General features: G+C 34.1%; 3 protein-coding genes across 3 annotated transcripts; 2 read left to right on the forward strand and 1 right to left on the reverse strand.

Moving 5' to 3' along the window:
• Positions 1–939: 939 nt before the first annotated feature.
• LOC124360738 lies at positions 940–58191 on the reverse strand. The gene is made up of 12 exons (XM_046814597.1): positions 58000–58191; positions 52858–53229; positions 48730–48937; positions 45114–45182; positions 41997–42293; positions 35450–35641; positions 24685–26360; positions 21177–21281; positions 16159–16192; positions 14702–14776; positions 6275–6359; positions 940–2046 (listed from the first exon to the last, which is right to left on the reverse strand). Exons 2-11 carry the CDS (start codon positions 53148–53150, stop codon positions 6318–6320), a joined length of 2991 nt encoding a protein of 996 aa, XP_046670553.1. The 5' UTR covers positions 53151–53229; positions 58000–58191; the 3' UTR covers positions 940–2046; positions 6275–6317.
• Positions 58192–81968: 23777 nt separating this feature from the next.
• Positions 81969–93423, forward strand: LOC124361529 (coadhesin-like). The gene is made up of 6 exons (XM_046815586.1): positions 81969–82249; positions 82952–83151; positions 85667–85833; positions 86858–86909; positions 87783–87977; positions 91512–93423. The coding sequence occupies exons 1-6, from the start codon at positions 82185–82187 to the stop codon at positions 91673–91675; spliced, it is 843 nt and encodes a 280-aa protein (XP_046671542.1). The 5' UTR covers positions 81969–82184; the 3' UTR covers positions 91676–93423.
• Positions 93424–98531: 5108 nt separating this feature from the next.
• On the forward strand, positions 98532–125393 carry LOC124360739 (ATPase family AAA domain-containing protein 3A homolog). The gene is given in 13 exon segments (XM_046814598.1): positions 98532–98905; positions 102919–103043; positions 103046–103134; positions 105444–105538; positions 107677–107842; positions 109153–109310; positions 111161–111308; positions 118142–118244; positions 120015–120083; positions 120086–120305; positions 122435–122582; positions 123797–123995; positions 125225–125393. Coding segments are annotated over 13 exon segments (1875 nt in total). The 5' UTR covers positions 98532–98712; the 3' UTR covers positions 125387–125393.
• Positions 125394–140033: the final 14640 nt, after the last annotated feature.

The raw sequence follows: 140033 nt of genomic DNA on the forward strand, positions 1-140033 counted from the left end.
TTGTCTGTATTATTGAAACAACAAGTTTGCACTGAGTAAACATTTTGTCATTTCACAACTTCACAAAGTGTTTACTGAATACGAAGTTTGCTGTCTGGTGTTTTTTTTTATTGATAGGAATAAAAACCAATAAATGGTGTAGATATTTAACTTTTCCATTTTGGGTGCGCTACTTTTATGATTATATAAAGAATAATGATATATAAAAAGAATAACCAAAATCACTTAAATATTTGTCTAATTTAAAAATTCAAAAGCCTGTCCAATTTAACATTAAAACTGTTTTAAAAGTTTTAGATGTGTTAAATGAAAAAAGATTATTACTCTATTGAAAAATATCTATGTGATACAATAATTTAATAACATTATGAATATAAATACATAAATTCATACTTTTATATATATTATATTTTATTAATCATTAAATGTAATTATCATTACATTTAATTATATTTTATATATATATATATAAAACATCGTTGAAGAAAATTTGACTATAACGATGTTTTAGAACTGATAGTAATATAAAGTTCTATTTTATACCTTGACAATGTCTCTTGTTCTTCCAGCTTTGTTGGTTTAAAAGAACGTATATTATGTAAATTGTGACAACAAAGAATAAAAAGAAAAATGAAAATCTCAATAAATCATGTAATTTTACATTTTGATGGAATTTGCCCCTCCTTGTACCCATCACTTTGAATTTTGAAAGTCATTTCAGGTGAGATGAAAACATTGCATCCAACTAATATAACAGTTTCCAATTGTCTCTCATCCACTGATATTTAAAATTGTAATGAAAGTTTGTTTGGCACCTAGGAACTCTACCATATTTTATACAAGCAGTGATGTGCATCAAGAGGTCAAATCAGACTGAATTACAAACGTTATTATACTTCTTTAAGTTTATTTTTGAAGGAGAATACAAAATTAGGAAAATAGTGAATCAGCAGTTTGTGTATTTAAAAGATTTCATAATTATATTTAACTAAACATAATTCATAATAATATCGATTTCTTTAGCCCATATAACATATTTTACAGAGCAAATAATTTTTGGTTTTAAAAGACACCAAAATATTATAAAAATGTAAATATCCTAAAACTATACACAGTAATAAATACATAGAAACTTTAATCTAAATTACAAAAATAAAATGCTGCTTATTTGAAATTGATTAAATAAGTGTAATCAATAAATTGACCACTTTCAATATAAATTGAGTTTTCAAAACTAAGCGGCTGAATACATTCATTAGTTGTTTATTTGAAATTATAACTTCAAAATTGCTGTTCATCTTCATTAACCCTCTCCCGGGCAAACGCCTCGAAACGCCTCGGCAGGGCGCCTGGCTCAAAAGTCCAAACGCCTCCAACTGCTTTATCAACGCCCTCTGCTTTGTGCTGCTGTCATACGGTTGTTTGGGGAACTAATACTGGAAATATCTATTGGCAGTGTCATTGTTGCCTTGTTTATTCATAGTTTTATGACTAGGGACGCTATCTAGGATTAATAATTTGAAACGGTTCATTGATTACTTCATTGACGGTGATCTAGTTGTTTAGTAGTACAATTCTTTCTGACTTGTGCTGCTATCTTACGTAATTTGATGAACTATTTGGGACTTTTTATAACCACTCATTTACTGAAATCATTTTGTTAGTTGTTTTCACAATCAATTAAAACAAGATTTTTCATGTAAGTTTGACTTTTTGTTTGATTTTAATTTACCTCATAAGGTTAATAATTTTTTTTTAAATAAATACAACGTTATTATACAGGATTTAATCATCTTTGTAACGATGCACAATACATAATAGTTTTATTAAAATAAAGTTCTTAACTTAGTAAAAACGCGAATAAGTGTCCCCTCGTATCAGAGCGCCCGATTTAATTCAGCCCAGTAGCGCCAAAAGCGCGTCGCGGTAATTCGACCGGGAGAGGGTTAAGTTACGAAGGGTGAATAAACTATGCAGAGGTTTTTCACTTTGTGTAGCTCTCATTTCTTGTCAGCAAAATATTTATCTCTCTCGGGCGAATCTTGGCTGAAATGCAAACAAAAAATTAATACAAATTTCTAGTATATAGTTCTTAAAATTTTAAGTGCTAGCCTTATTTAACCCAAGAAAAACTGTGTACAAACCCATTTTAGCAGTACAGTATTTTAGGTTAACTGTTAACATATTTTTTATTAATTTGTTTCAACCCCAACAAATGTTCAAAATTAAATATTTTATAATTATTTTGCTCATAAAAGAACACAAAAACCTTTAGTCTCATTATATCTTTATTTAGTGTATATTAATTTTACTAATCCTCAAAATGTATGTAAAAATATATATACATTCATAAGTTTATCCTCTCATTCTATTTTGTACCTAACTTGTAGTGTATAAAAACAAAAATCCAATATACACATTTAATTTAAAATTTTATACCAATGCAGAAATATTTAGTGAACACGTGGTTTAAAAATATGATTAAGTGTATCAAATTTTTATATTAACCTGTGTAAAAATATTTTCATCACTAAATATTGTTTTATAACTTCAAGTGTATAAAGAAACAAATCAAATAGAAATATTCTGTCCAGAATTCTATGCTGGGTTTGAAAACATAAGTAATACGACCTATAATCTAAATAAATAAAAATGAATTTCCGTTCGTTAGTCTCGCTAAAACTCGAGAACGGCTGAACCGATTTGGCTAACTTTGGTCTTGAAATGTTCGTGGAAGTCCAGGGAAGGTTTAAAAGATGAGAAAATATAACAAAATTGCAAGGAAAATACTAAAAACGACAATTTCATTTTCCCATACAAACTGTTCTTACGTGTCAAACGTTTGATTGATGTTCATGTTTAACTTAATTTAATTTAACAGCTGTAACAAATACAAATGACGAAGTGTCTCAGTATCATGTGTTTACTTACTACTGCATGCAATTTTGGGTAAAAAAGCTGTCGCCATTATAGGTTAACATTATTAGTGCAAGAAAACATTAATATCAGATACTGCTTACAATGCTGAGAAGAAAACGACCTAACATAGGTCGTCGAAGTAGATCGAATGTGCGGCGAGCTACCTCACGCGCTAATCGCACTGATGACCAGCAAGAGACTGATAATGATAACAGTCGTATTGGTATGGCACATTTGCGTTCTACAGTAAATCAGAATGAAGTGGATAGACAAAGAGTGCAATGAGTTCGGGCACATCGATCACAACAACAGTGAGCCCGGGAAAAGGAAATTGACCGATTCCGCAAACGCAATGCTCCTGTGAACCTGGAACGAGCAGCATTCTCCTAGGATCCAGAAATCGATTATAGTGCCGACAAATCAAATTAAACATATTTGTGGTAAGTCTTTATGGTAAGAAACATATTTTCTTAAATTTCTTGGCACTTGAAAAAATCGGCACTTGAATCTTTAAACAATATAGCTTTCGAATGATGAGGGTTAAAATTAAATGTTAAACTCTACCTCTATATCAAAATTATTTATAAACCCGGCTTGCTAATGATGTCTTCACTTTGCTCGCTAGGACCTGATGGCGTGGCGGGAGGCCTCGGTGACTCGGACAAGTCTGGCATAGCCAGAATATTGCTGATGTTGTGCTCTTGACTTTCTCCTATGTCATCCAACGAGATTGACAGCGTGGCGAGAGGCCTCGGTGACTCGGACAAGTTTGGCACAGCCAGAATATTGCCGATGTTGTGCTCCTGATTTTCTTCTATCTCATCCAAATATTTTAATTCTTCACCAGTTAAATTAAGTTCTGAAAATGTTATTCCTTCAGATGATGATGATGATAGCATTGTTGAGACGAACTTCGGTTTAGATAACAATTGTTGTTTCACTTTATTTTTTTGTTCCTTGGCCCTGTTAATTCTTATTATGCGGCTCAAATTGTGACCGCACTTGATACAAAAGTTGAAAGTATCAGCGGTTATTGTCAAACATTCGTAGCATTTTAACAATTTTTTAGTGCAACTGGGACAGGTAGTGTTTTATTCTGCCGTTCTATCCACTTTTTGCAAAAGGGACAATGCATTGTAAAAGATCTTCTATAAAAACAAATCAATCAATCAATTTAAAGGAAAGTGACTATCACGTTACAAACAAATTCAGCCAATTATAAAAACAAAGCGATCTGACACTTGATCTGACAGAAATTTAAAACACCTTTTTAAAGACACCTTTATGTTTTTTTTTATTAATTATTGTGGCATTGTTCAACAGCTGCGGTGTAGAAGGCACTGTATTCATTGAATTTTGAACAGTTCTAAGATGCCATAGCATGGCCTATACTATGATGATAATGCCTTTATAAAGTTACCGGTTCTGCAATACATAATTAGGGTTTAAATTAATATGGTTTATGTTAAGAGGTAAGTGAAACGAAGTTCACCGGTTCAGCTAGTCTATTTCTATAAATATTTTATGTAAATTTATGATTTATAACAAAATACTCGTATAGTATAAATTTGTTTTAGTATGTTAAAAGTTCATTTTTTTATTACTTTGTATAACTATTACTTAGGAAATAATTAACTGAAATCATTTGTGGAAAATTTACTTCTACTAACATAGTAAAAAATTGTCAAATGTATACGATCAAACCCTGGCAGTTGTATCCATCATCTGCACAAGAACAATAATGGAAACTAAGGATAAAAGAAAAATACACCCTGATATTTTGAGAATTTTTGATACAAGTAACAACTGATGAGAACGTACATGGTACAATCAGGGTCTTACACAGCTTTGGTGGGCCCCGGAAAGATATTCGGCCGAGCTCGTCATGTCCGCCACCACGTTCGCGCCATTCACCGACACGGTCCCTTTAAATAGACGTATGACGGAGCCCCGGTAAAATTGTCTGAAAAAACCCAGTCTGAGTACGGGCCTGCATATAATATACTGTTAACTCAATTATAAAGTAGTGGAAAGCTGTTAGTTGCAGTTTTTTTTATTAAGACTTAAGATTCTATAGATCATACCTTACAGCCCAATATCATCAGTGAATTTACATAATATGATTTTTTTGGAGAGAATTTTGTCATGGTTGAAGACGTGGGCGCCGCAACCAGATGGGGGGGCTTTGAAGCGCTGCGGGTGCCACCGCAAAAGTAATACCAAAAATCTGAATAAATTAAGTTATGTACATAACATAATTTGGAAAGTTGTATAAAACTGAATTTTGAATATTATGTTGTATGTATTTATTGAACAAATACATATTTGACACCAATTACTTTACATATTTAGAACAATTTTCTAAATTAAATATTTTATCAAAGTAGCTGGATTTGCTTGTATAGTACTTTTAGTTGATTAATTATAAATAATAGCCTAATAATGAGCCTAAGCACTGTGGTGTTGAAGGCCCTGTCCCAACTTAATTATCTTAACATAAATCAATATTGCAATGTCGCAGTGTCGCTCTTACACACAAGCGCTGCCGTGTTCTATTTTTATTTCACTTGACTGGATGACGGCCGACCTTGGGATGCTGACAATGACTCATGGTAGAGACACTGATCTCACATATGCACGTTTTGACAAGTCGTCCCTCCACCACCCGCCATCCTTACCCCAATCCCTCCTTTCTCTTAAGTTATTTAAGTGAATTGTGTCAATGTTCAATATGTCCAAAAAGCTATCGGGATCTCAGCAGAGAAAATTAAATATAGAAGTGAATTAGTCCGGGAAGTGTTACTGTAAAAAAAGCTGAAACTAACTAGTTACTTTAATCCTTTAACTTCATCTTCAATCCCAGCGGCAAAACTCGATGCTGGCGATACCGTCCGTGACCTGCCAGTGCCAAGAACGAGATAAAGTTTTCAAGGGGCTAGCGCTACCGGAGAAATTTCTGCCCTTTGTATAGTCATTGACGTAGAAACGGAAAGTTGAAATAATAACCAAGAGGATGGGGTAAATTTACCTTTAGAGTCTAAGACTGACGATGACACCAGCATTAGAAAATATGTTGATAGTGTGACTTTGTCTGGAGACCCAGCAATATGGCCAAATCTCATCTTAAATGAGCAGCACAATGACCTAATTTTAAAATACCCTTCTGAATATTCCAAGGAAGATTATCAGTACCCAAAAAATTCCAATAACAGACATTTTTCAAATGGCTTTCGATTCTGTTGGTGAAAAGACATTGGTTGGTTAGTTTATTCAGAAAAGAACGATTTGGCTTAATATTTTTGCTTTATTATGTTTTTATAAATATATATACATCTATTTTATTGTGTTCTTTTACCTGTATGAATCACGGAGGAGCTTGCACAGTCACAAGGTCAATATTATAGAGGAGAGTTCTCGTCATCTGCCAGCTCTTGTTTCATCTATGACACACACATTCGCAAACATTTTATATTTTTACATTATAAGACAATATCACATATGGGAAGATGAACATTGTTGTTCAAACATGAAAGAAATAACAAACATGAAGTGGTGCCCCTCTTCAACTACCACTTTTCAACTAAGATGTACTATCTAAACTCTGTGGTTGTTGTTACACTGAGTAAAGAGGGAAAGTTTCACTACAACTGACAAATGAATTTAACAAACTTTATTAGTGGGAAAAGAAAACTAAATGCAACAATTCTCCTGCTGATCTGGGATTTCTTGATTCTACTACTGTAACAAAAAATGTTTATTTATTATATTGTTGTTGCTTTGTAAAGGATTAAAAGAATGAAAAGCAACAGTTGAAAATGAGACTTGACAACAACTGAGAATTGAGGAAATGTTGACTTGTACTGGTTTTCTGCGTAACTTGGAAGTTTTGGGGTTTACTTCCAAAAATGGTGTAAAACAAAATTCTGTTCTGATCAAACACTGTACACGATATTTATGAACTCTCTGGTGATCTTTTGGGGTTATTCTTCGGGTCAAGGAAAAAATAAGTAATAAGAACTTAGGTCAGAAACACTTACACAGTTTACCGTGTGCCTATCTGTATGTGTTGTTTGAATTTTATGTTATTATTTCACAGACCAATAAAGATAAAAATTATAATTTGGCTTAATTATTGTTCTTGATGTCTCTTAAACCAAGAGAAAATCTAATATTAGATAGTCATATGTTTCAAGATAGCAAATGGTTGAAATGTTTAGAGCTTAATAACATCAAAACTAGTCAGATTATGAATATGTTTAAAGAATAATGAAAGTTGCTAAATCTAATCACTAACATGTTGGTTGACACTTATATCATAAAATTGGTCAGTAAATAATACAGGGTGTTTCAAAAACAACTTTACAACTTTGAAAACTCATATAAATTTATTCTAAAAAGATATAGTTCTGGTTTTAGTATTGTTTTAAAAGAAAACACATAAAGTTTTTACCTTAAACTAAAGATGTGCTATGTATCTTCCACTGGTTATCCTGCAGACATCCCATTGATAGTTGATGTCTTCCTAAACCCGCACTTACATTGCAGTAGTACCTTGCTCAGTGGCAGCATAGATTCTTACTCTAAGTTCCAGTAGCAGATGACAAAGGAGGTAGTTGGCGCAATCCATTTATCTGGAAAGCGGTCATTGAGAAATTCCCGGATGTCAGTCAGATAGTGTTGTAGTGAGCCATCTTGCATAAAGTAAACATTTCGTTCTCGGTCATCCTCATCGATCTGTGGTATCAAAAATTGTTCCAACACATCCACGTACTCTATCCTGTTGAAGGTTCTCTCTTGAAAAAAAGAAGCCGTGGATTTTCTTCTAGCTCAAAGAAATCATCATCATCATCATCATCCAATCGATTTTACATATCCACATGGAAGCAATCTTATCAATCTTATCTTTAATTGCTTGCCAAAGCGACAATCTGTACGGTTTCAAATGCAAATGTTTTCTCTGACTTTGTCAGATGTGCTTGAGTGACCTGATGATTTCTTATGTTTTACTAAGCACCCCGTTTCAACAAAACATTTATACCACTCATAAATTGTACGCCTACTAGGAAGATCTTAAACGTACTTGGTATGAAAATTACGCTAAACTGTTATTGCCGACTTTGATTCTTCAAACCAAAAGTCACAGCTAGCAAGGACCAGGTCCAGTAAAGGCAGCCATCTTTAATGTAACTTCCACTAGCACTTGTTGGGGGTATAGGAGATGGGCCAACCTTAGTTCGGATGATCCTCAATGAACTGGGAAAGTACATCCCCACAGGTGACACTGTCTAGTGCCATTTAAGACCAATGGGGGATCTAACTAATAGTTGTTGGGCTCGGATGAAAGATTGTTACGCATCCTGAATGAGGTGGCCCTGCTGAAAACTGAACCCTAGGATCTAGGCTAGTGCCCCGATTGTGGACTCTGCAGTGGCGGTTGCCAGGTCGGGCATGACCAGTATCCACTGATCTGTCCAGGATCGTACCACACACATGCTTTTCGTATGTACTGGGGGCCTCCAATCCCACAGTGTGAAGGGACCCGTGCCTAAGAGATGCATGGTAGTACATCGCGAATGGAGCCCTTGGGATTTGGACGGTCCTCCCCAGTGCAAATAGCCTTAACTGGTCATGTGGGGGTCTGACTTGGAGGACCTTTTACTTCCTCAGTACTCGAAGGACCTTTTATGGACTCTAAAATAAAAAATCCAACAGATCTAGATCTGGAAAGGTTACAACAGCCAGTTGCATCCAGGAATTTGGCTTTGGGTGTCTCTGCCTGTTCATCATGCTTAACTATCATCGACAAAATTTCAGCAGTTGATGGTGCTGATGTAGAAGTTGAACAGTCCAGCTCAGGACGCAAGGTGTGAAAACTGATACAAGAATCCTGGATTTGTAAGAGTAAAATATCATGACTGGGGTTAAAATTATTAACACCCATGTTAATAATGCCAGAGCTTGTATTGCTGTAAGCATCAAGATGATCAACATCCCAGTTCTGGAATTTTTTTTCCAGGGATCTCTCTACCATCAGGCTGATTGAGGCTGACACTGGACAAACCCTGATGATTTCATCATCATATCTTCCATATGATGTGGATTCCATACCCTCTAGAGAAACGGCTGCTTTGATGGATCATGCTGGAGGGAGTGGTGTGGAATTGATATTTGGTTGTGATGTTAACTCATATAATGAGGTGTGGTTAAGTACCAAAACAAACATCAGAGGTAAGTCAGTTTTAGAGAATACAATGTCCATAAGTCTAGTGATCGCAAACATGGGTAATGCTCCTGCTTTTCACATGCAGGCACGTAAGGAGATGATAGATGTGACCATGATGACAGAGGGTATGCTTAATCGGATACATAGTTGACATGTGTCTGACAAGCCCCCTGATCATGCTCACATCAGCTTTAAAATCGGAGACAAGTTCAGTACAGACATATACATAGACTGGGTGTCATACAAAGAAAACCTAAGGGTACAACTAGAATCCGACTGTAATAACCGGAAACGGATTCACAATACAGGACAGCTGGAAAATCTGCCGACAGTTTGACTTCTGCTGTTGCGGGTTCATTTAATCTCAGCTGTCCTGTTATTAACACAAGGAGATCCAAAGTAACCTAGTAGAGATCCTTACTGGCCTCTTTGAAGAAGCGAGTCAAGGCTTTATTCGACAGAGCAAAATCTTGGGGTACTTGGGAGACCTACCACGAGACTCTTGCACTGTACAACCACAAGCTATGCGTGGCTAAGAGATTAGCCTGGAAGAAACTCTGCACTGACATTAACAGTGTGCAGGGTAGTGCAATGGTTCAGAAACCATTAGCAAAAAATCCCATCTTGGTCCTTGGTAGTCTCAAGGACGATCAAGGTAGAGATATATTATTGAATTGAAGATAGTTCTAAAACTTACAGGTATGATGGAAACGTACTTTCCTGACTGTATTATTTATGACAAGGATTAACCACTCAGGGAGACCAACAGGGCTCGCCACTCACTCACAATGGAGTTTTGGCGTGTCATGTCCTTGTCCTTCAGAAGGACTGAGTAAGCGATCAACTCGTTTAGTCCTTATAAAGATCCTGGGTTAGATGGAGTGATACCAGTTTGCTTGCAGCAAGGGTTGGATCTTCTTCCATTTTCACAGATAGCCAGGCAGCTTTGAAAGTGTTTGATTCTTGTGTGTTCAATTCGAAAATTGTCTAGGATTGTTACCAATTCGTTTCTTCCCTTGGCAGAATCAAATTGTGTCTGTTTCAGGAGATTCCTGGTCAAGAGGGACTCTTTGGAATGAAAGAGCTGTTGACCTGGCCAAGCTTGGGCTCAGCGTCAAACAATGATGGGAACGCCTCAGCCGTTAATGTGGTAGTCTGACCTTCATCGCCTTATGGTAAATCTGTGTTTTCTCAGGTCATGGGTTGCTGGGATTATGGGATGGTCACCTTGTGGAAGCATCTTCAGAGCCAAAATTTGAGGGAGGATCCGATCTGGGTGGAATGTGTGGATGAGCAGGAGGAGACTGGCTGAAACACCTGCTCTTTGACTCCTGTCCTGCAATTGCAAGGGATGTGCTAACACCAATCTTTGGTAGTATTTAGACAAGTGGTGAGTCGAATTTCCTAAGGAGGGAATTGGATCAGTTGTTTTGGCGTTTGTAGAACTGTTGAAACAGAAACTGATTGTGCTCACTGGTACACTTCTGTTTGCGTGCGCAAAAGGCCCTTGATGCTTAAGTGTACGGCAACAAGACCAAACCCTTGGAAAAGAAGATGAATCAGCTTGTTGCGGGCGCCATTCTGCATAGCTAACTACGTGAGTCTAACTTGATGTGTTTCCTTTAAAAACAAAACTAAAACCAGGAGGGATTCTGTAACTTCTTTGGAATAAATTTATATGAATTTTCAAAATTATATAGTCCTTTTTTAAAGTCCTGTATAGGTTGTAAGCTATAATATTGCAAGCACACTTCCAAGAATAAGTTTGTTATATACTACAGAGTATTTTTATTCATACTCTAGATGGTGTTGTAGAATTATTTATTGAGCCAATTGGCAGGCAGCACAGAAAATTAATACCTTATAATAGTTTTTAATTACGATTTCATATTATTTTTTTAATGTCTGAAACTTTTTTTTATATATTTGTGGTGTATAAAATACAATTTCTAAAATTGTATTAAAATTTAAATTGCTATAAACAAAGTTAATGACAAATTCTCAGTTTCAGAGTTATGGTAACTACCTAGACTAAAATTATACAATTTGAGTTAATGAGGTTTAGGCTTTGTCTACTCCAACTCAGTTGTTTTATTTTATTTTCAGGTAGGACGTTAAGAGTCAACCTCTGCATGAAAACATATCTCTTCATGGACAGTATGAGTATTTAAACAAGCTTGTAAGAGCCCCTCACCCCCCCCCGCTCTGACTGAACTCCAGAAAATTAAAAATTACTATGAGATGTTCATGACAAGTAACATGTCCTGTTATGCAGTTTGTGCCTATCTAAATATGTCTTGAGGTTAAACATATTTATAAGTATAGTTATAATATTCGATTGATAATAATTTATTTGTATATGTTACCAGTTTGGGAATTTAGCAGCTTATGATGAAAGTTTGGGACAATTTAGGCACCTTTGGTTTCATTTTACAGTGGGAGTTAATTTAACTTCCTATGTACGAGGGACAGTCCAAAACAGTATCCAAACATACGACCAGTAGGCGAGCCGCGGCGTTAGGAGCCTGACCCGGCTCGAATCCGGTTATTGGAGGGGAGAGGGAGCCTTACTCCTTCTCTTATTAGGCATTGAATACGATTCCGGTCACTCACAGTGAGTCAAAGCGCTCAGTTACATACAGTACCTGCCGTGTGTGTGCGTCGCATTTCAATATGACTGAACGTGTTGAGGCATTTGAGCAGCGCATTTGGATTAAATTTTGCCAAAAACTTGGACAATCAGCGATCAGAGACGATTACATATGATACGGAAAGTGTATGGTGACGTTTTATGTCTGGTGTCTATAGGCGATACACAAATAAAAGAGGTGGTTTAGGCGGGTTTTTAAAATGGCCCCATATCTCAGTGGAGAGTGATGATCCGATCTTTTGGCATCAGACCTTCAATGGCCAGGAATACGCTTGAAAATGTTGAAGTGTTACGTGCAGCACATTAATGAAAACTGTCGATTGATGGATCAAAGAGCTGGAATAAAGATTTAAGAATACCAAAATCGTCATGTTTTGTTACAATTGTATACGAAGATTAGAAAACGAAACTGGTGTTTCGGTTAAAATTTGTTCCTCGGCTACTGACAGGAAGGCTAAAAAGAAAACTGTCTGGCTTTGAAATCGCACAGGACAATCTGGATATTGATTAAGAAGTGACCAGGGCTATTAAAATAAAAGTTAGTATGGTGTGATGAGCTCATGGGGTTTATGGCTACAGACCATTGAACACATAAGGCTCAATCTTCACAGTGAAAAATCGCGCAAGAGCAACGGCCTTAAAAAGCAAGTATAAAGTCTCAAGACAATGTGACAGTTTTTTTTTATCTGGACAGCGTGTGTTCATCACGAATAATGTCCAAGAGGCCCCAGACAGTGAATAATGAGTATTATCTTAAGAAGGTCCATAAGGCGGCTAGAGATTGCAGTGCGAAAGAAAAAACAACCTTGGACGGATCCTTGCACCACGGGACAACGCGACAGCCTTATTCTCAAAATCTTTATTCAGCGTTTTTGGTTCTAAACACGACCAACAAGCTACGACAGCCTCCCTACAGTCCTGACTAGCTCCTTGTGATTCTTGCTATTTTCCTAATATTAAAATTCCTTTGAAAGGAAAGATTTATTTTTGGACGATGCTTGTTGAACAAATAAACAAAATGCGACGAAAGGACCTCGTTAAGCATTCTGCAAAATTGAATTTAAGGAGTATTTCCGGGAGAGTGGGAGGAGGCTAATTGGCAGCGAGCGTGGGAATACGGTAGTGGCTTGGTGGTAGGGGGGAGTATAGGGAGTACTCTGAAGGGGACCAGATTGCTGTTGCCAGGCCGAGTAACTTCAGTTAATGCCAGACGTCCACGGTCGGATACTTTGGACACAAACCTCGTGATATTATGATTGGTGTATATATTTTTTTTGACAACAAATTCATTTACAGTGATTTATACAGGGTATTTTTGTGGCATTCCACCAAATTTCCAGATGGTGTTTTGTATTTAAATCAAAATAGTAAAATATGTTCCTGTCTTAAAAAGTGGTTAGTTTTCATCTATTGTTTGTATAATATTTTGCTTACTTTTAAAAATTTATAGCTCAACTCAATTGCCTACTTTGATGAGGACTATATCACCGCCAATAGTATGCTGTATTCTACAAGATATCAGCACTATTCAGTCAATTAATTTTCTGTTTGTGCTTTTTATGGAATAATGGGAATGGAATAATATTACTTTGCTGTATGGGGCACATTGCAGTTGCGGGAAGGTGAAATAATAAGATGATCGGCCTCAGTGACAGAAAAAAACAGTGAGTGTGTAGTTATGCACGACGCTAAAGCGTTACTATAGTAGTGGAAATTGATTGATATGTTGGTTTTATGACGGATATATTTTAAGTGATTTGACAGTGTTAACAGCGAAGTGGGGTTTGATAGTGTCGAAGGATAGTTAGAGCTCTTAGAGTAATGTGATTTAAAATTTAGGTCAGTGGCGAATCTGACAATGACAATGACCACTCTGATGGAACTTATTTTTACTATAAATTTTTATTCTTAAAGTAACTACAAACTTTAAATTTGACATTTTTAGTTAGCGTTTTGTTTGTTCTTTATAAAATTGTAATGACAAAAAAAATAGTAACTGTTTTATAAAAAAAACACATTTTTATTTTAGAATATACTAAATCTTATTATAAAATTAGCAAAACATTATCTTTAAACATAGGTCTTTTTTAAGTTAAACATCTATCTTCATATGTAATCAAACACTATAGTTAAAACATTTTGTTACTAAAATTATAATATTTTGTATCTAATATAAAATTAACATCAAACTGGCTATTTTTAAAAGTTAAACTTTTGTTTATGATTACAATATAATAATAAAGAGTAACCATAAGTAATCATAATAAATGTTTATTTCATAATTACAAAATAACAACTTAAATTAACATTAAACGTTTTAATTATTTTTCTAAAAAAAAATTTAGCATAAGATAAATATATTATATCTCCAATTTTGTTAGTCTGAAAAGTCGAAGTAAAGTAAAAAAATTTGAAAAATAAGTGTCCATTTTCACTAAATGAATTGGATTTTCTGTGCAGTTCATAGTAAGCCATAGTAGGCTGTAAAAGCTAATAGGCCAATGGGTTACAGACGTCAATGTCTTAATACCTAACTTAGAGCTAAAAATTAAAGAAAATAGTTTAACTAGTTTCAAAATGGTAGCTGATTAATAATTATTTTTATAAAACTGCATAAAAACTGAAGAACCAGCAAGAAACATAAAAAACACATAAAAAGTAAAACATGAAACAACAAAAAGCTTGACATTTAATTTATTTACATGCAATAAAAGGTAACAGTTAAAATACATACCTACTTATCTCGTTTTTTACAGCTGAAAGCATTTTTAATATGATATATATTTATTTAAAAGCTGAAAATTAATTTGTTCAGTACAATCAGTAAACTATGCATTAAACAAATTAACCAGTTTCTTAAAGATAGCAAGTTTGATTTTATTTTATAGAGAAATTGAGTAAGCTCCTACCTCAGGTAAAGGATCTCCACAGAAAATTGTTTCAAACGAATCATCTCTCTTCATATCGGCTAATTCTGTACCATCCTACAAAAATAAAATTAACACATCAAAAAATTAAAATGACCTTTACTATATTTTTTGTTTTTTTCCAAGAAACAGAGATCAAAGCAGTGATAGGACATGAAAATGTAAGATGACTTGCAAAAATTCAAACATATCACCAAATTTAGTTATTATATACTGAACATGGGCTTCATATGGAAGCTGCAAGTATATTAAAGATGAAAATATTATAATTAGAGATCAATTACAAACATTTGCAAATATGACATCAACCATAATTTACAAAACCAAGTTCAAATTTTTATGGTTGGCCATTATTGCAGACCTATTGTGATCTGTATTCTTCAGTTCGGTTTTAATAATTAGTGTTTTGTTTTTATTAAGTGTGTGATTTAGGAATAGTATGCATGGAGTTGACAAACAACACACACATCGTTGTTGTGATTCCTGGCTTCTGCATGTGACGATGCTCTGGTATGATTTGTTTATTTTTACCTGGATTGTAGTTATGTGTTAGGTTAGTTGTTCCTCTAAGGAAAAGATCAGATTGTGGACCTTCAAACATAGTGTTACTTATTTTTTGTAACGCTAAACAATGGCCAATATCAGGAAAAATCCCGTTTCCTTCACAATTTTGAAAGGAAATCCTACACCATCTATTTGTGAGAGTACTGTTGAACACTTACTGGATAGAAGGTTTATGTGTAGGGACAGATATAATTATCTAAAGCTCTTCTCTGGAAGGATGAGGGTTTGTTAAAGATGAAGCCTAAGTTTTTGAAATTCAAGCTATGAATAAGAATTTATTGAAAACTACCATCATGATAAAATAAAAAAAATTAATTTGATCATTGTATAGATATTTACAGTGATTAAAGATGGAGGAAAATGTTAAAGATGCCATATAATTTTGTACTATAGTATTATAAATAAACACCATTCTATTTACAAGATCTAACTCCTAATAGTTCAAAATACCATCAATACAAAATTATGTACATTATTTTGCATAATCATACTTTATTACCTTACACTAATTAGTAAGATTGCCATTTAGGCATTAAATGTTGCCTCCTAAGAAAACTTTACAATATTTACTGAGTCAAGAGTTTGTCAAGTGAAGAAATTTTCATCAAACTTTGGCTTTTGTCTGAATAAAAAGTATTAAGACGTCTAGTCACACTTATACTTATCAAACAATAAAAGCAGAAATGAAAAGATTGCTACGTGCTAATTTTTTTAACATAATCCCATAACATCACGTTTAAAAACCTTGATTGTAAATGCTAAATTATATGATTCAAAACTAAATAGATTAAAAGAAAATATCGTATTAATCTCAACAACACATTCAATTTGTTAAATATAATGTTTCTATTTAACATATACACTATAACACTTACTTCAATATCCATTGGGAAATCTTCAAGAGGATCTCTGAAACATAAAATTTAATACAGAAATTAGAACATTACATTAAAACATATTTTACAAGCCTCATGATGAAAAGAAATGATAATAGTTCAATATAACATTCATCAATACAGTTTATTATGACCTGATCACCCCAGGTTTCATTCTTGTGCTTGCCTTTTCCAGCTAAAATGAACAAGTAGCCTAATCATCAATGCAAAAAAAAAAATATATATATATATACATTAAATTGTATAATGGCAATAGCCTTATTTAATTTCAATAAACATTGAATCGCAAAAAGTATATATATATATACACTTCGGGTGTACAGATGCAAAATTGCTCAATTATAACAATTATTAGACTTCTCAGTATAAATATCGTAATATTTCGACATTTGCCATTTTCAAAAAGGTATAATACAACAACAACAAAAAAAAAAATATATATATAGTAGGCCCCTCCTCAACATTGAATCCAGTATTGAAATAAAGAGTCTATTAAAGCAAAATAAAGCATTTTCAGTAATTTTAAATAACGAAAGCTTTGTAGAAAATAAAAAGATCTATTTGGTGGATTTAATTTTTTATGAATCATAGCTACAAGGAGCTCCTAGAATAAATTTTCATCTAAGTTTACCTCTAAATATTAAAAACAACTAACCTGCTCAACAGTTGCACAGTTACAATTTATCACTGAACAATTTACAATATGATATATCAAATCATTTATAAAGCAAAAACTGTTTACCAAACTGAAATTTATATATTTAGTTTTTTTAACAACTCAGCATCTATAAATCTTCATTAATCGCAATCCAAACATTAGCTTCTTACTTGAAATACAAAATAGCAATGTCATTAGTAAAAGCATTTACAAGACCATGGGGGTAACAATTCTAAAAGATCGTTTGAAAAAATCATAGACAACGTTGCTAATACCACGTGCCCTGGGGGACACCAGCCTTTACAAGGAGGCGACCTAAGCTGATTAGATATTATAACTGTTTTACTATAATATCTGTTACTTAAAAAAGACAAACCAACTAAGCGCTGTTCCCTAACTCCAGTTTAAGAAACCAACAGGTCATCATCCATAAGATCAAAAAATGCATTTTAAAATCAATGAAAAAGCCGGTTTTTTTTTCCCTTGGGGCGGCCTACTGCCATGCACTTAAGCCTCAAGGGCTTTTTGCGCATCCTGGAAACACACCATGAGGCCCACCAGTCTACAACTTCAGCAGTTCAACAAACCGCCGAAAACAACCTATCAAGTCCTCCTGGGAAAATTCACCACCCATGTCCAAACTACCAAAGATGGCATACCGCTCTCTTGCTATTGCACGGCAATCAAAGAGCAGGTGCTCAGCATTCTCCTCCTGCTCCACCTTCCACAGAGCGGATCCTCCTGAAGGATGCCAACTCTGTGAAGATGCTTCCTCAGGTGACCATGCTCCGTAATGAGACCAATGACCTTAGAAGACATTGATCTGTTTAATGAGAGAAAGTCCGAAGCCACCTTGGAGGAAGGTGACTGTAATACCATTCTACTCACTCTCAAACCCGAATGCAACCTCCATCTTCTCCCATGCTCCGCGCGAATCCATTTCGAGACAACCCTGGCCTAGAGGATTCACACCTTGGAACACCGCAGAACGGTTGAGGGCCTGTCATAATTGTCGCTGAGCCCTGGTTGGCCAGGGCATCAGCTCTTTCGTTCCCAAGAATCCTCTCATGACCAGGAACCCATTTAAAAAAAGCCGGTTACTTTTTTATAATATTATGTTTGCTTCCGAAATGATAGGATGGGTATTGTTGGTCGTAGAGGTCCCCTCCCGCCGAGATCCCATGAGAAAATATAGCTCTACATGTCATGTCACCTTTAAAGAAGGGGAGCTTAGCTCTGTTCCAATCTCTCCAGCCAGAGTGGGTACCTCACGTTCAGGCTAGTAACAATCTTTAAGTGAGCTCCATCCACTCCAATAGTCATCCTCCGCAGCAGACTAGACCTAAAGATTCACCCTTCAACCCCAATATCTCAATATTTGCGATTATTGATCTGCCTCTCTTAGACCTCCATGATGAAGCCCTATTACTACATACCTTCATTATATCCTGAAATCTAAATAGTAATTTAGAGTGATTAAAAACTACAAATGTTTAAATCAAAAATAATTTTATTCCAAAAATGTTGTTACTTTTAATACATCGCGTAAATATTTGAGCATTGTGTAAATTTAGATAACGCTGCTAACAGCATCATTTAATGTCGTGCATGAAATTTTATAAACTGCTAACAACATCTTTTGACGGCGCCGACTTTTACAATAACAAAAATCCATTTAAACGTATTTGTACTTCGGCATTGATAGTCATTCACTATTTGAATGTTTTTATTTCTTACTCTATGGATTATGATCTATGAAATGTAGTTGACAGTCATCTGGAATATCGGATAAAAAGTGGTTTGTTTACGAACTAGTTGTCGCGTCAGCTGCTGGTCACATAGTTATTGTTCTTATATAATTCTTTGTCTAAATTATTATTGTTTTACTTGCTATTACTTTAGTTTACAACGATTTTTTTGTTACTAAATATAATGAATTGTGAAAGTATTGAAGACAATCAAGTGCTAAAAGAGTTACTCAGATTTTCAAGTGACAGTGAAAGTGATGATTTATTCCAAGATGATCCTGATTTTATTACCAATGGACTTCTTGGAGATGCAAGTAATTTTTTACTTTGTTTTTGTACTGAAATAGCAAATATCAGCAAAATAGTAATAAAACTTTTATTATGCTCTTTGATACCTAAAACACAATCAGGCAAGGCTGCAAGAAGAGACACTAGCGAGTCCAAAATTGCCGTGTACAAAGAACTATGATTTAAGACTATCCACACTAAAGAAATATTTAAACATAAGTGTATTTTAACTGTAAATAGATATGGTGATAGTAATAACAATGCTGAATACAGCAAATAATAATGAGAAATATATTTATGTTATAAACTAGTAAGTACATGATGATGTTTTTTGGTAAACTTTTTTATTTTTTTACAAAAAAACGTTATGTTTTTAAGTTTTAAAACAAGACTTTCTGTTTGAGAATAGTTACGCATGAGCATTTGTGTAGAAAGAGGAAGAACTCAGTTTTCAAAAAATATAAGTAGTTAAAAAATCAAATATAGGAGGCGGCAGTGAAAGAGATAATCAACTGCATATTGTTGAACCATTTCATTATGAATATATTCTCAAATAGGCACCAAAGCACGTGTATGAGAGAGAATGGGTTTATGCTGAATCTATTTAGATCAATCCCAATCTTTGATTACAATAGAATATTTTAGTATAAATGTAAATGTAAATAAAAACACAGATGAACCAGAGATACAAAATAGGATCAACTCAGCAAATAGATGTGTACATGCATGCAATAGGATACTTTCAACCAAATCTCTCTCTCACAAAACTAAAACTAGAATATACAAAACAATTATATGTCCAGTGTTTTGTACGGATCCGAAACGTGGAGGCTAAATAAGAAGGATGAGAAAAAGCTTCTAGTTTTCGAGAATAGAATTCTACGTAAAATTTATGGGCCATCATATGAACAAGGGGTATGGAGAAGAAAACATAATAGAGAAATCAGGGAGCTCTACAATAGTACGGATGTAATAGGAGAAATAAAGTGCAGAAGACTCCGTTCGGCAGGCCATGTTTTGAGAAGAGAAGAGGAATGCAAACTGAAGAGGGTAATGTACGGTAACCCAGAAGGAAGACGGCCCCGGGGGAGACCAAAAGTGAGATGGTGGAACCAGGTGAAGGCTGATATAGAGAGGATGGGCGCTTCAGAAGAAGATGCAGAGGACCGTTCAAGATGGAGGAGCTTTGTTGGTGCGGCTAAATATCACCTCCGATATAAATGGCCCTGGGAGTAAGTAAGTAAGTAAATGTAGAGCAAATGTTCATTATTCTAAAGTGAAGTTTGAGTTGTTCAAAATTCAGAATACTTCAGAATGGAACCTCATATATGTTGATGGATGAACACCAAAAGCAAGGTTGAAATATTTTATGCACTTGTGTTTGTATAAAATTAAGATAATTTAAAAACTGTAATAAGTCATAGTCTAAACATTTTTCTAAAGATAAAGCCAAGATATTTTTGAACTTTTCGTTATGGAACACAGATACCTTGTGAAACCAGAAAATGAAAAACAAAGAGATGGCATAAGAAGGTGACAAGATTATCGCAGGACGACCCACCCATCTATGCCTCAACACTTTTTGGGATAACCCTAATATTACAATTAATTTTGTAATGTAATATATTCAAACTACTCTGCACATATTTGTGTATTATTTGTGTCTGTAATCTATTCCTGTTCATAGATCCTCTATTTACAGTATCCTCTTGTCACCTTCTTATGCCATCTCTTTGTTTTTCAGTTTCTGGTTTCACAAGGTATCTGTGTTCCATAATCATTCACAGTCTCTGCTTGTCGACTCTGGAATAATCTCCCAGATCATATCAGAGGTATTCGTAGTCGGGAACGGTTTCGGGGGGTGCTTAGGGACCATCTGTTTTGGGCCTTGTCGGGTTGACGATATCATAGTGGCATAGGGTATGGGACGATGGCTTTGTATGAATGGTGATGGATGAATGTCTGTTAATTTCAATGTAAGTTTTATTCTATTTATTTATTTTTAGTTTCATAGAGAACCTTTATTTCATTTTGTTACTTTATATAAATAGAGATTATAATTTTTGAATGTAAAATAGTAATGTAAACTGTATTGTAGCTCTTGTTTTACAGTACTAGTTTAGTTAATATATTATAAATTAATAATATAGTTTATTAATTTATGGTTAGGTTTAAGAGAGGACTTAATAGTCCTAACCTCGCCAATCAAATATGTTTTACGTTGTATTCAATAAAGACATTTTTCATTTCATTTCATTTAATTTATTATTCACTGGAAGATATTGTTAAATTATGGTACTTACATCACTGAGCCTGATGTTTTTGTAGGTTTGGAACATTTTTCTGGATTTTCTGTTCTATTATTTGAAGGTTTTTCAGACACAGTACTACTAGCAATGACTGGAGCTCTGAAAATTAACATTTATACGTTTTATAATACCTTATAATATGAAGTATCATACAGTATTTATAAATTCTACCATCTTCCAATCTACTTTCACTCAAAGATAGGATATGAAAACTTATTATAGAGAATGTTGCATGACCAATAGAACATTCAATTTCAAAGAGAGATAATAAGAAATTTAAAATTTTAATAAGAAAAGCCAAAAATAAATTTCAAAACTGCTATAAAATTTTTACAATAATCATTTCAATTTAGTCTTTTTATCAGAATTAAAAGAGAAAAATATAGTACAACATTTACATATTTTTTAATAACAAAAACAACGTACCTTCATCAAACAGTTCAAACTGTAGTCATACATAAAATGAAACCATAATAGGAACCATTATCATTATGGTGATAGTTTCGACTTTTAATAAGTCATCTTCAGGTATAGATCTCAATAAATATTAAATAGCAAATTTATTTCACTAGAAGATCAAAAATGATTTCTAAGGGTATTATAAACATTATCTCTTAACGAAGTGTCTATACCTGTTTGTTTTTAATTGCATACATTATAATTTTTTAGAAGTTTGTGGGCGCAAAAAATGTCTGCAAGTTTAGTGACGGGTCAACTTGACACAGACTTTGATGTCATTATTACTACCGTAGACAACTTACATCACCCTATCATTTGACTTATATTATCCTTTCTGGAGTCATTAAGTAACATTAAGGTTAAGGTAAGGTTATTTAAAAAATGTTAATGCCTAGGTAATCATTTTCAATTTGGCACGCAGAATTCAATTGTTTATTTATAGTTATGACTTTCAAATACTTAAAATAATAATATTGTTTTATTCTAACATTAATTATACTTTATTTTTACAAAATAATACAATAGGACTCTAATATCAGCTTGGCATATCATTAACTCTGAGTGTGGAAGGCTGTCTAATTCAACAAATAAGTATGATAGGCCTATACCTATTTCTGTCAATGCTTTGAATACTCATTTTATAAATGTAGGAAGTAGGCCTAATGTTAACAGTACTATAAGTCATGATAATGTCTCTGATCCTATTGATATATATTATTGTCAACATGGAATGTACCTCCTCCAAATGTTTTTAAATGGAAAGAAGTTACTGTAGATCGTGTAAATAAAATAGTTTAAGTAATTCTAAAGCTCAGGATGTCTATGGTATGTCTAATTTTGTTCTAAAAAAGATTGTTTCTAGCATAGTAGATCCTCTAACGTTCCTGATTAATTGGGTTCTACATGAAGGTACCTACCCTAAGTGTTTAAAAATAACAGTTACAGTACCAGTTTATAAGAAAGGTGATAGGCAGGATGCTAATAGCTATCGACCTATTTCGCTCATTCCTGTAATATCTAAGGTGATTGAAAGTGCAATCAAAAGTCAACTAGAGTGTTATTTTGAAGCCAACAAAATGTTATCCCATCTCAATATGGGTTTAGGAAAACCCTTTCTACTATTAAGGCTGTGGAAGATGTTGTATCACATGTAAAGAGTGGTTTTGAGGCCAAAAAAGAAACATCTGCTGTGCTATTAGACCTAAGTAAAGCTTTTGATGTTGTTCCTCATAATGTTCTTATTAAAAAAACTGCAATCTTATAACATTAAGGGGAAAGAATTATTGTTAATGGAGACATATCTGACTGATAGATATCAATTTGTAAAAATTTCTGAAGAAAAATCTGATGTTTTAAGAGTTTTAAGTGGGGTACCTCAGGGCTCTGTCCTAGGCCCCTTTCTGTTTGTGATATTTGTTAATGATCTACCTGCTTTTATCCCTGATAAATGTATTTTATATGCAGATGACACAACACTGTTAACTTCAAGCGCTAATTCTGAAACTAACTGTATTGTTAAAAACTATATGGTTGAGAGATCTAACCTATGGTTCTGTGCCAATCAATTGTCTGTAAATAGTAGTAAAACAGAGGAAATTGTATTTAGTTTATGTAGCTTAGATGATAAGACTGTGAAATTGTTAGGAATTACATTAGACTGTAAATTGGGCTGGCATCATCATCACACAAGTAACTTGTGTATTCGCTTATCTAGAGTAGTTTTCCTACTAAGTAAGCTAAAACAGTACACAAATGACAGTTTAGTCATAAATGCATACTATGCCTTTTTCCACTCGCACATATTGTATGGCCTAATCCTGTGGGGAAACGCCCCTGGTGCAAAGGAGGTTTTTAAATGGCAAAAGCGAGCAATCAGATGTGTTTCAGGTATTGGCTTTCTGGATAGCTGTAGATCACATTTTACAGAGTTAGGCATACTTACTGTTCCCTCAATGTATATTCTCCAATGTCTGATCTATGTTAAAGAACATTTGGATGAATATAACCTAAGAGGTAGTTGCCATGAGCATAACACTAGAAATAAGGGCCTAATTGATTGTAAATATGTTAGACTAAGTAAAACACAACACAGTTATGGTTATATTGGGGTCAAACTGTTTAATAAGTTACCATTAGCTGCTAGGAATGTTACTGTACATAATTTTAAAAAAGTTTTACAAAATTGGTTAAAAATTAAAGCCTTTTATTGTGTTGAGGACTGGGAAACTGCTGACATGAGTGACCTTAAGTTTTAACAATACATAGCCTACCATTGTAGTCTAATATTTTATATGTTTTATGTAGGCCTTTATATTTATATTTATATTTTTAGCATAGAGTATATATTTTATGTACCTATTTGACAATGTCTATTACAATGTTGTATGTTGTTTAATGACAATAAAGAATTGATTGATTGATAAAATTTGCAAGTACATACATAATTGGTTATGCATGATTAGTCAGATAAAAAATGTTTTAAACATCATAATTACATAATTAAAATGTAATTTATAATAATATTTAATAATAAGATGTCCTATACCATATAACTAAACAAATAAGAGCAATATTTTTCATGTAAAACAATGGATTTATAAGCAGAAATAATAATGATTATGCTGCAACTAACGTCCAGTCAGAATAATTTCCATGAAGTCCACTACATATTTGCTCTGTTTGATTTTGGTCACTCACCCAGGTTCAGACTGAGCTGCTCTGGGCCGTTTACATGGGAGAGTGACAACCACATTATCTCATTAAACAGATGTAAGCCAAGGTTGGTCAGGTATGACAAATGAAAGCAAAAGACTCAACTAATTAAATAACTATTCAGAATCTCATTCTCATCAAAATATCAAGCCTCACCTAAATTCAATTATGAGACCCAAACAAGTTCAAAGTTTATCACACACAGATCACTGTAACTGATTAAATTCCAAATTAAAAGTTATATCTGTGATAAACATCCTATTTTTACAAAATAAAAATATAAAACTATAAAATAAATTTATTTATACAACATCTCTTGTTGTAGACTTACCCAGTAGATAGGCTGTTTACAAGAAAGATATTGGGTTGCACTGGCACAGTGTAGTGACTCAACACCATCTGCTGGTTCAGTGTGAAGATTTGAGTAGACCCAGAGGCTGCCACAGGCAAGGAACCCAGCAGGAGAGTGGGACATCTGAGTGCACTGCTGCTGCAAGTTGACTGAGAGACAGGGAAACTCAGAGGGTCAGTGTCACTGGTAGTTGTGGTAGTAAGGCTTGAGGGTAGCCGAATTAAGCTAGAGCTAATACTACTCTGATGGCTGCTGTCGACAGCTGTTCTTCGAGTTTGTTGAGACTCAGAGGCTGCCACAGGCAAGGAACCCAGCAGGAGAGTGGGACATCTGAGTGCACTGCTGCTGCAAGTTGACTGAGAGACAGGGAAACTCAGAGGGTCAGTGTCACTGGTAGTTGTGGTAGTAAGGCTTGAGGGTAGCCGAATTAAGCTAGAGCTAATACTACTCTGATGGCTGCTGTCGACAGCTGTTCTTCGAGTTTGTTGAGACTCAGAGGCTGCCACAGGCAAGGAACCCAGCAAGAGAGTGGGACATGTGAGGGTATTGCTGTTGGGAATTGACTGAGAGTCAGGGAAACTCAGAGGTTCAGTATCACTGCCACTTGTGGTAGTAAGGCTTGGGGGTATTCGAATTAAACTAGAGCTAATACCACTTTGATGGCTGTTGTCAACAGCTGCTTTTTGAGTTTGTTGAGGAATGGAACAGTTAGGAAGTGTGATGTCATTAGCTGAGATAGAGCAACTGTTAGAGGATGCACAAGTAGAGCTATTAGGCATTTTAAGTGTTTGAGGAAAAGAACAATTTGTTACGGTCGTATCACCTTTTGGCATAATTACAGGTCTAACAATACTTTCTTTGCTCAGCGAGTTGCTTCCAGGCACTCTTAGAGAATGCTGAGGAAAAGACAAATTTGTGTGGACGGTTGAGACAGTAGTTTTACCACTAATGTCGGTATGACTTGTATTAGCCTGAGAGCTGCTGTCAGCCACCTTTAAAGGCTGCTGTGAGATTGTAACATTTTTAGGAGTGGTACCAAAGTCTAGAGATAAGCTACAATCAGATGGTACATTGGTAAGAGTACTAACTGGTAATATTGGTACAAAGTGACTGGTACTGATATCAGATTTCTTCAGATGTTGTTGAGGAGAGGACATATTTTGGGATTTATTGTTTGGTAGAGAGTTTTCATTATCATCAAGATCAAACTTTACATCAAGGACAGCCTGCACCATTTTCCGTTTCAGGGAATTGACTGCCTTACGAGGAAGACCTCGCAGTAGGGTAGCAATGTATTTTCCAAACTGATCATAACTATCACCAAAAGTAACAGCTGCCATTTTATCTGATAATCTCTCGAGTTTGCTCACCACAAACTCCAAACGTGTCACTTCATTACTGGCTTCTCTTTTATCTGTAGGCAAACACTTTTTCAATTTTTTCGCTTTTACTCTTGGTTTAGGGAGATTTCTCTCATTGCACTCAACCTGCTGCTTGGAAGCTACTTGCAGATTGTAACTACGCTTGATGTTTAAACAATCTTCTTGATTTCTTGATAGTTGTGACTGATCTGCTATCTCTGCCTTTTTTAAGGTCTCAGTGTTCATAGGTTCATCCTTATTGGGAGGTCTTTCACTGTTGTCAGTCACTGTCGTCTGTAACAAATTTGACTCTTTAAATAAGCTTGATTTTGATAATACCAGGCTATTTAATAATAATTAATAAATTATAATTAGTAATGCAATAATTACTATACTGCAATGCAAACAATAAAAATAAAGTGTGTGACTGATTTTAGAGTTCGTAATAAAAATGTATAGTTAATAGTTTATAAAACAATTTTTTTATAAAGGCTAATAGGATTTGGGACATTTGCTATTATTATATGTTAAATAAAATGTATAACACTACATTTCCAGGACTGCAAAACGTTTGTGCTCTTGAATTTTGTCTAGTGATAACACATGGGTTTATTTTCTTCAGTGTGGACTTCAAGCTGTTCATGTATAATTCAGATTTGACCAAAAAAATGTAAAAAAGTTCAGTCCATTGCCGCATGTAGATTTTAAGTACATGTATTAAGTTTTTTACACTTGAGGAAGAGTGTAGACATCAATCCTTGAAACAGTGATATACATTTTGTAACATATAACGATGGCAAATTTCCAAAATCCTATAATCCTTTCAAACCTTATATTGCCAATATCAAACTTGAAACAAAGAACAAATGGCTTATATACAATTTTAACTATTCATTATTATGTATTCTTACTTTTATTGGTGTGACATATACTTGAAACTTGGCACAAACACACTAACTACTATTTTAATTAATCACTCTTCACATCCTTAGAAGCCAGGATTAAATTTAAAACTTAATTATTAATTAAATATAATTAGTTTGTATAACTTAAACTGAAGAAAATAGACATTGTTTACCATCTGCTGATGGGTTCCAAAATTTATAGTTTAACAAATATAAATATAATACAAATAATTTTTCTTTTTGTAAAATGGCCCTTATTACCTTTTGAGTGCTACAATAATGATCAGTCATCATCACCAATTACAAATTATTTGTTTATATTGTATAACTTATGTTTTTAACAGTTACTCATTTGTACAGAATACCTATACCGTAACAATAACTCATAAATCGTTCGTTGGGCAGGTACTTACAAATTTTGTTGATTGATATAGTACATTGTTTTATTAGATACTGGATGTTAAAAACTATTTCAAACCAAAACAATCTGTCTATAGATTCTAAGTTTTTCATTTTATGCATAAAATATTACTCTCTGCCACGTTTTTAGCTTTTAGTTGTAAGTTAACACATACAATAGGACATAATTATCCATTATGCAGCTGATTGAGTAACCATCACAACAAAATTGAAATGTTTAACAATTTCCATAAACATTATTTGTCGTAGTAACAAATTGGTTGAAATCACTGTGAAAATCTCTTTTTGTAAAGGATGTGATCAATTGAGTGTTTTACAAAATATTACAATATGGAATGTTGGTTGTTGACCTAAGAATTTTTGTAATTAGACACCCATTTTTTGTTTAGTTTTTATTGTGTAATTTAAGAAACACAACTAACTGTTCATCGTTTTGTACGTAAGTCAATTGTACAATAGGGTTTTGAAACATTCTTTTCACTTAAAGAAAACTAAAGAATTTTACTTTGATTTGGACAATCTATGAACTCCAGATGTTTGTTTTTAACAGCAGTGAAAGTTTCATTTGGCAGTCACTACATTCTAACATTAGTTCCTGTTCACTAAGTCTTTGCAGATTCCCTTTGTTGTGTGCCATGTTTATAATGGCACAAATATTTTAAATAACCTAACCAAAATCAAAACATTTATTGCCATGTAAACAGGAATTGCATGGGCAAACAGCCAAAAGAAAATTACAGTCATTTCACGCTATATTATTTAAATAAATTAATATAACTTAAATTAACATTTTAAAACATACCAAAACTTGTGTCTAGGTATGTTCATGGGCACTATAAAAATGCCCATCAAAGAGGAAAATCTTTAATTAATTCTGAAATGTTTTTAATGGAAATTCAACCTTCAAGCAAGGTAAAAGAGAGTTAAATATGATAATACAGTTGTAAAAGGTATATATTTTAAAGAGTGCTGTGCTGTTTTGTGGGGTGGAATTGCAATGTTATAACATGGTCGAAGTGGGTAGATAGAAAAAAACTTTGTCACAGTGAAAAAGTCAAAAATCTTTTAAAAAATCATTGACTCATAAATATAAAAGCTGAGAAATTTGAGTATATTAGCTTCACGGAACATTTCTTTAGGACTGTCTTCGTTCAGTCCAAAAAACCGTTTGAATACGTTTCTTCTGGAGACGAAAGGTATAATTTATCTGCTTAATACTATGACCTCCAAATAGGAACAGCATACAGTAAATGAGGATAGAAACAGCTGTAATAAAAAGTCAAAAGAACAACTAAGTTAGAATACTGAAGAAGCTTACACAGAACACAAAGGCAAAAACTAAGTATACCTCTAGAACTAAGCTCTTACCTTTCCAGTATGATTGGTAACATTTTATTGAGAATCAAGATTCAGTCAAAGAAAACTGACTATTTTGGAACCACTTATCAGTTATTTTCCAAACATAAATTATAGATTATCACATAGCTATTTCTAATTTTAAATAATAAAAGTTATGTTTTTTCTGTGTTTACAACTAATATTTTCACAGAAAACCACTGAAAATGAGCATTTGATTAAGTAAAAATGTTTATTTCAAGGTCTGAGATATAAGGGGCATTAAGGAAGAGCAAAGTATTGTCAGCAAATAGACAAAGGTCAGTCTTATTGATACGTTTATATTATTGATAAAAGCTAAGAACAGTATTGGTCTCAACACAACCCTTTATTCTCAATTTTTCCAACCACATAGTTGTTACTTGAGTTACGAGGGGGTACCCAAAAAAAAACCGGAATTATTTTATAAAAATTATATATTATCAAATTTTTTACAATACGACCTTATCTCCTTCAAAATAATCTCCATTACAACTAATACACTTGTCCCAACGGTATTTCCATTGATCAAAACATTTTTTGTAGTCATCTTTAGAAATGGCTGCAAGCTCGAGCTTCGTTTTTTTTCTTAACCTCTTCAACGCTGTCAAATCGTTGACCTTTCAAGCCTCTTTTCATGTGTGGAAATAAAAAAAAAAGTCGCATGGAGCGAGGTCAGGCGAGTAAGGTGCGTGGGGCAGCGGAACCATGCCGTTTTTGGCTAAAAACTGCCTAACTGAGATGGCTGTGTGTGCCGGTGCGTTGTCGTGGTGGAAGAACCAGTCTCCAGTCTGCCACAAATCGGGTCTTTTCTGGCGAACACTGTTGCGCAATCTTCTTAAAATCTCCAAATAAAATGTTTGGTTGACAGTCTGACCTGGAGGAACAAACTCAGAATGAACAATGCCTTTAGCATCAAAAAAGCAAATCAACATGGTTTTGATGTTTGATTTGACTTGCCGAGATTTTTTTGGACGAGGTGAAGATGGCGACTTCCATTGCTTGACTGTTGCTTCGTTTCTGGGTCATAACCATAGCACCATGACTCATCACCAGTAATTACCTTTTCCAGAAAATCGGGATCATTTTCGAGATGTTCTTTCAGAAGGCGGCAAGTTTCAACTCGATGTGCCTTTTGATGGTCAGTCAGAAGTCGAGGAACAAATTTGGCAGCAACCCTTTTCAGTCCTAAATCTCCTGTTAAAATTCGCTGAACCGAGTTCCAAGTTAACCCACTACTCTCTGATAGTTCCTCAATTGTCTGTCGACGGTCGGTGAGCACAAGTTCACGAATTTTCTCAACATTTTCGTCCGTTCGAGAGGTTGATGGACGTCCAGAATGAGGTTTGTCTTCAATCGACATGTCGCCATTTTTAAATCGAGCGAACCACTCGTAGACCTGAGTTTTCCCCATAGCATCATCTTTGTAAGCTGTATTCAACATTAAAATATAGTTTCTGCAGCATTTTTTACCAAGTAAAAAACAAAATTTCACAGCTGCACGTTGTTCACTTAAACTTGCCATGACAAAAAACGAAACAAGAACAAAACAGGGTTAGCGAAAACAGTCACTACGAATGAACAGAATGCACTAGGACAATGGAACTGGGCTCACTGAGCTCGCAATGGGTTGCGCGACACACGCCTAGCGGCAGGAATGTGTACTACACGCTGCCGGCTGCCAGCAATACAATTCCGGTTACTTTTGGGTACCCCCTCGTATATTGATTGTTTCTTTCCACGTTTATAATATGCCATATAGCTTTTGATTTAGATCAGGAGTCTCCAACATACAGCTTGTGTTGTAGATGGAGCTTATATTGGTTAAGTAAGAATGTAAGATAACTTACTTACATTAAAACATAAAACCAATATTTAATACTTTTTTTTTTTAATACTTTTATTTTTTGTGAGGCTTTCCGAAAGCAAGGCTATCTTCTTCAGACACATAACAAAAGTAAATACAAAAAGTAAATTTGATTTTAATAATAGTTAAACATATGTGATTTAATATTAATTTGTCCTGTGTGGCGTAGTGTGTAAATACAATTAAATTATTACTGGTATTATACTATATAAATTTTGAATGTTATTTTTGTAATCTTCGTTTTAGTAATATTGAATTTTGTATTGGTCCATCTTCTTGATTTAATAAATCTTCTCTGTTTGTTTGATTAATGTAATATGACTCCCATGCATTTAAATATCTTGGAGTGTTAACATGTTTTAATAGTTTTAGGTTTTTCTGTGATATAGTGTGTCCAGTATTGATACAGTGGTGTGCGACAGCCGATTTTTCTTTTCTGTTGAATTTAATGTGGGAGCAATTTTCTTTATATCGTGTATGAATTTTTCTTCTTGTTTGTCCAATGTATTTTTTGTTGCAGTCATCACATTTAATTTGGTATATATCTGATTTATTAATAATTTCTTCGTCATCTTTTGGATTTTTCAATTTATTCTTCAAGTGACTTGTTGTTTTATATGTGACGGTTTTATTTGTATGTTTTTTGAATGATTTTTGTACATCTTTTGATATATTTGTCCATGTAGTGCTAATCCAATTCGTGTTTGTGTCTTTAGTAGATAAAAGTATTGTCTTTGACTTTTTTGTCATGTTTCTTTTTAGCTTTTTTAAATATATGTTTGAATAATATAAACAAATATATTTAAAGCCTTCCTATCGAAAGGCCTCACAAAAATTAAAAGTATTAAAAAAAAAAGTATTAAATATTGTTTTATGTTTTAATGTAAGTAAGTTATACAGCTTGTGGGCCACATCCGGCTTGCGAACAGATTTGTTCCGGCCCGCGGAAAGCTAGCAAACTGAAAAAAATAGTTTTATTTGATATTATATTTCCTTTTAAGTATTTTTACCATTAGCTCATTCTCATTCATGACAGTACTCACCTCTCACTTGCAACCTCTTCTCTAAATAAGTGTAAAACTAGATACAAACGAGTAGCGATCAACCAATGAGCGATAGATAGTAAGGACTGTAAATATACGGACAGAAAGCTCAGTGCTGTGTTGTACTCTACTACGACTGTACCTGAGGCAGAACCAAATAACCTTGTTGCATCAGTCTTTTCAGTCGTTTTCCAGCGTTAGTAACAATCACAACTAGTGCAAGTGTAAGTTGATGTTTCGCAAAGTGCATAGTGATCATGAACAGTGTCTTTTATATTTCTGTTTTATTGCTCATAACAATAATGGCTTCTTGTAAAGAAAGAAAAGTTGAATTTGAGAGTAGTGCATTTAATAAACAGTGGACTCATGACTATTTTATGATCAATAACAATAATAGAGCGTTATGTCTTATTTGCAACGAGACTGTCGCTGTTCTCAAAGAATTTAATGTTCGTAGGCATTATGAAACAAAACACAAGAGCAAGTATTCCAATTTAACAGCCAAACTACGAGAGGAAAAAATTGCTTCTTTGAAAAATTTGCTTTCAAAGCAGAGACAAATTCTTACCAAGTAATCTCAACAAAACGAGACTGCTGTAAAGGCAGTTTCAAATTCAGTCATATTCTGGCTAAAGCTGGTAAACCTTTTACTGGCGGCAAATTAGTGAAAGATTGCATGTTGGTGAGTGTAGAAGAAATCTGCCCTGATAAACGTTTACTATTCAATGATATTAGATTGTCAGCGAACACAGTAGCGCGCAGTAGGAAAGATCTTGGAAATAACGTTGTTGATCAGCTCAAAGACACATGCAAGGACTTTGAATGGTTCTTAATCACTCTTGTAGAATCAACTGATGTCACTGACTCAGCACAAGTTCTTTTATAACTTATTATTCTATTCTATACACATAACTGTTTCTTAGAGTTAGTTGTTTCTTACTCTTTTTTAATATATTTCAAATAATTGACTCAAATCCTACACCTCCTGCTTGTTGGTCTTGAAAAATGTTTCATTATAATATTTAAAAACTAGAAGAAATTTTATGCAGATTTCATATAATAAAATAGATAGATACTATTAAAATACGAACTACTGTGGCAGTTGAAAATTTTGGACCAAAAACAGTTTTTTGAGTTCAGTGAGTGAACAATGCAATTAATAATTAACTACACCAAATTAATTAGTTGGCCTTGTTATTATGTGCAACTTTTTCCATTTAATCTTTGCTGCATCTCTTATATTTTTCAATATTTCTTCAGTGTGCATAAAATTTGGGATGTTCATCCTATCCCTGCTTATTCAGGAAACAAAGATACTTGTACAATACTCAGTATATTGTAAGAAATATTACAATATACACAATTAGTATTTAGAAATATTTTTTGTAACAAATATATACCACTAGCTATTACCCGCGGCTTCGCACGCAATCTTTAGAACCAAAGTCCTTATATTACTTAGTAAAAGCAATTATGCGCGATTAGCCTGGGTAACAGCTAGTTCGTCAATAAATTTGTAGTATTTTATAACGAAAACTCTTGATTTTCAATAAAATACCAATTACAACCAGATACCCAGTTACCCACGGCTTCGCACGCGATTTCTTACAGAAAAATTGGGACATAGGAGGCATATTTCTTTTGAACGTCGTTATTACCCTTCTGAGATAAATGACAGTCACTGAAAGATACTCCAAGTTCATGATCTATTTAAGATTTAAATGTTAAAACAGTCTCAATATGCACCTGTGAAATAACTGGAATTTTTCTCCAGCATTTTATGATTTTTGTATACAACTGAACTATATTAGCCCAGCGTGGACAGGAGTCAAAAAGTCGGAATTCATTAGCGCACATACGATGTAATAAATTATGGCACTCAATGTAATTTTGAAACGAAAATAGGCATATTTTAGGTACATATTATTACAGTCTAATGATTATGAGCTTCAGATGTTAAGCGAAATTGCGTATGGTTTTTATTTTAGGCTTTGCAAGTGCATCACTTCTGGGTCGAATTAGTTATATCTCCGACGCCATGATTGAGCTTGCTTTGTTGTCTCGATCGAAAGAATATGTACGCACGGAGTTCTGAGAACCATACTTCTGTCAAAAAAAACAACTAAGGTTGGTTTTATAACACTCTTTATATTTGTAGCCAACGTAAGATAGTAATTTTGATATCTGCATTGCTCTTCTGATCAAGCATGAGCATGGTTTATATTAGATAAATATTGCAGTTAAAGGTGAATTTTTACGTAAGATTTGAATTGTATTATCTGGATAGTAAAGCCTATGCTTAACAGTGATTGCAGAAACAGTTGAAACAAAATTTGCTGTTTCTCTTAAGCTTACTCTACGGTTTCAAACTATAAATGTAAAGAAATTTAAAATGGTAATTAAATTATATAAACATATATTTCTTTTGTTGCATTATATAAGTTTACAAAGAACAGCTGATTAAATTTGAACAGGCTCTTTCACCTAATAACATATGTTTGCTGCAATGCATTTCTTATGGATATTTCCGTAACTTTTAGAGTCCAGTGGGGCAGAATCCTGAATCGGGAACGGGATAAAAAGTATCCTATGTCCTTCTCCCAGTTCTTAGCTACCTTCCTACCAACTTTCAGCCAAATCGGTTCAGCCGTTCTTGAGTTATAAATAGTGTAACTAACACGACTTTCTTTTATATATATAGATTACATTTCTAAATGCTGATTATGATTACCTGGTTTAGATCATCTTAAGTTAATTTGTATAAATAGAATCACTAAAACTTTCAAATGTTAGTAGTTAAAGGGTAAAAGACTTCACTTAAATTGAACCTAACATGGGACCAATGCTTTGATTTTGGACAGAATGGCCCATGATGGTTATACAAAGATTTAGTAAGCTTATGAATAAAGGCCTAAAACAGCCTACCATTTAAATTATTTCAAATGCCACTTACAAATTAAAGTGGACTTTAGAAAAATCCATAACATAAAATTGAAAACCATCAGTAATGAAAAGAGTGATGTTGCCAGCAAGTTTTGTCTATCAATGTTACTTTTCTGCCAGTTTATTTTGTTTTCTACAGCAGTGGATATATTTTAATGAATGGTAAAAAACACTTCATGATAAATAATATTCAGAGAGACTTGAGTGAAGTCTAGCTATTGCAATGAGTTTAACTGATTCTTGTAAATAAATAGTAATTAATTAAAACCATTTGCAATATATTTTGTACAAAACTTCATTAAAATATGATTATTCGTATTGTACAATACTTTGTACATATAATACTTTAATAAACGTACTAAGCATAAAACCACAAAAAAGTTGTTGAATAGAGAAAAAGTAAACTTCCGTTGATTGTTTTTATCCTAATAATACTAATTGTACAATGTCAAATTTTATGAGATTTTGTATGTGGATATATTTTTAAGAGAGTTAACAGATGCACAGTTTTGTTCCGCAACTAAAATGTTGTGAAATGAAAGCAACCAGTGTGGACTCTAAAGGAATACTGACATTGCTCTAAGAGTGTCTATTGATATTTGTTTGTTTTGTTCTAAAACAAATTTAATCACAAGGACAGCAAATTTGGTGATTCATGGAAATAATCTTTTTTTTTTTTCAAGGAAGTCCTCGAATTAGGGAACTATCATCTAAGCTATTAGTTGCCATTCAACCTGTAATATCTGGAGTCTACAGTTTGCTCACCACACAATCCAAAAACAATCTAATCTTTTCTTTGGATACACACATTTTAAAATTTGTCACCTTTACCATTGGTCTCTCATTGTCCTCAGTCTGCTGCTTCGAAGTTATTTGCAGATTGAAATTACACTTCTTGCTCAAATTCTGTTCTCTATCTCTTGTCGGTTGTGACTGATCTACTGCCTCAACCTCTTTTAATGTATCACTGTTTGTAGGTTCATCCTCACGGGAAGGTATCTCACTGTTGTCAGACACTGTCATCTGTAACAAATTGGATCATTTACATATGCTTGATTTTTATATCATATTATAACAACTACTGATAAATAAATGGTAGTAATGAAATATTGATAATAATGCAAATATAAAATTAAGTATACGTTTAATTAATTTTAGAAGTATAGTATGATGTGATGGAATATATTTTTGGCCTTTAATTAGATATTCAAAGCTATATTACATCTTACCTTCTCCTACCAATTTAAATTCATTAACATCAATCTATTATGACCCATATTATATCTTCAAGCCGAATTTGCTGATACTTTACTTTGTTAATGTACTTGAAACACTCACTATATAATTAAAACTGTCTGATATAAATAACAACAAAATGCAATAAATTGAATTAAGTCTGAAGATGCCTTTAGAGATCAAATCCTTTGGTAATAACCCTTTTAGGACGAGCGGACTATTAATAGTCCACACTAGTTTTACCGAAGAAGACGAGTGGACTTTTATGTGCCCGCCGGTTTACGTTTGCATAATACTCACGTAATATCGAAAATACGATGAACAAAATTAGTTTTCCTTGTAGAGGCACATCCTGTGACAGGAAATGGAGTATTTCGGAACTTATCTTGGCCAAACAATATAACATATGTCTATTTTTAGAACAGCTGCACGTGAGCGCCTATTGTAGTGCCAGTCGGCGGAGCGAGCCAATTCCGTCTGGTTTGTTTACATTCAGTCAGCGTTGGACATAGGATATTGGACATAGTCAACAATCAAGAAAAAGGAAACGAGCCTCCTATATTTGTTCAATTTGCAAGGAAGGGTATCACCCGATTGGCTTTCCAAAACATACATGTGCTAACTAATTAGACCATTGTTGTATATAGTGTATATATTTATTTGAGTGTTTTATAGTGTTTCTTAGCAATACTACATATTTCAATACCTGTGGATAAATTTGACCTGTTAACCACATTATATGGTAAGTAAAACCACTTTAATTGTTTGAATTTTAGTTTAGTCCGTTTTATATAATTTGGTACTTTGTAGTAATGTAAGTTTTTTTGTTGCAAAACAATTATTTCTGAACCAATGTTAATAAAATTTGGTATTTAAACTGAATACTATGTAAGAAACGTAGTAATATTAGTTCACACGGTAAAAATATTTTTTTTTTGTCATATTAAACTGAAGCCAAACTAAAAAAATAAAAATAAAAATTCTAAAATTTTATTTTATTTATATTTTTTCTGGTTATTGTAAATAGTAATAAATGCTACCATATTGTGGACAATTTAATTATGTACATGTGGATAAAAAATGGTGTAAGCACAATTTATAATAATGGACTTATAATATATTTATCAAACTACTACATTTTGCCCAATTTCACCGTCGTCTTCTTCGGTACGTCCACTATGAAATATGGTCACTTCAAAAAATGCGTACCTAAAAAATACCCAAAATTTTTGTCGTCCTAAAAGGGTTAAGAGGGCAAAGTGGCCTTTTTAATACAGGGGAATATTGTTTTCTTTAGGGAGGCACAAAGCAATAATCGATCGTCATAATGACATGTAATTTTCAGAGTAAGTCAATATAGTCTGTTCTTTATACTAAACTCAAAGTTGTTTAGATTGGTTAAATTTACTTTATTCATTAAAAAATATCATTTGATTAGTCTTTTGCAAGTTATACAAGGCCATGATACAAAAAATTGTTTGATATCTATAAGATAGATTAAATAATGTGTAGTACAAGACATTGACTTTATCACATTGGAATGTTATTTCTCTTCTTGGCATAAAGACATTACAATGAACACACAAGTGTGATATTTTATACTCTATAGGAACTTTGTCAACCATTTTTAACCATACTATAAATAAATATATATATATATATAGCTGTTTCCCGCGGCTTCGCACGCTTTTCGTAAGTTTTGCCCGCGTATGAGCATTTCTGGTTGAAGTAAATTATATTTCCAACCCCGATGTAGATTTTACCTTGATGCCACGATCAAGAAAATATGTCAAAAATGTATTGTACATGCATAATGTATTTTATTACAAAGTGGTCTACCACTCAACCTTTAAGTTCAACCAAAAATTTAGTTTACACAATTATACATCATAACTTAGCGCCTTCAAATAGTGTTTCACTGTTTAATATACGTATCTATCTCGTAATTGCAGGTTATAATGTGCAGGCGCTTTGAAAACTTTTCTTCATTTTATTCGTTTATATTCACGACATAAGCGAATAATTCAGATAATAACTATCCTATCTTCTAAGTTAGACTAAATTACGGATACATGTGAAATTTGATTGAAATTGGTTCAGTCGTTTTGGAGTTTATTGGCAACATACATCGTGACTCAAGATTTTTATATATATAAGATATATATATATATATATTAATATACATAATTTCTATCATTGATGACTAACAGAATGCCCAGTGGGCAAGAAATGGAATTTGTGTATTCATTTTAATGTCACAATGTCAAGAAGAACTGGAATAACTTTCTACTTAGGTAAAGGTAAGCCTGCTCCTCCTAATCTTTTAAAACTTGTGAAAACCTAACATCTTTCCTTCTTTAACACTTTCTACTCGAATTTCCTGCACCCTTTTATTCCCTTGTACTTTAATTATTTCAACTGAATCCAAAATTATTGAGAAAATTGTTCTCTCTAGACTTTTCAAGTATCTTCAACTAAACAACCTTTTGACAGAGACGTTTTATTAAGGAACGATCCACCATGACTGCAATAGTAGATCTGTTTGAGCACATTGTTGACAATATCGAGGCTGGAAATAATGTAGTGGGAGTGCAACTTGACTTGAGTAAGGCATTTGATTGTCTAAGCCATGACTTGATTATAAGAAAACTTTTTCATCTAGGAATCCAAGGAACAGCACTTTCATGGTCTCAGCATACCTTGAAGGAAGACACCAGATTGTAGAAGTGACTCAGACCATAAAAAGAGTTACTACAATTTCAAGATCTGAGGTCCTTTCAATGGACCGTGGTGTACCGCAAGGATCTGTGTTGGGGCCTGTATTTTTTATATTATTTACTAATGATTTTCCTTAAGGTTTTACATTCATACAGTAATTTAGTCATGTATGCTGACGATTAAAGTTTCGGTGAGCTAAAGAGGGTACTACAACGCAAGAGTAGTTTTATTATTTAAACACCGCTATGAAATCCAACTTAATAAACAAAGGTGTGTGAATGTACCATGTGGCAAGATATATTGAAAGATTTCATCTGCACACTAAATTTTAGATGAAACTTGATTTCTTCTTAGACAAGAAAATTGTGCATATCCAACCATGGACTTTGGCTTGACTGACTCCAACTCAGTAGGCTGACACAATTTCTATTTTGTCTGCTGGGGAACTGAAAAGAAATCTCCAAAAACGGACATCCTCATTCTTCAAAAAAAGTCAGGCTCTAAGAATCATGGCCAGACTTGGATTTAGAGTGAGAGCTGTAGAGGGGTTTTCAAAAGAGGTGGAGGTTTTCAACAGTAGGTCAGCCTTTATTATTGTAGAGTGTTATTGTGTTAGCTACAACTCATAATGATCAACAGCACCAAGACATTAACTCTTACCAAATAATAGGCATGCCAATAAACTGTACTTTGCGCGATCCAACAAGTTAACTCTCTCTGAAAAACCTAAACCAAACTATGCTGGAGCAAAAAATTCTTCAATAATTCTCCCCCCCCATGATGAGCTGAAGAAAACTGGAAGGAAGGAAGTTGAAGACAAAGCCTGCACTCCTGGTTTCCAAGAGAGGACCTTTTACTCAGTAAAAGAATTCTTAATATTGGAGAGCCGACTCGCAGAGAATGTGAAGTCCTAGGCAGCTAATGACAACAAACCTGGGGGGAAAAATTTTTAAGATAGTATGTATTATGAACGCCATTTCTTTCTTCTGTTGAATGTTGAAATTAAAGAATTGTCTTGTATTATTTACTACTTTTGTGAAAATGCAAGGCTTTGTAAAATATGATTGTTATTTGAAGCAACTACATTATGCTTTGCTTATATATTTCTACTTGGGCTTTATTACTGAACACTAAAAGGATTAGGTAAAAACAAACTGAAAATTTATATTTTATAATGAACTTATAACAAAACAAAAAATGGAAAGTAATCTTTTACTAAGAAATTTACTAACAGGATGAATTTTTCAATATTGTTTGTGTGGACAGTTACAGTTATTGAGCAATCTATAAAATAAACTAAACTACTACTCAATGTTTATTAATGTTTGTTTAATATCAAAAAAACTTTTAAAATACTTGTTTGTTATTTTTACAGAATTTTTTTGGGCTTAGTTATTTTAAAACTCTTAAAAACCTTTACAGGATTTGCCAAAATTTAATGTACTGATAGACAATGGAACGCATTTTCATAAAGGACAAAATTTATTTTATTGGCAGTGCTCCATGAGCATAAGTGTAAGCTCTTCAAATGAGTTATTAAAAAAACTACATATCTGTCTGTTTGTCCCGCACGATAGTCTCAAAATATCTGACCAACAGATTTTTTTTAAATTTTGCATGAGCACCCATTTTCTATACAGGTAAACACAGAGTTAGAACATGGTGCATGTCCATGCCTTAGGATTTTGCTGAACTTTAAGCTAACATTTTTTATATTGATCTTATGGATAAACTACCTATGATTACAACAAGAAAATAGTGAGAATACATAAATTATTAACACTAGCTGAGTACAATATGGGGATTTTTAACATATGACTTGTGACCTTACTCGTACAAAAAAAATGAAAAATATATAAAGTGGAAAGTCAATATCAAAATTTCAGTGATAATGATGTAGTATCAGGCACACTTCTTGCGTTGTAGGGCCTCTTTAGCTCATTTAAAACCTTTATTATTTTTTTTTTCATTTTTTAAAACAACATGCTATGGAAATCCAAACTTAATATTAATAAACAAAAAGGTGTGAATGTACCCATTGTGGCAAGATATACTTGAAAGGATTCCTATCTGCTCACACTAAATTTTAGATGAAACTTGTTTCCTTCTTAAGACAAGAAAAATTGGGTGGCATATTCAATCATGGAAATTTGGCTTGACTGACTCCAACTCAGTAGGACTGACACAATTTATATGTAGTCTGCTAGGGAATGTAAAAATATTAATTCTTCTGTTATGTTGTCTGTCTACCTGTACGGAGGACATCTTGAGAAATGAATTGTTGAAACCTATGGTACTTGAATCTCTGTGAAAACCTGTACACACGATGTTACATCCTTCCCTAAATATTAATATAGTCTGAGAACATTTTTTAGCAAAAACTATGGCAGAATAGCCAAACAATATAGGCCTTACCCTATTTTTTCATTAAGTTAAACATGGAAGTAGGTTAATAAATTAAAAGTTATAATCAACAAGTATAGTAATTTAAAATGAACTATAACAAATTTAAAACACTACAAAACACATGAACAGTATTATGAATTCACAACAAGTAACAAACTATGTCAGTGTCCTTAGCTGGATATAGCAACAACATTTTTAATGCAACTTTCCAACTATATATTATCTTTTATGATATACTTTATACCTATGATTCTACACCTCTGTATTATATATTAATATGCCTTTGCTAATGATTAATGTTGAAATAAACCATGCAAAAACTTCGACAAGTTAGAGTGTAATATAAACTGCCATTACTAAAAGAAACATCAGTAACTGTTGCCCAAATAGCCACTGTTATACAATTGTGCGCTGGAGTAGCGACAATGTTCAAGTAAAAAAATGTTAATTAAGGAAAAACAGTGTGTAGGATGTGTTGGAGAATTTTAAGTGAAATCAAGATATTGTATGAGTTCAATTTTGTTCTTTGGATGTAATAATCAACTAAACCAGAGTTGCCAATATATTTTGTGTCACATCGCATTAAAATATTCTTATTTATGTTATACTCTAAATTGTACAGAAAGAATAATATAAAATTCAGTAAATATACCATAAAGTCAATGGAAATAATAAAAATAAAATATCATTTTGTTTTTATCAATATTTTTATAATGTCACATGTTGCTAGTATTTATTTTCGGAGAGCTCACAGAAGCAAAGTTTTGTTCTGTAAACAATGCTTTGTAAAATGAAAGTAACCAGTATTGTCACTAATGCACTGGGAATGTCTAGTACAGATCTGTTTGGATCTTGAAGAAATTTAATGCTAGGATTACATATATTTGCTGATTCCAGGAAATAATCTTTTTCCAAGAAAGTTATCATAGTCGAGTGATAATATATTTTTCAAACAGATCAAAACTATCATCTAAACTAGTAGTTGCCTTTTATCTATTATTTTATGAAGTTCACTCACCACACACTCCGACCCTGTCATATGACAACTTGCTTCTCTTGGTTTCTCTTTAGACAGAGACATTTTCAATTTTTTCAGTTTTACTATTGGTTCACAAAAAAGTTTCTCGTTATCCTCAGCCACCTGTTTGGAAACCCCTTGCAAATTGAAACTACGCTTCATGATGTTTAAACGATCTTCTTGATCTCTGATCGGTTGCGACTGATCTACTATCGATACCTCTGCCTCTTTTAATATCTCAGTGATTACAGATTCACTCTCATTGGGAGGTGTTTCAATGTTGTCAGTCACTGTTGTCTGTAACAAATTGGATACTTTATAGACGCTTGATTTTGATATGATCAGATTATAACAACTATTTCATTATCACTAGTAATAAAATAAGCAAACATGTAATTTATGAGTAAGTTTAATTTTTGAAAGTGTAATATGACTTTTTGACCTTGGAATTGGCATTAATAAGTATATTTAAAGCTTAACTTACCAATTCATTATAAAATCAATTTATTTTGCTCCTAATGACTTGTTCAGGCTGTATTTACTTTTATTGTACTTCGTTAATATAACATTGTAAAGATCTTCTTCAACACTAAAATTGTCGTACACAAACACATGCAACAACAGAGTACAATGTAACAAATTCAACCTGAAGATGTCTTAAAGGGTCAAATCCATCCCTGATATAATAAATTTGGATTAGTAAGTTTTTAAATATAATTAATATCTTGTAACACATATTTATTTTGAGAAACAGATCTGAGAGTGGACAGTTTGAATACTTCTATTATCTGTGTTTACATGTATTATTATTCTATATTTTGTAAAAAAAGGTATAAATAACAAACAGTAACTTCTACTGGTTTTACATTTAACTCTTTAGTGGCACAGACTCCAAACTAAAAATATGATAATCTGCTAATACTGATGGTTTATAATTTATATTTCACATAGATTTTCTTATGGGAAAATCTATACTAATAACAATTAAAAACAACAGTATTAACTTATCATAGTATTTTATAACGATTCATTAGCATTGAAACACTAAAATAAAAGTTTTAAGATAAAACATTTAAGAATTTGAGACAAGATTGATTGACTGGCATATAAGTATACCCGATGATACAATTGTCTTAAAATAAACATAGGCATTGTAATAATCCTCATTATAAACTTTATGACTGCCACACTGCCACACTGTCTCACAAGTGTAAAGCATTTGTTTAGCTGCTGAGTTCTAGTGTTCAGTAATTTCCATACTGCCTATCAACTTTCGTCTATGAATAGACGAGCAGACTTAAAACTATACATGAACATAAATTTTGAACATATAATATGTAATAAAAATACTATTTTCAAAACTACAACAAATTACCAATCCAGTTATCTGTCACACACAAAGTATGACAAAAATACGTTTTAGCAATTAGTTGGAAATTTGCGTACTGCCAATCAGATGTCACCTGTGAATAAACACAACACACGCTATAAACAATGCATGTATGGTACTTATATGTAGGAAACACCTAGTTCTAGCAAAATATTATTTACAAATCTACTATAATTTGTTAACTGACTTATCTATCTACAATTTTTAACACACAAAGTGTGAAAAACACTTTTTAGCGATTGACAATTGTAGACAAGAACTGGTGTATGAATGTAAACATAAACTATATGAATTTCAAGTTAAATATTATTTACAAAATCATATTTGGTTGTCAAATCTTGTGAACAGATTCTTCAGCTGGTTTCTAGATATATCTAACACTCTGTTCCTTCATTTATTACACAATTTAAGACATATAAATACATGTTTTTACTTTGTAAACTACTTTGTTTATATTTTGTTATTGACAATAGATTGTTTGAAAGGATAATAGGATTATCGGATATTTGCCGTTGTTCGATCCTCAAAACCTAGGTTTGGTATACGAGGTGTGTCCAAAAAGTATCCGACCTTGACGTCTGGCATGAACTGACGTTACTTGGCGGCAATCTGGTCCCCTTCAAAGTACTCCCCTCCACAAGCCACTACCTTCTTCCAACACTCCTCCCACTTCCGGAAATACTCCTTAAATTCATTTTGCGGAATGGCTAACAGGTCCTTCGTCACATTTTGTTTTATTTGTTCAACATCGTCAAATCTTTTTCCTTTCAAAGAAATGTTTAATTTCGGAAATAGCCAGAAGTCACAAGGAGCTGTCAGGACTGTAGGGAGGCTGTCGTAGTTGGTTGATGTGTTTGACCAAAAAAACGCTGAATAAGATTTGAGGAATAAGCTGGCGCGTTGTCGTTGTGCAGGATCCAGTCACGGCTTGTCCACAGTTCAGGTCGTTTCCTTCGCACTGCATCTCGTAGCCGCCTTAGGACCTCAAGATAATACTCCTTATTCTCTGTCTGGCCTCTTGGAGCATATTCGTGATGAACAACGCCATCCTGGTAAAAAAAAATTGTCAGCATTGTCTTGACATTGCTTTCGACTTTGTCTTACTTTTTTCGGCCGTTGCTCTTTGCAAGTTTTCCACTGTGAAGATTGAGCCTTTGTTTCATGGTCGTAGCCATAAACCCATGACTCATCACCAGTAATAACTTTTTTAAATAGCCCTGGGTGACTTTTTATCAAATCCAGATTGTCCTGTGTGATTTCAAGTCGACAGTTCTTTTGGTCTTCTGTCAGCAGCCGAGGAACAAATTTTGCAGAAACACATAATAAACAATTTTGAGTTTATATACAGTAGGTTCATTTAAAACACATTTTATAAATAGGAAATATTTTATTAAAACCTTATGCTAATTATAAAATTAATTTCAAAATATACACATGTAGATAAAATAATAAAGTTAATAGTAAATAAATGAAAAAACTGCAATACTATGTTTTAGCGTGTGTGATCGTTTAATACAACAAATTTTTTGAAACTGAATATAGTTGCGAATGTTACATTGCTATAGTTTGATCATTATAACGATTTTTTAAGAACATGTGTGAGTTATATAGGAAAAAAATGTATTACTAAACATCCTGTTAAGACACTAGAGTTTTTAAGGGTGAAATCAAATGGTCTACTAATATGACTGCAGTAGCCAATTATTACCAAAATTTAATTCCTTTACCTCTCCTATCTTTTCATAGTTTCTAGCTTCCTCTTCATTAAATGTATCATCATCATCTGTATCTGCAACCTGCAACAGTTGTACCTTTTAACAGGTTTTAATATTGTATGTATTACAATATTTAAGTGTTACCCTGATAAAACTCATGACTATTCTGAAGTTTTGTGGCTCAATAAATTGAAAGAATAATAAAAAATGTTTTATAATATTTAGAAATAAATAAATATAACAGTATAATAAAATAAAGATCTACTTTAGAAGATATCAAGATGTTTTGGTGATATGGTATATTTTTCGTCTTTTTCTTCAATTATTTTAAGATTGTTAACACCAGAATTAAATTTTAAGATAACAACGATTTAGAAGGTGAAGGTTAGTTATATCCGCTTTCAATTCTATTAATATTATAAATGTAAAAGTTCATAAAGATGTGTATATTTGATACTCATAGGCAAATGCAACTGGTGAAGTTTATTTCGTTCAAACAAACACTTAGTGCCAGAAGCAGTAATGCTCCACACAAAAAAAATATTCAGAGATTTCAAGAAGATGAACTCTTACAAAAATGTCTTCATGAAAGGACACAAAATCCAAAGGAGAGTTTAAATCATGTAATTGAGCATATTTTCACAAAAAAGTGTTTGTAGAACACATTACTCTGAAATGTGGAGCATTAGATGCAATATAATACCATTTAACATTGGTGCAATGGCTCAGTAAAAGTTTTTGAAAACAAGGAAGTAGAGGCAGGAAAAAGTTCACATAAAAGATTGCGTAAAGTTACAGCAATAAGAGTAAAAAGAAAACTGAAAAAGCCTAGGAAGAAATCACAAAAGAAACTAGAGTGAAGAAAAAGCAAATTAAAAGGAAGAAAGACGAGGACCAGGAGAAGAGACATAATATGGTGCTAAAGACTCTTTTGAAGTATTCTTTTCTTTCCGAGAGGTTTTCCGAAACTTGTTATTTTGAGTTTTTATGTACCTGTATTTCACCTTTGGAGTAAGCTATGGACTTGAAATTTAGTGTGTGTGTGTTTGTGTGTGTGTGTGTGTGTGTGTGTGTGTGTGTGTGTTACATTATGCTTTTATATATATATATATATATATATACTAGCTGACCCGGTGAACTTCGTTTCACTTACCTCTTGGCCATGTCGCTACCTTTGTTAACATATTTACATATGTTCTTTATCAATTTGACAGAGTTACAAAATTCCAAATTGATGTGAGTTTCAAAAGTTTTGGACAATATTGGCGAGTACGGCACAATCCATCGATTATCTACATCAAAATTTTGTCCTTTTATCTTCACAATTACAGATCGCCCACCATCCTCAACTGATTGCCAACGATACAACGGGTAACCATCATTTCCCGAGATGGTTTCAGCAATCAATGCTCTAGGGTATCGCTTAGAAAACTTGCCCTCGACCGTCGACCATACAGAGGGAGTTGTTGTTGAAAACTCCGCAAGGCCCATGTATCATATGTTTACTTACTACTGCATGCAATTTTGGGTCAAGTGTTTCATCGGGAATCTCGGCTGAAATTATGGAATCAATGTCTTCTGGCCTTAATTTATCAACTAACCAAACTAATATGTGCGCATGTGGCAGACCACGCTTTTGCCACTCAACAGAGTACATCCAACAACGTACTTGGCCATACACACGATGCTTTATAATGAAATTCATTAAAGATTTTAATTTTTGCTTAAACACTCTGGCAGTGATGTCATGCATATCAATTGGTGTTTGGCCATGTACCAATTCTTTCTTAATTTCCATCCATTGTGGGTTACAGGTGCATGTAATAAATAGGTGTGGACGGCCATATTTTCTAACATACGACATCGCATCTTGCGCGTATTCGTGCATGTGGCGCGGGCTTCCAATGTAAGAGGCCGGCAAAATTGTAATTTTTTCCACATTTTCTGCATTTGCAACGGCATTATTAGCATCACGAATCTGTATAAATAAAAATTCATAGAGCTGACTTTTTTGTTGGTTTCAGCACCTGGATCAGAAATGATAAACAATGACATTTTTGCATACATTAAATATAACACATTTATTGTCAAATTATCATCATTATCATATCGGACAAAAGGCAATCAATACAGGTAATCAATTTAAAGCTTTCTGGTAAACTATATTTTTTGTATTTTTTTGCGGTGCGTAAACATATAAAGATATACTTTACCATGTGTAACAAAAATCTTCGACATAAAATATTGGGTGCTGTCAGGCCCAAACACGACAGTACTTTATTTGCCATCAATAAACACATATGTTCTATCATGATCAATGTTTAATTGTAAATTTTCCGCATTAATTAGTAGGGTAGGATTCGAAGTTTGACATCGCACAAGATGTAGCACATCCTCAGACATGTAATCCCTATATTTCATCCACAAATCTTCCGGATTCGAAGGGAAACATGTGGATATTATAATCGCAAACAATGTTCGAATTTGATGTGGTGAAGATATGATGGAATCCTTGAGCGTATTATCCCAATGTAAATCATCCTCGAGTAACTGTAATAGTTGACACGCCTCACGGTAAGTAACACAGATGTCCATCAACTGTTCTCAATTGTTGAAACGATGTCGGAACACGAACATTCACCAATAACAATCTAAGATAATAACATTCAGCGTTATTTGGATGTACTGTATTTGTCGGCACTATTATCGATTTTTGGATCGTAGGAGAATGCTGCTCGTTCCAGGTTCACAGGAGCATTGTGTTTGCGGAATCGGTCAATTTCCTTTTCCCGGGCTCGCTGCTGTTGTGATCGATGTGCCCCAAACTCGTTGCATTCTTTGTCTATCCACTTCATTCTGATTTACTGCAGAACGCAAATGTGCCATACCAATACGACTGTTACCATTATCAGTCTCTTGCTGGTCTACTTCGACGACCTATGTTAGGTCGTTTTCTTCTCGGCATTGTAAGCAGTATCTGATATTAATGTTTTCTTGCACTAATAATGTTAACCTATAATGGCGACAGCTGTTTTACCCAAAATTGCATGCAGTAGTAAGTAAACATATGATACTGAGACACTTCGTCATTTGTATTTGTTACAGCTGTTAAACTAATTATCGATACATAAACATCAATCAAACGTTTGACAGGTAAGAACAGTTTGTATGGGAAAATCAAATTGTCGTTTTTAGTATTTTCCTTGCAATTTTGTTATATTTTCTCATCGTTTAAACCTTCCCTGGACTTCCACGAACATTTCAAGACCAAAATTATCCAAATCGGTTCAGCCGTTCTCGAGTTTTAGCGAGACTAACGAACGGAAATTCATTTTTATTTATATAGATATCTAAGTATTTAAAGTAATTAATTTTTACAGTAACTAATAACAAAAAAAATTATACTATGGAAACTTTAAATTTTTTCCAAAAACGAATTTATTTTTATATCTTGAGTTCTGAAACACTCTGTATATTGTAATTAAAGGCTTTGACAATCTTGATGTGACTTAGTGAATAACAATTTTATGACAGTATAAATGTTCTAAGGAAATGCCATACAATTATTTGTCTGTATTTAAGTGTGTGTAACCTATAATCTAGTTTTATAAAACACATCTTATTATACCTGTGTAAATGTTTCTTGATGTTCTGATTGCACTTCACCTTTGTGTAAGACATCCATTAACTTTAAGCTTGATGGGCTCTGGTTAACACCATGAACTTTGGCCTGAAAATCTGGCATCAGTTGCTTTTTCCTTCTGTTTACTTGAAAGCGATGTTTCCTCAATGTATTGCGGTAAAGAGCTACTCTGTCAGTTGCATCCTGGGAGTATCTGTAAAATCATTGTTCAAGATTTCACTATAGTTAACAATGTTCCAATGTTTTTTTATTTATTTTAGAAAATTATTAAGTCTAACTTATTCAAATTTGATATTATAATATTATATATTTTATATAATATTATTATCTATAATATATGAAAATATAATGTAATGTGGTATATCTCAAAATGGGTTTGTGTTACTCGAGGATGTAAAAACTACAGAACAGATTGTACTGAAATTTTATATGGATTCTTAGGATCTCTTGTTAACATAAAGACTTATTCCTATTTTGAATATCCCTCCTGACTATGTTCCATTGACCTCTGAAGTTGCAAAAACTCCCATTTTGGTCTCTAAAGATGCATTATAGCAAACAAGTGTTATTAATTGAAATAGAATGTTAATGTAATGAACAGTTCTGTGTAAACATTGTTTTATCACAACCATAAGTTTAGTTAATTGTAGTTAAAAGTAGATATTGGAAGCAGAGGTGAAAAATCTGGCAGACAAGGAGGACAAAACATTAGTAAAAAAATAGTGGGAAAACAAGGAATTCTACACCTTGCCGTACCCCTCTTAAAAAACCTTTTGGGGGAACAAATAATGCTAAGAAAATCCAAAACAAATTTAGTATTTCCTTACAAGTTCAAAAAATGAAAACCTCAAAACCCAACGCCATAATCTATACAACCATGTATGATAGCAGCATATCTACACAACAGAGCTCAGAAACCAATAAGCAATTCATGCCTTTGATCTCTAATAACACTAATAAGATAGACAAACTCCCCCTACTTCTGCTAAACTCCGAGACAAAAATGAAAGCATAGAAGAATTTTTTAATAAAAATCTAGCCAGTAAAATCACATCTGACCAAAATCAGCCTGGGAAAACCAGTCAAGATCCAACAATAAAACTCTCGACTAATGCAACAACAGGGAGAATCAGACAAACTCCGTCAAAAAAAACTGCACAATCAAGCAGCAACTGGGAGAGTCAACAAAACTCCGGCTAAAAAAACTTTACACTCAAGCAATAACTGGGAGAATCAGTCAAACTCCAACTGAAAAACTGTCCAACACTACTGAATATGACAATTATGACAGTGACTCCAGCAACATTGCAGGATCACCTTTTTTATCACCAAATGAACTTGTTAATGTCCATCCAAATTTTCATTTTTTAGAAGAAAATCATCAAAAAAAGAAAAGATACAAAACAAAAATATTCTGGAACAAAATATCAGTGCATCACAGCAGAGAGACCCAGGATCATCACACAATAAAAATATTTTAAAAAAATCCATCGTCTCCTCATTCTGCATCAAAACACACAAGAAATTTCAAATAAAACTAATAGACTTCAACATCTAGTTGAAAAAATTAAGCCAAACATACTGATTCTGACAGAGCATGGTCTTAAACGAGACCAAATAGAGAACACTGTAATCACATGATACTATCTCAAGGCCCACTTCTGTAAAACAGAACATAGGAAAGGTGAGGTTGCTATCTATGTTGACAAAAACCTTGAAAGGCATACAGAAGAACTTATTGTTGTCCAGTTTTGCAGAGAGGTTACGCTTGAGGCTGCTCTGATCAAAATCAGGCTTAAACAATCAGTTATCCACATTCTTGGTACATACAGATCTCCTAACGGAGATTTTGTTTTAGCACTAGAAACAGTGTCTAATATAATCACTAGTACAAGAATAGACTACTATCCTCTGGTCATAATGGGGGACATAAACGTTGACATTTTAAATCCTGACAGAAGAAGTATTTTATTAGATGAGACTCTGGCCTCTCATAACAGCAAGAGGGTACAACTTCCAGCGACCAAAATTACCCCAACTACACAATCCTCTATCAACTGGATTTGTTCTAATATTTATACTGAGAAGCTTGACACAAAGGTTATCCATGCTAGCATCTCAGACCATACTGCCCAAAGCTGTGAGGTCAACTTCGCAGTAATACAGGATAATCCACTCAGAATGAGTCGCTGCCTCAGAAGAAAAAATCTTCAAGAGCTCAAATGCATACTTGGGGAAGAGAACTGGTCAAACATTCTGCAAACTGAAGATGCTGATGAAGCTTTTGAAAGATTGAGCTATACTGTAAGACTTGCCAAGGATGCAGCATGCCCTCAGAGGAAATTCAAAACACGCCATAAACTAAAACTAAATATTTTGCTGACTATGAAGCCAATAGACTAAAGGACAGATACCTGTTAGCCCTTAGTAAATATGAAGTGACAGGATCTATTGATGACAAGGAAGAATCAATAAGATGTAAAAAAACTATGACTTACGACTGAAACTCTTCAGAAAACAAGCAGCATCAGACCACATTGCCCGTGCCAACAATAAATCCAAGGCTATGTGGGAAGTTATAAACACAACATGGTCCAAGAAAGGAAAGTCAGTGAACAAAATAAAGCTAGAAGTTAATGGAAAAATCATTGACAACTCTTTAGAAGTAGCAGACCATCTAAACTCTCACTTCTTACACATAGCTGAAAAAACATTAGAAAAAAATAATGGAATAATAAGAACTTTTTTACCACCTGTACAGCCAGCACTTCAATAGCTGCTCACAAACCTTCGAGAAACAAATGAAAATGAAGTCAGAACAATCATTAACAACCTCAAATAAAAAAACTCATCAGGTTTAGATGAGATTTCTTCAAAAATAACAATGACTTAGCAGTAAATTACTACCAAAACTGCCCAAATAGCTTTTGAAAGGAGATCTGAATGTGTGCCATGTATACCAGAGGTTGCAATGAATGACAAAGTTTTTGGGCATAACTCTGGATAAAAACTTATCCTGGACATCTGATGTAGACAAACTCTGTAGGAAGTTGAGTTCCAGCCTCTATGCAATTAAAAACATAAAAGCTTCTACTGATGAAACAAGTACAAGAGCTGCTTACTTCACTTTGTTTGAGGCTCACATAAGATATGGTTTAGTAGCATGGGGAGGAACATCAGCTGGTCAGATTCAAAGGGTTCTCAAAAAACAAAAAACCGCAGTCAGAACACTTGCAGGACTGCAACCACCAAACAGCTGTAGAGAAGCCTTTAAAACCCATAAGATCCTCACTATTGTATCACTATAAGTTAAGTATACATTCAAGAAACTGTGATGCACGCAGTAAGAGAGGGCCTACCAAAGCGGGGTGAAGTTCATCAGTACAACCTCTGAGACACTACTTTGTATGACCTTCCAACCCACCGACTGTCACAGTTCGAAAAGAAGCCTACATACTCGTACATCAGGAGGAAGCTTCACAACCACCTGCCATCAGAGCTGAGAGACAAAGGAGAGAATGAACTTAAACCAGCACTACACAAATGGCTTGCTGACCGCCCCTTCTACTCCATAGAAGAATTCTTTCAAAAAGCATTTGACATTTAAATTTTACAATGTAACCTTTTATATAATTAAAAAACTTTATATGTTGTAAAAAACACTTGTATTGTTTACTATGACGCTAATACTGTTCTCAATGAGCATGTTAATAAAGAATTTTTGTCTATTGTCTATAATATAACCACTATTTTCAATTTGTTTACATTAATAGAGTTTTGTTGATAGTAACAGAACTTCTTGTTTCAACCTGTGCTGAGCACAGAGTAAGAAAATATACAGATAAGAAAATTCAAAGTTTTAATAAAAATAGTCTTTTAATTGTATATTTTAGTAAATATTAAGGATGCAGTACTTGGTCAGTAATGTAATGCAGATATCAAATACGGATACTTATACAGTGTCTTTTTAAGTATGGTTTAATTTTTTAAGTGTTGCATTCCTTAGACATGTTTTGGATACCTGGATTCTCTCAGTAAAAAAGTGTTTGTGTATCATTTTAACACATTAATTTTATAAAATCTGTATAAAAATTATTTTGAAATAATACTTACTTTGCACATACTTCTTCAAAGACTTTTCTGTAAGGCCTTTCACCTCTGCGGATTAGATTTTTCAGTTCTGCCTTGAGTTTGAGTACCTCAACGTCAATAGAATTTGCATCATGATTATGTGGAATGTTGATGAAAAACCTATCCCGAGCTGGCTCCCATTGGGCAGTGCATCCACAGGTCTTCTCACGGCATTTTAGGTACAATTTTCCATTCACGCTTCTGTTACGGATGTATAGATAATTGTCTTTCGTCAACAAACCAAAGTCCACCCGTGATCCCTCAATTTCATCCATTTCTCAATGGCACTTACAGGCACAATGTGTGCTTCTAAATAATGTATTACTGCAGATAAAAGATCTCTAGGTCAGGAACCTTGAAACAAAAAAAAGGAAATCAGCAACTTATTATTAACACTACTCCATTACAATAAAATACTGTACATGAAATCGTAAACATTCCACCAGTACTTAGCAACCATCTCTATAGATTCGTTGGTGAATTTAGGAGATTTAAAAAATGACTAGGATATAATATAATTACAGTACGAACTATTGCACACAGTGGTTTTCTAAAAATCTCCTGATAGCTTCAAAATTTAGACTAGTTCAATTTAAACAATGTATCTTACATTGCGCATATTGGTCCTGGATGTAAAAATTGTAAAAAAATGAATAGAAACATATTTTAACCAATATTCATAATATTTTCCCTGATGGGACTGGATGGAATTCCCATAAGAGCTGTAAAGAACTGCATAGATAAAATAAAAGGACCACTGATTATCTTCGATAAATGCTTCAATCAAGTATGTGACTTTAGAAATAGATTTGAAACTATTATTGAAAATGGTGTGAGTTAAGTGTGCAAATATCCCTCCAACCAGTATTTATTTATTTATCAAAAAGAATGTCTGTTACCCGAAGAAAATAATCTACTGTTAATAAGACAATATGGATTCATCAAATAAACAAATCAGCAAAATTGCTTTCTATAAATTATTACACCGATGCTAGAGAGATTGTACATATAGCTGTTACACCGATACCTCTAATTACTGTGTTGACATAGTCATCCTCATCCATAAATTGATCTTTTTAGGCAGTAAAAACTTAACTATAACCTGATTCTTTCATATTTAGGAAACAAATTTCAGATTGTCCAGTATCTGACAAAACCCAAAATTTAGATTCAATAATAACAAGAAATTAAACATGGAATATATCATTACACCTAGTATATGTTCATAACAATAGCCTACTGCGTTAAAAAAAAAATCAAAATTATTGGTCTGTATAGTGCCAGAATTATCTCCTGAGTCAAACAATATATTTATCGCACTATATCAAATATGAGTATCTATAAAGGGTAAATATTTACTTACTTACACTTTGCTTTATTTTTTGTTTTTTTTTCAAAAGAAAATCTCTTAAAAAGTAGGCCTAGATAGAGAAAAATAAGAATACAATTAAGGTGTAGCAAACCAAAGCATTTTTACAAATCTTGGAAAATAAACAAATAGCCTAGTCTAGGGCGTTTATAATTATGCCTATGGCAACCAGAGCAAGGCTGCAGTAGCCCTAGAGTTACAATGAATGAAAAATATCCCTTGATATAGTACCTATCATTATACTAATAAAATTCTAGAAGGTCTGATTACAAACTTCAAAGAGTATACTGTTCAAAAGTATACTGTTAATAGAATATATTAGGGGAGAATTTAACAAGCGGCCTACACTTGTTAGTTGATTGTTATTAACCAACGATTCTATACATATTTTCTAACTTTGATTTTACATAATAATCATACATTACAAGAATTGTAATACATTGGGAAGACTTTAATAAACAGCTTACACTTGTTATTCGATTCCTATTATCGAACAATAGGATATATTATCCAACTTCGATATGTAAAAATCATACACAATAAAGAGTTATAATAAATTACCATTACAAGAAGAATCTCGTTTAAAAACGTAAATTTAACAATAACATTACAAAACACCAAACCAACCATGGCCTAGACTTAGATATCAAAGAAACGTTACAATATATATAACTTGCCCAGCTTGATATAAATAAGTACCGGTAACCACTTTTGTGAAATGGAGGAAAGAATTCTCCCCATGGGTTACCAAGAAGCCAAATCCACATATTGAAGCCACTTAAACAACCACTTGTAAGAAATATCTCACATATTTTCCTCATATGCATCGCCATTTTCTAGGTCTCAAAATACTTTAATTAGTTACTTCTTGCTGTTTATTGTTTATATTAAAATTACTATAACTAATAAGTTGCAATCATGCTAAGTTAAATAAATTGTAATATTGAATTATTCCTTCGGATCAAAACAATTGAACCATTTGATAAAAGCAGCTGAATAACAAGTGAAGGCCACTTATTAAAGTCTACCCAATACATTAACAAAAATAATACATCACAATTTTTAATAAACTCTTTTGCCTAGTCCTACATACTAGAGAAATGTTACGGCATTTAGAGCTTGCCCTGATAACAGTAACCCTTTTGTGAAATGGAGGAAAGGATTCTCCACAACAGGTGCACTTCACTGCAGTACAAAAAATAAGTAGAGTACGATAAGAGGACCCGGTTTTTCATATCGATACTGACAAAAGATATTACTTAATTATAACTAACAATACAACCAACCCATACTGATTTTCGAACAATAACTAACTTGTATAAACTTTTCAAACTTTTCCATATAAAAAAGTATTGTCTTTTATTAACAATAACAGCTTATGAAGGACCGTGAAACGAATTTTAAAAAGTGGGATATCAGCCGACCTGTTTGCAGATATTCTCTATGAGTATTTGTACAGAAGAGAAGTATGGTTTTCTAAAAAGGATGCTTTCAACAACTTATTTAAAGCGTGTTATATTGAATGTTTGTTATATTGTTATTTCTTTATTATTTATGAGTTTCCTATTTCCAGTTCTAATTGTTTGTTTAATTGTTATAGCTTCTTTATTATTTATGAGATTTTCATTGTGTATTATATTAATTATTTTAATTTCGGTATCTACGAGTTAAAGGTTGACCCGGCAAATCATTAATTTGATGTTATTAACGCATTCTGCTCATCCTCCTGAACAAAAATATATATGGTTTTAGGGGGGTGCAAATGACCAATAACATGGTTTTAGGGGATAAATTCATAAATAGGTAATTTTTCAATATTTTAATGTTCTGTTCGTGTGCTGTGTGTCTCAATATCTATGTACCTCAATGTTATACTACGGCCGGGACTGATAGAGTATCTTTTATCCAAGCACTCCGGGGCTGTGGTCACGTGCTTCTCAAGATATTGTGTGTTGTAGTTCGGATAGAGTGACTGCTTGTCAATCATGGATCAACCATCCACTAGTTTGACGAATGGTAGTGAACTGTGTCGGAGTGTTTTGTCGGGCACATTAGGACTTTATGTTTTGACCGAAATTAGATTATTTCCTTTTAATGAAAAGTGTTCTACATTACTGTCCATTTATACATTAATATTGGGTTTTTATATGATTTATTAGGTTTTTTTATACTTTACATAAATTTCATTGCATTAATTTTCAATTTCTATTTCTGATCAGCCCCTCTAGAACTTGATATTTTACTGATAGGTACATTTTGAGGGATGTTTTTCTTTCGTTCACATCAGTGCGGGGCAGCACCGTGGTGCCACAGCCCGTGCTGATGTCCAGAGGCACTCATCTCAACCCATAACAACTAATCAATTGGTAGCTCAAAATTAATAAAAACATAGTCATTAGGGTCAAAATTCTGCTCATTTTAGAATTATTTTTCTTTTACGTTTCCAAATATGGTGACGCATCCGATGACATCAGCACGAGATTGAATCAATGTCAAAAAAGGTCACTTGACTCCCGACGCGGATGTACAACATGAAAATATTGCTCCGTACATGAAAAGTAGTACAATTTTTTATGTTTTACAACTCCTACCCCATGAAACGCTGTATTGTTTTGTTCAGTAGGATGATTCCAATAAATTAATAATGCAAAACTCGTATTTTGCCGCTCTGGGCATTACTTTAACAATTACCTTAATTTCAAACATGATTTTTATTAAGAATATAGATATGTTGACATGATTGATAGACTCGTATGCGATATGGGAACATTAAGTATTGATGATTACAGTAATTGATATAAAAACCGGGTCCGCTTAATGTACTCTACCCCAAAAAATTACCAAGATAGTCTGCTTGTATTGTACTCTTCAACTTCTCTTTACTATTCACCACGAACTTTCAATTACTTATCTAACACAATTTCCTCATATTCATCGCAATTTACAAATTCTCCAAAGAATAAATTACTTTAGGTTCTTTATTGGGGTAGGGTCCAATAAGCGGACCTGGTGTTTTATATCGAAGAATATAATCATCGATACCTAATATTCGCATATCGAATCATAGACTATCAATCGATATAAAAGTAATAACAATCATATGTTTTAAATAAAATGTGAATTTAATGATGTAACAAATAACCTTTACCATTACTTTCTTTTTTGCATCTGAAGACGACCATGTTAGCTCATCTGACAGTTACATTTGTTACCTTTCCACAAATATCACATAATGGATTCTTAGGTACTAACCCAACATTCTGAAACCATAAAAAAACATGTTTTATTGTCTTTTAAAGCAATTTCGTGAAGCTTCCTAAGATTGACAGCCATTTTTAATACACAATGTTACTTATGTGACATTTAAAATATTACCTTAATTGTATTATTTGAAAGTGTTTCATATAGATTATTTAAGTTAATTGTTAAAAATAATTAATCAGTATCGATTGATTATATCGATGGTTATGATTAAGTAATATCGTTTGCCAATTTCGATATAAAACACCGGGTCCGCTTATTGGACCCTACCCCTTTATTGTTATGGTTATAAACAAAAGTTGAAATGATAGAGAGGTTAAAAAATTTGTAATATCAAAAATCTTTATTTTATAACCACAAAGGAAATGATGAGTGTAGGCTGCTTATTAAAGTCTACCCAATTATTAAAAGTGGCAATAGATCGCTTTAGGTAAGTAATATATAGGTAAATAAATATTATCCTATGAGATGGGGTTATTAAAAATATAATTAACCTTTCAAATAGTATAGTTACTCATAAACCTAGATGACACAAATTGCACTGTTCACACATAGTAAACCACATAGTAATATCATAATTCCTAATTTCACTCAAATATTTCAAAAGGATACGACTAACGGTATCAATTAAATTGTATTATTATTTCCGCTTCGACTATAAAATGTAAGGTTAAGATTTTGTTTACATCAACTCCATAGACATGCACACGGAATAAAAAAAAACTGGAAAGTCTTATGTTAAGTCGGTGATACGATTTGAATTTAGCGCACTCTTACGGTGTAGTACTTTATTATTATTACAATATTCTTTATTTGTGCATTCTTAGAGAATTACATTAGCGTCAATACAAAATAATAAGATTTTCATAATGGTTTATGTAGTCCATTGAGTTCTCCAGCTCAGAAATTCTTCAATTGTGTAGAAGGGATGACTCAGCAGCCATCTTTTTAGTTTCCTTCTTAAAGTTCAGGCTTCCTTCTTGAGATTTGATGTTATCAGGCAGCATGTTGAATAACTTTGCTCCCATCTAGGAAGGTTTTTCTTCAAAACAATGCTAGCCTGTGAGCTGGCAAATTGAAGTTTGCAGCGTGACGAGTGTTGTGACTGTGGAGATTTACTGCCTCTTGTCAAGTTTTTTGTCTATTGCATACATTATCACTTGAAGAATGTAGAGTGCTACTACGGGTAAGGATACCATACTCGACAAAAGCTGTTCGACAGCTCTCTCTTGGTTGCATTCCAGCCAAAATTCGCAGGCATCTCTTTTGTAAAAACAAGAGGTCTTTGTAAATTCCGTAAACTAGAATTTCCCCATAAAACAAAGACCATATCGGAGATGGGAGTAGAAACACTACATAATATGCAACAGTTGCTGTTTTTCTTGTCACTAATTTCTTTTATTCTTTTCACCACATATAGTCCAGTACTTAGTTTTTTTACATAGGTTGTCTATGTGCTGAGTCCAACTGAGGTCATTGTCAATAACCACTCCTAGGTACTTGGCTACATCCACAGGAACAATATTGGGTAATACCCCTACTTCGTGTGTTTCCTTCTACCCATAACTAGTTGTTTCGATTTAGCCTCATTTACCACCAGGTTGTTATTGTGGCAGTATTGAATTGCCATCTCCATGGCAATGTGTGATGAAACCTCTAATCTACTAGGCATTTTGTCACTTAGTAGGAGCACCGTATCATCAGCATACATGATGGTAGTTGAATATTGTTCCAGAAATCCAGGGAGGTCACTGGTGAAAAGAATAAACAGTACAGGGCCAAGAACGGACCCCTGTGGTACCCCTCTTGTGACTGTTAAGGGCTTTGATCTCACTAATCTTGTACACCCCTTATCCAAGTGTTTTCAGCATCTTCATTAATAATTGGTGATGGTCAAGGCAGTCGAATGCTTTACTGAAGTCTAGTAGAATTGAAGTGGTGGTGTCTCCAGCTTCAAGCTTGTCAATAATTACATTCTACTAGACTTACTATTGCTGTTGTTGTAGATCTGCCCTTTATAAAGCCATGTTGCTGTGCTGTTAGTAGATCGTAGTATTTCAAATGTTCCAAGAGGCGGCACAGCACAATTTTTTCAAAAACTTTGGACAATGTTGATATTAAAGATATTGGGCGATAATTACAAATTTCAGCAGAGTTGCCTTCCTTGAACAAAGGTATTACTTTGGCTAATTTTAGGTAACATGGGAATTTACCCTCCTTAAGTGACAAATTTATGAGAAGAGTCCGTGGCTGTGCAAGCTCATTACAGCAGGCCTTGAGAAGTTTGGAGGATATGACGTCTATTCCTGCAGATGTCTTGCTTTTTAAGGACATTATAATATGTTTTACTTCCCTAACTGTAGTAGGTTGTAGGTAGAGGTCTGGAGTGTTGGAACTACTAGTTGCATGTCGCCTTAAGGCCTTCAACTTGATATCGTAGTCTTTCTTTTTAAGAGCAGCTTCTTGCTTATGTTCTAACAATCCCCGTGAGTATGTATTGTGACTGCGCCCTTAGAAATTCATTCTTCAAGTTGTCAGCTTCCGCGTCAAACACTCTTAATTCCTTTTTTCCTTTTCGGTTTTGTATACTTGTAAGGACAGGCATGGTTTACAATCAAATTGACTGTTCTATTAAAAAAGTTGTAGGCAAAAATCTTTTGTACTTGTATTAGTCTTTAAATCATTCCACGATTCCTGAGCTAATTTTTGCTTGATCTCTGCAATATTTCTATCTGTAAAATTTCGTTTTTTTTATGAAAGACGAAGAGGCGTTTTCAGGATGAGAGTTCACAGCAGCAAGTTGAGCAGAATGATCAGAGATGGCTTCATGCAGCACCTGTACAGTAAGTTCCTCGTCTCTCAAATCGGAGCATACACAATCAACAGATGTTCGCGATGTGGGTGTTATTCTTGTAGCAGGAAGCATTATACTGGTAATATTTATAACTCAATAGCATTTCCTCAAGCATATTCTGTTCACGACCTGAGTCCAGGCAATTAATGTTGATATCGCCCATAAGAATTGGTAGGGCTCCTCCAGGTTGGCACTAATTTTAGAGCTTGAGTTACAATATTAAGGGACACTTCTAAATTTCCATGTGTTCTGTAAATCCCCATAATGTATATATGCTGCTGCTCCAATTTAACATTAATCATAGCAACTTCACACACCATTTCTACACTTAAGTGTGTGATCTGTTCTGGTTCAACAGAGAGAGTTGCCATAGATTCCTTGCAAAATATGGCCACACCACCCTTTCTGTGTATTTTTTCGACTGAACTCCGCACCAATGTATACCCAACCAGCACAGTGTTTTGAAGTTTGGTCAGTTTGTAAACCATGTTCCGTCAATATTACGTACCCTACCTAGTTAATGTTTTGATTGGTGTCTTATTGCCCCGTTCAAAAATCACACTTGCATTTAATTCTCTGAAACCTGCTTCAGTCAAAAAGTACTTCCGGCTCTTTTAATATATTTTTTGTATGAGATATTTCAAGTGCCACAGTTTAGTTTGCCTTGCTCAGTTCATGGAATATTTAAAAATAATCATTTCTAAGGTTTTGCGTTATAGAAGTCTTGCTGTTTTTCGAAGTGTAGTCTAGATAAAATGGATCGTTCAGTCATGTTATTGTTCATGTCACCGTTTTCCCTAGAGCCAATGTTAAAATTCACATCACATTGTCAAAGAGCCTGCCAGTTTGGAATACCTTATGCCTTATGCGAAAGCATTCACAACTTCGTTCATTAAGGTTGGTTGTATAGCAGTGTTTAAATAGTAATGCTTTAGATGTTTTTAAATTGTCACTGGCGCAATGTGGAGTAAACGTTAGATAGTAACTTTGTCTCTACTATCTGCATTACATTACTGATAAAGCACAATATACCTAATATTTTATAAAATTTTAACTTAAACAGATGTTTCAGCCACTTTGTCGAACTTAGGATGAAAATGTCAACAGTTGTATAGTGCCAGTTAATTTGTTTTTCAATTTAAGAAGAACAATAAGTAAAAATTATACACAGAAACAAAATTAACAATTATAATTGAGTTAGATGTTAACCATTGTTAACAGGTTGACTGCTACGCGGATGTGTCTCAAAACTTGATTGCCATGAGTATAAATTTTGATACTCACGTGTTTAGTTCCACAGGCCATACGTATAATATGTGATACTCACAGGGGTAAATATATGTTAGTATTCAAGAATGAAAAAGTTCTATTTATTGGTAATTGTAATATTTTATTACACATATTTATTATTAACTATTAAATATATACTATTTCTTAACTTTAGCCACTTATTTTTATGGTTAGCAATCCTGACTTTGTTTGCAACACGTTTTTGCTTCACTGCAGTTTGTTTGTTTAGGCTTATTTGATGTTACAATCATAGTAATTAAAAGTTTAATTAATGTTGTGATGTTTATTTTTAACCATAGCTAATAAACTTGACGATGAATATATTTAAAACGTAAGTCTAAAGACTGATAATCGTTCTGTAGTCTATGAAATTGACAATAATATAATTGATATACTTAGTGTTTGAAAAGAGCACATATTCAGACCCAGACTTTGTTTGTGAAGTTAATGAGATTGAATCAAATGATGTTGAAAATCACATAATTTAAAGAGCACATTGTCAGGTTACTGTTTATAAAAGATAATATTCCATCAGTCTCACACGCCAATAAACATATTTTCAACAAACAGCAAAAAAGGAGCATTCTAAATGTTATAAGAACATTTCAAAGAAACAAAAGGAGAAAGGGAGCTCATATATGGCTAAACAAGTTTTTATAAGTGTGATATATACTTTTGTAAAGAATGTTTCTCCTTTATCCACAAAGTATAAGTGAAAAGGATTAAAGTAAAGGCACTTGATAAAGTCTTGTAACAACAAATTATGTTCCTTTTTATTTGACTGGTTCTTTGTTTTATTTAGCAAATAAAAAAAAGATGTAACATGTAAAATTTGTATTTCTTAAACTTCAATGGTTTTCATCTACAACAATTTACAAGCTATGATTATAAAAATTGATACTCATGATAATTTAAAACAATTTTACGTCAAATGGGTGTAGGTAACGTTTAGTTATATTAAAACAATGTTCCACTGGTAGAAATATTCTTTTGAAGAAAAAAAAGTGTGGCCCCACGGGATTGAGCCTAGAAATCTCCTTAGCAGTCAGGCCTTGGCCGCTGAGTATCACATATGGTACTCAGACCCGGATGACAATAGACAATAGACAAGTTTCTTTATTGACATATTCTTAAAGAATAGTAATAGAGTCACATATTACAAAAAGTTAGCTTATAATGAAACAAAGTCAAGGTTTTTGTAGTCTCCATTCTCCATTGCAGGCGTTCAGGAACTCATCCAGTGTATAAAAAGGTTGATTTACTAGGAGGTTATGCAGTCTTCCTTGTAGGGCATTCCTCTTCAATCCTTTCATTGTATCTGTTAGAGCATTCCACAATTTCCGGCCGATGTAGGATGGCTTTTCCTCAAAGATTGCTGTGCGATGTGGGGGCAGAACATAGTTAGTTGCATGACGAGTATTGTACGAGTGGAAGTCTTTCCCTGTTTGAAGACTCAGACTATGAGCATGTAGAATAACTTCTTGAATGTACAGAGCAGTGATAGTCTTTATGCCAAGGGCTTGGAAGGCTTGCCTGCAGCTTTGTTGAGGTTCAAGGTCAGCAAGGATTCTGATGGCTTTTTTCTGTAGGATGAGCACCCTGTTGAGGTTCCCAGCAGAGGACCCACCCCATACAGCAAGCCCATACCTCATGTGCGTTTCTACTAGTGAATAGTAAGCTGTTTTAGCTGTTTCTAAATTTCCAGTCCATTTTATGCGCCGCACAGCATATATACCTGTGCTGATTTTTTTACACATGCCATCTACATGCTCTGTCCAGTTTAGACTTCCATCCAGGATGACTCCTAGAAATTTAACATGGTTTTCAATTTCTACGTCAGGTATTTTTGGAATGTAGTCTTTTCTTTTACTAAAATTAATCTGTATTGTTTTTGATGGATTTACAGCCAAGTCATTTTTTCTGCAGTATGCCAGTGCTTTGCGCAGGGAGTTGCAGGCAGTTGTATGCACTCCTTCTGCTGTAGCATCACTGATTAGGAGTGTTATGTCGTCAGCATACATAAGACAGGTGGTGTTGTGGTCTTGGATGTATGCTGGGAAGTCATTGACAAATAAAACAAAGATGACTGGGCCTAGAACTGATCCTTGTGGCACTCCGTGTTTGACTGGTTGTGGGTTTGATTGAAAGGTGTTTTTTAAGGCCATGTGTAGTGCTCTGTACTTCAACTACCTGTGTTCGCCCTGAGAGATAACTCATAAACCAACTGTTAGCTATACCAGTAATGCCTAGAGATTTAAGTTTTTTTGATATGAGATCATGTCCTAGACAGTCAAATGCTTTGCTGTAGTCAAGAAGCAGAGCAGTGATGTATTGTTCTTTATCTATTTGGTCAATGATGTATTCAATTAGGTTGATGATAGCTGATGTGGTTGATTTACCTTTCAGAAATCCATGTTGACAACTAGTGACTATGTTAAACTGCTCCAGGTGGGTCATAAGTCTATTGAGAACTACTTTTTCAATTATTTTAGAAAAGGTTGAAACAAGTGAAATAGGACGGTAATTTTTTATTTCAGTCGTTGATCCTTTTTTATGTTTTGGATACACTTTTGATTGCTTTAATGCAGCAGGAAATTGACCAAGGCTGAAAGATGCGTTTATTATGCTGACCAAGGGTGGTATTAGCTCTTCAGCACAATGCTTTACAATTTTGGATGAGTATTCATCCATTCCACTTGACGGCTTAGATTTAAGGGAATTGATGACCGCTCTTACTTCTCTGTCACTTGTTGGGCTTAAGTTGAAAACAGTTTGGCAGTTGTCTGTTATGGAATGGTTGTTTGCATTGTTGTCATGATTTCCTACTGTGTGGTTGCTGAGTTTCAGTGTTGCTTCAGCAACTTGAGTGAAGAAAGTGTTGAAATGTTCTGCGACTTCAATTGGATTATCCACCACTTTGTCATTGATTACAATACGGCTTTGAGGTAGGAGTTCTCGTTTTCCTTTTCTTTCATTGTTAATAACAGTCCATATGGCTTTGGTTTTGTTGGCGGCTGACTCAATGAAATTTGAGTTTGCATTTTGTCTTAGGGCTCTAAGTTTATTGTCATATTTTTTCTTCCTTTCCACCATAACTACTTTATCTTGGATATTTCCTGACATTTCGTATTTATACAGTGATTTTAAAAAAGTATCTTTGAGGTGTTTTGACTCATTGTCATAGCACAATCTTTTATTTTTTGATTTCCTTCTACTTTTCTTCATGGGGCAAGCGATATCAAGTGATAATTTCAAGATTCCTAGAAATATATTGTAGGCTGCATCAGCGTCAGGAGCATTATGGATGTTGTCCCAGTTTTTGTTCAGTAGAAGGGATTTTAGATTGTCTAAATTGGTTTGACTAAAATGCCTTTTAAAGGAAGTCTGTGGCAGAGTGTTTATTTCATATCTATTTATCTGGCATATCTGAGATGACACAAGGTCAACGAAGGCCATGGCCTAAGGGCGCAATACGAGGGTGCCGCAGATCACGGACAAAACATGTTGAAATAAGAAAAAACGCAACGCGCATGGAGATGAGGTATAGTTTTAAGTGTGAACGGATTGCTCTCTGTCTGCAGAGTATAATAATTATGCAGTTTACTTGAATGCCGTAGCCTGCAGGAGGTAGGGGGAGGGTAGCTCTATGGGACAGGCGTCAGGCGATGACTCACTAGAAATACAGACAAGTGCTAATCTTGCCTGCAGATCGTTTTGTACTTGAAGTGTCACTGTTAATTGTTTGTGTCGGTGAGTTGTTGACATTATATATACCCAAATTAATGAAATTCTTTCAGAGACTATTCTTTATAAATAACGCTTAACTTTTTAAATTAACCTGAAACAGATAAATCTGTTCCTTTATTCTCTGCAAATACTAGAGGCATCTCTGCTGATGAACTCTCGCCCTTCGCTGCCAGTGTAAATGAAGAAGAATAACTTGGAACAAGTTTAGAACCAGAAACGTTTTGCTATAATCCAGATCCAGCGAATTGGGCTGAAAGTAATGGATTGAGTAATTACGTATCCACAAATAGGTTAGTTCAAAATTTAAAAAAATTCAAAGACTAATAACATATATGGGAACCGTTCTTGACGTTTTAATGGGCAGTTGGCGAATGGAGAAAACAAAGCAGAGCCTGGTTGGTGTTTTCTGAAACTAAAAATACAGTTTTTTGTGCTCCTTGCCGTCCTTTTTATTCAGAAACACAACCTGAGTCGTCTATTGTGAAAGAGGTTTGTAGTAACTGAAAAAATGTATCGTCGAGATTCAAAGAACATGAAAACTCAATTTCAAAACCAATACAAAGATTTTAATAGAAAGAGGAGAAGACTTGGATAGAGTTGATTCCAGACTTATATAAATGATTAATCAAGCAAGGAGTTACTGGGAAATGATACTGCAAAGAGTTACTGTTCTGATAAAGGGTTAGCTTCTTATGGGTTGCCGTCTCGGTGGTCAGAACAAGTATTTGGCTCCAATTCAAATAGTAACTACATGATTATGCTTGAAGTTCTTACCGAGTTACCATTTCTTGGCCAACCACATTAGAAAATATGAAAATCCTGGGAGGAAATCATGTTATCTCTCATCCACTGTGTATCATGAATTCGTTGAGCTACTTAAAAAAAGTACTAAGCTACATTTTAGTTGTTGTGGATTATACTCCGAACATTTCACATGTGGACTAGTTTCACTTGTAATACGCAATGAGAAGTAAAGTGGATTGCCAGTTGAGAGGTTTCTGAAGATATTTCCAAAAGTTAGATGAAAGACTTTTTATATGTTTACAGCCGTCACCAAGGCTCTGCAAAGTTTAGGATTGAAATTGTCAATATACAATAGACAAACTTCTTTATTTACATATTCTTTGAGAACAGTGATTGAGTCAACAGTTGCACATAAAACAAAAAGGTTTGGTTTAAAAAGTTCAGATATAATTTGTCTTGACTAAAATCTATGTAAAGTTAAAACTAAGTGAGATTAGTCTGGTTGTTCCTCCAGTAGAACAATTCTTTCAAAGTGTAGAAGGTGTGTTCCAGCAACCACTCCATGAGATGCTTGTTGAAGGTTTAATCTTCAAGGATCTTTTTAACTGTTAAGGTAGGAGGTTGAACAGCTTGGCTCCTGCACAACACGGTTACTTCTCATTGAGGGATGTGGGGTGAATTGGCATGGCAAAATTTCTGTTATTCCTAGTGCTGTATTTTTTAGCATATCTTAGTCTCTGGTGATACATGTCTACTGCATGTTTGACCACTTCAAGAATGTATGTACAAGTAATGTGACAGTCAGTATTTCAAGTTCTTGGAATGCACTTCGACAAGAGTCATATTGGTTTTGGCATATTAAAGTTTTCATTGCTTTCTTCTGTAGTACCACGACTCAGTTTACATTCCTCGCAAATGAATTTCCCACACTATAAGTCCATGCCGAATATGCTACTCAAGTAGCGAGTAGTATGCTACTGTTGCTGTTTCAGGGTTTCATGAGTTTTTTATTTTTTTGAGTGCATAGAGGCTGGTATTTAATTTTCCACAAAGGTTGCCTACATGTGATGTCCAAGTGAGTTTGCTGTCAATTACAACTCTGGGATTCTTTGCTTCACTTTCTAGTTTAATGGTAGCCCTGGCCAGTCAGCGGTTCTGTTTCCAAAATTTAATTGTTGAATTTTTCTCATTAAGTACAAAAAATTGCTTAGCCATGTATGTAATAACAAAGGATAGAATATCTAACTTTTTTCTGTTTGTCAGCAATTATGAGTGCAGTGTCGTCTGCCTACACAATTGCTTGCCTATGTTCTTAAAGACATCTTAGCTGATCGTTGGTCAGCAGGATGAAACGGATTGGTCCTAATACCGATCCTTGGGGTACACATTTATTGATTGGGAGTAAAGATGACCTTGCTATATAGTTAGTATGGCTTTTGGTGTATGTTAATTCTGCTATTTGTGTTCTTCCTGCCAATAACTTAAAAACCAATTTGCAGCTTTGCCTTTTATTCCGATGCTCTTCATTTAGTTTAGCAGTAGAGATTGGTTTAAAGTCTCAAATGCTTTACTGAAGTCTAAGAGAACCCAGTAACAGATGCTTCTTCCTCCATCTGATCGATAATGTACTCAACAAGGCTAGTCAGGGCTGTGATGGTTGACCTTCCCTTTAGGAAACCATGTTGTTGACTACGGAGGATTTTTTTATTAATAAAATGACCCAATAATCTGAAGAGCATTGCCTTTTCAATTACTTTGGATGTTGTAGATAAGAGGGAATGGGTCTGTAGCTTTCTATTGAGGTTGTGAGTTCTTTTTTAAATTTTAGACTTGTTTTGGATGATTTCAAAATGGTTTTTGGGAAAATACCTTCCTTACAGGATAGTTTAATGATGTGTTAACAGGGATGATTTCTTCTTTGCAATGTTTAAGTAGTTTTGAGGAGACCGCTTAAGATCTAGATGGTATTTCTGAGGTGTGATAAAACAGTGAGTTTCCACACACCGTGGATCAGGCATTGGGCACCGGCTCACACTGCACAGCATGGTCCATCCTATGTGAACACGATGAAGATTCAATCCAAGAAGTATTTGCCTCGAAAATCTGATTGGTAAATTGTAGAAGGCGAGTATCTGATTCCACTGAGTGGTCTACAACATATTGGTATTTTTCCTGCAGATTCACAATCTGCAACCTCAATCTGGCGTTCTCGTCCTCTGGTCCACTTAGAACCACCGGTGCAAGTGACTTAAAAGGCCTCACTGACGCAGAAAATGGAAGACGTGCCAGGCATGGGTAAGGCAGCACGTACAGAAGGTGTAACAGGTGAGGGAGGAGATGCCAAAAGCGAAGACATAAAGGACCTCATAGTTGAAGGACGAGATCCAGTGTTTTGTGTCAGAAGAGGTTATAGACTCCCTCTTTACATTCGTCTTCAGCGTAGCTCAACAACATCTACCCAAGCAGCATCATATAGTTTTCCACCTTTTAGTGTGCACCTATCTCTTATTTATAGTATATTATGTGAGGTTTGCCGCTTCGTTAATTCTTTTGAAATAGTCATGATTATTTATTTACTTAAGTGCAGAAAATATTTAAATTATTTAAAAGTTATGTATACATTAGGTAAAATAAGTGTTATTTTATTTAATAGAAATCTGATGCAAAAAGTTCATCTGTTAGTCTTTGGAATCTTCAACTTTTCAGTAAATTAGCGTTTCACTGTACCAAACCCGTCCGAGTAAACAAGAGCAGGCATTTAATGATAAGGTAAATAATACGTGATATCAAAGAAAGTATGCATCTGCTTGCTTGTTTTGCACAGTTCAGTATTATCAGTAGATCTGAAGGTTCAAATAAGTCAATAAACGAAAGTTTTACCAAACCTAATTCTAAACACAGATAAAACACAAACATAGACAGGCATTTAAAATTCACAAAATAGTAAAATAAAATGCCACCGATATAAAAACATATTGGTTGATTGGCGCATGCACACCTCCTGCCCAATTATAGTTGTGTTTAGGAAATATATAAATGCAAGGAGTGGTAATTATATTTAATTTCTTTGAAATAAATTTACATGCCTGTCTTTGATGAATACCAGTTCACTGTTCTCTTTTGAAGAACAAAAGTCTGTTGAAAAAGGTAGGGAGAAAAGTGTATAATATGTTGTAATAAGTACTTTACGAATTCACAACTTCTGAGTCTGTGAAGTATGAAAATGCCTGAACATATTTTTGTGGAAATATAGGAAGAAAATCCCAAGTGGTTATTAATTGTTACATCCAAAAGTTTTATGGTATGTGCACAACAAATCTCCACTTTATAAACCCAAACACTAAGATCAAAATTCTTCTTAGGAGTGATCACAGTGAGTCCTCTGTTTTTATAACAAAAGTAAGCGAACACTGCAAGTAAGTCCAGAATGACTACGTTCACTCATTTCCCATAAGTACCACAATAACCTAGACTAACCATCATTACACATGGCTGAGTAGCGATGAGGTCACTCTCGTTAGCTGTTATTTCACACATAACAAAAGCACAGCCAATTTCCTGGTCAATCTGGAAGGCATACTTGGCCCCCTCGGTGGAAATTTGATTGTTGCCGGTGATTTTAATACAAAGTCGGTCGAATGGAGAATGCAAGTAACGATACTAGAGTCTCCGAATTCTGAAGATGGCTGAAAGGGGTCGGTCGGGTCGTCGTGAATTAGGGGAATACTCCCACGTTCCGACGGCTGGGAAACGCCTGTACCATCCTGGATGTGACTTTTCTGGTGGAATTATCTACGGAATAAAATCGCGGACTGGAGGATTTTCTTGAGTCTGATCATCAGTATATCACCTTGTATTTTGCCAAGGAATCAGGAGCTCTGATCTGGACAATCCCCATGACCTCAAGGTTGAAACATCGCTAGACTCATCGAAGACACCTTGACAGATATCGTCTGCGAACACTGCAGTGGCGAGGGACACCGGTGATACTGTTAATTCCACAATCAGGGAGGGCTGTGAGGTCTCGATGCCGAAAAGAGCAACCCGAGGTCTCAGCGTGACGCCTGATGCCATGCTCACATTGTTCGGAAAATGGTCTCTGACACAGACTTGGAGTACTGACTCTGCATATATGTATAAAGGGGATGCTGAAAAACCAAGAAATGTAATACTGCTTTGGTGTTGCTCAACCAATGGCCTCATATTGTAAGAACCCTCAGTTGGCTTAATTAGGCCTTCTCTTGAAAACAGTCCCTAGAGAGAGTGATAACTGGGCCTGTGGAGATTTTAGTAGGTTAAGTTCCACTCACCAGTGGAATACACTACCGGTGAATTACAATTTTCCCCATTGTTAAAAAAACCATAATGAAACCAAATTACCAGACTCCAGCCATGGCCATTGATCAAACTACTGTCTTAATTCAATATTAAATTCCCTATTACCACTAATCAAGACTTATTTTTTCATATAATTCAAGCTTTTACACTGATGTTTTATGCTGAAGGTTTAACAGGCAGCTAGTATTTTTTAAACTCACGAGTCAAAATATGTGTTTGCCACAAGCTATCACATACTGGAGGTGCAAATTATCAAAATGTTTTCAACAAAATTGCACAATGTCCAGTACTGCATCAAATGCAATAAAAAATAACGTTTTCAAAGTGAAGTGTTAAAATCGTTCTCAAATGTTCTTGTTATGAAAGAAACACTAAAATTCACAATGAACTAAAGATTTTTATGATATGATAAGAGGGATATTGATAACAGTTATATAATACAGTATATACAAGAGTGGGCTTTAATATAAAAATAAAACTGTTGTCATTGAAAAGTCCAGAATTCAGTCTTGCAAGCCTCTGAGTTATCAACTCCAATTTCAGCCACTCTAAACTTAAAATCCTAGATCAGCCACAGCACACATAAATTTTAGATTTACCACTTGGTGTCAAAGTTTTTCCTCTTATCTCATCAATTTCAGACAAAAATCAGCTGTTATTCTAATTTGACACACAAATCTTAAAAAATGTTTTATCAGTACTATGCTAATGCCATGATGGAACTGAACTGACATGAAGTCTGACATATCCAAGACTTCAAAAATACAAAGTAGTTACAGTTTTTATGTTATAATTATAGTTACAGCAAAGTTATAGTTTCTATGTTTTATGCATATGAATCTGGAGAAAATACTACGGAAAGCAAGTACTATCCTTTTAAAGAAATTCATTTTTGTCTACCTGAAAAAGTGCCTCTAATCAGCAAGTATTACTTTTAATTCACTTTTTCTGTTGACATAAATAAACAGAGAAATCTGACATAGTATCTCAAAGGTAAATTGTATTTACTTTTCCAATCCTAATCAATGCATTTTGCCCTGTCTAACTATTCTGAGACGGATTCCACATTGCTCCAAAAAGGGGTCACTCAGAAAACTAGCATGAAAAATTGAATGTTCCCCCGAAGGGTAAGTTATGGTGCTTAGAAGAAAACTATCTGATCTTTAGGCAATGTGTGTTTTGAAACAAGAGACAAATCAATTTACCTCAGGAATGCTAGAAACATTAAAGTGATCATGTTAATTTTCCGACTGATGTCTATGTTGGAGGCAATTTAAATCCATGGAAGCTGCAAGACAGGACAGAGTGCAAAAATTGTGTTTTTTCAAATAAAATTGTTGAGATATTGTTTTAATTTTCCCTATTTAGGACTAGTTTTGATCTTCGAATTGGAGGCAATTTGGCATCGATCCTTGAGCAGTGAGACAGGATAGAGTGCAAAGATTGACATTTATAAAATTAACTAATTTGCTATGAAAAATGAGATGATGTGTGACTGCAGAATGGTGCCACTGGTGCTGGTCCCTGAGTAATACTTTGGTGTCTTTTCAACCCCCACCCCAATGCCTGCTGCAATTCAGTTTGTTTATTATTATTATTATTTTTTTTTTATAATAAAATTTAGACTTTCTCTTCATCCCACCAATAAATGTTAGAAGTTTGTATATTTTAATTTAAAACAATCTGTAGGATATGAATTACACCTTAACAAATGTTCAATAAACAAATCTACACCAATCAAAAATTGTAGCAATTTTGTGCGATAACTTATAAAATTTGGTATACCTCACCTCACCTACGTATTTCCTATCACAAGATCATATTATACTGCAAATAAAGATTTATGAATTTTTCGTGTCATCTTTTGGATATGAACCTACAAAATGTTACTTAAGGCTATTTATATTCTTAAATCTTTTATTTGACACCCGATGAACAGAATAAATTCCAGTTCTTAGAACAATGTATTTCAGTTTTTGTAAAATTTAATGATGACAAATGGCTGTCATCCTGTTATTTTTGCAAATTACTCATTGTCAACAATGAGCTTTAAATGAATAACTAAATAACCATATCTATGTGCATATATTAAATTATGGATAGTAATTATTTGGCAATACCACTACCTAAATTTAAAATATTGTCTAAGAAATTTGACAATTAAAATATTTTATATGCAAAATAAACTTAAAATTTGCATTGAAAGTTTGTATCCTAAATTATCATACTTAGTTTGTATCACACTTTGGTAAATACACCCTGTTTTTACATTCACACTTAAAATTTGTGAACATTTTACTAAAACACAATACCTTGTAATCAAATCTTAGTTTACATAAATATTAATAATTAAATACTTAAATAGAACTTATAAAAACTTATATTTCATTCATATTTATTGTCATTCAAATTAAAATCACAAATAAAAAAATTATTAAATATATAATAGGTATTTCGTATTAGCCAATCTTAAGAACATTTACACATTCAATAATTTTAAAACAACTACATAATTTATTTTTTTATTAAATAATTACTAATTTATAGGAGTTTTCCATATCGATGATTTAACATAATTATGAGTTTATGTAGGAAACTGTATTCCTCAATATTCATGATGTTCAGTATCTCAAAAAACGTGATAACTTAAAAATGGCAAAACATAACAATTTGTTCATGTTGAACAAAACAGAGAAAAAGAGTAGAGCAGAATTGTTCCTTCCCACTGCACTATATGACAGTGAACAATTTTAAGAACTTGTATCATATGTCAGATAAATTATTTTGTATTCAAGGTTAAATAAAAATAGCATCAAATAAACTGAATTTGTACTTTAATAAATTTGTCTGATCGACTTATTTACAAACTTGCCATTTCAAAAACCTCTAACTTGCCAAGAGCCGGCTGTATTGGTGACCATCTTGATAATAAGAAAATAAGATTTTAAAAAAATAAGTTAAAACATTTTAACATAGAATTATGGCAGATGTCTCATTTTAAAGATATAATTACGGTATATAAGCTTTTTAGTAATTTTGATATTTTTATTGATTATACAGAAAAAACCAAAACATTTTGTACTTCATCGTTCATATATCCATGGAAATATAAAGTTTACAAGAAAGTCGCAAAAAAGCTTTGAATGTGTATTAAAAATATCTTTAAAATAAGACACCTCCCATAATTATACAACTACAAATAAGGGCGTAAAAGTGTTTGAAGATTGACATTGTTCTTAACCCCTTGAATGCTTGTGATACTCTTGCAGTACTGACACCTCACTGCGGGAGGGTTTTTTGCCACTTGCAACCAAAAATTAATGTTTAATCATTTTTTTGGCAAAAAACAATATTATCAGCACTCTGAGTACTATTTATTTAGAGGGCCAGTTCCAGAATACAATAAGGAGTAATTAGGGGGAAACCCGTATTTTTTATATAATTGGGATGGTGGGGGGAGGGGGGTTGAAGGAACTAAAGATGGGTAGGAAATTATCTGTTTATAATTCTTTAGCAAGTGAAAAATAATACTCACAATGAAAAGAAACGTATTTATTTAGAAGAACATTTGTTTGTATTTACACTTTGTAAAGCTCTTTGAGTTATTATTCAATAATTTTTGAGTTCGTGGAATAGTGCAAAACACGGCACCACAACACAGCCCAACATCGCATTCAGCGCCGCACTGGTAGCGCGATTCGCGGCGTTTCTGTTCTCCTTGTTTTGTGTTTTTACAAACGTGACAAATACGTTGTGCATTAGAGGTAGTTTTTTTTCGTTTAGAAATTACCCTACTCGGTCCAGGTAAATTCTGTTCCTCAACGATGTCAAGATCACTAACCTCCTCTAATAATAGTGTATTACAATCAAGATCCCAAGGTCGGATTCAGAATTCACTTACCCGATTAATGTTGGGCTGGTATAAAGGGTCAGTATCAACAACGTCTATCTATCCTCTGATAAACTTCCACTCAATGCCAATCGCTATTTCAGAGGAACTCCGGCCATTTCTTAAACAATCTTTCTAATCTCATAACTCGCACTTCGTTATCCATAGACATAATGGTAGTCTTAATTATCCAACAACAAACAAAATTATCCCCCCCCCCCCACCCCCCCCCCCCCCCACCCCCCCCCCCCCCCACCCCCCCCCCCCCCCACCCCCCCCCCCCCCCACCCCCCCCCCCCCCCACCCCCCATAAGGGCCAGCAAAGCACATCTATTATTCTAGTGAGGATTTTCTATGACAGATGAAATATCGCTCGTACACAACAAACTATCTCTATCTCTAAATGGGCTTTTTCCCTGAAGCAACTCTAGCAAGTAAAGTAGCTGAGCACTGGTTAGTTTTTGTTTCAAATGAAGAATCATTGTCCCAAAATACATCATCTTGTGACTCGGTAGCAGCTCGCAGCTGTAGTTAGCGATTGTAGCGAGCTTGGTCTGGGGACAGTCGTCAGTACGCAGTCACTGAGGCAATTTGGGCGTAGAGTGCCAATGGTGTTTTCTCATAATGTCTTCAAAGAACTACTACGAAACTGCTGTTTTACCACTTGAAGATGTGAACAGCTTGCTAGAAGGTAATATGAGCACTTCATCCTGTACTTTACTACTTTGATGAGATAGCCAAAAATAAGTAGGAAGACTTGGAAAGTATAATTTGTAATTTTATTATTATAATGGGTCACAGACGAATCTTGATTAAAATTGATTCATTTATACGACCCTCCAACATCACCAGTTATATAGCTTCAGCACAATGTGTTTACTATGTAACCCATTCCACTTGACAATAAATGTACGATTGACACCCCCAATACCTCACCATTTGTATAGGCTCAGCACAATGTTTTTAAGCTATGTAACCATTCCACTTGTCAGATAATGTAGCATTGACACCCCCTATAAACCTCACCAGTTTATATAGCTTCAGCACAATGTGTTATAGCTTATGTAACCATTCCACTTGTCAATAATGTACATTGACACCCCCATACCTCACACAGTTTTAATAAAGCTCATCACAAATGTGTTTAGCTAATGTAACCATTCCACTTGCATAATGTACATTGACACCCCTATACCTCAAACCAGTTGTATAGCTTCAGCACAATGTGGTTTTAGCTATGGTAACCATATCCACTTGTCAATAATGTACATTGACAACCGACCCCCTATACCTCACCCATTGTATAGCCTCAGCACAATGTGTTTAGCCTATGTAACGCATTCCACTTGTCAATAATGTACATTGACAACCCCTATACCTCACCAGTTGTAATAGCTCAGCACTAATGTGTTTTAGCTATGTAACCATCCACTTGAAAATAAGGAATTTATATAATAAAAAAATAAACAAAATCCCAAAACTTTATAAAATATATTTATTGAATAAACAAAAATTATTTAAATTATAGATGCAAAAATTCATACTGATGTTTATGTACTAATAAAAGTAGTTTAGTATGACAGAATCATAGTATTATGGTTGTAATGCCAAACAATTGAATCGATTCAGTCACAGTGCCACCAATTAGGAACATTCAATGATCTGATTAGCTAATATCCACTCAGTGATATCAAAATATTGTTTCAGAGAATACTCCTTTATAGATAAGTTATACGGGTTGATCACAAATAATTTTTCTATTCTAAATTCTACGTAGCATTAAGCTTGTACTTCTCTTTTTTTTGATGCAGTGATATATAAGAAAGGAACTCAAAGAGGTTGTATTATATGAGATCACGTAAAACTTCCTTAATTTTCTTTAAGTCTCCTTAGTTTTTAATTTAATGAAAATGAGTATTGCATACATCAGTTTATTTATTTTATTAAAAAATCTGTTGTTCTGTGATTTTTCCTCATTGATGTCATCGTTACACATTAAGGGACAACAGAACAATGTTTTCTAACACTCAGTCTAATCCCATGAAGTGATAATTCACATACAATTGAGAATTGTGATGCTGATTATACACAAATAGAGCTCTTCATGATCAAAATTAAATTCTAAAATAAATCCAGTTTGCTTTTCAAGATAACATGTGAAACATAGTATCACAAAGACAGAAATTAATTTTCTTGCAGCCCTCTGAGTGTTAGAATTCTTTAACGCTTAGGCCAGTAATTATTTTATTTCAAAATAACTAGTATATTTTTTTAATAATACCTTTTAGTTTATTAATTGGAAGATGCCATGTCAAATGAATTTGTCACATTTTTAAATTTTATTTTGACTCTTCACAAATATTGAATGAAGAGAACGATAACAGTTGGTAGTTTATAAAACATGATTAGGCTCACGTAAAGTTTTTAGTCTATATTTGTGCTAGAGTCTGACAATCAAAATAGATGTGGGATATCAAAATTAATCTTGTCCTAAGCACTTACAACCTTACAGGGCAACGCCACTGTCTTGAATATTAAATGTAACATCAGTTTGGTAACGTAGGATGGACACATGATGTTTAGCAGTGTGCATAATATAAATTGATAGCCAGAGAACAGATAACTAATACAAGATAAAGTTTAATATTGAAAGTTTAACCATACAACAGTTCATTTAATTAAGTTTATTTTTTAAAGAACTCGAAAGCAACTCATAATTTCCTTAAATTTGGAGTTAAAAAAACAGTGCCTTCCAAACAACTTCAAATTATCAAAGAACTGTAATGTTTTTTATATTGATATATTATAAAGTATATCTCCAAGAGTAAAAAAATAATAAACGACAACTTCCCGAACAAGCAAATAACTGTAGTTATTTGTTTTGAAGTTTATTTTTGGAAACGATGGAAGAGATGGTAAGGGAAACAGGATTTGTTCCCTGGCAAAGGATTCCTGGCATAATCTGTATCTCTTCAGGTAAATAACTAAAACGCTAGACACATAATTACACAATTAATTCTTAAAAAATATGAAACAAATCCATACCTAAGTCAGGAATCACAACCACCATGTTTGTCATGGTCCGAATCTGATCTCGAAACCGTAAGTGTATACTTTAACTGGATTTTTTTATATTCACTGAACAATGGTAAATGTCCGGGAAAAATCCTGTTTTCACCTTTACTAACTGATAGTTAAGTCAGTTGAGTATTATACCGTTTTTTCTAAACCTTGACTAGAGAGAGGAACTTCTCGAACAGCCTACCATGATGGAGCCGCACCTCAAGTTGCCAACGGATGGAACCCGGGTTTCTTCTGTCCCGTATGCCTCTGCAGCCTTTCCTGCGCGAAGACAGCTAGCTCACAACGCCCTATTAGAGTAGGCCAGCGAGACCCGGGGGAGTTCTAGGATTCTTAGTGCAGGCTTGATATGTGCAGGCCACGTCTGCGGTGTGCTACAAATGGGTTGACTTGATCGCCTCACTAGGAACTCCTCTCCTTACCGCAACTCACTCACCGTCACCTCCCCACGCACACTCCATCCGTCTCTTCCCGTCCTCCTAGTGACAATCCTTTCACTACCTCAGACTCCGACACTCTGGTTTGCCTCCAGGGGGTCATCCCACCGCCAGAAAACCTCTCCAATGCCTGCCCGCGTTAATACGCAATAGCAGAAACAATACGGATACCAATCCGTGCAAACTTGGGAGCTTGATTACTGCCATCTTCTAGTGCTGCACACAACACATGTGGATCTTATGACTTGTATGTAAAACTGGGGGGGGGGGGGGGGGGACGACAAGGAGGAAAGGATGTAATTCAAGGGCCCAACATTTTGCCATCTGTTATAATGTGATGACACAAAACACTTAGTAACACTATGTTACGAGATTTCTGGCAGATCAGATTCTCTTCCTTAGGAAGGGTGGCATAAATAAAACCTAATTACAATTCCTAGTGTTAAATTAAAAAAATTAAACAAATCATATCCAAGCGTTGCAACACGCATAATTTCAGGGAATTCAACACCACTACCCGCCCTAAAAAATGCACTTCAAGAACAACAAAAACACAAATTATTAAAAACTGAACTATGTTTTAGATATGTATGTTTTAAGGAGATTAGTGTGAGAACATGAAAAACTCACAACAAAAGCGGTTGTTGATGATTCCATCGGACTCGTGGCAAAGTCACAAACACGCTCATGGTGTAGAATTCGTTTAGCTTTAAATAACCTGGTGTTAAGTTATGTTAATCCACCGTGAGGGTAGGAAGAGACAAAGACTAACAGATTTTTATTTGAAACGGTAGTATTAACCTACAGATTTTTTCAGATCACATGAACATAATGAAAAGTTGTCTGAGTAAAATCCTGTTTATCCTGTCATAATAGCTTTCCCATTGACAAAAAAAAAACTTTAAACCGGAGAGCAAACTTAACATGTTAAAATTTTTGTGTATCATGTTTTTTCTTTTCAATTTTTCACACATGTCAGAAAAATATATATAGACCAATTATAGTAAGAGGGTGAGACACAAAGGAATTATAGTTTCCATGGGTTACAAGGCCATATACTCGCTAGGTAATAACCTGTTAGATACTAGAAATAAAGTTTATACGCGGGTATCCAAACCAATGATTTGAAAGTTTCATCCTTCCAGTCCAACAACAGACACCTTCTGTTACCTTGGTTGAGCTGAAGTTTGTCTGCTTTGAATTAAAAGTGTTCTAGATGAGCACTAGAAACTAAGTTTAATATTTTAACATCCTTATGAAAATTCCTCCAGCAATTTCATAAAAATAAGTTGTACGCTTATACTGTACAATACATAATGGCTTTAGGTTAATGGACTATCAGCAATTTAAGAAAAGTAAAAATGATCAATACATATAAAATAAAGCAGAGATAAACTGTTTTACTCACCATCCAAGCAGACTCATTACCAAAGCAAGGGGCAATGATCAGCTGGTCCAAGTTGAGTGTAAGAGACTCCAGACTGATCTGAGGTTGTACTTGAGGACTTTCCAGAGGCACCACGCTCTCCTCTTGTTTCAACATCTTTAATTTGATATCAAAGAAAAATGATTGTTGATACAATTTAGTTTCTATAAATATAATTGCCCCTTTCCAGCCGATGGTGATCTCAAAAATTTTACTTTTATAAAATTTAATAAAAGTATTTAAAATTTCACAAATAGAAGCTTGTTTGTACATTTGATCATACTGGGCCAATATTGAATACTCTTATAATTTAGTTTTTTTAGCCTAAAACTTTGAAGTTGGAAGGTCTAAAATTATGTTTCTACTGCCTGCTTGTAAACTCTTAACACATACAGAGTTTACTGGTTTTACTTCTATACTTTTTTAAATAGGTAAGAAAACCAGATAGTGGCCACATCTAAGTACATACACTTTTTTTCATTTTGTTACAAACCACAGGTACAAATATGTTTTAATGTATTAAACATTGTGCTGTAACATTTTTCCAAAATAAACTTTTTGGATATTGGTAGATAGGTGCTATGCATGTACACTGTACATCAAGAAAATATAAAATTTTTAATGTTAACAATTATTTAACCACAGTTCACACTATTTAACCTGGCTGGACTTAAAATTTAAGTAATTACAAAGTGTTCAACTTTGCCTCTAGCACTTCTACATCCCTGTGGGAATATAGAAAATTCTATTAGGGGAGGATAGCACCATAGAAAACAACAATCTAAAAGCTAAGCAAATTAGGAAGATCCCCAAAAAATACTTACAAACACCTGTGACCTACCCAAATATCATCTATTTCTGGTGCTTGTTTGAGCAGTGCATGAAAACCTGGACAGTTGACAACCAGTTTGTCTATCTCCAGGCCCCCGCTCAATGGAAGCCTTCCACCAACTCTCATGTCCGAGTCATAGTTGGGCGAGTCCAGGGCGACATGACAGGTTAGCCATCCTTTGGCAGCAAACGATCGTCAACACTCAGAGTCACCTGGCCCCCACCCACAGTCATCAGAGCATCGTGCGCACTCGCCCAGTTCTGGACAGAATCCCCCCCACCCCCCCCCCCCCCCACCCCCCCCCCCCCCCACCCCCCCCCCCCCCCACCCCCCCCCCCCCCCACCCCCCCCCCCCCCCACCCCCCCCCCCCATATTGAGAAGTAGCCTATAGCCAATCTGTCACAACTCATTGTAAAGGACTAAAGAACAAATGTTATGAGGAATTACCATATTGATTACAAAATGCTACAAAGTATTTTTATGAATTAATATAACTTTATATTTACGCAAAAAACATTTTAGCGTGTAAATGACAGAATAATTTATAATACAGTATGTTACAATTTAATATCTACTTTATTTTTACTTACTATTACTTCAGCAGTGAAATGACTGTATATAAAAGCCTAGTATTTATTTTAATTTCAAGCAGTTGTCATTGTATAGTTTAAATTCTTTGTTATTATTTATACTGCTGTGTTTTTATTTATTTATAATATTGTGTTCTTAATTTATACTGTTATATTTTTATTCATATTGTTACCATTTTTAAACTCTTCTGGTTTATGAAAATAAAACTATGTTGTTTAGCAATAATAATAGTTGAACCCATATAAATTTGTTTTAATGACAAGTGTACTGTCTGTAATGACTTCCTAAATAGTGCACAGATTTTATGCAATAATTAGTTTTATTTACGTTGTCTATTGCAATGTACATTGAGAAAAGACAATGAAGAAAAAACATTATGTCCAGGGAAATCACAAATAACTTAACATAACTTAGAATTGTTATGCCTTACATTTTCAAAAATGTACAAATAAGAAATTAAGATGTTTAATTTTCTTACTTAAGAAAAACTTCTATATACTTGTGTTTTTTGAAGGTCTAAATTTTTCAAAATCTCTAAATAGAGTAATTAGGATTTGTTCTATTTTTTTCACAATAAATTTAGTTTCAAAAACTTCTATAATTGTTATAATGAGAGTTTTAATTTTACAAATTTATGGATGAATAGACATAACTGTATTTTCAGCGAACTTCAAACAAATTTGGAAGCTCCTAAAACTGGTATTTAGGTCCTAAGTGTTTTTAAAGGTTCTGTGAGAGAAAACCCAGACCATTTTCCTTCCTGGAGTATTCCGTACCTACTAGGTAGACATCATTAATATTTTTTGTTCTCCTCTTTATCGTTAGATTCTATTATATCAAAAAAACATATTAAATTAGCAACCACTAAGATAAGAGCACTGATGACAAAAATATTTCAAGATGGGTAAATTACAGTACAAACGAAGCATGGAATGAAATTCTTTAAAGGCAAAATTAATATAATCTTGTCATGACAGTTACTTAATGACACTATTATTATGTGTTAATGTGACAATAAAAAACCTGTTTAAGGGTGAAATAACTAATTTTACAAGATCAGTACATTCTTGTTACAGATTTTGGATTAAATATTATCTGGGTGGCAAATGGTTTTAGACACAGAATGGAAACACATTCCAGATTCTGACCTAGCCCTTTGTGGTTTAATTACTAGATCTATCATATGGTAAACAACTTTATAACAAAGCTAACACACAAAACAAAACAAAATAAGGTTAGTTCTAACAGTATTTTGTGTTTACAGTCAAGACAACTAGAGTGTAAAACATTTCAAACAAAAACATTCTTCTTCCAAAGTGTCCAGTTGGAGTTTTTCAAAATTTTAGTGTTTACCATAACGTCAGCTTATGAAGCACAATTATGTTTTTATATTAAGATACAATCCAAAGTTTAAAATCATTGTTTGGGACACAACTATTTCAAGGTCTTATGAGGATATTAGTACTTGTCATCTTCTTCCTCTACAAGATTCCTTGTTTGCAGACTACAGTAACGTAAGGATGCCATTGTTCATTTTTGTCTTCAAGATTATTTTATTAACTACAATCTATTTTATAAATTTTAGTCCTTTTGGTACAGACTTTTTTTGGAAATTGAGTCAAAAGTGTCTAGGTAATTTTAGAAGTGTCATCCAAAAATTACTGTGCCATTTTTTAGTAATTCATGTACAGTGAATTATAACTGTCATAACTTTGTTACTTATTGGTAAATTTTTATTGTTATATTTGTGTTTTATGTAGAAATATTAACATTACTCAAAACATTAAAATGTAAGAAAAATAACAACATATCCAAAATCTTACTTTGATTATTGGTTTGGAAATTTTCAAGGTATCAGCTAATAGAATTACTTACTAAAATCCTACACTCAATGATACTAATTATTTGCCTTAATTTTTAATTCTATACTGGAATCTTAATGGAACTAAAAGATCACCATTAAAAAAATTAAAAAAATTGTTGCAGTTATTAAAAGTGTTATAAACCACCCGCAATTGTGCTTCTAAATCCAGTATAAAAAGATTACTGTAATATCAGGGGATAAACTCAAACTTTTTTTAAACACAGAGTATTAAATCAGATATTTTGAAAGTCAGGAAATTAGTCCACTATCATGCAAGGTAGCATGGAAAAGGCCCAAAGATATATTGAGAGCAATGAAATGATCTGATCATGATGAGTGTTGGATGTTGCAGGATGAACTGTGTGCTAGGGAAGGAGAAGTGCCCGGTGGATGGAGGCTGGACACTATGGACAATCTGGGGACCATGTGAAGGTGAATGTGGAGCGGTTGGTAGGCAAATTCGGACCAGGACCTGTACCAACCCTCATCCTGACAGCAATGGAGAGGATTGTGTGGGTGAATCGAGACAATTGAAGCAATGCAGTGTTGCTGGTTTGTTGATATTAATTTTTGTTTGTGAAACTGTAAACAGTAGAACCTCTCATATCCGACCATGACGGGACCTAGACATGGTCGGAACAACCAAAAGGTCGGATATCGTGAAGAGCAAAAAAAAGCCTTTTCCAGGTAGAAAAAAAACTACATGTATGCAGTGTACTACAATAAGTGAACAACTTTGTTGTACTTGTAAATACCAGCATTCATATGTTGCTGAATACATTCCTAACATTTACTGTTTTTAAATTAAACGAAAACGTGAGTTAAATCTAAGTGTATGTACAGTACCTTATTTAAAGAATTCAGTAATGGATTTTTGTTTCAATTTTGTTAATCGTGATTTTACGGAAGTTGTCCCTCCATTTTTTTGCCCACGATACATCCATCAAGGTTGCATTTTGATGTTGCTCAATGTATTTCAGTGCAATCTCGAAGGTGTCTTTAGCAGCAGAATGTCTCAGTACATTGTCACTTGTGGTTTCCTCTTCAACCTAGTCAATTTCTTCTTCTTCAGCTTCGTTGTGCGCAATAGCAATAATTTGGTCATCGCTGAGATCTTCATTGGCGGTAACTTCTGAAACATCACCTTCAACATGCCACTCTTCTACCTCTGTAATCGGGAGAGATCATGTTGAAACACTTGCAGATTTTGTAATGTTTCTGTTTTGTCTGTCTCAACAGCTGCTTCTGTCAAAGTCGGCTTCATGATCAGTTTCAGGTCTTTTTTTTGTTTCAATGATGGCCAAATCTTTTTTCAAGCCTTCTAAAAGGGTGGTTTGTTTAATTTCATCCCAAGCTGCAACATCAATATAAATATAAGTATACATATATATGGCGTCTTTTATATTTAAACATTTCATTGCCTCAAAAAGGTTACATCCTTCTTCTGGTTTTTTCCATGAGAGAGCTGACATATTTTCTTCTGTATCTTCTCCTTAGCCACTCAATGATGCCCTGATCAATAGGCTTTATTAAAGGTGTAATGTGGGGTGGTAAAAATCAAGTCTGAACAGGTTTGCCAATGGAGCACGGTTGGATCACCAGACGGTCGGACACTAGGTCGGATATCGGGAGGAGTTGGATGTGAGAAGGTCGGATAAAAGAGGTTCTACCTGTATAACAAAATGCTTGTTGTGACATGCTACTGGGTCACACAACATACTTTGTCAGAAAATGTCAAATCTGTTAAATGTTGTATCCAAATTTTAAGAGATTAGATAGACCTCAAAGAAATATACTACAGCCAAAAGTAATAAATATTTGCTTTTTTCATGATAAACAAAATTATAAATATTTTAAATATTAACACTCAACTTGGTTTCTCATATAGTAATATGCCATAATGTAACATGGTTGAATGTAAATTAAAAAAAAAAAAAACATGTTCTTCAATTTTAATAAAGCATTTTCACAAGTAGATGGAAATTATCCTCCTACAATGCACATGAATATAGTGCAATACTGTTCTTTGAGCTTATCATTAGTTTACAGTGATATCTATGCTTATGAGCTTGAAAAAAGGTATCAATTACAGAAGTATCACCTTTAATTTATAAAAATATGAGATTAAAGAATTCAATTTTTATATTCAACAGGAAAAGTTAGGGCATGATGTATCTTGAGTGAACCCAACAATCAGTGAAGTGAATAAAATGAAGCAATGCCTATGAAGCACTAGCCACAAGTTTAAGAATATTCTCAATTTGGTGTGAATAAACAAGTGCTTGACTCGTGAAGCAATTGCTCAATGAATGGAGAAGATTTCGGAAAATTCTTGAGCAATTGCTCAGCACATACGTATTGCTTGCTTCTCAATTTTGAAGCAATTGTTTCAATCCGACACCGATAGAACACCGATTCTGGACTTGTTGCGACCTGTCTTTCTCCCCTCTCTCCCCTCCCTTCTACTCCCCCACTTCAATTTTAGTCCAGCTCTTTCTACTGTTCAGAGTTGCTTAATTTGTCACAGTTTCTGGTTTGTTATCGTTTGTTTTTTAACATCTATATGATGTCTTCAAGTGAGGATGAAGTGGAAGAAGAGCCTGTAGACAAGAAATTTGATAGGTCTCTATTTGTAAGAATTTTGAAAGATTATTTTCTTAATTTTCGGGCAAAAACTCATGGGCTAAGAAGTCCACACTTTCACTCTCAAACTGGAACAACTCCTTACAACGGGTAATTTCTCTTTGTTCACCATAAAATTTGCGAGCTCGCATGTACATGAACTCGGCCATGTTAACAGTACCGCCTAAGTCGAGAAATGAAGCGTGCCCTATGGCTTGCTTCATTTTTATCAAGCAATTGCTCCAAAATAATGAAGCACCACCGTTTTTTTCACTTCATTTTATGTGCAATTACTTCACTCCAGGAAAACTCGAGCAATTGCTCGGCTAAGAATTTGTTAGCTGTTTTATTCACTTTAAATGAAGCAATTGCTCAAATATAACCAAGTAGAAGTAATTACTTCACTTTATTCACATCACCGAATATTTATTAAACCTGCTTGCAGGATGTAGATTTGAGCAGTATGAGAAGCTGTTGTCACAGAACTCTCTGCGGACCCAACAGCTTCAGTTACTGCGGAAACTCTCAGCGTCCCGTCCATCTTTGTTGTCCAAGTGCCTCACCAGCTCCTGTGAGTTTCAGGACGTGATGGATTCCTTACCTACTTCTCCTGTGAGTTTAGATTTTTAAATGTTTTGTAATTAATTGTCTAAACTGAATGAGATATAAATAAATGAGATATATAGGAGACCGAAACAGTCAGAGTACTTTTTATAGGACTGAACAGAGCTCTTAGGTTTTTCTTAAGTTCTGATGGTTTTCATTGCAGTATTTTATGGACATTCTATAATTTTTAAAGCTTATTACTGCAGATGTTTTGTAGTAATAGAAATTCACATTCAGTAAGATAAACGTTTTTGGCCCTTGAAGTTTTTGTGTGAGAGCATGGGTTGAGAATTATTCTAGCAACTCAGACGACGACCAGTAGAATCTGGTTTCTTTTGTACCAAAGTAACAAAAACCTAAGTGGTACAACATGTCTGCAAAGTCCTGATATTTGTGCAACAAGGAAAAGGTCTCTAGGGACTTACTTGCTGAGCCCAAAGGAGATCAGTGAACAAAAGCCAACAAATATTATAAGCTTTCATTGAAGCCTCAGATTTGAGTGGTAAAAAGAAGAGAGGGAGGTGTAGAAGACCCTTTAGGTTTATGCATGGTTATAGATTCATCCTTTAGAAGAAATGAATCCGGTCTTATAAGTATTTTAGCTTCATTACTGATTAGATACAATGTAGGCTGATGCAGATGATACTGGCTGTGTGTAGTGGCTTGACATACCATTTTCTAGGTCGGCTCTGTTGTACATGAGGAGAAATAACAATGTAGACATGCCTTCACAGAGGATTCGGATCACTCTTCTGGCTTCTTCTCCCCAAACGTCACCTTTACCTTATTTACTTTGTGTTCCTGTATAATTTGATAGCTTGAATTGCTAAGAGCTATTACTCCTAAGATTTTCCTGAGAATACATTATTGATTAGCACACCCAAAAGATGTAAATGCAAAGTTTCCAGCTGAGGAAGACAGAAACTAAATGTTAATATAGTTGCTTTAGATATTTGTTTAAAAATTAAGTTTCATTTGGTGTGTTTTACAAAGAACTGTTATTGATGCATGCTTGTTTATTTTGTTGCAGGATGAGTTTTGGAATGCTCTTCTATGCGTGAAGAAAAACACAGGTTGCCCAGGTACTTCCTTTTTATTTGTATTAACTCACTCACTTCGGGATCTGTTTTAACAAAGTGACAAGTTACATAACTTAAAATATCATCTATAGTTACTTCTTTAAAAAAAATTTATTATTGATAAATAAATAGTTAGAAAGGATAACAGACTTTCAGATGTATTTCGATAAAAGGCAAAACAACATAAGAAACAACAGGTGTTGTAGTTATACGTAAAAAATAGAACATTAAGTTTTGAGGATCTTCTTCTTCCAGGCATCAAAAGAAATAGACTGTAGCTGTAACTTTGCTGCTAAATAGCTTAGAAGTTTCTCCTTTTCACAAAGATATAACAAGTATAACAAGGGATAGAGATAGAATATGGGAATGAATAATGAAAATGGTACTATATTATCTTTAATAGTAAAATATTTTTATTTTCCCAACTCTTAACTCATAGAATGGGTGAAAATACTACTAAACACCACACATCTCTTGTAGCCATCTACTCTTAGTTCCATCTTCAGCCTAAAAGTTCATGGTTAGCCTAAAAAAGAATAAATACGGTATTTGGCTTCTTTCACAAGCTACAGGATAATGCTTCTCAGTCGAGCAAGATATACTTCCTCAGAAGTTGAGCTTCCAGGAATCTGCTTCTTTATGACACCAGTTCCACACAATAATTATAGAGGTTTAATTGCAATTGATGTTAGCCATCTTTGATGATGCCAGCAATTACTTTGTCAAGAATATTTGTCTGCAGTTGCTGTAGAAACTCCCACAAGATTGCTGGAACAAGTGGTTGATGTGAACTCGTGTTCAGAGTTCAGCTGGATGTAGTGATGGTCACAGTAGCTTATTGCTACAGCGTAGATGCTACAATAGATACTGGCACAGTTTCAGGTGGCTGGGGGGGGGAGTGGTCAGGTTGGACCAGATGCTCAGCTGTCTGTGGTGAAGGTCAAAGAATGAGATGTCGAGTGTGCTGTGATCCTCCTCCATCTTCTGCAGACCACGGATGCCCAGGTGACTCTTGCATGTATGAACCATGCAACGGTAATGATTGTAAAATACCTCCAGGTCATAAGGCAGGTAAGTTGAGTTTACAGTATTTTATTCTTATACGTAACATAGCTATGGTTGCAAGAATTTATTCAATGTGAATCTTGAGTTTAGCTCCATTTCCTCTTTTGCTTAGTACAGCATTTGAAATCTGACACCATCATATACTTGACTTCTGGAATTTGGAGTCCACGTCTGTTGAAGAGATTAAAAAAGAGTCAGTGGGGAAGATTCTTTGCATTGTTTTGGACAACTGAGACACCTAGACAAATGGAGTCTGTGACAGATTTCAGATGCTACACTGAATGAAGGGTGGAATGGAGTTAAAGTTAATATTCACAATACTTATGTAGTTTTACTTAAAAATGTAAAATTATGTCTAGGAATTTAAACTCCCATGTGAAATTCATCCAGTGAGTAGGGAAAGGAAAGAGTGATCTAGTATATACTACAAACACATAATCAAACAAATAATTTATTTGATATTACTGTGTTTGTATCTTTAAATTTAAAAAAAACAGAAATAACTAATTAATGAATATTTTAATTAAATCCACTAAACAATGAAAGTAACAAAAAATAGAACAAGGAGTACTGTAATCACTATTATTTTAAAAAACTTATTAACATACTCAATAGAGAAGTTTATAAATCAATAGATGCGAAGACGAACAAGTATTAGTAATCAACACGTTAAAACATTATTAAAATAAATTTTGTTTTGTACTGTATTGTTATACAAAATTAATTTTATTGATTGATTGACCGACACACACACACACACACACACACCAATCACAACAATTTATAACGTGTAAATTCTCTAAGATAAATTTTCATTTTAGGTAAGTACTCATCTACCTTAGAAAATGTCTTAAAATATAAAATGGTTAGAATTTGACTCTGAAGACTCCCTCTGAAGCATTTGGCAGTAACCATGCTGATTAAAGTTTGCTGGACTGTGCTTTTCAACTAATGTACCAATTCCAGTTATAAATCCTCTAAAATTATTACAAATATATTTCAGATTATCAAGAAACAAACACATAAATAATGCTTTTAACCCATTGGCCTTGTATCACGGAACGGTTCCGTGACAGCTAGTCTGGGCTCAAAATTTATATCACGGAACCGTTCCGTGACAAGTACAGCGCCATCTAAATAATTTTTTTTTAACTCCTTTTTCAACCAAATGTTTAGTATAAATTAGACTACTATTGTTGTAACACATAAGAAAAACTGCAATACCACAATTAATTGAAATTTAAATGAATAATAAGTTACTATAAGAATATTAGTGTACTACAAGAGAAAAAAATTAATATTCTAGGAATTTTCAGTATTTAGAAAAAACGTTTATTCTGACAAACTATGCATATATATATATATATATATATATATATACTATATATATATATATATATATATATATATATATATATATACACATATTTCTAGTATTGCTAGGCAGAGAAATACATTTCAAATAAAATAAAAGCAACAATGGGGTATTTTATTTTATATTAATTGAGTAAAAAAAAATTGTTTTTATGTAAAAAATTCCAAAACTTTTTTAGTTTGTACAGCATTATTATTTTTAAATTATTCCCAAATATATCACTATCTATTTATTATTAAAGCCCATTTCATGTTAATCCAAAAAGATATAAAATATAACCAAATAACTTGAAAAATAAATTTTGTATAAACATATAACAAAACTCTTACGTTTTTAGCATTTTTAATAGGATAACTCCAGTTGAGCTGATAGTAAAAATATGTATAAGCCAATGGGTTAATGAACTTTTAACTTTACATTTTAGCAAATATTAGCTAAGAATTATATATAAAAGAGAAAGTTACTATTTAACTTTTACTATAAATTTAAATACTGTTATGAAACCTATCTTAGTTGTATTTTGACAGAAGTAGAACTCTCAGAGCTGTATATATACGAGGGCTATTCAGAAAGTAAGGAACATTTCCACCTGACCAATTGTGCATATATTTTGCCATGCTCAGTACATCAGTCAGCGTCCAGGTGTCACAACTGAAACATCTCTGCGCTGCTCGTTTTATTTTTATATTCAGATTTGAAATGTGTGATACAATTGAAAATGCCACCAGTTGTGAAGTGATTAGTTTTTTGTCGAAAAAAAAAAACATTAAAACCAATAGAAATTCATCGAGAACAGTGTGCAGTCTATGAGTACAGCATAATGACTAAAATTTTTGTCAGGAAGTGGTGCATTCAGTTTAAAAATGGTAGAACAAATGTTCATGATCAAGAGAAGAGTGGACGTCCAAGCATTGTGACTGATGACCTGGTTGCCACAGTTGACGAAAAGATTCGTGAAAATCACTGTTTTAAAAATAATTGAGCTTTCTCTATATTTCCCACAAGTTTCACGGACTGTATTGTTTGAAATTGTTTCACAGACGCTAGGTTACCACAAATTTCTTGCAAGATGGGTGCCAAAAAATGCTTAAAGATTACCCTAAAGCACAACGAATGGGGGCAGCTGTAATGTTTTTGTAGGCCTACTACAGCCATGGTGATGCACTACTGCATCGAATCGTAACAGGAGACAAAACCTGGATGAAATATGATGAATTGTGAGACAAAATTACAGACCATGGAATGGTAGCACACAAGTTCCCCCAAAAAACTAAGGAAATGTTTGCAAACTTTGTCGGCAAGAAAGATCATGGCAACAGTGTTCTGAGACAGGCAAGGTGTTCTTATTGATTTTCTCGAGCATGGTGCAACAATAAACTCTGAGCAGTACTCTAAAACATTGCAAACCTTAGGAGAGCTGTCCAAAACAAATGCAGAGGAAAATGTTCATAAAAAATGTTACTTTTCTGTGACAATGTCCGACCTCATACGGTAAACTCATTAGTAAGTACTCTTGAAACTCGTTCAACTAGGAAATTTTTTCTCATCCCCCCTACAGTCCTGATCTTGCTCCAAGTGATTTTCACTTGTTCCCGAAAATGAAAACCTGGCTAGCAGTACAGCGTTTTGACAATGATGAGGATCTCCAGATACTTGTGGCTGAAATCACAGGCAGCAGACTTCTACATGACACAGGAATTTCAAAGCTTGTCCACCGCTATGATAAGTGTCTGAATTTGTATGGTGATTATGTAGAAAAGTAATATTTTAGTCCCTCTTTCACATTCATATAATAAAAATGTTTTTCTTGTACTTGGTTTTTTAATAATTCCAAAATGTTCCTTACTTTCTGAATAGCCCTCGTATTTTCTTGATAAGCAAAAAGACAAAATAAACTATGGAACAAAAAATACTAAGACTGGGGTAAATTACAGTGACCATAAATATACACTTTGTAACATATTAGCTTGGTCGTTGAAAGAAGGAAAACCCAACATTGGCGTCGGAAATATAACTAGAAGTGCTCTTACAAAGTGCAAAACCTATGAAATTGTGTGCGAAGCTGCGGGTAACTGCTAGTATGATTAACATTATAATTAATTGTTGGTATGTGTGTGATTTAATAAGATATTTGTTTACTGTACATATATTTCTCGTGATTTCAGAAGGTGCATGGAGCGAATGGTCTGAATGGTCAAAATGTAATCCTCCTTGCAATTTTGGAATATCCAGACGCAGCAGAATTTGCCGGAAGGAGCGCCAAAACCAGAAAAGAAAGTCTATTTCTGAAGATGGATACATGAATAGTTTTGATTATAAATTACTATGATGTGTATTATGATAACAATTTGGACAAGTATGATCTCGATGGGAAACCTTATGACTACGATCCAGAGGTTGCTGAAGAATCAAAACAAATATTATAAGAGTATTAAAAAGAGACGACGATAAGTGTGACCATCATATTGAATTTTACTCAACAGAAGATGATGAAGAAGAATATTCTTCCAGTTTATCTCTGTATGCAAGCACTAGTGAAGATCAAGTAATACTTGAAACCAACTAAACATATAAAAGATGTTGAATCAACTATTCAAAACGCAAGATCTTGAACTATCGTCACAGATTCAAAATCTTGAGCTCTCTTCACAGATACAAGATTTTGAACCATCCTCACCCACACAAGATTTTGAACTATCTTCAGAGGCGAAAAATCTTGAAATAACTACAGAAGAGGAAAATGAAGTTGACTTTTTACCTAAAACTAGTTATGAAGATGTGCAAAATAAGTTTCATACAGATTATGATGAAACTGTATCACTAACACCTCACAAACTGAGTACTTTAGCATTATTGACATCAGAAGCAATTAAAAATACATTTTCAGAATCTGAAAATTCTGAAAATGTGTTTTCTGACGTTACGGAAAAACACATTATTAGAGTCCGACACTAGTAATAAAGTGTTTTCTGATGTTACGGAAAACACATTATTAGAGTCCGACACTAGTAATAAAGTACATGTCAGTGATAAGACTTTCAAAACGTCCACAAAATCAAGTAAGTTAAAACCCACAGGAATTTTCACAAAGCTTAAAGATAAATCAAGTACTTCAGGTATCATTCGAAAAGAACTACTTTGTCTTTTGGACACAGACAACTACAGAAGCACAAGTAAGGTGTCAAGTGATGGGAGGGACAACTTTGAAAGATGGTGAAGAATGTAAAGGTGCGTACGATAGTGACCAAGACGCAAGGGAGGGGACAATGGAACCTGAATGCACAGGCGAGCTCTACAAGGGGAGTTTCTTGCAAAAGCCAGCCATTGCAGGCAAAACTCGTAGTATGCAGTCTGACCACTTTGTCAACGTCTGAAATAACTGAAGACACACCTGGTCAAAGTTCTACTCTCTTGGAGAAACCAACCATTACAGGCAAGACTGGTTAGTATGCAGTCTGATGCTTTGCCAACGTCTGAAATGACTGAAGAGACGTCTGATGAAAATTCTACTCCCATGCAAAAGCTAACCATTACAAAAAAGTCTGGAACCCTTCATTCAAAATCTGTGCCAACATCTCAAATTATTACAAAAACAACTATGGAAAAATCTACTTCTGATGTTGTTACGCCTAACCCTTGCGAAAAAAACTGATGACCCTCTATGTATAATTTTTTACAGCTACACATTTCAAAACAACTACTGGCAATACAGAAAAACTAACAGCGTCTTTGACAACAGAAATCAGTGAAATTACAATGGCTTTGACAACAGAAATTAGTGAAATTACAACTGCTTTGACAACAGAAACCAGTGAAATTCCGCAAACTACACTAAACCTTTCATCGGCTCCCACAACTGAAATACCAACCGAAAATATATCTTCAACTCTGTACACAACCTCTGGCACCGGTTTGATTCCTAATAACGATACAGATTTAGAAAATAATACAGAGCCTACTGGTGTCAGTTGTGATCTGAAGAAAGTTCTCCAGTTGCCAAGCTTTGAGAGCAGCTTTGAGATTGAGGATTGTATGGGTCCCGTTTGAAGAGGTTAAACCATGCAATGTCAATTTTTTGTAATGGTAAGTCATAAATACAGACCATATCACAATTATTAACAATATTATTATCAGTATTGTTTAATTTTCACATATTAGAAATTATGGAAACATTTCCCCCCCCCCCCACCCCCCCCCCCCCCCACCCCCCCCCCCCCCCACCCCCCCCCCCCCCCACCCCCCCCCCCCCCCACCCCCCCCCCCCCCCACCCCCCATATAAGACTGAAATGATTACATCTTCAAACAAAAGCTCTATCTAAACATTGCGGCACAGAAATTACTTAACCGCGCACATTTCCATATACGCGTGAAAGGTTTATTCTATTGTCATAATAAACTTAAAGTCCATCCATACTTTGGAAATGACCGTAACGAATTAGCATATGCAAACATTGTTGAAATATTTTAAACTTTACAATGGTATAACTGATTAGAGCGCATGCTACATTTTTGTGCAAAGAATAATGAACAATCAATACTGTATTATAAGTGTAATTGTTAGAACCGGAGCCAAGGGAACCGACCTTACTCTACAGTCTACATGTAGATCTTTACAATATAAGTAGAATAGAAATAGAAATCATTACAGCAGACAACATTACATCTGCTCAATCACATGTGACACTAGATAATTGTCTTTCTCGCTATTGGTCGGTTACTTTAATTTCCATCGTCGTTCACACAAGAAATTTGATGTTCAATTCAAATAATTGTAAACAAAGGCTTAACCTAAAATGTTTTTAAACCTACTCCTACCGCTATGACAGCCAGCCAGGCTAATGAATTGTTCCCGCTCGGACAAAGTTCGACGTTAGACATGAATGAAATGCTAACTGTTCCTCTTCCCGATAACAACAACGACTTCGTGAATCCAAAAAAGCGACCATATTACTAAAACTGCAAATGCTTCTCCACCTCCTAAGAAGTACTACCTCGATGTGAGTGAGATTCATTCAAAAAACCAATTCAAGATACTTGAACCAACCCATACCAATGTTGCAGATCATAGCTACTGTCTTCCTTCCTCACAACAAGGACATGAAATGGAACAAGGGATCTCCTGATGATATAAAGAAAAATAAATCACGATCTAAGATCCCACCAATATTTTTGCGTGACGTAAATAACCACCAAGAAATAATAAAAGATATTAAGTGTAATGTAATATCAAGTTTCACAACTGAAATCAAAGCTAAATCGATCAAGATAAACCTAACAGAAATAAATGACTACAGGAAACTAACTAACTTTTATGAAACAAATCAAGTAAAGTTTTTCACGTTTAAACCTTCCCAGGACAAAAACCTTGAAGTGATCATTCGTAATGTTTTCCCCTACTCTCTAACTGACGAAGAAATCAATCAAGAGTTATGTGACATGGGTTACCCGACCATTAAAGTATCAAGATTGTTCAACAAAAACAAAAAGTCCAATGCCACTCTGTTTTGTAGAGCTGGAGAATTCGGAAAGTGGTCGTGATATTATGAACCTTGAACAATTGTTTCACGCCATAGTTAAAGTGGAAATTAAAAGGAAGTCAAAAAACATCCCACAGTGTCTGAGATGCCAAGACTTTGGTCACAACAAAAAACCTTCTGCAAACTGGACCCTCGCTGTGTGCGGTGCTCGGGATCCCATCTCTATTCAGACTGCCCGGTCAGTAAAGAAACCAAACCAGTGTGTGTTTAACTGCGGCGAGGAACATACTTCAAATTACAGGAGGTGTAAATACTACCAGGGCATCAAGCAGAAATTGACCGGTCGCAAGAAATCCTCCATAGGGAACGACCAAGAATCTCGTCCACAAGTTACAACGACACGACCCGAAAACTCAACGAACCTAGGGAAAACTCAACCAAAATCATCTCCACCTCGATCTCCGTTGAATATGAACTCCCCCAGCTATGCTGAGGTGGCTCATCCGTCGTACATTCCTTCAACTGCAAACTCCGTAGAGGATCCACAATCTCTGGAAGCAGGTAACATCTCAGGTCTTGACGAAATAATAAGCAATGTAGTAAAAATACTCATACCCCAGTTAAAAAAGGTTATTCAGCAGGTTATTGCTTCTTTCTTTAAAAATGCCCGTGACTAACAATCATGGCCCCAACTCTCTTTAAAAAAACTTAATTGTTCTCAATTGGAATGCCAATGGCTTGAAAGACAAAAAACATCTCTTTACAGATTTCCTAGTTAAGACATAATATAGATGTTGCATGTGTCACTGAAACTCCACTTTCCTGCCCAATGATAAATTTAAAAATAAGTGGCTATTCTATTTACAGACAGGACCGAGTGGCTTCCTCATGCCTCTGGGGGTGTCGCAATTTTGATCAAAAGAAACATAAAAACACCACGAATTTCTTGCTCCTCCAGTTACAAAGTTTATGAAGCGTGTATTCCATAAAAAATAATTTTACAAAATGGAACTCAACTTTTCTCATTAGGTATCAGCATACTTGACCCTACCTAACAAAACGTTCTTGTTTGATGAAGATTTTAAATTAAGGACTTCTTCTCATAAATAATAGTCCTTCATCTATTTTTAATGGGGGCAGATCTAAATCAGTTAAAAACACTTTCATGGGTGGATGTTCGCACTAATAAACCAAAGGGTAATAAATTGGAAGATGACTACTTGATGCGTACAACTTATTAAGTATATCTGGGCTCCTGTAGAACCAAACCATTTTAATCCGTGGCAGAGAACACCAGCTATACCTGACATATTAGATATTGTTTTGTTTAATTATACTTTTGCAATGAAACCGTATTAGGTACAGCAAACCTTATGCGAGTTAAATCGTCTGACCACTTACCAGTAAGTTGTAACTTTTTCAATTTAAACCCGGATTTTACCCAATCCTCCATTGAAACTAATAAATGGTAAAGTTGACTGGGCTGTATTTTTCCCATAAACGGAAATTAGGAAACTAATACTTATCTTTGCCGAATTGTTTACAGTCTTTCGAAGATATTGACAACTGTTGTACTACAGTATTTTCCACTGAGCTGATTGAAAAAATTTCGGTTTTTAAAAAAAGCAGTCGCAAAACAATCTACAAACCATGTTTTGTCCCTGAATCGCCCTCCGCGAAAGAATTCTTAATTTAATTAAAGAAAAACATGTTTTTAGGAGACGGTCGGCAGAGACACAGGGCATCCAGGAAGATCGCCATGCAAGGCTTAACAGGCTCATCAGGAAAAATAAAATCAGAATTAGATATTTTCAAAAATTAATGACTATCAGAAATATTTGAGTGAAATAAACCCAGGCGATAGTTCAATGTGGCTGGCAACCAAAAGAATTCTCAGAACGCCTTCTACGATCCCTCCCCTTCAACAAGGCCAGGAGACGTACCAGAGTGACTCTGAAAAATGTGAGGTTTTTGCGAATTATTTTGAAAATGCTTTTTCCCCTAACCCTACTGTTAATTTGCAAACTGAAGATGAAGTCAACAGGTTTTTAAATAGCACAATCTTATCTGCTGAGCTTCCCACTCAGTATATCTCAACATCTGAAATTAGAAATGTTATCCAATACCTACCGTTGAGGAAAGCTCCTGGGTATGACTTGATAACAAACTTAATATTAAAGGAACTCCCGCCAACAGCCCATCAGCTATTAAAAACTTTATTTAATGCATGCCTACACGTTGGTTACTTTCCTAAATCCTGGAAACATGCTGAAGTTATTGTTATCCACAAGCCCGGTAAGCCTGTTAGAAATCCCTCTAGTTACAGACCCATCAGCCTACTACCCACTCTGGCAAAAGTATTTGAAAAGCTAATACAGAAGAGACTATGCAGATTCATTGAAGATGCTCAATGGATTCCTCCCCACCAATTCGGTTTTAGGGCAAAACATTCTACTACGCAGCAACTTGCGAGGTTAACACAAACAATAGTGCAAGGGTTTGAAAATAAAAGACACTCTGCTGCTTTGTTTCTGGATGTTGCTCAGGCCTTTGACAAAGTATGGCACAAAGGCCTTCTGTATAAGCTATTTCAAACTGGACTTCCAAATTACTTGCAAAACATCATCGAATCATTTTTAGAAAACCGGACTTTTTCAGTAAAAATAAATTCTACTCATTCCACTGTTCGACAGATCCGGGCTGGTGTGCCACAAGGCTCAATTTTAGGACCTATCCTGTTTAATATGTTCATGCATGACCTACCCATTTCCAGCTCATTCTACGCTTGCTCTTTTCGCTGATGACACTGCCTTGATTTCCCAACATCAAGACATTGACACAGCAGTTGACATGCTTCAGACTGATACAGACCTACTGTTGGATTGGTTCGTTAATTGGAAAATCGCACTTAACCCTCTAAAATGTGAAGCGAAAATATTTTCGCTAAGAAAATTCAATCCCTTAAGGAATATAGAAATTCAAGATAACATCATACCATGGAATGAAAATGACAGAACTGTTAAATATTTGGGGTGTCTTATTAGACTCTAAACTTACTTATAAACAGCACATAAATTCAAAATTAAATCAAGCAAACACAAGATTGGCACAAATGTACCCAATTATCAATAGAAGATCATCTCTTAAACTTAAATGCGCTCTTTTAATCTACCAAGGAATATTCAGACCCCTCTTAACTTATGCTTGTCCAGTTTGGGGTCCTTGCCTCCATAAATCAAAAATGAACAAACTTCAAGTATTCCAAAACAAGTTTTTGAGAATAGCAACAAATTCTCCATGGTTTGTTAGAAACCGACAGATTCATAATGAATTAGAAATTCCGACCATCTGTGACTACATCCGAAAACTAAGTGCTACATTTCTAGAAACTCTGGACCAATCAACAGGTGCTGTCCATTTTAACATTGGCCAAAGAACTGTCAACAGAAGACTGAAAGCACGTCTTGTTCAAGACATTTTATTATAATTTGAAACTTACATTGTTTGTCAAGTACTAATTTTATTGTTTATTTTTCTGTTAACTATATTATGTTATAGGGTGTCTCCATTGGAGCAAACCCACTAATGTTAATATTTCTATGTTCTTCTGTTCTCTATGATTCAAACTTCTGTGTATAATTATTTACTTGTAGAAATTGAACCAGAAATAAAGCTTTTGAAAAAAAAAAAAAAAAATTAATTTCCATCGTGATTGGTGTCTGGTCTTTCATAACTATTCACCCAACACCAGACAGACGATTAATTTTTTGTAGTTGGGTTAGCCGGTGGATTGTTGGTGTGGTTGCGGTGTGATTGAGGTTAAGTTTTGGTCACAAGGTTTAATCTTAAATTTAAATATTGTAGTGTGAATTTGTATCAGTTATCAAGATGACTTCGTGGTTATTTGGGAGGAGAGCTGAACAGCCTCCAGCAGAGTTTCCTCAATTTCCTACAACCGGAGGTGGTGAAGGTGGAGGTGGTGAATCCGATGATGACCGTAAAAAGCGCATGGAAGCCTACCGCTTTGACTCTGCAGCTCTGGAAAGGGCTGCAAAGGCAGCGAAGGATCTTGAAAAATCAAGTGAGTTACGAGCGTCATGAGAGAAAATGTAATAAAATGAACATCATACACAAGCCTCTAGGCTAGACAAGATCTTTTTGAAACGTATAGGTTATATTTCATCATTTTATATGTAGGCCTATTGGAGGTTTTTAACAAATATAGATACTGCCTCCCCTTTATTTTTTTGGTATCTAGAACCACATACCTGTGTTCTTGTAGATCCCTCCCTGTTCTACTAGAATAGATTATTAGAGATATAACCAATAACTTAAATTGCAAAGTATGGTTTGTGAGCATCTAAATATTTGTAGAAATGGACTGAGGTATAGTAAACGGTCACCAAATCATTGGAGTATCGGACCAAATTTATTTGTCATTTGAAGTAGCCTACCTGAATTATTAATTGTGACTTATATTTTGAAATTATTGCCAGTTAAATAAAAATATTAATTATATTAATTAACATTAAGTTACAAGTTACAAGTTAAAATATTATTAATAGGCATTTTAGAAAAAGCTGTAGGTTTAATAACAATGCATTATTTATGAAAAAATATACTTATAAAGTGGTGATAAATGGCACTAATCAATTTGAACATTTTGTTAAGAAAAAGCTGCAACATATATGGATAATAAGTGGCCACTACTACAATCGAAACATGTTTATCGAATCATCAATGTTCACGAGTATCATATCCTTGATATTCATGTCTATCTAAAAATGCTGAAAACAAAATGTCTAACCAAATTATGTAATAGGTATTTCAAATAACAATTATAAGTTCCATTATATATGGGCAGTATTAGTGTCATTAACAAGTTATACTGTGGTAACCTGTTACCGGTTATACTGTGGTAACCTATTACCGGTATACTGTTATTTCAGTAACAGCTGGGCTGAATGATTTGGTGTTCTTGTAACGACTTTCTTGGCACTGATAGCCAGTACCTTTCCAACCTCAGGTCATGTCCCAGATCGTCCTACTTCACCTACTGTCACAGAATACATCAAAGCGTGGTTTTGTAATAGGTTATTGACAAAACAACAGTATTTTCTGTTTTTAGCGGCCGTTACTCAAATACCATACACAATTTAACTTTGTTTGAATTAATTTGGAACAATAATGTCAAATGAATTACATCATAGACTTGCAAGATTGTATTATTGTGAAACTATATTTTTTTATGCCAAAGAAATATATGCATTTTAGACTATAGAAAATAACACAACTTTACTTATACAAAGTATGAGCAGCGTAGTACTTACAGTTAATACTTTACAGGGTAATGTTTGACAAGATTGAACTCGTTCTAATCAATTAGTTTGGTCGGTACTTTGGGATTTTACCGACCACACCCAGACATGAATCGTTATTTGACATTTTGCTTCTACTGATTACTAGATTAGCGTAGAACAATATTTCGTCAATATAAAACAGGAATTGTCTTATCACAAACCCCTCCCCATCCTCAGGCAGAGGTCAAAGTTGAGCGGTCTAGTAGATAATGTGATTGCAGAGTCTCGCTGCGGCCGCCGCCCGTTCAGCTGGTGCGTCGCTTTGTTGTACTTCCGTGTTTTACCCCTACATTTCTCCAAACACAAAAAATTCAACAAAAACAAACATTACCAAATTAAAACTAAACTCTTTATTGAAAAAAACACTCAAAACTTGTTTTTATTCTTGATCACACTCCGCCACCCAAAATGCGAGTGCCTCCGGCCATCAGCACGGGCTTTGGCAGCCAGCACCATCGGTGCTGCGCCGCGCTGATGTCAACGAAAGAAAAACATCCCTCGAGATAGTACCTATCAGTAAAATATCAAATTCTAGAGGGGCTGATAAGAAATGTAAATTGAATTGTAATAGAAAGGCAATTATGTACAGTGCAAATCATGTGATGCCGCGCAGCCTGCCGTAACTGGGATTCTCGAGAAAGATAAGATAACAGCGACGACAATACCGATCACAATACCTGGAAATGCTTGTAATTTTGTAATTAAACAGTTCTTTTTTCGTTCTATCATGTTTTGTTTCTATAAATTTATATTTTTGTGTTCTTCATATTGGTGTGGTCGGTATACATCCCAAAGTACCGTTTGGTCATTAGAGTGTTGATAGTTGATTTGATTGTGTTGGTGGCCACTTATTATACTGCAGTCCACATATGTTTATCCTACACAATAATAGTTTGGTATATGTTGCATGTAGACATTTTTAATTCATTATTAAATTAAGTTTTCATAATTCACATAAATCTATAATTGAACTAAATGACAATATTTAGATTATTATTGCTCGGTAATTTAGATGATCACAATGGTTTAATGTTTTGGTGGTAAAGCCTTGAGTAAAGGTAATTGGAAATATTAATGTTATAAGACCAATACAGATTTGAAAAATGGAGATTAATTATTGTCAAGCCCATGTCTGTGAACATCTTCCAATAGGTTCAACTTCATTTTCATTAAATTTCAAGAGCAAGAAATGGCTCGAAAAATAGCAAAATGTGATGTATATAAGTAGGAGATGAAGGTGAGTTAAAAATGAAAACAATTTCCTATTTAGATGTAAGAAAACATAAAACTGTCATCTGATTTATAACAAGTATAAAATGTCAGGCTATATAATTTGCCCGAATTTGATCAACATATTTAATGTTTAAAACAAATTTTGACAGACTATTTATAAACTAATAATAGTTTAACTTACTATTAGTTAAGGCAGTATATATTTGATAAATGAATTAACCTGATTTTGAAAATTTTTACATACAGGAAATAATGTCATCACTTAAGGCAGCAAATTCTATATGGCCAAAGCCAGATGATTCATATCCTTATAATCAATCAGCTGTGATAAATACAGGAGGAGAATATGGCTGGTCGCTGGTCGGACTGATAGTGTGGCGTAGCGACTGGTGGTAGTGGAGGAGTCTGTATTTATAGTTTGGACTTCATTGTGGTACTGCTGTACCCAGACACTATACAAAGTCATAAAATAAAAGAGGAACAGACAAACTTGTGATATCAAGAGCTATATGTATATATTTTTAAATAAAATCAATTAGATTTACCTATTGTTTACATTGGGTTAAACTAAATTTCCAACGTGGTACCAAGCAACAACCAAACAATAATTACAGTAATCCACACCAAGAAATTGCCCCATAACTTTCACGCACAAACAATATTCCCTCACATCTACAACCACACAACCATCTGTGCTATTTCAAGTTTAAAAACTGACACCGGCGTACCCTGTGCTTGGCCCACACTGTCCTGGTAGTACACTCGCATACCATGAGTAACGAGTGTGTAAGTTATAATTAACTTCAGCAATCAACTATTAAACACAATTACAAACTGTCAACATAATATAATAAATATTACTTAATTACTTTTACAATAAGTAAAAGTAATTTTAATTGAACCAAAAATGGTTAATTTTCATGCTGTAAAACAGTCTTAAGAGTGGCATATCAGCCGACCTACTTGCAGAGAATCTCTGTGAATAGCAGTATTATAGTACTCATATTTTTGTACAAATACATGAGGTCCATATCCTTTTATCAATTCCTCAATCTGGGGCTACTCTTGTGGAATAACATTTGAAGAAAATATGGAGATTCTAGAAGTTGACTGAAGATGTGTAAAGTTAAATATAAAAGAGTGCCCATGTCACTCTTGTGAGAATCTTTCTCATTGTGTTGAGAATCATTATCAAGACTCATCATAATATCTTAAGTGGAGGTTAAAACATTTTTGTTACCGTATTTTTTTCTTTCATAATTTGTCAGGGCTTGACCAATATCATTCTCAACACTATAACATTCAACTCTGCACAAAAAACTTTGCATTTTTGCAGCATCCAACGTTTAAGTCCTTCAAAATAACAATTGAGAGGGACTTGTCATTTTGAAGATAACAACCCATTATTTTCTGTTGTGTGTAAACTTGTGTTGGAAAAGTAAATAGATAAAAGGTACATTACTTAAAAGAATGTTCTGATTGACTTACCTCGTATCGGCAGGGTTTGCCAAAGAGGCCTTTGACTTGACGAAGATGCAGGAGGTGACAAGGCAGCAGGAGTATGCGGCCAAAGTGAAAGAATACGAGGCGCACATAGAGCAAACCAAAGCTGACATCAAGCGGGTGGTGGAGCGGAGGAGAAACGCAAGACACTGCAGGAGGAGACACGACAACATCAGGCACGCGCACAATACCAGGATCAGCTGGCTCGCAAACGGTTTGTCCTTTTGTAGTACTGAACATGAATATATTGCTTTGATGTTAATAAGGACTCTTTCATGTGTACCTTAAATATAAATTTTTAGTTTCAAAATTAAATTAGTACTAGATTGCTAATTTTTAACAAATTTATGCAAGTAAGTCAAATTTGTCTGATATTAGACAAATAAGTCTTTTCTGTTTGATTGTCATTAGTCATTGTGACACCATCTATTGGTTAATTTAAAAATAAAAAAAAACATCCATACTCATTTTACATAACAAGTTGCAAAGTTACGCTGAAATAGTGTATTCTGTTTTTGTAACCGTTACATTATCGGCAGCTCAGTACATGGGCTTATTATATTTTTGTATATTTCCTTTTTTGGGGCGGCCTACTGCCATGCACTTAAGTCTCAAGGGCTTTTTGCGCAATATTTCATTTTCCATTAAATAAAGATATTGTTAAAAGTGACTACTCTGTGTTAATTGGTGTAATATTGATGCATACAGGTTTTTAAGTGTACAATGCAAAAGAGTACTGCTAAAGAATATTTCATTCTGTACAAAACTTTTTTTACACAGTAGCCCTTCATATATCCACTACCATACGTCTCGGCATTATTGTTATTTTACGGAATTCCTTTGTTCACAATAACGAACTAACCCGTAAACTGTTTTATGATAGCATTGCTCGATTCACAGCTTAGATAAAATATTACAAAATAAAATACATTTGATTTGATATTTTTGTCCGGAATAAATGAACTCATTAAAAACGTTCGATTCACTGATTTGCATGGTACAAATTGTTAACTCGTAAAAAATAAGAAAATTCTAAATTGTTCCTTTAAAAAAAAACCTGAACAAAGCAAAAAAACTTATATTAAACAAATATATTCATGTGTATCTGTTCATAACAACATCTTTGTGGATGATTTTGTACACTTTGGAATGTTTTAGCAATCGTTAGTACCTTTGACAAGGATTGGATTTTTAAATCTATGAACGGCTGTAGAAAAAAAAAACCAAATTTACAAAATGATTATTACTAAGAGATAAGAACTATCTTACTTATTTTTACAAGATTATCATAAGCAAATTGTGTCATTTGTCAAATTGTAAACACCAGCTTTCCAATGTTCTCTTCAGAGAAGTTTTCCATCAGACACATTTCGAAAGCTTCATGAAATTATTCGTTGCACACAGCATCATCTCCTCCCACCCTTTACTTCAATTCTCTAAAGAGGTGGTAGCCACTCGGTACTAGGTGTGAACCCTACAATGGGTGGTTGAAAATCACCCACTTGTATTGTATGAGGTCTTTTTGCATGTTGACACAGTGAGGGCGTGTATCATCAGAGATTGGAACCACATTAGATGAAAGTATGTCTCTCTTCATCTGTTCTGGTTCAAAACATAAATTCACACAGTTGGTTACCTTGAGACCTTGAAATTTCAGGAAATCGTTGTCAAGAACCGCATGATGAAAATATTATTTAGAAACATCATGCTTGCATCCTTGCTAAACGTCTGTATGATCCTTGCCACACATGTGATGTCAGCGAGCCGCCCGATAGTCCTAACATCGCACTACATGAGGTTAAGTTTGCATTTGACGCAAACAACATAACATCCATTCATAATTGATGATATTTCTCAATTTATTTTATATAGTAATAAACTAGAAAAAACGGCACTATTAATGCTGTGTTTATTTTTTCCGTCGTAAAACTCATCTGATTAAGTAATTATTTGACTTTGCCAGATTTTAAAGGCTTTTCATTGGGGATAAAAAACTATTTTTGTTTCTTTGCTTTTTCTAAAGAGTAAATATGCAAGTTGTATATGTCTTTTTTATTTGTAATAAATTTGGCTTTATTTTGTCTATTTTTTTATTGTTATGTGAGCGAGTTTAGTAAAGTGGTAAATGTGAAAAAATAAAACAATTTTTTCTAACAGTTAATAACTTTTCAAAATCGTTAGGTAAGTAATTGTAATTATTACTTTCTTGTTCTGTAGCTTTCACTGAAAAAAAAAAAAAAAAAAACTATGTATAATATGTTACACTTTGTTAATTTATATATACTTATTATTTACTTTCAACATATACACAAATGAATAAAGTCAGCACTTTGAAGATTAAATTTTCAATGCCATTCATCCACACTAATATTATGTCTAACATTTTCTCTGTACACTAAATTTTTGTTATACACTAAACGATTACAATAATCAAATTTTCAATCTGGGAAATGTACAGGCCGCCATCTGATATTTACTTTGCTTTTGAGAAAGTAAGATTTAACTTTTATGTTTGTTTTTTAGGTATGAAGATCAGCTTCTTCAGCAGCAGAGGGTAAATGATGAGAACCTCAGAAGACAAGAGGAGTCTGTTGCTAAACAAGAAGCCATGCGTAAAGGTAGTTATTGCATTAATCAGTTATGTATTTATTGATTTTTAAATTACAAGCCAACAGGTCTATAACATTTCAGGTACTGTGTATGATGCAACACAAAGTACCATGAGTCATCTGACTTTGGATTGTGTCAGTTATCAAGAATGTCGGGAAATTGTACAGGGTTTTTTAATGTTTTGTTTGATCATTTGTTATATCATGAGGATTAATCAATTCTGTTGGGTTAGGGATGCTGTTATTTGTAGCACTTTAGCTTTTTACCTTGCAAACTTTTTGCATTCTTTGTTTACAATTATAAGCATTACACAATTATTGAATTTTATATTTTTAAGGGTACTTGTTTGTTATTTGTATTGTTTTGTTACTTTTACTTATATTCTTATATATTTTAATCGATATAATGCACACCATACAATATTGTGATTGTCTATGGCAATAAAGCTATTATTATTATATAAAAACCAAATTGCCGTTTGTTACAGACTAAATAAATTGATATGAATCTGGGTTTTATCTATTTTTTTCATAAGTGGTACATTTTACTAGGTGTACTTTATTTAACACAAAACATAAGCTGGTCAGTTCTCTTGAAATCAATTGTTGTTTACAGCTTCATTAAATTTGTTGATTAGTTTGTTTGTTTTGACTAGTTTCTATACAAAATGGCTTTGTGGTAAGATTGCATTCTATCTTCTGAGAGTTTTAGTAACTTTTTGGAGAACATATTCAATGAAAGTGAAAATAAAGTGAGTGATGGTAACTTTGATGATGGTATTTTGAGTGAAAGGGGCAGTAACGAAATTAAAGAAAATGATGTGAAAAGGCTCAACTTTCAAACTTGGGAGTTGATAAGCAAACACATGATCCACAAAATTTTATTTTTAGCGGTTGACCTGGTATAAATCCAATTTATGGGGGGGGGGGTAGAGAAAGGGAAGGGGGAGAGAGGGATAATTGATAAATTCTTTATTTAACCTGCTCTTGTTTAGACCAACAGGACAGGCAGAAAAATATACAGAATATTACAAAACATTACAGTTGCGGGTTTTGTCTTACTCTAAATTACACTAAATGCAAACATATACAGCACATATGGTACAGCCAAAATATATTTTATGTTACATATTATACAGCTTCTTGTCTTATCTAAACATTATGTTTTATGTTATTGTACAAATCTCAAAATGTAAAAATCAATATAGTTGTCATTATTTCACCACTAATTATTTACTTATATTTCTCACTTACAACAAAGACACATTATAAGGGACAAATTATTTCTACTTTTAACTATTACATGATTATTTATTCCCTGTATCAGTTTTATCTTACAAAAGTTGTGATTTGGCTGTAATTATATTGAGCTGACAGTTATATCACCGATAACAGTCAATCATTTCTAAACATGCCAAATTCACAACAAGAATTCTTTTTTCTTTTTGTTAGTTCTTATATCTTGATAACAATAAATTGTTTACTTTACCAGCAAATATGTGTTCTTTTTAAATTCTCTTTGTTATTACTCAGATTATTTAACAATCTTATTGTTGTCACTAAAATTGATTTTGTGTATGTGACAGTCCTGTGAATTGGAAACTGAAACAACTCATCACCAAATCTTGTTACTCTTAAATGGACATTGTGCATGACATTATAACATCCAAATAAATATTCTCGATTTTAAATTTTAAAATCTTAAAACCTAAATTTAATACACTAAGTTCCCTTCTTTCTTGTACTTTTAGCCATTTCATTTGTTTATAGTACGGTGTTACATGCTCATTGTATTTCAAGTTATAAATATAACATATGCAAGCATTCTGAGCTTTTTGCAATTGATTCGTTAGTACATTATTAACATCCACAATAAGCTGCAATTCCGTAATCAATTATAGGAAACACTAAAGACGAAGCTAGTCGCTTTCTTAGATCTTAAGAAGGTCTAAAACATAAGCTCTAAATTTATTACACAACACAACACAACACACACATTAACATAATTAACTTGATTATTCCAAGGCAATGAATCATTAAGTCTTAGAGAGAGGGAGAGCGCCAGGATCTGACACTGAACTAGATTAGTGTGAGGAAATGTTAGGCTACTATGCACACAAGTAACGAGAGCTTGAATGTTTTTATAGCCACCATAGAGCATGAGATGGATTTGAGGGCTCAGTTGGAGATGAAGAAGCTGGAAGCAGAGCTGGCTGCGAAGGCCAAGGTGGACAGAGAAAACCAGGATCTGACACTGGAACAGATCAGAGTGAGAGCTGCAGAGAACAGGATAACCGTGTTGGAGTCTATCAAGTAGGTAACTGTTTGGGTGAAAGCTTTTTCATTAATACAACTTTGAATTTTCACAATTTTGAGCATATACCATCATAAGTTGTTCAAGATAAAAATAATAGTGATATATACTGAAACCAACAGATTATTTGTGTTTTTGTTTAATGATTATTTCAATAATTGTTATTCTCTGGAGAAAACCGCAATGACAAAGAAATTCTTAGATCTTTATTGCTTGTTTGTGCTGTACAAACCACTGTGGCTACCAGACCTATCATAATATAATTTGTAATTCTGATTGATTATAATCCTTAAACATTACATGATAGAAATACCTGTATGTATCAATACAAATGATATTCCATATTTTTTTGCTACTTTCTGTCTTAAAAGAGATTAGAATTTTTAACATTAGTGTAATCTGACTACAGACAAAAATAATAATTAAATTTTACTGACCTACCTCTATTAAATAATGGTTATACCAGATTAAAAAATAACTAGGATTGATTGTGTTGGACCATTGGTTGTTAGGTCTGTCCAACTATAGATGAGCCACTTTGAAAGCGACCTTTTAAGTGAAAAGTGCAGGATGGGGGGGAGTGAGAGAGAGAGAGAGAGAGAGAGATATGTGAAGAGGGAGAAGAAGCACAGACTTGCGTCCCCTTCCACATTCCTTACCAACCACTTCTCAGTCGCAACTTTACCACTCGTTGGGTATGTGTTACAAACTGACGGTTTTAAACAATCATGAGGTGGAATACATATTGCTATTGACACTTTATTTGGAAGACAGAAAACATATAACATGGACACAAGTGCTTGTACTACAGAAAAACATTGACTTTATTCAAACTGTATACTGAACAGAGTTACATAACAGCTGTTTTACAAACCCGGTAATAATACCAACAGCTGTTAACAATAAACATTTGTTCAAATACTTCTTAATTACATTAACATATTAAATAGATGCAATGCACTATTCTTAACATAAATAATAATATTTGTTATTCCATAACAACGAGAATAACTAAACATAGCGTGATGCTCCAAAACACCAACAAAGGGAAGCAAATCACTCGGTTCCCACTTTTGTTTTGTAAAGGAAATAGATCTAGCAGTGAACGAGGGGGTGGCGGTAGGCGTGGTCGAGCTCCTGCTCCTCCCTCCCCCTATGTGCAAGAAATCTTTGTGCAGATCTCTTTCAAAGCGGCTCATCTGTACATTGGTGAGGATATAAAAACATGTTTAAATAGACGGTCTTTTGTACTGTGAATTACAAATTAATTCTAATAATTGAGTGGAGTCATCAAATGTATTGTTTGCAGGAGTGCAGGGGCAGTATTAGGATCAGGTTTCTCTGCCTTGCTCACCGACTGGGACAAGGTGCTGGCATTGGCCGGAGGTGTGTCTCTACTCGCTCTAGGTGTCTACTCGGCCAAGGGTGCCACTTCGGTCACTGCCCGATACATCGAGGCCAGATTAGGTAATCAGTTTTATAATTTAATGTGAGTCATTTCGATGGCAAGGCTCCCAAAATAACAAGTTATCAACATTGGTTATAACGATTTTCAATGTAGTTATTAAATTACGAAAAAACCAATTTAAGCTCCATCTTCAACATTACAACAGTTTTATAATATTTGATTTAGTCAGTTAGGGTATCAATAAGATTTAGTAATAGTGTTAAACAAATATTATAGTTAGCATACAGTGAAATTTATTGTTAGAAACCAACTATGTACGTATTATATCTATCTATGATATTTTACCATTTGAAATAGTTTATAATTTTTGACACATACTGTTGTGTTTCCTATAAACTTAGTGTCTCAAAAATGATTTTCTAAGTAATTTTGTATTCTATTACAATTTAAAATACAACCTCTGATATCTGGATTAACACAACTGTGGGTGATCCAGGTAAGTAATTATCCGAATATCAGACTGTAAATTCAGAACCAATACAAAACAGTTAATAATTATAAGTAACGTTGTGTATTACATTGTTGTGTTCCAGCACTAACTAGCTTAAAGCAGAAACTAGCAGTGCTCAGCCACTGATATTAATTTAGTCACCAATCTGTACACAGTCTCTACCTTGCTGGTTCCAGGTCAACCGCCCCTTTACCTCTTACATTCCTCTATGACCTGTTACTGCACAAATATATTTTTACTCAATATTGCACACTATTACTCTTTCTAAAAGTATTGTTCTGCTCTATACAATCTAAATATGCTCATTACTAATTTTTTTAAATATGTGTTTTTTCTCAGAAATGTGTTTTGGATATTTGATGGTTTATTGTATGCCAGAATTAATATTAAATACATTTCCTGTTAAAAAAAATGTTTTACAGGAAAAATAAGACGTTTGCTAAAATTATGCTGTGAACTGACGATGTTTGTTTTACTTAATGTCAATCTTTCCTGTAGTTATATCAGAAATAAAAAATATATTCCTTCCAGAAGTTAGAAAAATATTTTTGTAGAGTAAAGAAATGAAATATTCAGTTTATACCTCAAAATTAAATGTATCTGATAGAGAGAACATTGCTTTCAAATAATTAAAATGGAATAAATGTATAACTACTTTGTTTTTCTTTAATTAACAAAGTATATTTATCATTTAAATTTTATGATTATAATAATACCTGTTCAAACAACAGTGAATTCTTGCCTTTTTAGATGTGAATCTAGGAATTAAATTTACTACCTTGAACATTTAAAGTCTTCTTATTTTAGATGTCAATCAAATTAAAAATTAAAAATGGCCTACTAGCAGGAAAGCAAATTTTTCAGTCCCAAAATTTGGAAAACAAGTAAGCACAGAGAGCCCAGGTTCCAAGGTGTCTCCACTAGTTTAATATTAATGTATTGTATATTGTATATTTGAAAGAATTCAAGAAGATAATATTTATCAGTAATAGGTAATAGTAAGAATAAAATAAAAGTAAGTATTTAATGTACTTTTTATTTTATGTCTATGGTGTAAACACCAGTCTTAGTGTTTTTAATTTAATTTTTTTAAACTTATACCCTCTATAATGTAAATATCTGAACTAAACATTTACAACTCTTTTAGGGCCAGAAAACACTTTTCTTAGGTTACCAAATTTTTAGTGAGGATGTAAGAAACAATTCTGTTTGATGTATATTATTAAAAATGTATAAAATAATACTTGAAAATAATAACTGTAGATTGTTATATACATACATACTCCTTTGGACTGTCAATTTAAGAAGCTTAAGACTGTCTTGGAGAGCACTTGCTATCAGAAATTGATCTAGAAGAGACAAGTTTAGAAGATCTTAGTGAACATTTTGTGCCCATAGGCAAGCCATCCCTGGTGCGAGACACATCAAGGCTATCACTATTGGAGAGTGTTCGGAGCCCTGTTGAGACTGTCAAAAAACTGAAACCAGTATCCGGAGATGCTCTGTCCGGGGTTGTGCTTGCTCCTTCTCTAGAAGAGAGGCTCAGGTTTTGTGTCATCGTGTGTAAATATGGCTCTAACAGTATTGAATAAATTTTACCATAGTTCCTCAGTTAAATACTTAACATGAATGATGTGAAATTTGTAAGAACATACTGACAGATTTATCAGCATACTCAATAAAGAGTGTAAAGGTGCTGTAAACTTAGACTTTGTCTATTAGTATAGGTTTTGTGGCTTTAAACGATGTTTTTGAATAGTTGAAAGAATATTGAGATCCTTCAGTTATAATCAGTCCACCTTGTTAGCGAATCTGAGGCTGGAAGACGCTACTTCCACAGGGTGGCCACCACCCACCAACCTGGAAAACCGTATATAAGCCGGAGAAAAAAATTAGGAATAAGCAGGGAATCTCCATGTAGAACCAGGAAAAATCTAAAAAACTGTATCTGTCTCTAAGAGAAAATAAAGAAAAAAATTTGACTTCTTGAATCAGGAGTTGATTAATCCTTTAATATAGTTTTTTTACGTAATGTGATTCGTGAAACTGTGAATTGAGATTGGCGATGCAAGCCGAAAGACCGCGATGGCACTGGGTGGGGTTATTACCACTGGGTGTCACTGAATTGTTTACAGAGTCCATGGAAACAGGGATCAAACTTCAACTCTCTAAAATATTCTTGTTTAAAAAAGCTGTAGCAGGTATAGTTTTATTTTAGTAAAAAGCAATTAAAATATTAAGAACAATCATGTAATAATATTTTTTATAATATTTGTAACTAAATATTTCCAGAATTTTTAAATTTGTTATTACATTTAATTTGAAAAATTAAATGGATTTTATAATGTTTAAAATTCTAAAAACTACAGATGTTAAGTAGGAATTTAGTTTCAAAATTCAAAAATTAAAAAAAAATTCAAAATTTCTTTATTTACATAATCGTTAAGATTAGTAATGGCGTCAAATACAAAGTTACTAACTATTACAGTGTAGAAACATTAATTAACATATTATAAAACATGTAATGTTACATGATCAGTGATTATTACTTGACACAAATGTTAAAACTGTTTAAACATTAAAAATAAAGCAGTGTTAAATGAATACAATCTGGCTGCATATGAAACTTCTACAGAGAAAAAATGTACATATGAAATAGAATGAAAAAATCTAAAGTTAACATTGATGATACAAAATTAAACAAATTGGAGTTAAAAATGGACATGTCAAAGTTTGTGTTAAAATGCTCTATCAAAGTGGTAAAATAATTTCAAGTTAGTGCTAGTTGAAATGTTGTTTCCAGTTATAGAAACTCTGCTAGGCTGTAGAAGGGTCGGTCCTGAAGCCAACTCTTCAGGGCGGCGTGGAAACTTTTGTACTTCTGTCTTCTTAAGGTCTTCTGGTAGAGAGTTCCACATTTTGGCGCCAGTGTAGCTGGGTTTCTTTTCAGTCCTACTAAGATGATGCACAGTAAGGCAGTAGTTGGTTGCGTGCCTGGTGTTATGGTGTGGATCTGTGCTCCATTTCTTGCCGCGTCTGGCGCCTTGATGTGTATATAAGTCACAACTTCTAGAATGTAGATGCTTATGACTGTGAGGATCTTCAGGCTCTTGAAAGTGTCTCTGCATGTTTCTCTTGGTTGAAGGTTCCCTAGAATTCTGATTGCTCTTTTTTGTTTTAGGAAGACACGTTGTAAGTTAGTGTTAGTTGTTCCTCCCCATACAGCTATTCCATAGCGTATGTGTGACTCAAAGAGTGCATAGTATGCAGTCTTGGTAGTTGTGGTGTCACTTATACTTCTCACTCTTTCTCAGCACATACAGTCCTGTGCTAAGTTTCTTGCAGAGTAAGTTGATGTGTTGTGTCCACGATAAGTCTTCGTCAATTGTAACTCCAAGGTATTTGGTGGAGCTAACTTCATCAAGTTCTGGTATTCGTTGTGACAACTTCTCTGTTTCTTCCTAGTACTAGTTGTTTTGTTTTTCTTTTCATGAGGACAAGGTCATTATTGTGGCAGTAATTGGATTGCCATATTTATGGCTGTGAAGGAATCAATTTCTAGTTGTTCTGTGTTTTCTCTGCCAAGTAATAACACTGTATCATCTGCGTACATTAAACAGTTGCAATAGAGCTCAAGGAGTTTAGGAAAAGTCGTTTGTAAAGAGTATGTACAGAACAGGGCCTAGAACCGATCCTTGAGGGACTCCTCTTGTGATCTTCTTCGGATGTGATCTTACTAATTCTAGTTTTCCATTGTTATAGTGTTTTATCTCCACCAGTTGTTTTCGGTCTGTTAAATAGCTTTTAAAACCACTCTTTTGTTGTTCCCCGAATTCCTAGTGATGACAGCTTTTTTAAGGAGATGTTTGTGGTCCAAGACAATCAAAAGCTTTACTATAGTCACGCAGAATAGCTAGTAGTGTATTTCCTTCTTCCTGTTGGTCAATGATGAATTCCACCAGGACTAATCAAAGCAGTGGTTGTGGATTTTCCAGGCATAAAACCATGTTGGTATTTTGTCAGAAGTTGATTGTTTGTTAGGTGTTTTAAAAGACGAGATAGAACTATTTTTTTCAAAAACTTTTGATATGGTTGGAATTAAGGATATCGGTCTATAATTAGATGGTTGTGCTGTACATCCTTGTTTGTGTTTTGGATATACTTTTGAAAGTTTCAAAGCTGATGGAAAGGTTCCAGTAGAGAATGATTTGTTAGCAATATGAACTAAAGGCTCTATAAGGTCGTCTTTACACAATTTTAATAGCCTAGAGGAGACTTCATCATAACCTGAGAAGTTTTTTGGTTTAAGTTCATTGATAATTTTGGAAATTTCCTCTGGATCAGTTGGGCTTGGATTAAGTTGGGAATATTTCCCTGTGGGATTGGTTCTGTTAAGTGGTTAGTATTTGGGTTTTACTTGCTATTGTTTGATCGGCTGCATTAATAAAGTAGGTGTTTAAGTGGTCTAACCATTTCCAATGGTTCAGATACTATGTTTCCATTTATGTTGAGATGTGTTAAGGCACTGTTGTCTGATTTTGCTTTTCTTTCTAGATTAATAAAATTCCATATTGATTTTGTTTTGTTTTCAGCCGTTGCAATTGTTGATATTGTGTTTTGTTTTCCTCAAGAGACGTAGTTGGAGATCGTATTCCTTCTTTAATAATATGGCAGTTTGCCTATGTTCCTCCCTACCTGTGTATTATAGATGTTTTGTGCTTTGAGGAAGTCCTTTTTCAACTGGTATGCTGTGGGGTCAGACAGAGCATAATTCTTTTTCCTTCTTCCTTGTCTTGATTTTATTTTTGGACATGCTTCGTTAAGGGCGGTAAAAAGGGTGCTACTAAATTTAGCGTAGGCTTCATCAGCTTCGTCGGTAATTATAGACCTCTGTCCAGTTTTGCTGGTTTAAGAGTTCTTTTAGAGACATCAGATTTTCTTCGCTCATATTTCTTCTTTCTGCTATAGTGTGGTTCATAGGTGGAGGGTGAGGTATGATTTATAGTGCATATTTGCCCTGTGTGGTCTGAAAATTCCTGTTTCAATTACTTCTAACCTTTAGGTTGTCTTCTGGGATGTTGCTGCATACACAGTCAATTGACGTCCTTGATGTTGGAGTAATTCTGTAGGTGGGAGGTCTAGCCTATATAAGTTGTAGCTGGTTAAGTGTTTCAGTCAATAAAGTAGAGTCATGATTTCTGTTAAGAGAGTTCAATATTTATGTCCCCCATTAAGATGACTTGAATGTCTGTGTGTCTGTATGGTTTCCAAAGCATCAGATATTGCTTCAAGACCGGTCTCAAGATTACTTCTTGTCCTGTAAACCCCTATGATCGTGAATAGACTTTTACCTATTTTAAGATTTATGGCAGTCATTTCGCATGTGAGTTCAATCGAGAAGTGCTGGATGTTAAGAGCTGTGCTATTGTTTTTTAGGTTATCTTTAATGAAGATTGCAACTCCTCCCTTTAGGTGATTTTCTCTGCTATATTCTGTTTAGCAAGGAGTAACCAATTATTCTTGTGTTGAGCATTGTTTCTTTTTTTTTGACCATGTTCAGTTATAATTACTACGTCAGCCTTATGCGTGTATAGGAGAGCGTTTATCCTGTCAATTTTGTTTGCAATCCGGTCTGTGTTTTGATGGAGTATAGAGAGAGATTTTTTATTTAGGTTGTTTGTTCGATAGTGGGATTTATTACTAAAAAAGGCTGCAGTTGAAGTGTTGAGGAATTAGGTGATGTAGTTGGAGTGTTTGTCCTGCTGATAACTGGTTCAAGGTCATTATTTTTACCCATAACCTGGCAGTAGAAGTTAATATTTTGTGCATAAAATTCTTCAGTACTTTGATTTATAGGTTTTATTTTTGCATGTAGGGGTGGTGTTTTACTGAGTTCAAATTTTGGGTTTTCTGATTGATCTGTGCTGGATTTGCCAGTTAGAGTGCAGTGTTTCTTGCTGGATATCAGTGCACTTTTTGCGACCTGAAGGGAGACGCTGAAAAAAAATTCCTCTTATCACTTCTTTTAGAAGGCTGTTTCCTTTTATTAAATGGCATCTTGTCTACGGATCCAGTCATACTATGACTCAGTTTGTGTGTCAAAGATTGACTGTCTCTCTCAGTCAATTCATGGCTCAGTTTTTTTGGTTGGAGTTTGTCTGTTTCTCCAGGTCATTTCGTAACCCAGTTTTTGTGTCAGAGTTTGGCTGTCTCTCTCAGTCAGTTCGTGTCAGTAGTTTTTGTGTCGGAGTTTGACTGGTTCTCCCTGTCACACTGGGCGTTCAGACTGTGTTAAAAGTAGGGTTTTAATCTGGAATGTCATTATTAGTAGCATAAAGTCTGGTACTATTAAGAGCTGTCTTAGAAGCCTTTAGGAAACTCTTTAGATGTTCATGGGCCGTTCTGGCTTGTTCAGAAAGTTTTTCTGCAAGTTCTTCACAGTTTTCTGACATGTTGTTTAACAAATTGGATTTTAATTCAAGTTCTCTTTTTTGAGGTTTGTCATGTTATTTGTAAGGTCGTATATTTGTTCCTTTAGTAAGATAAAGTTAGAATTTTTCTTTGTTTTACTTGCTCTTCAAGTTGGCTAATTTTGAGTAATGAGATTCAAGTTCTGTGAGGATAGGTTATTTATTTGATCACAGAACTGTGTTTTTTCTATTTCAGTTTGCTCAATCAGTTCTTGTTTATGATTTTGTTCAGCGTATAGCTTATTTTTTCAGAAAATCTATTTCTTCTTGTAATTTGATATTTTCAGCGGAGAGGTCGTGGGGTTACTTCTTCTGCTGCTATTAGTTTGTCTTCCAGTTCTAGTTGATACTCAGATTTTCTCAGTTTTTCTTGATGAAGTTTTTCTTTAAGTATTTTATTTTCATATAACAGGGCATTTCCAACTTCTGCAGCGATAGATAGAGACGTTTCATGGTCCAGATTATTAGTTTCAGAGAGGTCTTGAATTTTGGTTTCAAGCTCTTCTATGTTAATATTAGGAGATTCTGAGCTATGTTTACACTTTTCACATATCCAAGATATGGTTTCTTCAGGGGTCAGGTTTTTTAGTTTTTTTTCCGGCCAATTTTAGACAATCGTGAGTGATACCACAAATTGCAGAGTCCAGAGCAGCGGATAGCTTGGTATTTCACTCCAATGTTTCAGATGCCACAGGGGTACTTAGACATCGTAGGGTTTGTGATATATGTCAAACAGCTGCAGTACACAGTAGATAAGCTGCTGGTGTAGTAGTGCTGACACTGAGTAATCTAATGTAATTTAATGTTCTTAGTTAAAAATTAAATAAATTAATAAATAATAATAAATAATAATAAATAATAAAAAATTAATAAAAAAAAAAAAAAAATTTTTTTCTATTAAAATAAAAGTAATTCTTTAATGAATAAATATGTTGGCTGCAAAAAGTTAAGAGTCTAGCTGGGAATTGACCTCGGATCCACTCACTCACTGGTGTTTCAAATCATAGTGAACAGATATGTACTCTGATATATTTCTTGTGTGCGTGTGTAAGTCACTGAACTCCTCCTAAACGGCTGGATCAGTTTAAATGAAATTTGTTGTGTGTCGTCGAGAATGGTTTTAGATTTACAGTTTGGCGCAATATAAATAGTTTATTTTTATTAATTTTCCATTTATAAATTGTTGTTGATATTGAAATGTTTTTACATTAGATCTGGCACATTGCACCACGATACGTAATACAAATTGAATTGATACTTAACAGCTGTTAACACTTTCAGCTGAAGTTTACCAAAGAGACAGAAACAATTTTTTTACATTTAAATTTTAGTAAATATTAAATTATTGTAAAATGCTTGATCAGTAGTGTAATGCAGATTGCAAAGACGAAGTTATTTAATTTTAAAATTAGATTGTGCCAATGATCAATAATCCATCTAATGCAATGGAAATGCTATTTATACGCTGTTTATAAGAACTACCTTATTGTATAAAGCTATGAATGTTTGCACATAAAGTAATCAAATCTGGTTAGCTCCTTTAACAATGTTTATGGCATTTTACTGTAGATATAGAAAAGCAAATGGAGATAACACGCTCTTTTTTGCCTTTACACTAGAAGCATATACCCCTTATATATATATTTATTGATTGGTAAAAATATCTAAATCACTTAATCACCAAAATTTAATCTAAATTGGATTCCAAAACCAACATATGAGACAATTTTTTTGGTCAGTGCAACAGCATAAATAATTGTGGAACCGTAAATAGATTATACCGGGAGTGAATTTAATTGACATTGTGTATATTTATGTTATATTATGGCACTATTAAATAATAAATTACAAAAGCTACATGGCAGAATTGTCAATTTATGTTATAACTGGGTACTCAACTCTGTTCCAGGGATGTAGCAATAGCTACTAGAAACACCAAGAGGAACAAGGGAATGTACAGGAACATCCTGATGCATGGTCCACCTGGTACAGGAAAGACCATGTTTGCCAAGGTAACTCATTTAGCTAAACCATTCCAATAATAGTAGTTTTATTAATTCTTTGAGTGCTGTGTTGTCAACAATTTTTTCCAGACGAGTATATAGTAATGGCATTGACGTTCGTATTTTGGTAATATATTCAATACAAGGTAGTATTGCAAAGTTCTTGGACTAGGTTTGCTAATTTTTGTTTTCTTACCTGGGCTATTATTAGCTGTTATCCCCTTCGAAATATGCTCCATTTCAGTTGATAACCCAGTGTTTTTTCCACAACTGGAAAGTGTCAAAAACAGCTTTTCCAGAAAGCTGTTGAGAACTTCTTGGATTTTTTTCGTATGTCTTCAACACTGTCAAAATGGTGACCTTTCATATGCATTTTCATTTTTGGGACGAGATAAGAGTCACAAGGGACTAAATCTGGTGAATAGACAGGATGTGGAACAGTAGCCATGTTGTGTTTGGCCAAAAACTGTGTTGTTTTTATGGAAGTATGAGCTCTGGAGTGTTGTTGTGATGCAACAGCCAGTTTTTGTCTTTCCACAAATCAGGGCTTTTTCAACGCACATTTTCCCTCAGACACCTCAAAACATCACAATAAAAATCAGAGTTTACTGTACACCAGGTGGCACAAACTAACAATGAACAGTGCTTTTAATGTCAAAAAAAGTTTGGAGTCACTTTCAGATGTCTCTTTGAGTTCACTGCACACATCAACACGTCACTGTTTCTGATCGACAGTCCAAAGCCGAAGCACAAATTTTATGGCAGTTCGATGCATGCCTAAATTTTCGGTTAATATTTCTTTACAGTTTTCATAACTAATACCGACACTACTACATGAGTCATTTATTGTCTGATGAATAAGGTGCCTAACTTTTCCAACCATTTCATCTGTTTTGCTCTTGGAAGGCCATCCTGAACGATGATCATCTTCAATTTGCCAGCCTTGAAATGAGGGTACCACTAAAAAAACCTGTGTTCTGCTCAGTGAATGTTCTTCAAAAGTTTCTTGAAGCATTGCAAATGTTTCCATTCCATTGATGATTTCTTAAGTCTAAAGCAAAACTTGATGCAAGTCTGTTGCTCCTATTTATCAGCCATCACAAAAATCGTTACGTAATGATAACACACAACAACAAAGCACAACTTTTCAACATAACCTAACCACTTACAACAAAACTGGGCACAGTGACTCAGCGGCTATTGCAGCAGAGTTACGTCCAAAAAATGGTGAGTAGAGTTTGGGAACTTTTTGAAACCATCTCGTATAGTAAAGCATTACTTCAGCCATCTAACCAGATTGTCAATCAGTATATTCTGCAATGCAAATATATTCTTATTTTATGTATTTCTCACCTTCTTTGGTCTTTAAAAAAATCTGCGGTTTTGACAGTGCTTTCTTACAACTGTTGATACAGCTGTTGTTGTTGTCATTTTGTTTATATAATGTTTGTATTGTTATTTATGAGCCAATAATTGTGGATTTTGGTAAAAAACAAATACTATTTATATTAATATTTAGTTTGCATAGCAACTCATGGTATAATCCTTTTGAAGCGTTATAGTATTAGTATTAATCTGGCTGTTGCCAACTGATAAAAATGTAATAACAGTGTTTAGATTTTTTTTTATAGAGTCTATTAACATTATAGAGAGTATTCAAAACATCTGATCAAACATGCAAGTTGTAGTATTTACCTAGGAGAAAACATGTTGACATACATTTTGAATACAATAAGATATAAGAAAATAGCAAATAAAATGTTGTTAACAACTTTACAGAAACTTGCAGCCAACTCAGGGATGGACTACGCTATCATGACTGGAGGGGATGTGGCCCCCTATGGGGAGGGAAGGGGGTGACAGCCATACACAAGGTATTTGACTGGGCCAACAGTTCGCGCAAGGGGCTGTTGTTGTTTGTGGACGAGGCGGATGCATTCCTGCGCAAACGTAGTTCAGAGACCATTAGTGAGGATTTGCGTGCAACTCTCAATGCCTTCCTGTACAGAACTGGCGAGCAAAGCAACAAGTGAGTACAATGTCAGTTACAACTCTTATATTCTTTGTGTAGTATGTCACAAACTGGACATAGTGGTGCTGTCAATTGACACTTAGTTAATGTGTTGTTAAATTGAGGTATAATTTCTTCATTGTTGGATATTTAACTTTTTAATTCCAGGAAAAAAATAAAAAATAAATATATCAGTTCAAACTATAAATAACAAGAATAATTCCTTAAAAAAGTAACTGCTTGAAAATGGTACAGGTTGTACTCTTGAGTACTTCTCGCTTTAATTAAAATAGCTTCCGTTGTAGGATGTAGTAATAACACAAAAACCTTCCCATCATATGAAATGCTTGATTTTTAAATTAATAGCTTACAAAGAATGTTAAATATTGTTTTATTAGGTTAATTTTAGAGGTAGAGAAGAAAATAATTTAAGAGCTTAACATTTGAGCTGCGTACGTTAAAATCTAAATAATTCTCTGCATTTAGTTTACATCTCTGTCTTGTATGAGATTTGTAAAACTAACAAAACAGAAAATATGCAAAGAAACCAAAATTAGTATGTATGCCCTTCACAAGGAAAAAAAAAAGTGATACTGTCATAAAATAAGACTTTAAATAGCTACATTGTGTTGTCTTTGAAATAATGTAATGCGCTGAGATCTATGATTACTTTGTACCCCGATGTAACTAAATTTAAAAGTAAGTTTTATTCTTGGCTCTTGAAAACCCTGTTTTATAGACGAACTTTTTAATGTAAATAACATTACTGTAGACCTCTGACTTGTTTGCGTGCGAGGGGACACAGGGTGGTGAGGGGGAAGTTCCGCTCCGCGATTGGGCCAAATAGGTCATTGCCTAGCAACCGCACGTACTATTCATGATGTTTGTGTACGGCGCCACGGAAAGTCACTGCGCTAGCGCTGTTACACGCTCAGTAGCTACTAGTTAGTTGTGAGAATGGCGTTGGTGCGTAAAAGAGGACAGACTGTGCATAGTGAAGCAAGAGAAGTGATAAGTAAGTGTGACGAAGAAGAAGCAAGAACTGGTAATTTGCAGCACTTAATGAAACAGAGCAATTTGCGAGTCAAGAATTACACTGGTGTTTCGGTGAGGACAATTTCTAGCATTAGAAAGGAAGGAGATGCAGCTGGAGAGACACCTTTAACTACGCCTGGTAAAGAAAAGGCCGTACTCGGAGGAGAAGAAATTTCATATGGATGATTTTGATAGAAGAGTCGTTCGAGATGTGTTGAGTGACTTTTATTTAGTGAGGAAGAAAGTGCCCACTGTTCCTAAACTGTTAATTGCTTTAAAAGGAAAACTTGACTTCCCTTGGAAAGAAGAAACCCTACGAAGACTCCTGCACCAAATGGGATTTAAGTGGAAACGGTTGTTTTTGTAAACTAATAAATGTGTTGAATAGGCTACAAGTAGTGTAATAGTGATATTATGATATTGATATTATGATATGAAGAGGTATATTCAGAGGGTTGGGCTGTCAATGTTGACAGAACCGATGTTTTCGGTTGGGGTCGTAGACGGTGACGGAGAAGCGCCCCAGCAATGGCTGCCGCATTCCTCTCGTGCGCAATCAAGTCAGAGGTCTACAGTACTTTTGAATCATAAATTCATTCAATATTTATTTTTGTCTCAAAGTTTTTTCCTTTTAGTTGCTGTTCTTAGTTGTAAGTAGTAATTATGATAGTGTTTTGACCTGACTGTGTGCTGTAGTCTCTATTGTCAGTAATTTGTAAAAATTAAAATGACAAATAAAGGTTATTATTATTATCATCATCATCATCATCATGCTACAATCCTTACTGATTCTTTAGAAAGTGAAAAGATATAAAATCCTTCCTCGTGTGAGACTTCCATTAAAGTATCCAAAAATTGTCAAATGGGAATACACTATAACCCAAAAAGTATTAGAATTTTTTCTAGGCAGCATTTTGAGAATGGGTTGTGTAATACATATATGTCAGAAGACATTTTGTTGCATTCGACTTCCAGATGTGATCTGTGTAAGGTCCAATGAACGTCACAAGAAATTTGTGCTTTTTGCATCATCCAAAATTTTGTCACCGTCCACACAACACTAGGCTTGTTCACACCTTGCTTTAATCTTTCAGAGGATTGAATGTTATTTATTTTTATTGTTCTGTCTAGGTTCATGTTGGGTACTGGCCAGTAAACACGCCAGAACAGTTTGACTGGGCTGTCAACGACAGACTGGACGAGATGGTTGAGTTCTCTCTACCAGGACTGGAGGAGAGGGAGAGGCTGATGAGGCTATATTTTGACAAGTTTGTTCTTCAGCCTGCACTTGAAGGGAAAGCGTAAGTAAATTAATGATTTTGAAATCTTTGGCCATTTTTATCAATAGATGCAATCTGCCTTGTAAACCTCAAGTTTTCGTATTTTTCAATGTTTTAGGATATAAATACAGATGTCCAAAAAGTAAGCATTAAAAAAATTAAATAAACAAAATATTATTGTAAGATAAATTTTATTTTTCTTACATACTTTTTAGTTCATTTATGAAAAATGTTTCCTTAACATCTATTATTTGAAAATCAAAAATCACTAACCTTTGTAACATATTTATGAAACCCCAACGAGTAGGCTTACGGTCCAGACTTTTAATTTGCCGTTAATATATAACACATTATTCAGTCACGTATAACTGGCATTAAAACAATATTAACTTCTTTTTACCACTTATAAGTCCTTACTACTATATAACAGATCAAAGCACAGTGTAGTTAATTACAACTTTTTATTTTTGTGAGGCCTTTCGATAGCAGGACTATCTTCGTCAGACATCACTTTTGTGATGGAAAAACTAGCTAAATATAATTTGCGTGACACTTGTAAAATTGCAATGAATTCCTCTATAACCATAAATTATGTTATTTTACATTTTAGTCGATGAAATATATGGCAGTAGTAAAAGATAAAATAACATTTTTTTCAAAATCGTGGACAGTTTACTGCATATAAAGTTGAACTTGGTAACAATCACTTTTTTCCTCTGCTCTCCTTCACTTTATAATGTTTCTGTACTCCACCTTTTTAGTTAGTTATAGAGTTAAAGTTTAGTACTTTAAAACTAATATAGATAATATTTCAAAAGATTTCAGTTCAGCTATTTTTATATGATTTAGAGGTTATTATTTTGTTTTTTCAAATACAAAAGTCAGATTAGTCATGAAATAACTTGAGTTATACTTCTAATTTTTTTTGGCTTATCAAGGTTTCTGAAGGGAACCAAATATTATTCGAGTTAATGAGGAATTTGAGTTATCAAGTTCCGAGTTATTAAGGGTTGACTAAAATATCACTATACAGTAAAATTTGCATAAATAATATTTTTTTTACTTTTATTGTTTAAATACTCCTCCACTGTTATGTAACTGAAAATTCTAAGTTTTAAAACTTTCTGCAATGCAAAGTTTCTCAATACTGCGTTCTATTTATGCAACCAATCTACAGTTTCTTTGAGATCATATTGGTTCATCTTGGTTACATTAATAATAAAATAATATTTTAGGAGGCTGAAAGTGGAACAGTTTGACTATTCTGCATTCTGCTCCGAACTTGCACACATAACGGAGGGCATGTCGGGTCGTGAGATTGCCAAGCTGGGTGTGGCGTGGCAGGCGGCCGCGTACGCCAGTGAAGATGGGATCCTAACAGAGAAGATGGCAAGAGAACGCTGCCTCGATGCTCTCAAACAACACAGACAAAAGGTGAGGTTTACATGTACATAAATTATATTATATTGAATATTGGTAAAAGCAGAAGAATATTTTTATAAGTGGGATCTTAAAAAATCGCACATTACATTGTTGGCTTCCGTGATTACGTGGTGTTTTACTATGTTTGTATTAACACACGTTTACAACAACATCTTATGTCTGAACTTTTTTTATTTGCCGTCAAATTTTTCAATAATAATGGCAAAAAAACCATGATATTTTTTTACGTTAAACATCTTTTACATTACAAATAAAGTATGTAGGCTTCGCAATTTTGCACAACAAAATTATTTCAATATGTTTTTTCTGTGTTTTTCCTTATACCCCAAGGAGTACCTATAAAATTTAATTGTTCATCCAACGGAGTACACGATAGTTTGAGATATTTATTTAAGTGCGGGATCAAATTTAACAAATCACCAAGACAAACAAATAATAAAAACACAATATGGAAATGTACACTAACGTGTACCCCATTGGGCGCACAACGCGTTTTATGAAATCCCGTCATGTACCACATTGGGTATACAATGACAGTTGTAAAAGATTGTGTGTACCCGATAGGGTATATATATCTTGAACGTTTGAAATGATATATATTTTTTTAATGTGACATTACCGACAATATATTTTACTTTTTAGGCTAAATACTTCATTCTTTATTACAATAAAGTATTAAAGGCAAACTCAAGTGAGAAATAAATATTGTTGAATATATATAAATATATCAATTTATTTTATATCCAAGGCTGGCTGAAACCTTGAAAATGATAATTATAAAATATCTCAGAGACCAAGAAACTAGGCTAATATTATCTTCAATTCAACCTTTTATTAATTAGTTAGATTTTTCACTTAATCCCATATCATTGTACATTGGTTTACCAAATCAAATCTAATTCACCCCTCATAATATTAGTGTTCATTATAACGATTTTACTACAGTAGTTATAAAATAAAGTATGATACACTTTCGTTGCTGCTTTTTGTGGATTAAGGCTCATTGACATGACTTAACATGCTTGTTACTGAAGGTTACAGTAGAAGGGTGTTATTGTAAGTGCATGGCAATAGTCCACCCCATAGAAGAAGAAGAGAAGTAGGGTGTGTGACACTCATTATCAGACATTGAGATACTTGAGACAAAATGTTAATGTTATTGTCACGAAATCCACTCAGGACATAAAAGACAATTAATGTCATGTGTGTTTGTGATACAGGTGGAGTGGCAGAGTGAGCAAGAGAAGAGAGAGTCCAAGAGTATTTCAGCAAGTTACCAGTCTGACAAGGATGTGGTAGGACTACGGTGGAACCTGGGTGCAAAACCTGACATTGCCTCTCCACCCACTCACCCTGGCCCTGTCGTCAAGCCGGAGTCGTAGTATGAGGTAAACGAATTGTGTGATTGAAAGTTTTACTTAAAATAAGGACATTCAAGTAATATAACATTTATCAGTGAAATTACTCTAAACCCCCCCCCCCACCCCCCCCCCCCCCCACCCCCCCCCCCCCCCACCCCCCCCCCCCCCCACCCCCCCCCCCCCCCACCCCCCCCCCCCCCCACCCCCCCCATGCCTATAAATGTCCAAACGTATCTGTAAGTATGAACACAGTGTTTGGTAAAATCATTTTCCTTTGTGAATGAAACTACTTATACTTGCATGCAGGTTTTAGAATTGTATGATGAATTAAATGTTTTGCATGAGTTTTACACACTTTTTTGTTCAAAGGATTACAACAGAAGGCACAACCAACCGATTGATGCGGTTGAAAAATCATTGCCTTCCCGTACAGAAGAATGTTGTAAGCAGTTAAGTGTAGAATTTAAGATACATTGAAGAACTTTTAGTTGGAGTTAGTGCTTTGGATTAGGTTTGTAAATCATTGTAAACCATTGTTTGTATACTGTTTGTAAAATACAAACGGATCATATATTGATTTTTATATTTTGTTATCCTTTTAACCGATAAGTTCTGCTTCAAACATAATTCTTTTGAATTGTTTGTGCAATAGTGACGGAGTGTTAAAATTTCAAATTCCCATCCCGGTCACCCAATCAGTCTTGTACCAGGTCTGCAAAGAAGGTCAATATGAATAGCAATCAATTTAACTCAAAAAACCTTTGCAACTTTAAGATATTGAAGTGACATTGGAATGTATTATTTTTTTGTACAAAATTTGGGGATGTTTTGTTGATAATAATGGAAAAGGCTCTTGTTCTAACCCTACTGGTCAGATCTAAATTTCCCTCAATATTTATGGTAAGAGAAGTCGGCTCTTCTGGTGGCTCATTTTATATTTAGTTGCATAAGAAACAATGTTAAGCCTCAAAACACCTTTTTACCCCCTAGTTGGTGGTTGGTGGGGAGATGTCTCATTTAAAATACATAGCCTACTTTATTTCACACCTAAAAAACATTTTAGTTTTTAAATATTCTTTATTTTTTGTATAAAAAATATTAAACTTGTAATTCTTTAATAGTATTATTTTTGATTAAAAAATCTTCTTTGATTATACACTTAATAAGAAAAAGTGAAAAGCATTTGGATGCGTATTAATTAAATCTTAAAATCCAAAAGCAAGGGAGTAAAAGTGTTTGTGAAAAATAGGTATATATCAAAATACATTTTTTAATAATAAAATAACCTTTAATTTGTTTAGTTATGAGGTAAGGGAGAGAGTACACACACTGCTATTACATACTAGACTAACAGGACTGTTGTAATGCATATTATTGTTGTATGATTCACTGCCAATCTTACAAATTTGTATCACTAATTGTATGCAGGTCTTGTTGTTAACCCATTGATGGTTTTTTCACAGTAGACATGCCCCAAAAAGTGAGTTTTTGTTGCTTTTTAATCATATTTGGTTTGCTAAAGTGGACAGGCAATTTTTAAACAAAGATTACTTTTTTAGTTTTTATATTTACACAATTAAAAACTTACTAAAACATAATATAATAAATCAGTAAATTTTTGTTTTTTATAAATTCCATAATTAGGAAAGGCATAAAAAGGCCAATTTACAGTTCAATAATGTCTACAAATCTACTTATAGAAGTTTATAAAAGGTGGTGTTAAAGGTTGAAAGCAACGTTACACTCGTACCCATCCATTACGTTTTACAGTGCCGCGATGCTTAGCCCGACAATCTGTACCTGTACAATCATTTTTTTATCATTATTGTAATTTTGTAACTTTCTCCATTCATAAAAGTCTCAGCAAAAATTCATTTAAGTAATTTTATACAATTGATATTTACGTTAATAATTTATTCCCTAATCATCACTTAATAATACATTAATTCACAAAATGCTAAATAAAACAAATGTAATAACCAATTAAATAAAACTATGAATTGTAATAAGCTGGTTGGTTATTTTTATTTTACAGTTCTGATCTATTTTATTGTTCATATGACAAGCCACAATGAATCAGCAAGAATTTATTACTGAATAGAAAACTTGAGAATTATGCCACTGCACTTTTGAGACAACGGAAACTGTGTGAAGTATTTTCTACCATTCTCTGTTAGATAGCACATGTGTTCAGTTGAACGATTAAAACCCTCCAAGACCTGTTTAGTGACAGAACGAGGCAATGTTACTTTTGGTATCACATGGCACGCTCTTATGAAACTATGCATGGTTACTAGTCAAAAAGGATTAACACTATGTGATCGGGGTAGGCCACTAAGTGTAGTCCAAACTTATTTCTCGCTCAACTCAAATGGAGTCCTCTGGTGGTTATTCTCTCAGCATAGTGGCCAGCTGAGGTTATGTGTCCCGCCACTTGGAGATTGTGGTAAACCGTATATCGACACTTCGATTCGGATTTAAATTACAGCTCAAAATTGTTGGCATCCGGCTCTTCAAAATAACATATTTAAATGAAATTCTCAAATAATTTACAATAGTTTATTAGATCAAGGGTTAAAACTTTGGTTGTTTATTATTTGATTTTAAACGTACAAAGGTGCAACAAGGGTAGGTTATTTTCATATCATTGAGTGATTACTTATTTTACGATAGTGGTGAACACCACGTGGTGATCCCACCAGTGTGTTCTTGCCGCAAACACTGTCCACCAACCAAATACAGCCTGATTGTGCCCCGTCTTGATCCTCGGTTAAAAAGTTCGCTGACTACATCCTATACCTAGTGACCGACCCGATCACAGAGGCGGTCGGTCACATGACACAGTAGTAGTATATAATTAAAGTTATAGGTTGATCTAACTTTAAAATGTATTTGTTTTACTTTTATCAATAAAAAATACAAGTAGGTCTCCTAGTCTTAACAGAATATTAACTCACTTTCCAAATTTTGTGGTTCATACTCCACCGTAATACAATATTATTGTTGGGGGGCACCCCCCACCCTTTTTTTTTTTTGTACTTTTGTTAGAATACACTTTAGCAGCTACAGTGACACTGACACTTGAATAAAAACCAATTCTAAACAAATATTTACTATGTTTTTCTGCTGCAAATAAAAGAAATATTATATTGATCTTGTTTAATTATTTGGCTGAGATTATTACAGCACTTTCTAAGCCACAACTGGTATAAAAAATTTAAATTGTTATAACTGCCACAATACAGAGGGCCCACACGTAGTTGGCCTGACGTAGCTTGAACTGCCAAAAACAGAGAAGAGGGCCAGATAAACTAAGTGTGGCTTGCATGAAGTGGCAGGGATAGTAGGTGATCATAAAATCAATGATGCTGACACAGAGAACAAGGCCATAGCCACCCATAGTTGGCCTGGCGAATTGGAAGAGAACAATCGTATAAGTTCAATGACTATGAATAACGAGTAAAATGAGAGACAACATTCTCCACTACAGAAAAATTACCTTCCAAAATAAGTTACTCTTTAGCTCAAGCTGGTAAAAGTCTAGAGCAAGTCTAATCTGAAGTTATTTGATCTGAAGTGGCTTTGTACGCACAAGTTGATCTGAGTCTCATGAATGGAAGACGGTCTCAGACAAAATTATGAAATTTAGCAATATTATCAGTGGTTGACAATGGATTTTTTGTAGGCTTGTCAATAAACTTCACGACTGGAAGAAGTTTTCAAACAATCGTAGTGATCATTTTTACATTGAAGATGTAGCATAATAAAACAGGATCTTGTGTATAAATTGTAAAATTTCAGTTAATGAACTGTTACTATGTTGTGGATGGTTTCATGTTTGGTATTGCCCAGTGTGAGTGGTTTTGCAGATTGCAAACATAACATGTGTAAGATGAGGTCGGTAATATAAAAACAAGTTTCAGGTTTTTATATTATACCAGATGTTCCAGGACAAACCACCCACTATTCCTTTTCATACTGATGAAATTATCTGTTGTAAATTTAGTAAATCACCACTAGAACAAAATACTCAACACATCATCTAAGAACAAACAAATGTTGTTGAGGATTTCTGATGATACTTCTAACAGGAGAGATCCTAATTTCTGTCATCTGGTGCAGTAAGATGATGAGATAAGCCATTACAGACATTCATAAATGCCATTGGGATATGTCTGACCAGTCCCCTTGTAGGAGACCCTAATTTCTTACTTGGTGTGCAGCGAGATGACCCTTACTGGACAGTCAGGGAATATATTGGAGAAATGTCTGATCAGAACCCACCTGAGGGAGATACTAATTTTTGTATTGATTTTTTAGTATCAGGTGTTGTAGCAAAGATGACATCAGAAATACCAGTAAAAGGGATTACATGGAGAATCAGGAACCCCTGTCAATAGATCCTAATTTTTCTGTACCTGGTGCAGCACAAGATGAGATGATAACCATTACTGACGATCAGGAGAAGTACACTAAAGGATGATCTTATCAGACCCTTTGTTGGAAGATCTTATCTTTTGCTACCACTGGTTGGCAGCCGCAGTAAAATGACATCATGAATATTACAGTAGAAGGTTGTCCCCTGATCAGATCTCTGTTGGAAATTCTGATTTCCGTACCTGAGGTGTAGCAAGATGAGATTTAAACCATTACTGGACACTAAGGACCATCTTTATATATGCAGTAACCCATCTCCCATTAATACCAAAATTCATCACTGTGTTGAAGAATCACAAACCATAGACTGCACAATACAAGGTGCCAGCTACATCATAATATTGCTATCTACAACTCACAAAGTGATGAGAACAGGTCAATCAATTAAATCAAAGTTTTAGTCATTGCACTGTTTTGCTTTAAAAAGTTTGTTTTTTTGTTCAAATGTGTTGAGAAAACACTTCGAAAATATTGAAAAAAGTCTTGATATTTTTTAAATTCTAGATTATACACTTTTATCCTGACACAAATAAATAATTTTGATTTCTATGTAAGAAAACAAAAAGTTGCTTCAAAAATTTGCTGCATAAAATTCAAAATATTTATTTTAACAATATTCTGTAGTTATATAAATAGGAAGGTATAAATTCTTGTAATTCTAATGAAAATCATTCCTTGGCAGATTTCTATTTAAAATTGAATAATTTTAATGAAAGAAAAATTTATATTGAATATGCTGTGATTTTAATAATTATCCTTGGCTCAAAGTCCCTTTCAGGAATATTATCTAAATTAAATCCTCTCGTAAGAGAACAAAATAAACACAAGAAACATCGTTACAATTTGATTTCCCCTTACAATGAATTAATACTACACATCAAAACCCACACAATTTTACATCAATTTTCCCAGATCTCATTTGTTGGCTGTTAATCCAACGCAGATCAAGCAAGCTCATCTGCTTTTTATTGTCTATAGCTTCTTCTGGACCTTATTGCACCATTCAGTGTGAATAAATAATGGTTATAGATAGATTACCTTATATTTTCCTGCTGCTGATAATTTAAAATATGGCATGTATATGCCTGCAGCTAATTCCATGGCTAACAGCTTAACGAATTCGACACATTATGGATGACTAAAACAGCAGGAAAAGGTAAATATGTACCTTCCGAGGTAATCAATTCCTGAAACTGCATGGCATAGTACACCTTAGGAAGACCTTGAATATGCACTCCCACATCTTCAAAGCTATTCTCCTCCCAAGAAGATCTTTTCTTTCGGGATAGTTTTCAGGGAGAGTGTATAAACGCCATCTTATGCTCCGCAAGCCTTCTCCTCGAGATTCCAATTTGGGTTGAGGAGTCAGTTATGGATTTGTTTTTTCCTGGTCAGAATTCTTTGGTCAAATTCCAAATTTTATTCAGGGGTCTACAAGTCGGCCAATACCAACCAATTTGCCTATTTAAGTGAGAGTCAATCCCTACAGCTACTGGTCTTTCCTAAAGGTCTAAAAAGGTAAAAAAGAGAAACCTGAAGCCCGGAAGAGTCCTTAGCATCTTGTATGTAATAAATTATAGGCATTTCAGTATAGAGTACACTTAAAATCCTAGCCAAGAAAAGCTTCTGCATGTAACATAATATTTGTAAAGTGGTAACTGACTTTGGCAGATGGAAATAAACAAGGAAATCATTTAACTACTACCTGTTTTGAATGTGTATTAAATTATTATACTTTATTTATTTCTTGACTTTGAACGTGGTTTTTTTTTTTTTTAAAACACAACTATCTGCTTGATTAGGCTAAGTCCCTTAATATTTAATCAGAATTTTTTTAGTCCTAGTGTTATGGGAGGAGTTTTCAAGACCAATGGGGTATAGCCTGGAGGGATTTTCGGTAATAAGGAATTAGGACTTGGTATGTAAAACCAGGGATCCCTCAAATAAATGTCCCATCCAGTCAGTATTTTGTACATAATTGGAATAAACATACAGATACAAACAAGCATTAGAGTTTTGTTACAATAGTGTAAAATTACTGTGTGCTAGGAAAATTGACTTACTACAACAATATTGCACATGGTTTACTCCACGAGAGACCCAAAAATTACTGTAAGTTTAAAACTAACACTGAGCCACAAGGGAAGAGGATCAAGCAAAAAGGAGAGGGGACAAAAACAAAAAGAATTCTCAAGACACAAAAGACAACAAAGGGAGAGTATCAGGAGTTATCCCTCCCACACGTCACTGAGTAGACATGGCCAGACCGTGGTTGTAGGTGAATCCCTAGTGCACACTCAATGTGTTTAACCTTAAGAATCTTCCTTCGGTATATTGATAATTGATCCAAAGGCTAACTGATGGTCCCTTATCTACTATTTTCTTATTATGCGGATAACGAGTAGGTTAGATTAGGTTTATCATACATATATTTCCACCCCGCACGTTATAAACAAAAAAAGAAAAGTCTCTTGACGATAATTACCCAATAGCTCAAAACACTATAGAGCGCTCATAAAGGTCATACTTTAACTTTTTTCTATTTTTAACAATACTATACATATTTTCAACCCCTTGAAAACCTTATATTGTTTTTTTTTCTAGGACTTATAGCAATAGGTCCAATAACTACAAAATTTAGTCTTTTCCCACTTGCGGGTGTTTAATTTTACATAATTTGTTACCCCGAATAAGTTACATTACTAATTAAAATAAAAGATGGGAGAGAGGCATAAAAAAGAATGAAAAAAATACATTTCCATCACCCTAAGGGAGAAAATGTCTCTTCGTTTTTGGGGCTGGTATTGTTCTCTACCTACCCATACATTATACGTACTATATGTATTTAACCTACTTATATAGATTTTAATCAACAATAAATATAGTAGATAGGGAACAAGTCAGACATGGCCTACCGGATCAATAGCAAGATGCCAAATATTTACTAATTCGCAGATCCCCCTTCAATCCTTAAATGCACAAGAATGTCCAGGATGATGAGGATTCTATCCTTATCCACATAGAGTATCCACCCATTTCTTGAACGTGTCTATCTTGTTGGCCCTAATAATTTGTTAATAGGTTTAGACAATAACGCAGATACCATTTACGATTTTCAGTTATATGTGGTGATATTCCTGCAGGGTTGAATATTAATATATTCCTACTTCTTATTGTTCCAATGGCCAAGTTTTTATAAAAAAAATAAAATTATTTAACAGAAAGAGTTACAACTAAAAGATGTTTTGTCAAGTGCTACTTACTATGGAGGGGACATTTTGCAATTAGACCTGATTTTGTGAGTTACTAATAAATTTAATAAGATACTTAACAGTAAATAATCTACGTAGCCTACCTCAAAATATTAATTATGGCTTAACTGAAGCACATGTTAAATTTTGGAACTACTACTTCGCCATGATGTGGAGATTATGGACGTTTTATTTTAAAAGTATAAAAAACTAAATAAAACCACCATTATTATGTAGTAAGCTGGTTAAAAATCGTTTTCAATGGCCAATCTACCATAGAATAGTAAACGCTATGATGAGCTAGAACTCATCGCTATTCTATTAAGACTCATTCCCACCATAAAAGAATGGAAATCTCGTGCTAGCTGTCCACCAATGGTTTTTAAGAGGTAAAATAAAATATTCATTTAATCTTATCGCCAATCAAACCCTGGTGCATTTCAACCTTCTGCAAAAGTGTTCCTCTGTATTGCTAATCCAATCCAGTTTATGCTGTTTTCTCTTTCATAGTATCACCATGATCCATTATAAAAACCAGAGCATAGGTTGCTCTTTTTATTCTATGAAAATGTTTTATGAAATTTGTTTAGCTAGTTCATATTAAGGATTTCAGAATTTTTTTAAACAGTTTAACCAAAATATATAAACTGGAACTAGACAGTTCCATATTTATTTATTTAATTCTATTTAATTTTATTTTACAACATCTTGAACAATAAGAGAAAAGAAAGGAAAGTAAGGAAGACAAAACACACAACAATAAGAAACTTTATCAAAAACCAGTAATAAAATCTATTTCTATGTTAATTTGCATAAAAGCAACACACTTACAGGTACTGTTCAACAAATATACTTTTCATATTCTATTGTAGTACTGCGGTTTTCATAGTTGGCCATCAGAGTTGTAGTGACTACACAAAAACAGGTGTATTTGAGTTGCTTTCCATTGAAAGCAAATACTGCTAGAGAGACATTTCCCATTATATTTCTAACAAGTTCAAAATAAAATAGAGGTTAGTAGTAGTGTTTTGAGGTGGTTATTCCTGTTATTTTATGGTTTTAAAAATAAAAATGGCTACCAGTAACAGCTGACATGGTCCAATGTTTCTGAGTCGTCCTTGTACCTAGGTGGGCCATTTTCGATTCTAAACCTCAAAAACCCATCCTTGGATAGATTTGGATTAAAAAAACTAATTTGGCATGTAGGAGTACTGAATTATAATTGTTTTAGTAGAAAATAAAAAAAAATTGCTATCACCCAATAAATCAAGGGACTCCTACATAAAAGCAGCAATATAATATTGTGTGGAGGGAGGGGGGGGGCAGGAACGTTTCATAAAAAGGGCATGTTGTTCATGTGGTTTTTAATACATGTACAAAGATCTTCATGAAAATTATTTTTTACCCCTTAGGTAGGGCAAAGATCCTCTTGTATTAACAACAAACAACAGAGATTTATATAAAAATGCTGTTGTTTATAAATGAAATTGTTCAAAACAAAATGTACTTTAGTGTGCAAAAATATATATAAAGACAATAAACAATGGAAAAACTGTATATACATTTGTACATAAAAATGTGTCACTTTTATGTGATTTGTAAATAATCTGAGTAAAACATATACCAATTTACAAAAGTTTAGTGGTGTGAATAGTGAATAGATAACTGTTCATTGTGACATCATCTAAGGAACTACACTGTGACATTTGCATTTTTTTATTTTATATAAACAATTTGGCATAGATAATTGAACCAGGAAAATGTTATTTCTTATCATCTGAAATCATCCAAAATTTTGTTTTACGCCAAAAATTCATTAAATTTGATTTCTTACAGTGAATGTTGCATTGATATTATAACTACTTGGGTAAAACAACTATAATATTGCAGTTTATACTTCTTCAGCTTAAAACAATGACAGTGATTATTTCTTATTGCATCCGAATTTTCCTTAACCCACATACAGTTATACCCAGAATGGTCTTCTACACATGTTGGATCGCAATAAGCGTATCAAAGTGCGGCCAGAGAGGTTCCAAACAATGTAAGGACAGGTTCGACATCATCGTTACCTGCGAGGAAAGAGTCTACGATCAAGTCGTCGAGTGTAAGTTTCTATATAGTTACTATTTGTCAGCCTGAGAGCCATTTTGCAATGGCAAATTTTTCATATGGTTCCACTAATAACTAAAATATTTGCATACTGCTAACACAGACTTTATGGTGTGTATATGCAGCTGCCAGAGTTTTTATTCCAATTTTAAGTTTATTTCAAACTTTGAGTGTCACATATAATACTGTTTATGTGACTTTCTTTTATTTTAAAATTCATATTAGGATGCTCATATTGTTATATGTTATGATTTATTTTATCTAAAAATTACCTATTCATAGTGTGTTCTCATTAGAAAGTGAATGACAATTTTTTAACCCCTCTGGTTCTATAATTTATAACAGAAGAGTACTTTTCTTCAATGAAAACTAAACCGTTTTCAATAAACTAAATAATATGAAAAAATATAGTTTTACACACAAACACAATTTTTACTTACAAGTATGTCCTAATAACTATGCCTTGGGTAGCTTCATAATGTTATGCACTACAGGTATAACAAGTTTTTATTCTGAAGTTCAGCATTTTCTGAGCATTACAATATGTCATAATGGATAAATAAAAGTTTTATAACTGAACAAAATGCATTGCATACGGCCAGTCAATTCCTGGATCAAGTTTGAAAAATAGTTAGAAACCAAGAATTGCTGTTATTTCAGGTAGTTAGAAACCAAGAAATGCTTGTTACCTATTTCAGGTAGTTAGAGAAACCAAGAAATGCTGTTATTTCAGGTAGTTAGAAACACAAGAAATGCTGTTATTTCAGGAGCTGAGAGCCAATTAATTTGCGTTTGTGATAAGCCACACAAACTAGTTTTTGATACAATCAAGTAAAGAAATTTCCCATAAAAAAATATAATTTTGATCGTCGGCCACATACAGTATTTTTTGTGTTGAAGTTGTGAGATCAGAGGGTATCAACAGGGTTAAAAACACATGAAATTATAAAAATTGTTCTCTAGAATCAAATTTTTATTAGTATGTGTAAAAATTAAACTTAGTTCCAATCATGAAAAACAGTCATATAATAAGGTGTCCAGCTAAACCACTTATACATATCCCAGTAACGGAAGAACAAAAGGGAAAGAAATAAGTCTAAGTTTATTATCTTATTTTAATCTTCCTATTGTACATCAAATATATATTGTTTTTTAAAAGACAACAGGATGATTGTATATTACTCGCCGTTGTAACATCTGAGATTGGTTGCTATACATAGTATACATGATTTTGTTTTAAAAACCAATCCAAAATTTTAAGTCATAATAATCGAGACGGAGAGTGCTAGAATTTTTAAATGCTCCTTTGTGCCAAGTTCCTTTTTAACCAGAAATATTGAAACATTAGTCAACCCATAGTTATGTGATAAACTTTACTTGTAAAATGATTATGCTTGTTATGGTAAGAAACAATAAAAGGTACTTAATATTATAAAACCCAAACTGGTATGTGGATTACAGAAGTTATAATATTAAAATAATCCATCTCTGTTTTTGACTATGACTAGTATTCCTCACAAAAAGTGAATTAATATCCTGTTATTATTTTTCCCTAACACTACACATTTGTTTCTTGCATTTCTTTGGATCTAACTGTTCCTTGCCTTGTGTTAAAAAAAAAATCAATAAGTGTTTTTTCGATTTAAAATATAAAAGAAACAGGATATTTCCTGACAATTGCCATCATTCAGTTGATTCTAAAGTTAGTGACAATAACGTTGTCGAAATCTGCAATCTAATCTCATCTTCAGGTGAAAAGCTTTAAGAAGATACATAACTAAACAATCTAGGTTAAAAGAAACAAATCCAAACCAGAGTGTTGTTTTTTCTGGATAAATTTCCTGTTTCTTTCATAATCCTTCCATCATTCAAAACATATTTCAATCAAAATTTAGCTTTTAATGCTTCCCTCGTCAAAACTTCATTTGGATAGTTTATCAGTCACAGTGACACTCAAAATGTTTACTTAGAATGTTTTTGGATATTATAGTCTTCTCTCATTATTGTAATGGCAAAGGCATATTATTAATCATGCTTAATGTTTTGGTTGAACTGGTTTTCAGACATAACGAACAAAATGCCAACGTATGAGACAACGCTGGTCTTGTTACATGTCATCAAACATCGACCATCACAAGATAACCACGAGGGAAGCAACTGATAGGAGCATTCGCTTTATCTGTGAAGATGGTTACCCATGTAAAGTGTAATTGTTTCTTACATAGTATTTGTATACGAAAGTAGTCAGTATTCTAAACAACCACAAGGACAACAATTAAGAGAATTTCTCAATTTTGAAAATGATAACCATTGCCAATTTATAATAGGAGTGGCAAGTTAGTATCCATAGTAATATTTTAACTGTTGCGTGTGATTCCTATATGACATTTTGCCTTAGTAGCTAGAGGGCCTACTTTATGCGATAAAGAATCTCAGGAATCTAAGTTTTAAACCCAAATGTATAATAAGAAGTTAATGTTCTAATACCATATATAATTTAAATGAAATATGCCAATTAATGATGTATGAAAGGACTAATTTTAAACCCCTATGGAGTCCCAGGTTGTTGCTGTACAGGTATCCTCTTTGCTGACGCCTGGATTTATATAATTTAATTGATTTTTTTGTGCATTTTTTATATATATATATATATTATATATATATATTTATTATATTTGTATTAGTTTCATCGAGATAGCCTAAGATTCATAGCATGAGGTTTGCATCACAAATAGTTTGTCTCAAAAATGTCAAAAACTAAAGATAATCACTTCTTTTCACGGCACACAATAATTTGATATCTTTATCGAATACACTCACGCTTACACAAAGCCGATATTTGTAGTTATACCTAACAACAGCTGCTGGCTGAAACGCCCTCGACGTTTTGAGTTAAAAAACCAGGGGATGCCAAGTATCGTAGTGGAAAACGAAATAGACCACACAAAGAGGAAAGCCTACTGTATTACTGCTGTGAATCCCAGGTATATTTGAACATCATTTAATTTTAGTGAAGGTGTGTCCAAAAAGAAAACTGCCAAAATTAAAAGGGCTTTTGCAAGTGGTCTCTACCCTCGTGCCCGAATGGGCCACGAACTTCCACACTTCGCGCCGCATGTCCCCCCCCCCCACCCCCCCCCCCCCCCACCCCCCCCCCCCCCCACCCCCCCCCCCCCCCACCCCCCCCCCCCCCCACCCCCCCCCCCCCCCACCCCCCCATTTATAAAATTATAAACAAGTGTAATAAATCCAGTAATTCGTCCTTATCAACCCCAAGAGAAAAAGTGAAACGCGCAGTTCAACGGAATGTAACAATCGAAAGTATTGATAAATGTTTGATCAGTAATATTGTAAATGATTACTACATACACATGAAAAAGTCGATTATCTGTGCAAAATTCAACATTACGTTTTAATGGAGAAAAATATGCTAATAGGACGCAAAATATTTAACGAAAGTTTAAAAATTGTTAATTAGGGAGTCAAGTCTTCTCAGCAAAATATCTAAAAGCGAAGTTTTGGTAGAATTAAATCTAACTTTCCAGAAATTTTAGCAAAGCGAAGATATAACTAGTGTCCCGGGTACTAACAGAAGAAATAACAGACTTATCATCCTACACGTTGGCTCTAATCATGGGTTTCTGGACGGATTAGAAACTTGTATTTCAGGTGGGCGTATCAACAGGAGTCTACCATGGACAAATTATTAAACAAATTTTATAAATGGTTAAGAGAAAATCTCCTGCCCTTGCTTCCTTCTGAATTAGTTATTGTAAGGATAAAAACACTCCTTACCATAACATACAAGTTGATAAACCTTCAACGAAAAGCTCAGTTAAGTATGTAATAATATGGTGGCTCCACAGGGACTTTGATGTGACATAGACATGAAAAATGGTAACTTATTGGATTTAATTAAATCACAGATCAGCAGAAAAAGTGTATAAGGTTGGCACCCTGCTAAGACGTCATAGTCATAATGTTATCAGACTACCACCATATAAAAATGGGGGTAGATAGTGAGTGGGGGAGGAGGGGCGAGAGGGAGAGGGAGAGGGGAGAGGGAGAGGGAGAGAGAGAGAGAGAGAGAGAGAGAGAGAGAGAGGAGAGAGAGAGAGAGAGAGAGAGAGAGAGAGAGAGAGAGAGAGAGAGAGAGAGAGAGAGAGATGAGAGAGAGAGAGAGAGAGAGAGAGAGAGAGAGAGAGAGAGAGAGAGAGCATTGCAACATTTTATATCAAATATTAAAGCTTTTATTATACTATAAATTTTGTACTTGGACGAAATACTTTTTATATCTCATTCAATAAATAAACGAATTCAATATAAATCAAAGTAAAATCAATGTTTTAATTATTACAAAACAGTCCGTTGCATTAATTCATTCCATTTTACTGTTTTACAACATATTAAATTAATTTTTGCCTAACATTTATTACTAAGCATGTATTTACTTTCGAGTTTTTGAACGGTAGAATAACTTTTATTTACCCCGCAATTATTTATCATAGATGAGTTGTTTTCACCATTAGCAGTAAAACAGCACAAGCCAAATTAATAGGTTTACCCCTACGGATGATCCAACGTCTCTTATGATTCTACCCTCGCAGACCCTCCAATGCATTCCTGCCACTTTCTTTCCATTGGCGGTCGACTACAACAAAATTATTCCTATTTTATAATCTTTGCCCTGACTCAATAAAAACAAACGTAACTTCAAAAATATCAATGTTTTTTGGCCAGGTTGCTAAAGAAAGTAGGAATTAGAAGACTGAAAACTGGGTATGGTAGAGGCAAGATGACGATTCCGATTCTTGGAAACAATTTCTCCGCACCCTTATGAATCACTGTCTTTTTGTTCGTGGTCGGAC

This window comes from Homalodisca vitripennis, chromosome 4, assembly GCF_021130785.1.
Source record: "Homalodisca vitripennis isolate AUS2020 chromosome 4, UT_GWSS_2.1, whole genome shotgun sequence".
NCBI lineage: Eukaryota > Metazoa > Arthropoda > Insecta > Hemiptera > Cicadellidae > Homalodisca > Homalodisca vitripennis.

What these genes read in the sequence shown, in the direction of transcription:
- LOC124360738 (XM_046814597.1), bottom strand. Translation starts at nt 53,150, where the DNA reads ATGGATGAAATTGAGGGATCACGGGTGGACTTTGGTTTGTTGACGAAA. An exon ending in TTTGAAGAAGTATGTGCAAA is followed by an intron (nt 48,938 to 52,857) that starts GTAAGTATTATT and finishes ATGATTTTACAG; the next exon opens with ATACTCCCAGGATGCAACTG. An exon ending in ACTATGAAAAGATAGGAGAG is followed by an intron (nt 42,294 to 45,113) that starts GTAAAGGAATTA and finishes AATTTGTTACAG; the next exon opens with ACAACAGTGACTGACAACAT.
- LOC124361529 (XM_046815586.1), top strand. Translation starts at nt 82,185, where the DNA reads ATGAGGATATTAGTACTTGTCATCTTCTTCCTCTACAAGATTCCTTGT. An exon ending in TGTTTGCAGACTACAGTAAC is followed by an intron (nt 82,250 to 82,951) that starts GTAAGGATGCCA and finishes TGGATGTTGCAG; the next exon opens with GATGAACTGTGTGCTAGGGA. An exon ending in ACCTCCAGGTCATAAGGCAG is followed by an intron (nt 87,978 to 91,511) that starts GTAAGTTGAGTT and finishes TCGTGATTTCAG; the next exon opens with AAGGTGCATGGAGCGAATGG.